Source organism: Lycorma delicatula, chromosome 5 (assembly GCF_047948215.1).
Source record: "Lycorma delicatula isolate Av1 chromosome 5, ASM4794821v1, whole genome shotgun sequence".
In the NCBI taxonomy this organism is placed as follows: domain Eukaryota; kingdom Metazoa; phylum Arthropoda; class Insecta; order Hemiptera; family Fulgoridae; genus Lycorma; species Lycorma delicatula.
Window position 1 is genome coordinate 157264656 of NC_134459.1, and position 144179 is coordinate 157408834.

The following is a 144179-nucleotide window of genomic DNA, read 5'->3' on the forward strand; positions in this document are numbered from 1 at the left end:
TGTAAGCAAATTCTATTTCTGACTGAAAGCTAGTTTCACCTGTGCTATTTGGCATTTTATATCGCTCCTGCTTCACCTTTGCGTCCGTCCACCTTTAGTAATTCTACTTCCCAAATAATAAAACTCTTCTACCTCCATAGTCTTTTCTTGTCCATTTTTTATATTCAGTGGTGCATCTATATTTCTGCTACATTTTATTGCTTTCGTTTTGTTCTTTTTATTTTCATGCGGTAGTTCTTGCGTAGGACTTCATCCGTGTCATTCATTGTTTCTTCTAATTCTTTTTTACTCTCAGCTAGAATTACTATATCATCATCAAATCGTAGTATCTTTATCTTTTCAGCTTACACAGTTACTCTGGATCTAAATTGTTCTTTAACCTCAGTAACTAATTAATTAATGTAAAGATTAAAAATAAATAGTGATAGGGAATATCCTTGCCTGACTCCTTTTTTTTATTACTATTTCTTTCTTATGCTCTTTGATTATTACTGTTGCAGTTTGGTCCTTGTAAATTTTAGCAGTTGATCTCTCTCTCTATACTTAAAACCTACATTTTTTAAAATGCTGAACATTTTATTCCAGCCTACGTTATCAAATGACTTTTCTAAATCTACAATTCTAAATCTACATGCCACGTATGTTGGCTTGTTTTTCTTTAATCTTCTTTCTACTATTAATCTGAGTGATAAAAGTGCTTCCTATACTTTTCCTGAAACCAAATTGGTCTTCTCCTAACACTTCTTCCACTCTCCTCTCAATTCTTCTGTACAGTGTTCTGGTTAAAATTTTTGATGTATGAGTTTAATTAAGTTAATTGGTCTGTATTCTTCACATTTATCTGCTCCTGCTTTCTTTGGTATCATGACAATAACGCTCTTTTTGAAGTGTGACGGAACTTCCCCTTTTACGTAAATATTACAGAACAGTTTGTATAATTTATCTATTGCTTCCTCACCTGCACTGCACAGTAATTCTGAGGCGCAGTAATTTCTGAGGCCAGAATTATTCGAATTCGTCATTGAGGTTTTTAGGAAGATGGAAAAAAAAGCAAGAAAGGATGGCCTAAGGGTAAACTTAGGCGATAGAATTTAATAAGTTAGTTTCATTTGTTTTTGCTATAATTATTGTTTTAATTTATTTTGATATTGTTTGACATCATTTCATTAGAAATGGTTTGTGTGTTTTGAAGTGTTTTAATGTGTTAATTTTAAGTGTATTTAAGTGGCAAGAGCTCTTTACACCCTTGTGATCTTGTGTTTATTTACGGTTTCAAAAACCTTTGACAAGTCTATTTATTTAGATAATCTATTTGTTCTGACAAGACTAGTCATCTGACTCCGTCGCTAAAGTTTTTATCAAGGGGTAAAGAAACATTTTCTTTTCTATTTTTTGACGTGGAAAGGTGCTGATGATCACAGCAGTGGTCAATTCTAAGAAAAAAAAAAATGCCCCGGATAAACTTCAAATCCACGTCCGTGCGATATCAGCTATGTACAACACACATCCGGGGCGGGCACGACATCGTACTTCGGTACCTTCGCTTATGTCATCCAACGAGGCCTCGTTGGATGACATAAGGTTATGTTGGATGAGGCAGTGATTTTGGTCAGGATCTCCCTGTGCGAGTATGTGATTGGCAGTCCCAAAGTGGTTTTGGTTGTGCTTATCGGTTTTGCTGTTTGCGGCGGGGACGGAAGGCACAACCGCGATCTGTTTTTGCCGATGCTGGACGCGTAGATGATATTGCATGGACGAGTGTTTGGAGTTTATCCGGGGCGTTATTATTATTTTTAATAGGGATCGACTACTTCTGTCGTTAGCCCCCCTTCCACATAAAAAAATTTCTTTCTTCCCTGATAAAAACTTTGGCCTTTGGCAGGGATTGTCCAGTGGTAAGGGTATTGGAACCCTTAAGGCTACGTGCGAGCCATGTGATGTCAGTATCGCGGGTCAGGCAGTATCTGACTCCCCGGATCGGGTTAATTCCACAGCTTAAAGAAGATTTCATAGCTTTATGGAATCTTCTTTTTCCAAAACTTCCGTGACAGAGGGTCCATGTAAGAACTCTCGTCTTGTACAGCCTTTGTCTTCGCAAGCAAACAGGAAGATGAGAATGGAAAAGAAGAAGGAAACTATTAAGTATTGATTGAAGAATATCGGATCAATACCAAAATATTTAGTAATCAAGAAAAAAGACGGCAATTTCTCAAATATTAGCCCTTTTGTGATAACTTATGGCAGCATGGAAGCTGCTGGACAGAAGACAAGAAAAACTGCTGAAGAACTGTTTGTAGAAACTGTCAAAAATGTGTCTTATTTACAAACAAGAAGTAACCGTTTAAGAGATTAAGAAAATATAGAAAGTCAGCTACTTTGATGAAAGGAATATTGCGCGTGGCAGAACACCAAAAATTGTGTCACATGCACAAGTTGTGACCGCTCCTGCCACTTCCTTGAAATCAGAGGATGTGCTCTCAGAATTGGTACCAGCATCGGTTAAGATGATCAAATGTATCAGACAAACTGAAGAGACCATCCAGGTAAGTAGTCCAAAACCAATGATGAAGAAAGGAAAAATATTTTATACAACTTAGCAATGAGTCTTCAACCAGTGGCAAAAAGAAAGAAAATGAAATTAAAACACAGAAGAAACCCGAATCAAAAGCAGTACATGCAAAAGTGCAAATCGACAAAATTAAGGCATCGTGAAGCTAGATATTAAGCTGTTAGAAAAAGAGGACTTTGAACGTCCAACAATAGAGCCTCTGAAGATCTAAATGAGAGGTAAGCACTTCAGTTGCTCCACATGCATTAGCAGGGAGTGAATAAAGTCTTGACTAAGATGTACTACTGGTTGCACCATCGAAGCTGGTATCAAATACCGGCAGCAAAATATCCTCTGTAACTTACTGTGGAGGATCGGAAGATTCCATCTCTGAGGCCTCACATATTTTAGAATTCAACATTGAGGCCTTCAGAAAGATGGAAAAAAAAGAAAGAACGGATGACTTAACAGAAAACTAAGGCGATGAGAAATAAGAATGTGAAGAGTTTTACAAGATTATGATGAATTTAATGAAAGGATGAGTTTTTTATTAACTATATGGCTTTGAAGTTGTTTTATTAGAATTGACAATGTTTCAATATAAATTTCTCTTTTTAAGTAGAAAGGAGTTTTTACACCCATATCTGTTTTTGTTTCCTTTGGGGTTTTAATAACTTTTTGATAAGTCTATTTTTAGATGATCTGTTTTGACAAAACTAGTCTGCTGACTACGTTGCAAGTGATTTATCGAGGATGGGAAGGAAATACTTTATTTTTTCTCTTTTTTATGTGGAAGGGGGAATAACAATCAGTTTTTTGTATAATAAAAATTATTGCAAAAAAACTATTACTGCCCATAAAGTTGAAATATATTTAGCATACAGTTTTATCATCATATTAATACTTGTTAATTTGATAATACATTCTTCTGAGGCCAAAAATTATTGGTCATTACTACACAATTTTTTGCATGGTGTAAAGTATGATGAGAACAAACAAAATCATAAATAATACACATTATATATTTTATTACAAAAACACACACACACACACACACACACACACACATGTATATATATATATATATATACATACAAATATCTATATACAATTTTTAAGACTTGCATATGGTTTGTTTATATATACATCAAGTATTTACAACATTATTTGTAGTTTTGTTATATAAACATGTTGCCCAGTGATAGATTTATGTACAAAATAAACAAAACCAAACAAAATACTACAACACACCAGAAACATATATACAACAAGAAGAAATATCTTGATTAACAAAGTAACAGTCTTTAATACTCTTATTCACTTTTAAAATATTACTATTTAAAACTTTGCTCACTTCTTATTTTTTTTTGCGTTTTTCAGGTAACATTGATTGAATCATTAGCCACAAAATTCTGCATACAATGACACTGTGAAACTACACCCATTGTTGGTTGTTTAAGTTTTGTTGTCTACAGGAAACTGGTTTATTCATTGTTGCTTCAACTATTAGCATTTTATTTTTACTCTTCTTTAACTTCACTTTCTAAGATGCATGATTGTCATGATTAATGTTTACTGCTCTGATAACCGTTACTCATTATAAATTACATCCACTTGTCAGATTAAATAAGATTATTTAGTTGGGAATTAATTTTTTTTATTAATAAAAATTGTTTTTTTATATGTTATATAAACAGTCACAAAAAATCCACTTACAAAAAGAATAAACAAGCCAAAGTTTTTGTAATAAACAAATAAAGATCATTCAATTTAACTGCAATAAATAATTTTTGCTCTTGAAGTAGGTAAGGTAAAATAACAATACTGTTATCATAATAGGTTGGCACGAATATCACCGCTTCAGTAATATTGTAAATAATTACAATGAAATGTGTTCACTCTAAATCATTTTGTAATTTAATCACATACATGTGTTAAGCAAACAAGAACAAATATTTATTTAAAAATTTTATTTGTTAAATTTTATTAACACTATTTTTAATAATAACAGGGATTTGGTATTTTAATTTATCATTGATAATAATAACTATTAATTACTGAAAGGATATGAGCTACACAAATCTGAAAAACATGTTTGTATAATTGATGCCCAATAAAGTTTTGAAACAAAAAAAAAAAAAATAAATCCCTATTTGTTTAGCGATAACAGCCATTAAAGTCAAATAAAGAAATTACTTTGTGAGCTATGAGATATTTCAGGATCGCAGAAAGTTTTGTATGAACAAAAATTTATAGTTAAAATTCTTAATTTACATGATACTCCTTAAAAACAATGAATATCCAGACTTCAATCTTATGAAATTATGCTTGAATATTAGTTTAATCCATATACTTGTAATTTGAAGCAACAACCAAATCAACTTGGTTTGGCTGTTTGAATATATTCTTATATAAGAATATATTATTTTGGAATACTAGAACTGTAGTTTTATGGTGAGTAGTGTGTGAAATAATAGTCTGAATGTGCTTCAGAATTATATCTCTCTAGGAATCATGATACATATGGGAACTTAATAAAATTTATTTTCAATGCAATTATTACTCATCATATTACATCACTGAAGTTATGTTTATGCAAATGAGGATTTTAGAAGGAAAGTAACTGATTGACCTACAACTAATGAACATACAGCCTCTATGCTTGATATATATTACTGTTATAGATTTCTTTCTTTGGGTTGTGATCAAGATTTTATGTACTCCAAGAAACCACAAATAATTGAGGCCCTCAGAGCTTACATTGGGAAATACAGTACAGGATTTGGACAGTGATAAGAACCAAGTCTCAGAATATGTAAAAGTATTCAAACAGGTGTAAATGATCTGTTTGAATGTAAAATGCTGTTCATAATTGTACATAAGAATAAACAAAATCAATAATTTTTTTAAATTTAAATGTCAATTGATTTTTGTACCTTCTATATTTTTCTTTTATATATATATATATATATATTTTTTTTAACAACTTTCAGATTTACTAATTTTTTAGTGTAATTTTGTAATTGATGTGTTGATCATTCAAAATTTACCTTTACTAAGGTGATAAGTACTTTTAGGCATGCTATGCCCTAAAAATTTTATTACTAAAGGGATTGGCTATATGCCATTGTTACTTTCAGAGAAAGCCATCATGATGGTACTTTAACAAAAATAAAAGTGGCCTGTTAGTTAAATAATTATTATAAATTAATATAATTCAGAAATTGGTAAGATAAAATGATGTTTATATTTATATTCAACAATAAATCTTACTACTCACCCTCTGAATAATTTGGAATGTGCTTCTGTAAGATATTTTCATGATTATAGATCATGGATTTAAAAATTAGAACTCATTAGATTTCAGGTATTTATTTTAAAAGATTTGAGTGTTGTCAGAAAAAACTAACGTGAGTTTGAAGTTACATTCAAATAACAAAAATGTATCTGTCGTTTTGTTTTGTATATTTCAGAGCTTGTGGAGTCTGTAATAGAGGAGTCCTGTATTTTAAAGTAATGAACTACTCTTAAAATTTTCATCTCTGTCTTTTGATGAATGAGTAACAGAATCTTTTAGTCCTTGTATCGAAACTACTGAAATTATTTCCAGTTGTTTATTTGCAGACACTTCTGGAACTACTGAAAGGGAACCAGGTCTTGTATAACAGTCAAAAGATGTTTGCGATGTTAATACAGATCCTCTGTGATTTGGAGCTGGTGCATTGTTGTTACCTACTGTTGCACAGCCACCTATTGGACCCATTCCTGTTCTAGGTCCACCCGGACCGTTCATTCCTTTGTATTGCGCTGCTTTTTTTGAACATATTCCGTATCGACTGAGCAGAATAAACATATCACGTCTGTATTGTTGAGTTAATAAAGCATATAAATATGGATTTGCACACGAATTAAGAGGATAAAAGAAAACTAACAGTATTTTTGTTTTCGGGACATCGATCAAAGGATACCCTGCAAGAGCTGTTAGTCCAAAGAATGCAATTGGAGCCCAACACGCAAAATCTGTGAACACTAGTAATGCCATTCTTTTAGCTACTCTCATATCTGATCTTGCGACTGGAGCCACTGACACTTGTCCACCTTTTATTGAACAGTACATTCGTCCATAGCACGTGCAGATTATACAGAATGCAAGACCATTAAATACTAATAATGTAACCAAGTAAGCTAAATCACTATTTTTTGAGTTCTCCATCGGAAGACAGATACTGAAAATAAAAAATTAACAATAACAATAATTACTTTATTATCATTCTTGCTAAATTAATCTATTAAAAGTATTATTATTTTAAGTATTGATCATGTAAAATCTTATTCACTAATTTATTTAAAATAAATTTTCCCATGCAGGATATAGAATAGAAAGCCCACAGTATTTTTCACTCAGACTTTTGATTAATAGTTTGTATAGGAACTGTTAAGATTCTCAGATTATTAACACAGTCGGATAGCATATGGCATTATATATGATTGAATTTATCTAAGATCATGTACCTTCTTTCTAGCTACTTGTAGTTCTATCACAGATTAAAAAAATCTGATGTGATCACCACGTATGTCTTCCTTGTACACCTATTAAATTAAATATTAACATTTTTATAAATGAAAATTACATAAAATTTTATTTCATTAATAACTTCTGATATCTTTTCATATTTTTTTTTTAATGTTATTATGAATTATTATTTATTGTAAAACTTTTTTTACAATTGGAGGTTAATAATTATTAATAAATCAATATATTTAAATTTAAAAAAAAAATTTAAAAAAGAAGGATATGAATTCGGGTTCAAACTGATGTGCCTTCTCCTTGTAAGATCCAAATATTTCATTATTAAAATTATATTTGGCTATATAATTACCACTTATGATATATAGTTGAAAAGCTCTATATGAGGGCTTATTACCGCAGTTAAGAAGAAGTAAAAAATCCAAACTTTTTTGAATTTTTGGTGTTTTTGGATGCTTTTGTCCAGTCGATTGCAATCAAAAGGGGAGGTACACAACTAGATGTTACAACAGTCCTAAATCCAAAATTTTAACATCCTACGGCTAATCGTTTATAAACATTAAACTTCAACAGCTTGTATTATCCAGATTTAGTAAGCAAACTAAACATTTCTTTCCCATAAGTTATGTGTATTATGCTAGTATTATTTTATTTCTTTTAGTGAAGTATTCAGAAGAATAAAATCTATAGTTTTAATAAAACATATCATTGGACTACTAAACTTTGTTTTAAAGATAAATAGAAATGTTTCAAGGTGTTTTAAAAGAAGCTAAAAACTGTTCAAATAGGTATACAGTAACACTCTGTTGTCTATGTGGTTGTTTATAAATAATTATGCAATAATAAATAAGTGTAAAAGGAATTAATGTAGATTATAAAATTTGTTCATTGTCTTTATTGTTTATCTTTTTCAGTATCAGAATTATCTATCTGCTTTGATGACATCAACACCATAATTCTACTGTTGATTTCATCTAAAAGAATCAAGAAAATCATTAAGCAGAACCACTTGTCCTAAACCTTGTCTTCTGTTTTTTCCGTAATTTTCAGTAGGAACATATTTACTCGTATTTTCCATGTGTCTGGTCTCATGCAAGAAAGTTTCTTATTCCATATTTTAATCATGCCCAAATCTCAAAAGTTTAAGATAATACTTAATGTTTAGATAACTTTATAGGTAATGAGAGTGGTATGTTTAATGCTGCAGGAACATGATCATGTGATTTAGAGAAATAACATATGTTTTATTTTATGTTTATGTTCATAAGTTTATAAATGTTACAAACTGAATCAGGAATTTGTTTATTTAAATTTCTTTCTATTTTAACCTATTCTTGATAATGTTTTGAATAATCTTGCCCAAAAAATATACTAGAGAAAAATTAAATGTATTGACTAAAAAAAAAAATAAATATAATAAATTAGTACTAAACTGATAAATAATAAAACAAAATAAATTGAATTCAGTGACTTATTGTACTAATAAGTAAATGGGAAAAGTAATTTAAAACTGTCAGTTGGATAATAAATCTAAGTATTAGTTGTAAATATTAATAAAAGAAACTTTTGAATTATGGTAAATATTCCCTTTGATAATGAATTTGTCCTACAGGATTTGTTGGTCTGAAGGGACTGACTGCTATTTCAGTTACTGAACATTTTAAAATTTATTTTTGGTGTAGAATTTTATGATTTATTAATTTATATTAATTCTTGTTAATATATTATTATATTAATATAATATTTTATGTTTATATTATTTCCTGTAGGAAATTGGTCAAAACCCTACAAACTATTTTAACGAATTTATTGAAAGAATAAGTAACTTATCTTTATTATGGAAGACGAAGAAGATATGATTTCGAATTGATGTTTTCTGTTCTGAAGTTTCTCTAAAAAGGCTTACCTCATTGAATTATACAATTTTTTACTTTTATTGCGATATATATTTTTTATTTGAATGCCTCTTGTAAGTCTCTGAATAGAATTAAATAACTAATTAAAGAAAATTCAACATTTTTTTTTTGTTAAAAAAGAAAAAAAAATCAATACTTAAATTAATTTTATTAATTTGATTTATAACAATTATGTGGGCTATTTTCCTTTGATTTTCTTTCAGTATCAATTGAAAACTATTTTTCAAAAACGTTTTCAGTGATTTAATTAAAAATATTTATTCAGTATTATTTTCAAAATGCATTACTTATTAAATAAAGTTCTAATTTAGTTTAATTATTATTGTAATTGCTTCTGAAAAAATGAAGTACTTTACTTTTAAAATTACTTTTTAAGAAGAAATAATTTTATTTTAATTATTTTGGAGTTGTAATATATACAAGTTTTGGAGTTGTAACAAGAGTTGAATTACATGAACATGTAATTCAAAAATTTACTTTTCAAGAAGTTCTTTGATACCTAATTTGTATAAGTTCAAACAGTTTTGATTTCTGGTTTGTAGAAAACATTGTTAATTTTTTTTTTCAAATAATTATCATCATATACCCAGTGTCAATTGTATAAAAAAAATCATATGATTTCTATTTCATGAATGCAGGAAAAGTTGTTATGAAGTTGCAGGGTTACAAAAAACACATGAATGCATACAAACATGAATCTTCCTGATATTTTATAGTAAAATATTCATAAATTTATTTAAAGTTAGGATAAACGTGGAAACTACAAAAAAAATTTTTTATTTAAATTTGGTACACATTTATTTTCCTATAATTTTAACTACATTTTCCTTTAGAGAAAGAACATTTTTTTTTCATACTTCATACAAAATCTTTTGAAGTATGAAAAAAAATTTTCTTTCTCTAAAGGAAAATGCAGGAAAAATTATAGGAAAATATATGTGTACCAAATTTAAATAAAAAAACCAAAAATCTGCAAAAACTCCTTTTAACTGAAACGTCTATTTTTTAATCTGGTAGTCATTCTGAGAGAAAATCTGTACTTTCTCTCCTAAAGGAGCTCAATAATCATATGAGTAAAATTTTTATTAAGTTTGGCCCCTGCTGAAATATGACTGCTAACAGGAAATTAGAGGTCATATTTCAGCATGATTTGATTTCTCTCATACCTTTGAGATGCTGACTACAAACTTTATTAGCATCAATAGATTCCCACACATAGAAATTATCATGCCAAATTTGAGAAGTTTCTGTCAGTCAGGGTTTGGGTATTAACCCAAAAACACACACACACACACACCACACATATACATATACAAAATAAACAAAACACTTTTTTAATTTTGTAATGTTTCATAAACCCCCTTAGTCCAAAATAAAAAGGTAGAAAGGTACAATTACCTTATCTCTTTGTATATACTGTGAGGAAAGTAAATAATACACAATAATTTATATGATTGATTTTGATTGTAGTTGTTAATTTTATTATTAATTTTAAAATTTAATTTTTATCATAAACTACAGGAAATTTTATGAATTATCATTGCAGATGCTATATAGATTAGAATCTATCATCTTTGAGATATATTTATTTACTATTTCAGTGAAATTGGGTTGAAAGTCATTATCTCAGCAGCTATGTTGAAGTCAGAATTGGACTTCAACGTTGAACTGATTTTTATTTTTTACTGGCACTTTTCACACATAAATTACATAATCTGAATAAATCTTTACCTTGTCTTTGAATAACTGCTTACTCCAAAAAATGGAAACACTGCCATTGTTATTGAGTAAATCCAGCCTAGTATCATGATTTTAGCAGCAGTTGAAAGTTTCAATCTTCTATTTAGATGAATCGCATATGTTATTGTATACCATCTTTCACTTGTTATAACAGTTAAAGTAAATATTGATAATTCACTAGAAAATACAGTCAGAAATCCAGCAAGTTGACATCCAGGACCTAATAAAATAAGTATTTTCTTGCAATATTATTTTTAAAAATAATAAAAAAAATATTATAAATGAAAATTTTCAGTAAAGACAATTTATTTAATGTTTTATTTAGATAATTTAAACCTTCACTTATCTTTTATAGTTTGTTCTCTATATTGTGGCACTCTATACTGTGAGGGACAGTATAACTATATTTTGCCTCACAGTAATGCGGAGCACGTCGTTAAGATGTTGTTCCTGGCCCACTCGGTCCGTATCGAGCGGGACTTCGGTGACGTGGGCGACTTCCCGCTCTTCTCGATGGAGGAGGTGGAGGGAGCCCTACGGTCGCTGAAAGGCAAAAAGTTCCTGGTCCCGGCGGTATACCGGCCGAGGTGCTCAAACTTGGGGGGCGCTGCAGGCCCTGTCGTCTTCTAGACATGTATAATGCATGTCTAAAAGCTGGGTCATTTAGCGCCAGGTGGAAGACCGCGCGTCTTGCGCTAATTTCCAAGGGCAAAGAAAACCCAGAGTCGCCGTCCTCCTACCGCTCATTCTGCATACTTGACACAACTGGGAAGGTATTGGAGAAGTTGTTAAAGAAAAGACTGGTTGCGGCGATCAATCAGGCAGGTCGCCTGTCACCCAACCAATACGGTTTCCGGCAGGGTCGGTTGACCCTAGACGCAATTCAAGAGGTTGTTGAGGGAGTGTGGCGGGCAGAGGACCACTATCATTTTTCGTGACGTGTGGTCCTTCTCGTTACATTGGACGTTAAAAACGCTTTCAACTCCGCACGGTGGAGCGATATAATTGGGGCTCTGGAGCATTCGTTTCATATGCCTCAATACCTCCTGAAAGTGGCGGACGCATACCTGCGGAACCGGGGTCACATTTACGAGACCGCGGCAGGCTGGTGTAGGACTGCGATCACGTCAGGGGCAGCGCAGGGGTCGATTCTCGCCCCCGACCTATGGAACACCGTCTACGATGGCTTGCTGAGGCTGGAGATGCCTGAAGAGGTTGGGTACGCTGACGACGTTGCACTACCTGTCGCAGACCGCGACGTGTAGCGCGTCCAACTGAGGCTCAGCCGAGCCATGCACGGAATCGGTGCCTGGCTGGACGACCATGGATTGTCTAGCCCTCAGCAAAACGGAGATCGTGGTTCTAACGAAGAGGCGTATCGACACCCTTCTCTCCCTTCGGGTCGGGGTAAAGGTTGTCGAGATCAATCCGGCCGCAAAGTACCTCGGTATGATGGTTGACCGGAAATTCAGCTTTGCTGAGCAGCTTCGGAGAGCCGCCGAAAATTAAAGCAGATAATTGTTGAAGCTGTTTGTATAATAACACCGCAAATGCTGCTAAACACCAGGCAAAATTTAGCTTATCATCTAGACATGTGCTGACTTACAAAAGGTGCACACATTGAACTTGACATTAAAACATGATGAGTTGCTGTGTTTATTAAAAAAAAAATATTAAATTATATTATCTGGTTCTCTTAATATAAGCTGTTACTTTTTGATTCCTTTATCTTGGACAATCTGTGTATGTATAAATATTATATTATCTGTAGTGTAATTCTAATTAAAATTTATTCTAATGATAATTTTACAAATAGATTTACAAAGTTCCATTCTCTGGAATACCTAGAGCAACATAAAAACTTTAGTGCTAAAAGTATTAATACATAAATGACTCTTAATGTAGCCTAATGTAAAGTTTGTCTGTTGAGTGTAGTTCATATTACTAATCATTACATATAAAACATTTGCATGGTACATTAATGATTCAATTCACAACAGTAATACAAAACCTTTGATCACATTGTAAATTTTGAACACTATATTTTAATTTTCCTCATTTTATGTTAATTTTATTCACTCTAGTTTAGAAAACAAAACACTAGTGTCCTGAGTACTTTTTTTTCCTGTTTAGCCTCTGGTAATTACCTTTCAGATAATACTTCAGAGGATGAATGAGGATGACATGTATGAGTATAAATGAAGTGTAGTTGTGTAGTCTCAGTTTGACCATTCCTGAAATGTGTGAGACCCAACCACCAAAGGACACCGGTATTCACAATCTAGTATTCAAACCCATATAAAAATAACTGACTTTACTAGGACGAATGCTGGAACTCTCAACTTCCAAATCAGTTGATTTGGGAAGACACATTAAGCCCTAGACCAACCCGGTGTGTTAGTGTTCTGAGTACTGGCAACCCATTTCTTCACCTCTTTAATGAAGATATTTTCAACCATTATATGCTTTATACTATAGTCTAACATGTTATTTATTTTAGGTCCTAAACAGAAAAATTATTTTTTAAACCATTCTTTAAATACAGCTGGAATTTATGTATTTTCTGTCTCCATACTTCTTTTATTGTATACATTATTTATTTTATGATCTATACAACTACTGAAAAATATTCTTAATACATTTTATATATATAGATTCTTTATGGGTAAAATATTCAGTTTTTTAAAACCTCAAGAGATGGGTTGAAACTGCTTTTGAAATACACAATTCTATTTTGTGCTACTTTCACACACTTAATAAGTGAGATTTATAAGTGCTTGCCCAACATTCGATTCCAAATTCAATCTAGATTTAATAAGTGCATTATATATAAAAACCAACCATCTTTGATTGCAATAATGTGATTTGTAAAATTTTTATGAGTATAATAAAAATTCTTTACTTAATTTCAATATATGAGCCTTCCAGCTTATTTCAGAATCTATAATTAGGCCTAAATATTTAGTGGAATTAGTTTTCCTTATACACTCACATACACAAAATAGTGTTACATGAGCAAGAGTGTTTATGATATTTTACAGAGAAGGTCACTTCTTTCCCATCCAGGAAATTAACAAAATTAGATTTACTTGTACTAAGAACTAATTTATTATTGTAGAACCAATCTCTATACATTTCTCTCTGAAATTTACATTACGCAAGTCGTTAATGAATAGTAATGCTAGGATAAAGTCTGTTCTCTTTATGGATCAGTTTTTTCCTCCATATTTTGTTCATTAGATATTAGACGTTTATAACTGGACATTAAATTTTTTTATGTTCTTTGATTTATTTTTGAATACTGACATTTTCTATATTCCTCAAGTGTGTGTGAAAACATATAAAATATTAAAATAAAATAATTTAATTAGTGTACGAGTGACAATTGGCAGTGAAAATTGAAAATTTAGAAATGATTGCTTATATTACAAATCAAACTAAATTAAAAAAATGAAACTTTATGCTTGAACTAAGAATGATAGCTAATCAAATAAAAAGTACATTTTAAATTTGACTTAGTTATTCTTAAAAACAATTTTGTGTTATTAATTGCATGTGTTCTATACATCTTTAATTTAAAATAATTTTTTGAAAATATTTTTAGAGACTTTGATGTTAATATATTATCTCTTTGGTTTTCCTTTTACACTGTTGCTCATTGTTTTTCACAAGCTACCTATCTTTGCAGCATGAAAGTTAAAACAATTGACATAAAATTAAAAATTGCGACATAAATATTTTGCTTTTACTCAAATAAAAAATTGTATTCTATTCTGAAAACATTCAGCTACTTGGATTTATCTTCAACAGATATTTGGATTCATCCAATCAGATTTATCTTCAAACTACAGTAATTGGTATTAATTATTTCAGTGTGTTATATAAAAAAATCTCTTACCACTCTGCCAGTCGATTGCATGATTGAAGTAATAACCGATTGAACGAGCATCCATTATTGCAATTAGAAGTAAATATACACCCATACATAGATCTGCTAGAGCTAAATTACACATCAGAAATTTCGGTACGGTCATACGAAATCTAGAACTTATTAAAACTAATAATACAGCAAAATTTCCTAGTAATGCTGAAACTGCAACTATCCACACTGCAATTCTTAATGTCCAGTTTCCCATTAAATCTTCACATGGATTAAATGCATCTGGTTTTGGACTGCATTTTACCTCATTATAATTTTTTGACATATTTCCACATAATGAGTGGATCTTCTTTCCTTGTTTTACATTTAAATCTGAAAAAGAAGTTTAATTGTTTTTTTAGAAATAATAGATATTTCAAACAAATATAGTTTTAGATAAAAATATATTTTTAAATTAATGGGAAGAAATGGGTATTAAAATAAATTCGAGACTTTTTTCAGTTAATGTGAATTCTGGAGATTGAGATTAATTCTATTTATACTGGATGCAGCTCAAGGAAAGAGGGTTTTGGAGTGTGCCTTTGGCTAAAAAAATTCATTTAACAGAGATCATGTATAGTTAATCATTTTGGACTTGTTATGGAGTGTAAGTATTTATTGAACATAATTGTATACTTATTATGTAATGATCGAAGTTTATCATTTCAGGTGTATAAGAGCATTTTTAAAAATACAAATCCTGTATTTTCAAACTTGAATTAAACATCTTTAATTCTGAGTATTTGAGTTCTTTGAAAAATAAATCATCTTTATTTACAAAAAGAAATGATCTCATATTTTGAGATTTACTGAAAACTCTAGTTTATTTCTTGTTCTGCTTGGGTTGTTTACTTAGCCCAAGGGTTGTTTGTCTTCAGCAGGACTGATAGTAGCGATGTTAGTTTCCTGAAAATCCAGGAACTAGATAAATAGAAACAAAAAAGGAAGTGGGTTAGCAAGAAATAGAAAATCTCAGTTTTACAGTAGTATATGCAGTTGATTGTTTCTGTTCTAATTCAGTAATATAGCTTTTTGAACAGTATCAACTTTACCCATTTATATCAACACTAGAGCAGCATATTAAAGTTAGAAGCTTATGAAAAAACTGGAAGGGTTTTAGAAAATGTTTTACTTAGCTAGCAACCTGCACACATAAATCTTTATGTAATTCTTTATTGTAGAAAACATTTTTTATTGTAGTGCTGTGTAAGATTTTCTGTAGTAGTAGAAGGATATGTCTATCAAATTAATGCTTTAACCTTCACATCTCTAAGTAAGTAAATCAGGAATGCTACAATTAGTAACATCAAAAGTTATTTAGGAAGTGGCTACAGTCATTATCCAGAGGTTTCTTTGGAGAGAACAGACCAAGTGTAATAGTAAATAATAAGTTTTCTGATAACACCAATTGTTAATATAGTGTTATAAAACTTTAGAAAGGAGTAGAATACTAAAAAAAGTCATTTATTTTATTTCTGAAATCTTTAACTATCAAAAAATTGGGCAGGTATTGGGCACTTGGCCTCAACTACTAAAAGTTTAATGATTTAATTTGTGATAAGACCACTGAAATATTAATTTTGTGGTTTTTGCATACATTTATCATGCTGTATTTTAAAACATTAAAAAATGTTACTGCTTAATCAGTTTGAAGTTCAAGTTCTGATGAATGTAATTAAAAAAATTGATGTGTTTAAAAATGTTTAAACAGATGAATTAATTCTGTTCTTATGTATTATAATTTTAGAAAGGAAACTTGATTAGTTACAGAAATAAAATTAGTACAAAAAACAGAAACCACTATTTTGGAGGATGTCAAAAGATTATTTTTTGTGTTCTATTTACATTTAGTCAGCCAGTTTTTTTTTGCTTCATCATACAGAAATTTACTTTCTCCGTATAAATAATAGTCCACAGCAACTTAATGACTGGGTGTTTATAATAATGTAAACAAAATAAAAAATCAAATTCTTTCTTTTTTTTTCATTCCCACACTACACTAATATAATGCAAAATTATATAACCGTATTGCATACGACACTTTAAAAATGTCATTTAGATGGGTAGTGTTAAGATTCAGATATATGAAGATTCTTCCAAAAATGACTTTTGATTAGCTATTAAAAATAATCCTATAAATAATATGTGCAGTAGTAACCAGCAATCTACAATCTCTTTTTATGCATATATGCTTGTCCATTCTGATGCTTGTAATGCAGTGGTTAATAAAACATATTTAATCTAATGTAATCTATTATTTTGCTCCTGCCAACTGTGAAGTGCAAGGTGTGGAAGGACACAATATTATCAACATTCTCTGATGATTGTGTGTTGTGTTTGTAGTAATAATGCTCTGATTAACAGAGGTCCAAAAAGACTGGTTCTCTTTAATCTAACAATTTTTAATATTTCAACCAGGCATCTATGAACTTAGAAGTTGTAGCCATAACGGGTTTAGAAGCATAACATAATTGTGCCATCAGAATTCATTGAAAAAGGACCATATTAATCAGAAGTAATTGTACTAGAGGTTATGTCTAAAGTAAAGACACTTTCGTTGTAAAAAGATTTATTCTGAAAACAGCATAAATATTTTTTATTTCTCTTAAACTAGGGCTATTCAGAAAGTAAGGAACGTTTTGGAATTTAAAAAAACCAAGTACAAGAAAAACGTTTTATTATATACATGTGAAAGAGGGACTAAAATACTACTTTTCAACATAATCACATACAAATTCAGGCACTTACCATAGCGGTGGACAAGCTTTGAAATTCCTGTGTCATAGAATTCTGCCGCCTGTGATCTCAACCACTCAGTGACGCACCCATCTTGCACAAAGTCCGTGAAACATAGAGAAAGCTCAGTTATTGTGAAATGGCGGTTTTCACGAATCTTTTCGTCAACTTTGGAGACCAGATCGTCAGTCACAATGCTCGGACGTCCACTCTTCTCTTTATCGTGAACGTTTGTTCGGCCATTTTTAAACTGAATGCACCACTTCCTGACAACACTTTCACTCATTACGTTGTTCCCGTACACTTCACACAGTTCCCGATGAATTTCTATTGGTTTTAAGTTTTTTGCCAACAAAAAAGGAATCCCAGACCGCACCTCACAACTGGCGGGATTTTCTATTGCAGCACACATTTCAAATTTGTATATAAAAAAAACGGGCAGTGCGGAGATGTTCCCGTTGTCACGGCTGGACGCTGACTGAGGTGCCGAACACGAGCACACCAATATATACGCGATTGGCGTGCGCCTGGTGGCGTTAGGTGGAAAGGTTCCTTATTTTCTTAATAGCCCTCTTACATATTTTATACTACTTCTCTATATAATCGCCACATGAATTAAGACATCTATCGTAGCGATTCACCAGCTTGAATATAATCTCGTCGTATTATTCTGCCGCTAGTCCATTTAGCCATTGATTAACAGTATTTTTAAGTTCATCGTCACCTGTGAATTGCTTACCTAATTTTTCAATTTCCCAAACAAATGGTAAGCAGAAAGAGCTAAGTCCGTACTATATGGTGGGTGATCGTAAATTTCCCATCCAAATGTTCTCAGTAAATCATGTGCTGGACCCGCAACATGTCGACGTGCATTGTCGTACAGCAGTAAGACGCCGTCGGTCAGTCTCCCACGTCGCCGATTTTGAATGGTGCGCCGCAACTTATGTGGAGTTTCGCAGTAGGCTTCTGCATTTATACTCGTTCCACGTGGCATGAAATCAATCATCAGTATGTCAAACCGATCCCAAAAGACTGTAGCCATCAGTTTGCGTCCAAATGGCTGTGGCTTGACCTTTATTGGTCTAGTTAGTGATTGAAGGTGACGCCATACACTTGACTCCCGTTTTCTCTCTGGCGTGTAATATGAAATCCATGTTTCATCGCCGGGAACAATTGAATTAAGGAACCCATCACCTTTTTCTGTGTAGCGCATCAAAAACTTAAAAGCAGATCCCATTCGAATTTTTTTTGTGACGTTTCGTTACGACGTGCGGTACCCAACGTGCACAAACCTTCCTGAAGCCTAAATGGTATAAACAGGTTCCTGAAGCCTAAATGAACGAAACAGGTTCGCCAACCTGAAGAGAAATTTCCCAGCAGTCTTTACTTTAGAGATACTTTTAGAGATATTTTAGATGATCCTCATTAGTCACTGAAGAACATTTGTATGTCAACCAAACAATATATGACTTACTTTAATAGTTCAAATGGTAATTTTTACCATCTCCCTCTTTTGCCCAGACATAGCATTGATAACTAAATTCTTTTCATCAAACTAAATGCATAATTAGCTAACTAGAGCCATAAAATCAATGAGAAACTTCTAGATCTTTTTTTATTTATTTAAAAAAGGCTTTTTAGCAGTAAACTGGAAGTTTGGATATGCTGATGATCGGGCTAAATCTACCAGACAAGAACTTTTGAGACTACAGAGAAATTTCTCATTCTGACTTGTCAATGTTGACAGAATACTTCCATAAATGGTGACTTAAGCCTAATTCAACTAAGGTTGTAGTGACTTCCTTTCAACTTACAATAGGCTAGTGTATAGAGAGCTTGAAGTATATTTTGATTTGGGTAGAGTTGCTTATGATAGACATCAACATATCTGGATATTACTTTTGATAGAACTTCAACCTTTAAAGTCCATCTTGCAAAAAATGCTCAAAAAATTAAAAAAGAAACAGGTGTAATCCAAAAGTTATGTGATACTGCTTGGGGATCAAATGCGGCAACTCTGAGAACTCTAGCATTAAGCTTGGTGTATTCTGTGACAGTGTATTGTGCCTCTGTGTTGGTAAGTAATGTTCTTCTTTGCAAAGTACAGCTAAACATTACTCTGTGCCTTATCCTTGAGTAATTAGAACAATACCCACATTTTAGTTGTGTGTTGAATGATACCTCCAGCATTTGCAGAGGAAGAAGGTCTTTCTGAGAGTTCAACAAGATTTGGTGAAGTCCAAAACTCAGCACACTGATATCCCAAACTTGAACATCACAGGAACTCCCTTTCCTCTGTAAAATTCTCTCTATGGTTTGAGATGGTGTTGAGAGAAGAGTAGAAAAGATAGTGGCATAAAAGCGCTCTCCTTCAATGTCATGACTTACTGTGTAATTATGAAGTATATCTGGATTTGAGCAGTCCCTTTGAATATGGATGGCTTTGAACAGATAGAGAATGGAGCATGGCAGATGTACACACTCATTACATAGCTGGAGTAGGCTGCCAACATCATTATGCAAGGCAAACCGTAAAACATCAAAGAAAAAGACTACCTTCTCAGAGCATGTGAGGGTAGTCCAGAAGATTTTCAAATGGCAACAATAAGTGAAATTAAATACATAAATGTTAGTGACTTGATGTTTGAATAAAAACTATTTGTTTTGGAATACAATTTGATCTTTTAAATTTTATGTTTGTGTGTAGGTTTTCTATGTTTGATATATTTGTGTGTAGACTGTATAAGTGTTTTTCTTTGCGTATTATATATGCATTTATTACATTAATATACTATTTAGCCAAACTTTGGTAAGTTTAAATACTGAAAATGTCATATGCTAAATAAATAAATAATTGAAAGTCAATCAATAACTTATTTGTCAACTAATTAGATAGTAGTCCTTGTACTAAAAAGTTAAAACAGAATATTTCTATATAAATATGGATTATATAGTTACGTACCAAAATGTATTATTTGATGAAAAGTTTCATCAGTATTAAGTGATGGTAATGTTGGAAAAGAGTGTCTTAATGGTTCTTCTGACTGAAATTTCAACGATAGCTGTTGATGATTTGTGCATTCCTCTGTCATTCTTTTCAGTATCTCCTATGAAGAACAAGAAACATTGTAATATTAAAAATTTTATCATTTAAATAGAATAAATTTGTTTATTTATGCTACAAGAACATTAAGTCACGTTCATTCTAAATAGTGTATTCTGAAAATTGCAATGCAGGGTAAAATTTACCATATATCATATGTGTAATATAAAATAAGGTAAAAAAAAATTTTTATTATATACAAAAACTAAAAATCTAGAATTTGCATTTCAGTTGGTGAACAATCATCATCAATATAAAGGTTTTTTTTTTAGGGGGAGAGAGAAAAATCTTATCATCCGGAACTAACATATTTTAACAAAAAAAAACTAAATACAAAAAAACTTGCAGCCAATATCACAGCTAAAACAATATCACTTAAAACTATCACAGTCAGAAGATACGACGCGCTGAAGAGTAGATGATGCTGCCGTAATCCAAACTGGACCAGAAAAAAGAATAATAAAAACACAACATACATGATCGATCGGTTCCGCACTTGGTATTACTAAGGACTCGTAACATATCTAGAATTTTTAAACATCTCGTTTTTTACTGTTTAATGTGTTTAACCCTGTAAGACGGATATAAAAAAGTAAACCTAAAAACTTAACGTCAGGAGAAATAGCAGCTGGCTCTCTGATGAAAAAGACTTGTGGAATAAAAGGGTCTTGCAGGTGAGAAAATACTACACATTTTGTTTTCTCAGGTGAGAAGGTCAAGCTGGTAACCTAAGACCAAGTTTCAAGGCGAGGTATAGTATTCTGTAGTAGTCCCTCAGCTGTTGAACGGGACATGATGTATATAGCAATATCATCAACAAATAAAGAACATGAAACAGATGGTTGCACAAATTTAGTAATACTATTGATGACTATAACAAATAAGGTGTTACTTAATACACTTCCTTGAGGTACTCTAATCTCCAAGGTGACGCTACTCGACACAGAATCTCTAACATGAACACGGAAAGTTCAGTCATTTAAGAAACCCCTTATGAATGCAAACTCATTGCCCGTGACTCCCCATTCTTCAAGGGTGTTTAGTATATGATGTCACCAGGCCGTGTCATATGCCTTCCTGATATCAAAGAAGTTAGCGACGAGACGCTGATGGAGCAGGATAGCCTTTTGAATAGGTGTTTCCAGTGACAATAAATTGTTAATGGAAGATCGTCCTTGGCGGAATCTACACTGTTCTGAAGACAAAATGGTATGTCTCTCTAAGTACCATGTAAGCCTACGGTTCACCATTCTCTCCATCAATTTGCAAAAAATGTTTGTCAAAGAGATAATGCAGTAATCTGAGGAGCATGCTTTGTCTTTACCAGGTTTAAGTACTGGTACGACAATGGCTTCCGACCAGATGGGTGAGAAGACTTGAACAGAGAACAACACATTATAAATTCGCAATAGTTGTTGTAGTGCCGAATTGGGAAGGTTTGAATGCATACTGAGAAAGATGTTGTCAGGTTCAGGGGAGGTGTCAGGTAAGATTTTTAATGCATGTGACGTTGAATGTAAAGGGAGCATTTAATTCAACGATGGAATCATGTTTAACGGTACTATTTTCATCTGTATCTTACATCTCTGAGATATTTTAGTATATGATGAAGTGAGAGATAACAAAAGAAAGCAAGCTGCCAAGTTTGCGATTGCAGGAGAAGACCTAAGAAGTTCTCCATCATGAATAAGTCCAAGAATAGATTATTTCTATGATAAGAAAATTGCACGACGCTTCTTCCATATAGTTGACAAGGGAGTAGTACGTGAGATGGTATCTACGTAATTCATCCATAACTTTCTCCTAGCGTCTATGAATACCCGACGACACATCGCTCACAGTGTAAATTCAGGTGTAGGTCTGTGGTTAAATTTACTCTATGCCTGCTGTCATTTCCTAATCACGTTTTGGCAGTCATCATTCTACCAAGGAATGGAGGAACATTTAAGGTTTCCAGATGTTTGTGGAATGTAACTATTAGTATTCTCGAGTACCAAAGAGGTAAAACAGGTAAGTTGATCAAGGGCGTCAACAATATCATCATATAGTGATGGGAGGGCTTTAATGGTAATCATTCCAATTTACTTTTTAACAATCCATCTCCATGGCGACCATCTGTTCACCAATGGTTGACACCAAAAGTAATAATTATTGGCCTATGGTCACTGCCATTAAAGTTATCACAAGTAGACCAATTAAGATGAGGAAGAACTAGATGAGCATAAGGAGAGGTCGATGTTGGACAATGTACCAGAAGATGATGACAAATGTGCATGATCCGTCATTCAGCAGACAGAGATCCTAGTCCTCTCACTCTGTCTATGGTATTTAATTGATGAGAACTGATTATTGAACTGCATGAAATATGGTGGGCAATAAATTCTGCTACTATTAATGAAGGAGATGGAATCTGGATGAGGAGATTTTGTATATCTAAAGCATCGAACTTGGAGTTTGGTGAGATATATTGACTGCAGGGATATGCAATTTGAAAGGGATAGAGATTTTTATGGTAACAGCAGAGATGAGAATAGCCGGTAGTATTCTTGTAGCTGACACCCCGTTCTGCATGAAGGCACTAACACCAGACCATTTTCTCTACTATCTACGAGAGAAATAGTCCCTGAGTATAATTTCACCTTGCCGCAGGAGTTTTGTTTCTTGCAAGTGCATTATTAAAGGTTCTTGTGTATGTATTAATACTCTTAACACCTTCAATGTGGAACCGAAGATCTCAAATGTTCCACTAAATAATGTTCATAAATGAAAGTAACTATAGGTATAGAATTACAAATATATATAAAATTAATTATAGGAGATCTGGTTTTTCTTTTCAGAAATTTTAATTTTAATAAACTTTGATGTTCTGGGGTCAGACAGTCTCTCAAGCATTTCTCCAATATACGAGGTAATGGAGGGGGAGATTTTGAAAAAAATGAGAAGTTGTAGTCTACAACCCTTGTGTGGATTGCTTGTGTGGGCTCCCTTAACAGGAAGCTTATTAGATGGCTTACAGACAGTTGTATTTATTCCTGTCCATAAAGGCAAAACTTAGGGAACAGGAACTTTCAGAGGGATCCCAAAAACATTGCTTTCATTAACTCCAACTATTTACTTCTTGTTCATATTAATTATCTAAGAAATAGTATCTGTGAGCGAAGCAGCTTAAGCACTGCAGGATTCACGCTATGGATTAAGCACATTTGCAGGGGCTTCTTGATGTAGCAGCAGCAAAAGAGATGTCTGTTTAACCAGGTTCCAGGAGTTCAGTGTCTTTTTATATTCTTTTTGTGCAGCCGGTAAACATAGGTTCTGTATGGTACAAATTTTGAGAATTGTCTTCTCTTCTTTAAAAGTTGGGCTATCTTGTGAGAGAACTGAGTGTGATCCTCCATAGTTAGCACATCTTTCTTTCTCTTGACATTTAGTATCGTTGTGACCTTCATTAGCACATCAAGCACATGCTGTAGTTTTTGTGCAAGATGTAGTGTTACCATAACATTGACACTTGAAACATCGCCGTGGGTTGGGAATGAAAGGTCATACTCGAACAGATAGGTAATTTATTTTCTCTGATGGTATGGAAGGGTAAACATTAGTACAGGGTCATTCACGGGAACCGGATGTTTTTAAAATAATCATAAAAAATTGAATATTTACTTTAAAAAAGTTTTATTGGTTCTGAAACACTTGTTAAATCAAAGCATTTGTTACTTACTCATGAACGAAAAATTATGTCCAAGAAGTGATGTCCAATTTGGGCAATACATTGTAATAGCCTTTCACGGTAACTGGCCTCAATTCTTTGCAGCATGTCTACATCAATCTGGGTGACGTGATGACGAATTGCGATCTTTAGGTCCTCCAATGTACGCGGTTTATTGCCGAACACACGCGATTCCAGAAACCCCAACAGAAAAAAATCACAACTACTCAAGTCGTGGGACCGAGGGGGCCAAGGAATGTCGCCGAATCTGGAAACAATCCGTGTCGGAAACAAGTTACGGAGAACAGTCATCGTTGCCCTCGCTGTGTGCGCTGTAGCTCCATCCTGCTGGAATAACACATTTTGAAAATAGATTCCCCGGTTTTGTAACTCAGGGATGAAAAACGTATTCAACATCGCAATGTAACGATCAGCTGTTACAGTTACGGCAGCGTCATTTTCTTCAAAAAAATATGTTCCAATAACACCGACCTTTCCTATTGCACACCAGACAGTCACCTTTGGGCTATGAAGTGGTCTCTCGTGAAGCTGATGTGGGTTTCTTTCTGCACAATACCGGCAATTCTGTTTGTTGACGAAGCCATTCAGATGAAAATGGGCTTCATCACTCATTAAAAATAACAAATTTTCATTTTCTTCGAAAACGGTAAGCATTTGTCGACAAAATTGTAATCGCTGCGTGAAATCTTGCTCGTTTAACTGCTGCACGACGGCTATCTTGTAAGGATGGAAATGCAGGTTTGTATGCACAATTCGTCTTACCGTACTTGTGCTCATTTGAAGCGCTGCTGAATGCCTCTGAATAGAGCGGCGTGGGCTTCTGACAATGGCTTCCCTTACTCGTTCGATGTTATCCGGAGTGCTAGCAGTTCGTCGGGGACCCGGTGGTTTTTTCTTCAATATTGAACCGCTTGTTCGAAGGTTGTTTACCCATCGCGATATTGTGTTACGAGAAGGGACAATTGCATTACGATGGATATTAAACTGATGGCGGCGGAAATCTCGCTGAACAGCAGTTACGGATTCGTCTTTTCGCACAAAACTGTCATACGCTTACAAGCGTTGGTCTAGCGTCCACGGCTCCACCTCAACGACTAAAATGTAAAAGTTATGAACAAAGGAAACGTCAGACACCAGCCACGTGCCCCTCCCACCACGTACGCCCGAGTACAACCCACTTCAAAAACATCCGGCTCCCGTGAATGACCCTGTGTAAGACCGAGAGTAGATTCTTCCATTCCGCTTTGATGTTTAATTATTGGTTTCACCTCTATAACTTGGTAAGGAAGCTCACCAACAGGATTTGTGGTATACCGCTTTTATGTTGATATCAGCCATGTTGGTGAGACCCTGCTCATTAAATGTCTTAACCAGTATCAATCCGTCTCTCAATTTCCTGATGTTTTTTGGTGAACCACTTGAACCTATTATTACTTATTTTTCGGTAAAGGTTTCACCTTTTGAAGGGAGTTCCTTCCTGATTTTTTTTGCAAACTACAAATTGGATGTTTTTATACTGTGAATGGTATGCGTCACCATTTAAACAATAGAGTTCTTATCCTCATCAGATAATTCTGAGTGAACTCTTTTTGCATAACATCAGGTGTTGGTTTTTGTCAGATGGGCCATCAACCATTATAGCATTTATCAGAATTAGAAATTCTGGTTGCACGAGTACCAGGGAAATACAGGACACCTCTGCAGAGCCCACGCTTACAGAGGCAGAGCTACATAGAACTGGGTTTCCCCAGCTGCCCAGAGGATATTTGTTTGAGACTTGCTAGGTAGAGCTATCCACCCTTTGGCATGATAGTTTTCATCTTGGGTGACGGTTATGTTTTGTAAGCTGTCACAACTCCACCGAGTATAAGTGTAAAAAGAAATAGTGTAAGATGTTGTATTGCTGGGTAAGGTTATATCTTGCAGTTTGCATAGTGTTCGTGGTATGGTGTGTCTGGTGTAAAAGCTTAAGCAGCTCAAAGTGCAGTGGGAAGAAAAGCTGCATAGGCTAGGGCCATAGAGACACCAACCCTCCTAAGCCTTAAAGAGTAAAACTCTCTGTTACAGAGAATAAAGATATTAAGGAAAAATATAAAATGAAGCACAAAAAAATACTAAAAGAAAATAACCGAAAGAAATAAAAAACACACACCTGATTGGCCGCTAACACTGAAAAGTTTAAGATTTATAAATTATATTTTAAGCTAACCCAATGGTTAGCTTTCCTCTTGAATTTGATGAACTTGATTGAATTACATTTAATTTTATTTTTAGAATGGTATTAATAAAGAAACTCATTGTTATATTATTTGTAATCTATGTAGAAATATTTTTATCTTTATAGAATTATTCTTGTTTTGCAACTTTACCTAATCATGCTGACCAGTTATTGATGTAATGGTCAACATATTGATTTGTTACTGAATGGGTCTTGCTAAATACTTTCATCTGTCATCACTTCATAGTTAAGATTTTTCAGTACACTACAATCTACATTGAAAATATTACAACATCAATATTTTTAAAATAACTGAAAAAAAATTATTTATTTCTATCAATTAATATATGTCTGTTACGAGTCTGATTGCTAATTCTAGATTGTTTGAAATATTCTTCATTCCTTTTTCCTTTCTATTCTGTCCACATCTTATTACACTAATACATTTGTTACATATTGCATCTTCAGTTCAAGTTGCAAGTTAAAGGTTATTTGAAAAAGTTAAAATAATGGTAATGATTATAATCTTATGATAAATTTCATTATTTTAATTTCATTTGTTATAGTTATATTAATTTAATTAGGTTAGTTAATTAAAAAGAAAATATGCAGAAAAAATTACTTTAAAAAAGGAATGAAGAAATATCATAGTCGACTGACGAGAAAAATAATACAGGATCATCACAAATTTTTTTCCTTACCACACCTTTGGATATTTTCAAAGCTTTAACTTATTGGTCGTGTTCTATGTTTTAATTATTGGCAATAAAGATAATTTTTAACGACTGACCTGATGTTTTTGATAACCCAGTGAATCATGTTGTGCAGGAAAATGAAAGGCACAGCAGTGACAAGAATAAGTTAACCAGACTTCCTTAATTGACTGTAAATGAAATATAGGTAAATTAAAAAAAAAAGAGTATTATAAAATATATTATAATAAATAAATTGTTATCACAATCAGAATCACTGGTGATTGATTACCATTGACAAAAATACCACTGATAAAGAAGCTAATTATGTCTTATCTCTACAAAGACCTTTTGAATTCATCATATAATTTGAAAAACAGCTAAATTTAAGCACATTTTATTCATGCTGATAAATGACATTAGGATGAACTACCTTGTTCAGATAGTTACGATCATGGAAATGTGAAATAATTTGTAGAAGAGACAATTAAGTCAATGTAACACATTTGTTTGCAAATTTAGAGATTATACCTTAGAATATTTAAAAATTTTTGATGACTTTAAGTTAAATTCCCTATTAATAAAAAAAAACTTGGAGAATGTTTACTGAGGGCTTTGCTCTTATCAGACTACTACTTATGAGGAAAGTTATTAATTAGTCCATCAATAATTTTGTGGATTTGATTCAGCAAACTTTATATTTTTAGTTGTGTTTAATCTCATTACTCATTGATTTTTTTTTTTTTTTTTACAAAGAATATTAATTCTTGTTGGCTCCACAAAAACAGTTGATTTTTTTATGAAACCATAAATTCCCCCACCCTCTTGACTGATTTTAACCAAATTTAAATGGCATTAATATGGGTCATTAAGTGGCCAGCATCAAAATTTTATAAAAATGGTTAATTTAGTCTGAATGAAATCAAGCAAAATGAAAAAATATAAAAAATTATACTTTTCTCCATCCCTGAATGAATTTACCTGTACACATACAATTAAATACTAATGCAGTGAAATCATCTAATTAGTAAAAATTCCAGAAGTGACAAAAAAAGTGTTTTTTGCTCCCAAAACCCTTTCATGACGGTTTGAATAAGACCAATCACCATCAGAAATTATCTTAATTATTTAATGGTAATTAGATTCTGTGGAAAAATTTACCTACCCATTAAGTCCATCCAGTCTGGAGATATCAACTGAAAAACAGCCCATATATATTATAAATAAATAATCCTTTTTGAATTTTTCATTGACAAAATTTTGTTAGAAGGGGTGTCATGAGAAATCAAGGTCTGCAATACTATACTACACAGCCATACTGTTTGAATATATAGTTGGGAATGTAAAAATTTAATTTTTGATTGGAATTTTATTTAATTACCTTTTGATAATCAATTTATCCGTCTATGTGAATTTGAATATAAAATAATAATAGTAATTTAATTTAATGAGTACTTTGCCAGTCAATATATTGCTTCACACAGAATCCTTCAACACAGAGGTGTTAGCTGAATATCTATTGCATTGATATACAAACTGTTAATATAACGATACACACATTACTTGTTAATATGAATCTCGTAAATACAGAAAATCCATAATTAATAGATTTTATTAAAATGAAGTTCAAAATCGACCTCGTTCATATTGTATAACAAAAATTTCATTTTATTACAATTTTTTTTTTTTTGATACAACCATTAAAATAATTAGAATTTAGTTGCTATTTTCTTCAAATTAGAATTTTTGGTTGATGTCAATATTTTAGATTTTTGAAGAAAACTGTCTTAAGTTGAAAAGCAGAAAATTATCTCCATCAATGGCATGTTGTCAAAAAAATGGTAAGTAAAGTAGAACTGTTATATATTTCATTTATTAAATGGTCCCTTAATTGTGAAGGCTATTGTTAAACAGCAAACAGATGTCCCAAAGTGTGATGATGATTACAAATGATGTTTTGTTACCTTAAACCTGTTGTACTAAAGACATTTTACCGAAGTGTAACACTTGGTAAATGAAATTTGATTTTTGTTAATTTTAAATTTAATGGGATTATTAATAAAATTATTACTTTTTTAAATTTGGTTAGTGACTGAAAAATGTTGCCAGAAGTAACTTTGTTTATGCTAGCTAGGTTTCATAATTATTCCTTTCACTGTAGTGTTACAGTGTTATCACTTTATAAATAAATTGTATTGCTGCATAAGTGTAAGACAAAATCTGATCCCTGTTTGGCTGTTAAATACATATTATTCCTCATTTAGCCTGCTGCATGGATCTTATTTCATTAAACATACAGGGATGCAGTGGATGGCTGAATGGTAAATAAACAGATAGATTTTTTATTCTGTTTGATACATAATAATAAATTATATAGATAACATCAGGATAAAAAAGATAACTCAACTAATAAAAAATAAAGTGCTCTAGAATTTTCTTGGCTGGATTCAAGGGAAACTATGGTAGATCCTTGATCAGAGCATCATCACATATACATATTATAATAATTTTCTGAAAATTCAAATATTTCATTAACATGCTTAGCACTGGCCAATTAATCTCAAAATAATAATTGTAAAAAGGAACACCAAACACAATAATAGAAAATATAATAAACTACCAAAAGTTAAGGATTTTTTTGGTAAGCGGGTACCCTTTCTTTATTAGATTGTACAAAAAGAAGTATTGTGATCGCGAAAAATTCTGGTTTTCAGATTTCAACGGAAATATCCATTTTGACCATCCCATAATCCATTTGACCAGTTTCGGCGTGACGTCTGTAAGTACGTAGGTATGTACATATGCATGTATCTCGCATAACTCAAAAATGATTAGCTGTAGGATGTTGAAATTTTGGATTTAGGACTGTTGTAATATCTAGTTGTATACCTCCCTTTTTATTGCAATCAACTGAACCAAAAGTGTCCAAAAAAGCCCAAAATCCCCAAAAATTTGGATTTTGGACTTTTAAACTGCAGTAATAAGCCCTCATTGAGAGCTTTTTAAGGATATCATAAGGGATGCCTATGATCATTGGTACTTATTTTTAGTGGTTCCTGAGTTATAACCAAATAAAATTTTAATTAATGAAATATTTGGATCTTACATGGGAAGGAACATCGGTCAAATCAGACTTTTTTTTTAATTTATTTTTTTTACCTTTTTTTTTATTTAAATACATTGATTTATTAATAACTATTAACCCGTGATTGTAAAAAAAATTCACAATAACTAATGTACAATAATAATAAAAAAAAAAAAAAAAATGAAAAAAATCTGAAGTTATTAGTGAAATAGAATTTTATGTACTTTTAAAAATTTGTATATGTAATTTAATAGGCATTATTACATTTATGTGTATGTAAGAGATTTTTTGAAACATCTGATTATTTAATATTAGTTTAAAAATATAATTTAGAATCGTAATTTTTTGGATTTTCTAGTTAAATTTTATTTAATTATTCTGGAATTTCTGTTTAATTTTATCTACATTAAAGTTAACTACAGAATGACTGAAAAATAAACCTTCACAAGAGCAAAATATACACTGAGGCATACATGCCCGATCTTTGATAAATTGAAAAAAATTCTTATCTTTTAATTCAATGCTACTCTGATATTGTCGGACAATATTCTCCCTAAGTCGGAGTTGATCATCATTTCGTTTATTTGTTTTTTGTTGCCAATCATTTAATCGCTCTTTGGTTTGATACAATTCTTCTGATCTTAATTTGTGTACACGTTCTCTAGTTTCAGCAATTGTGTAACTTTTTATTAAAGAACCTCTTTATTAAAGAACCGCAGGATCGTATCTCACTTTCAAATGAAATAAGTTTAAATGAAGTGCAGAAAAAATGTGTGTATGTAATTTATTAATAGGCGTACAAGGAAATCAAGTGGTGTCCACATCAGATTTTTTAAAATTTATTTATTATTCAAAAATAACAATTTTTACATTTATAAAATAATAACCAAATAACTTTTTTTTTTTTTTTAATAATGATTGTTTTATTAATTACAGGAAATATAAAAAATCCAAGATTGATTGTTAATATGGAAAATTTTAATTAGAATATTGATACTAATAAAAATGCTTTGGCTTTTTACAGAAAAAAAATTATACAATCTGGACGAGTTTGTAAAAAAAAACCATTAAATGAAATTAGTTATTGCAAAAGGACGAAGCAGTCGAGAAATGTGGTACGAACATGTAGAGAAAAAGTTTTCTATTACAACAGATACGTGGCTGGAAAACAGTGAATAGCTATCATTTAAGATGCATTATTGTTGTAAAACCAAACATAACATACACTCGCTAATCTCGTCTAATTACATATAATTAGACGAGGTAATTGAATTATTTTAATAAAAAGTGTTTCAAAAGTTAAAAATAAATGTAATAATAATTATTTATAAAACTGTTATTTGGTTATTGCTTTATTTGGTTGTTGTTAAATAAATGTAAAAATGCGCGGTTTTATTGTTATTTTTGAAAAAAAAAGTGGTACCCGTTTACCGATAAAGGTCAAAAGTTAACTTTCGTGGGATGCCCCATCATCAGTTTATACATAATTCTAGAATTACATGAAAAACGAAAAAGAATTTAAAGTAAGGTGTAAAACTTAGCAGTCATGAAACTTGAATAACAAAATATCACTATCGGCTTGAATTATGTAAATTTAAAATGTCACGTAACTATTTTTGTAAATATTATTGCCGACTGTCGCAATTCTCTGTGTCTTTACTTAAAGTATAATTTTCAAACACGATCTGTTGTTTAATAATTTTATGTTTTTCTTTAAATTTATAAATAATATTTTACGAGTAATTCATTGTTTTATTGTCGTTACAAATTTTGAAAATTTTTAAACTATTTTTAAAATCAGTTATACAATATTAATTGTAGCAGATGGTCGCCTATGTTAGATACACCTCTTTTCTTGTTTTTGTAGGCGTTATAATGTTCCGTGAATCTTTTCTTAAAGGCTCTGTTAGTTTTACTAGTATAGATTTTGACCGTATCTAGTTATACTGGATTATTACATTAGATTTTTTGTCCAATATTATTTGGTGGGATGAAACCAATTTCTGCAATAATGGAATCGAAAAAAAAATCATTACTGGTCAAAAGAGAATCCATTAATTGTCAGAGAAGGACGCAATCAAGTGATTTTCCATAAACTGATGATACGCCATCATCAAGAATCGAATTTTGACCCTACATTTCTGCAAGAGAAATTTTACGGGAGTTCGTACCGTCAATTGCTGGAAGATGATGTGCCTTTAAATTTGCGAATGCAAATGTATTTCCAACAACATAGAGCTCCAGCACACAATTATGGCAAGGTAAAGGAATATTTAAACGCCTATTTTTAAAACAGGTGGATTACTAGCCAAGGAACTATTGCTTGGGCAGCGAGAAATCCGGATCTTTCGTCGTTAGATTAATCTTTATAAGGGATACGTGAAAGACCGGTTGCGCACATTTCGGTGTGCTTCAATGGAAGAAATAACGCTAAGGTAGTCGACATTTTGTACAACATCCATCACAATAACTTGTCGAAAACTATTAATGACGTTTTCAGAAGAGCGACTGCCTGCATTTTTACTAATGGTAGCCATTGCGAAATTCTATTGTAATTGATACTGTAATTCTTCTTTTTAAAAAAATTAAAACTACGCTGCTCAAGGTAAAAGTATTTTAATCTTCAATTCGCTTTATTTTCCAATTTACTTAATTTTCGATCTTTGAAAATATTATATGATAACATTGTATTAAGTATTAGGTTTCCATTTAAAATGATACAGATGGGTACTATTCTTTATTTTAAAAATGTCAGCCTGTAACTCCGTATCGGCGGCCGTTACCCAAGAATAACAATTTCGTAAAGTAATATTTTATACACAAAAATGCGGTAAAAACATAAGGTTTTTTTTTTTTTAAATAATGAATTACTAATCTACCATTCTGAAAAAAGGACGAAAATTTCAAAAATGGTAATAATAAATTTTTAATGGAAGGCAAATTAAGAAAAATTCCCTTTTTGAAGTTTCTTATAAAATTTATAGTTTCTGATATCGTAATGGCGGCTATCTTGGAGTTGATCATGCTGTATACGTACGTACATAGGTTCATACGCACAAAGGTCCGTCTAACAAAAATAGATTTTTTTTGGACAGGGGAGCATTGGAATAAAAAATTCTTTTCGCAGATTATTTACAATTTATTTAAATTTGTTTTTAAAATGTCTCCTAAAAGCAAAAAAATTTGTTTCCCCATTTCTATCATGACAGCTAAGTATTTCATCTTACCTTACTTAACAGCATTTGTATATGGGTCTGTGTATGCGTCCCCCTTAGCTTACCACCGGAATATACCGATAACTAACGGAAAATCCCGATTTGTTAGTACATTTCTCGTGGTAGTCAGGTGTATATACTTGTTATATTATTATTCAAACTCTGAAAACAATAAAATTATTAAGGTTTCGGCGAGAGTTTTCCGTCAATTGAAAACATCAAAAATCGAAAATCAAAATTCAACAATTTATTAATTTATAGTTCATCAAAAAGACATTGTCCGAATCAAAAAAGTACAGATATGAATGAAAGGCGAGATAATAATTGTTATATATTTTTCCTACTTCATTTTCTCAAACACAAAAATATACACCGTTAAATATCTTATTCCTGGTCTACTAATATTGTAATTAAATGATAACATTTTTTTAATAAAAAATAAATATATAATCATCGAGCAATAATTGGAGACAACAATTTTTGTATATACTTGTATATACGAGGTGTGTGAGAAAAGTAATGAGATTGGTAACACTGCGAACGATCTGACAACGCTATGTCTACCGGTCTGTGCTAGACCGGTTTGTTCATCCCTTCCACATGCTCAGTACGAGTTTCAACTCCGTTCAGCCAACACATTATTTTTGACAGTGCCATCAGTGAAGTTGTGTTTTTGTTGTATGCTACGAAAATGGAGCATCGGAATTTAGAGCGACGTTGTGCAATCAAGTTTTGTGTTAAACTTGGGGAATCCGCGAGTGTGACCTTTAAAGAACAAGTTGAAACAGAAAAGTTGAAACTTGAAAGAAAAGTTGAAACAGGTTTATGGGGAACATGCTTATCAAGAGCACAAGTTTTCCGCTGGCAAAAATCATTTTTGGAAGGCCGAGAACACCTTGAAGAGCAACCTCGCTCAGGGAGACTTTCAACTTCAATATCTGACGAAAACGTTGAGCGTGTGAGGGTTCTTGTGAGATCAGACCGTCGTTTAACAAGAAGGATGATGAGTGAACAGTTAAATTTAAACGCTTTCATCGTACATCAAATTTTGACAGACGATTTGGACATGCGAAAGTTTTGTGCGAAATTGATATCGAAAAACCTCACAGCGGAACAGAAGGACGATCGAAGAAACGTGTGCGTTGATCTTCTTGAGAGGATTGACAATGACCAAGAATTCTTCAACCGTGTGATCACAGGTGATGAATCCTGGATATTGGAGTACGATCCTGAAACAAAGCGGCAAAGCGAAGAGTGGCACACTCCGTCATCTCCTCGACCAAAAAAATGTCGAATGAGCAAATCAAAGATCAAAACCGTGCTGATTTGCTTTTTTGACAGAAGAGGTATCGTGCATAAAGAATTTGCTCCTCCAGGAAAAACTGTCAACCAAGTGTTTTACAAAGGTGTCCTTGAAAGGCTCAGGAAAAGAGTGGTTCGCGTGACCAGACATTGCAGACAAGTGGATGCTTCGTCATGACAATGCCCCGTGTCACAGGGCCATTTCCATCAGGGAATTTTTGACCTCAAAACAAATTCCTACGGTTCCTCAACCCCGCTATTCACCTGATTTGAGTCCTTATGACCTTTTCCTTTTCCCGAAATTGAAACGTGTCTTAAAAGGACGTCATTTTGGAACTCTGAAGAACATTCAAAAGTCTGTGACTGACCAGTTAAAAGCCCTACCAGTTGAAGCCTTCAACCAGGAGTGGGAACAACGACTCCGCCGGTATATAGCTGCCCAAGGGAACTACTTTGAAGGGGATAATATTGTTTGAAAAAAATAAAAACTTTGGTAAGTAAAAAGTCAGTCTCATTACTTTTCTCACACACCTCACTTAATAACAAATTACAATAAAAAATTCTCAAGTAATCGCTAGTGATCGTTTTTCTTCATAAAATAATGAACTATAACCAAAAAGTAGGGACCGGAATGTACCGATCACTAGCTGAAAATTATGATTCGTTAATATCAATTTCTGGAGTTAAATTTCTAATACTTTCGTTATATGAATTTTCATCATTCAAAAAAAAAAAAAAATAAACACAAGAGGTAATCAATTTTGGACACCTAATAATCCCATTCCTAAACGCCGCCCGTCAGGGCAACCCGCCTTGAAGGCTTAGCACCCTAGTTAGTTAAACTAGCTGTAGGGCGTGCTTACGACACGCCTCCACAACTAAACCATAACATTACATTTAGATTTAAAAATTTTTTTTTTATTATTAAACAAAAATCAGAATTAAATATTTGATAATCTATTATATTTCTTTATTCGAAAATGTTATATGTGTCCTTAATTTTATTATTAAATATCAAGATAAACTTAAAAGTAAAGGTAATGTAAAATGTAGTTATATTTTCACTAGTGATGGATAATCAATCCATAATCATCGTGTAACAGAAGGGCAGAGATGGTTGGGGCTAGATTTCCAGTACGAGAGGTTGATAATTTGATCCCCGGCTGAAACATTAATATTTTTAATACTAACAGCTTGTTTCTAGACGCTGTCCCTGGTTGTCATTCTGTTGTTAATTTCTAATTAATAACAAATTCATCTTGCCTTGCGATCCATGGATGTAACAAGCTGCAAGTATACTTATAAACACATAGGGTCACAGCTACCTTCTGGACTTGAAAAAAAAAACTGTTATACATGACTCTGGTTCTTTTGTCAAAAAATAAGATTGTGAAGAAAAAGTCAGATTTGTATTTTGAAACCTTTCTAAATAAACTATTGGAATCTCTTTTTAAATTCTTAATAAATTCAACGTCATAATTTCTCATGATTTTAGTGTTAACTTTCTTGACAATTCTAGTCTTGTGACAAATAAACTTTTAATTCGGTTTGAATTAGCAGGTTTAAATGCTTCGATTTCCCAGCCGATTAGAATTACAAGGACATCGGCCTCCTGCATAGACAATATTTTTACAAATTTAGCGTAAGATAAGTTTTGATACTTTTATACAGATAAAAAATTTCAAATTAGAATAACATCATTTATTAACGAAAACGTGCGACGAGCAATGGTTAATTTTATACTATCAAAAGGGTCACCGATAAAAATTCAATTAAAACTTGAGAACCTTGTCAGAAACAAATTGGAAAAGTAATAACAAGAACTTTTTTGAAACATTTCACAATTTTCATAGTGAGTTTCAGAAAGCGTTCTTTTTAACGTGACCTTTAATAAAAAAGAAACAGTTTAAAAGTAAAAATAAAAACTCATGGATTACGTTTGATTTTGTTTTTTAACAAAATCAAGCCGTTGTTACAAAACGCTAAGATTGTCAGCACTAATAAATATTTATTACGTCTATATGTAGTATCGTATAAAGTATACGAATGCAGTTTCTTAGGATTTCCTCAAAAAATCAGAACGAGTTTTTAAGATCATTATCTGGGGCCCATAAGTATGAGTCGTGTAGATTTACATTTAGAAAATTAAACATGTTAACTTATCCGTGTTTTTATATTTATCCACGTACCTGATCTGAGCTAAAAGTGCAATATCTTAAAAGTTGATAATATCCAGCTCTATTAAACGAGACAGCGAAATCGGGCTATTCAAATAATACTTCGGCTTAGGAGAAAGAGCTCTTATAATTCCACTGCCGTTGTTAACAAACTGCCGAACTATTTGAGTTACTTACGTTTAACATTTAAGATTTTTTAAAAATAACTTTTAATTTTAAAATAACCGTTATTTAAATTTTAAATACCAGTTATTTAAAATTAAAAGATTCTCTTTAAAGAAATAATATTGCTATGTTGATAAAATTTTAAATAATACTAATTAAAAAGAGAAAAAACTATGTATCCTCTTCCCTATCAACGTGTACATAAATATGTGCTCAAATAAGTTTTAGAAAACTTCCGAATTGTGAATTATTTTGTTGTAATGTTTTTAAATGTATTTATTTACCGTAACATTATCTGATGAGTTTGTATTTATGGCCTTTAAACACATTTTTTATCTTATGATTTATTTTTATATTTATAATTTATCTTTTATTGATGAGATCAAAATAATACATATTATTACTCTTCCAATCAGAATAATATTTATCTATTGAACTAATTTTGCTAAGTTTACTATTTTCAAAAAAGTTTTCATAAATTATCAGATATATTTTATTATTATAACGGTATTTAATATTATAAATTTGAAAATTAAAATTAAAATCCAAAAACATTTTTTTTAAATTCAAAAAATCGATATTTTAAAATTTTTATCGGCTCCCCCACCTCCAATATTGCTCCCAAAGTATTTTTTTGGGTTACTTGCACTGTTACTATGCCTAGGAAAATATTTAAAAAAATTCGGTTAAAAATATGTTATAAATAAAAATGTAGATTTTCGATTTTGGGGTAAATTAAAAAAAATATGATAAGATAAAGATGTAGAAACGTACAGAACTTAATTTAAAGTGAGGGGTCATGTTTGTAAAATTTTGAGAAAATTGATCCAAAAAACTATCTACCCCACCCCCTGGAAATATTGATCCCAAAATTTTACCAGTAAATTAGCCCATACACACGAGTCTCTGTACAAAATTTCATTAAAATTGGTTTAACCAGTCAAAAGCTTTTAGCTTTAAACACGCCAACACACGTACATAAGTTACGTACGTATGAATATTAGGACGATTTCTCTTTTTAGGATTTTTCTCTTTTTTAGGATTTATCTTTTTAGAAAGATTTCATAAGAAGAAAACTTTATCTATTGTAATGGGTATCATGATTCGACTTCCGGAAAATTTCGATATATCTTCTTGTTTCACATCCCCTAAACCTCAAAACCACCGTCAGTTCAAAAATTAATATGTACATATATATATATATATTTCACTTTCTTGTGGACACAATAACTACCATAATTTTGCGCCAATCACTTTCAAATTGGTACATAAAATATAACGACCCAAAATCTCGGTCGAGTTTTTTAATGGACAAAATTGGACTACGGGGATGGAAATGGGGGGGGGGGGGAATTTGTTTTTCTCTTTTTCGAGAAAAAAAAAATCGCTATAACTTCCTTATTAAGTAAAATACCGAATTAGTTTAAAGTTCCTATTATTCTTTGAATAAGAGCCTAAAACTTATCTAAGTAAAGTTTTTTGATATCACTTACCATTGGCCTAGGGGTTGGGAAAAATTGGGTTTCGAAGACAAAAATCATACCTCTTAATAGGTAGTATCGAATCTGTTTAAAGAGGTCGTTAATCCTCTAAAAATTACCTAAAACGTTTTTCTGAAACAATTTTTGATATGATCAAGCCTTACGGCAAGGGATGACCAAAATGTTGCTGGAATTGTAAGAAGATACGGCTTGTCGTACGATAAACATTTAAAACTATTTTTCACATGCAACCATTGTCGTATTGAGTAAATTTGAAGTTTTTCTTAACTTTAAGGTGTAAATCTTTTTTGTACTCTACTTAGCACCGGTGAAATCGGTGAAATCTACCTCAGCTTTCCGGCGTGACGACAGGAATTTTTTTTTTTGAGGTCCCTGAGTCATGAAACGTCGAGAAATGCGTAAAACCTATACTACGTTTTTTAATACATTACTATACTTTCCTTCTTGCAGCATATCTCTAGAGCTACCAAGCCAGGAAAGTAAAAATACCAGATCATCAAATAACTACAAATAATTTCACTGGTAGCTTGAATAATAATAATTAAATTACAAAAAAAAATGAAATTTTTTTTCATAATTTCCATTGAACAGTCTTATTGAATTAATGACTTTTATTGTTTTAATTTAAATTAATGAACAAGTGATAGATCATAAATATTTCAAAATACTAATTTATATTTGAGAATTCGCCACACTAGTTTGTTACCTTGAGCATAGGTATACGAAATGGAAGTTTTGTAACGAATGATAAATGCCAAGCCTGATCAAAATTTTAAACCTGGAAACTTGCAGATGAAAGGTTGAGATACTACCACTTCGCCACAATAGTCGGCAGTAATTTGCCTTCAATATGAGTAATGAAATGTGTATAGTTTTATGTAAAAATATTTACCCGTTTATAAAAATTTTTACACTGACTTACAATCTGCATAAATTACTTAAAAACTTTTTAAATATATATATATATATTTTAAAATTAAGTAAAGTGATAAATTTAAAAATTTTAAAAACCCACGAAGCCGTTTTGAAGAAACATATCTACTGCATCGCCCCCTGGCGGCTTATAAAATTAATCTAAAAACCTGCTCGCGGTGATACTGATGTAACGCGATGAGCTGATACTTATGTTTTGCAAAAAACCGCATCAAAATCCACCCTACCGTTTTAGAGAAACACAACTGCTGCAGCGCTCCCCGGTGGCCTGTAACCGTAAAAAATGTCTAAGAACCTACTCTGAAGTGATACTTATGTAATGCAAAAAAACCCCATTGAAATCGGTCCAGTAGTTTTTAAGGAAAATGGTAAAACACACACACACACACATACCGTCTCCGTTCCGTCGTGGATAAAATTTATACAGTCAATATATATATACTACGTTGTGAGAGCCACATATGACAGTTGATTTGAATGTTTCTAAAATACTCCGTCATAAAACGAGTAATTTCAAATTCTTTAAATAATTTGTTTCCTAATTAATAAACAGGCAATACTGAAAAGTAATGTCTTCACAACAAAAAGCATTAAAAAAATGAGACGATAAATGTCTGGGTAAATTGATGATGGAGTGTAATACGGTAATGTAAACATAACTGATGGACGAAATAAATAGTTTCGATACTGCAACAAAATATTTAGTACGTACAGCTGCGCTGCTGTCGAAGAGAGTGACTTCGATAGATTATGGATGGTGGGACGGGTACATGAGTGAAACGTGTAGTGAGACTAAAATATTTTCTTGTATTTACTTGTTCTTTGCCAGAATGCAGTGTATTGGGGCAGTTTTAAAATTAACTGTTTGTGTAGTGGTGTTGTAATCTTTTGTTGCAAGTACTACATAATATTGTTTATAATATTATAAATTTATGATTTTATGAATGTTCTGTTGTGCTTGGCATGTGTAATTTTTTCCGTTAAATCGTGTTATGCGGTAGTAGTGCTTTTAATTTGTTCATTTAATTTATAGCATTCTGAAATTTTTTTGTTTTCAGCAGCTCCAGTTGACAAGAATATTACTGCTTGAGGTAACAAAGTAGATTTATTTCTGGTTCGTGTTATTATTCATTTAATCATAATGCGTTTATCATTATCGTTATAATGCGTTTACTTAAACCTATGTACTCGTGTTACTCTTACGCAAATTGTTGATTTATAATTACCGAATTGGTTAGTCTGGTAATTAGCAACTTGTTGATTTATAATTACCGAATTAGTCTAGTAATTACTCATTGTAATTGTCTCACTTGAACAGTGTACAATTTTTGAAAATGTCATTTTATTTAGATTAAATATTAATTATCTTTTGATTAATATTACATTTTTGTAATATTTTATAAACACTATGGTATTGTACATTCGTGTTTGATCTCCAGGCTATGTATAGTTATTTTGATTGAAAATTTAGAGTAACGTTTAATTTAAATTATATAATCTCACCATTTAAATATTCATTAGTGTAGTGATAAAATTCATATTAAATTATTATTCACTTTAAACAGTATATGTTTGGATAAGGTAGAGGCAGCTACTCTTCTGTTAGCTACCCTACCTAATGTTGTACAACATACAAGAATTTCAGTTATTGCTGCAAATGATTAGTTTGGTAAATTTATGTAATTTAATATTCTGCATTTGGTGTTTTCCATAATCTTTTCAGCACTAAAAAGTGTTTCTAGATGCAAAATCTGATCTGTATTACTGTGTTTTTTTTTTAAGTTACATGCTTTTTAGGTTATCTTAAGATATTTGAAAATAATTTTTGTATCTTTTTTGTACAGTTTTAATTTGAATCTAACCGTTAACAAATTATTTGGAAGTTGATCAAATGTAATTTATCGACAGGAAAATTCAAATTTCACTGTCATAAATATCTAGAACTAAGCATTAGATTTATGTTAAAAACTACTGAACAAAATTTACAGTTAATAACATTTTCTACAAATTTAATTCATTTTAAGGTGGTTTTAAGATAATTAAAAAAGTTATTTTTCCTCTGCGAAGTTTCTTTTTTTGTTTAGATGAAGAGTAGCAAATAAAATTAGTCGTTTGTTATATTACTATTTTCAAATTGCAACTGCTGAACTGATTATAGAATTCATACTTGTTTAAAATTTGTACCTACCTGAGGTTCGTGGACTGAATAGTAATTACATTATTCCTTGTACAACTTATTAGTTTTGTCCCTATTTGTTCCTCTGCATGATAATATGATTAACAATAATGTATACAGACAACAAATGAAATCTAATTATTAGAAAATGTTTGTTACCACGTTCATCAAACTTTGGGATTTGATTCTTTGGAACTAGAAGCTAACTTTTTAAAGATTTGAAAGTATAGAAAAATCTTCCAACACCCTACCACCCATGATTTACATGTGAAAAATATAATACATTTTGATATTTGAATCATTCTTTTTCAAAATATGCCTGACTTAGAAAAAAAAAGTTATACAAAATGTTCAGATTCATTGAACCCTAAATTAACAAAAATTAAGATATTTCTATTTTCAAAACATGATTTTTCAAAAAAAAAATATAGTGTTGGAAATATAGATGCATAAGAGGTTCAGGTTGTTTTTTCACCAAGGGCTGCTATCTCCTTACTGCCAACTGTTGGCCTATTTTTTTCTGTTTAGCCTCCAGAATGAAGGTATTACTTCAGAGAATGTATACATGAATCAAGATATAAATATGAATGTAAATGAAATGTAGTCTTGGACAGTCTCAGGTTAACCATTCCTGAGATGTCTGGTTAATTGAAACCCAACCACAAAAGAACACCTGTACCCATGATTTAGTATTCAAATCCGTATAAAAGTGCCTTTACTAGAATTTACAAATCTTGACTTTGAAATCAGCAGATTTATGATAATGAGTTCACCACTAGACCAACCCTGTGGCTCCCTAATTTAAAATAGAGTTGAAAAATTGCGACACTTGAGCCATTTTTTGCAAAATGTGTTTTATCATAAAAAAATCCAAGTCTTTTAGATGCCTTACCTGTAAGGGTCATTACTCCCCTCAATTAACCAAAATCGAAATATAATATTTTAATACTATATAGGTAAAATAAAAATAAAAATTACCTCTTAAGGTTCAACCTCCCTTATCTATAAGCCTCCTAAGCCCCCTAAATTAATAAAAATTAAATATTGGGTTAATGAATTTTTTTTTCAAAATGATTTAAAAAAAAAAAAATTAAAAATATAAAAAAACATAACGTAGCCCTCTCCCATTTGGTCTCTGATTTCCTAAGACATCCTCAATTAACAACAGTGGATGTATTATATCTGAATTATTTTTTTTCAAAATTCCATATGAAAAAATCTAAAAAACACAATAGTTTTAAACTATTTTTCCCTCCAAGTAGCTCTAACTTACTATCCTCCCTCCATTATCAATCTTAATATTGCATTATTTCAATTGCTTGAGGAAAGGTGAAAAATATAATTTCTAGCTGTAGGATTATTAAAAAAATATAATTTATTTACTGTATGTGAGAGTTTATACTTGTCAGGATCTCTTTTTGCTAGTGAGATTGAAACTAATAACTCGCTTCATAATTTGATAAAAAATCATGGTTGGTCTTATTTTAATCAGGGTTTTTATTTATGCTTACTTCTGCTTTTTTTTTTGAAAGAAAAATTTCAGTAATTAAATGAAATTGGATACTTACTGGAAAAGTGATTGAAAAGTAAAATAAGGTTACCTATAATTTTTTAGAATTATTATGAAGTGAATTATTAAGCTTCAACCCCTTCAGCAAAGATGCAGTGCTATTACTCTATTATGTAGATCAAATGCAAATTAAATTTTTTGTTAGTGTTTTATAACCTATTATTTTTTACGAAATATGATTCATATGAATATTGTTTGCATTTTAAAGTGTTACTTTTACCCAAACCACTTTATGGCTGACTCAGTTTTATCAAATATTGAAAGTCTGTTTCCTGTCAGATATCTTCTATTAACTTTAGTGAAATACTAGTAGATATTAATTATATGTTAATCAGTGGCTTGATTATTTTGGATAAGATTGCTTTTGGATATTTTTATTTAGGTAAATTAATAAATTTAATGATCAATCTATAGTTTAATGATATGATGATAATTAATGATTGAGCAAATTATGACAGTGCTGTCAGTTGATGGGCTTACTGAAAGCTGCTCATTTATTATACTTTTTCAGTAAAATTGAACTCTGTAATTTATTTATTATGTTGTACACATAAAACAAAATTATTATTTTTATTTATATTATTTTGAATATTTTTCTTTATGATTTTATTCTTATGTATGAAGCTGGATTAAATACTGGAGAACTTTCTAGTGATAACATCTTCATTAAGATTGTATACTATTCTGGATACTTGTGTATTATAACGGTGCCACCATTGTTGGGAGGTTATAACCAGCTCGAGTGGTGGCGAGGTAAATAACTACGTTCTACGTCTTATGAGTATTACAATAAATTAAAAATATTTGTTAAAGTTAACAGTGAACTTATAAGTAAACTTTGTGCACTTAGAATTTGGGATCTCTCACATTGTGAAGAGGAAGGTGTAAGATGTTTGCAGGAAAAGGGTATTCTTCTGAAGGGACGAAAATGTGCCAAAGAACATGACTTTGTATTTTAATGAAGGAGTTATTTGGTGATGTGACAAGAGAAGTTGCCACAGTAAAGTAGGTATGTGCACAGATAATTGAATGAAAGGCAGCAAAATAAGTTCTTTGAATGCACTCTGTTTTATTTATACCTGGATGAATGAAATGAGTTCTTTCAAATGGTGTTCATGTGAGCCAGACGACGAAATGAGCAGTCATACGTGTAAAGACTGGAACTTACACATACCTCGCGAAGGTATGTGTTTCACAATTAATAAATCAGCCTTGAAAAATAGGAGATCCAGGTAGAATAGTTGGAATAGATAAAAACTCTATTCAGTTGACAAAAAAATCAGGTTTGACGAGTGTTTTCCTATCAGTGGGTTTTTCCGGGGGGGGGGATTTGTCAGGATACAGATGAATGGTTTCATAGTCGAGGTTCCTGACAGATCCTTCAATACTGTCTTGAATGAAATCCTAAAGCATGTAGAATATGGTACAACTCTGTATTCTGACTCATGGGAAGCATATAGGACAACTGAACTGGAAAAGCACTTCACTGTCAAATCACAACTATAATTTCATTGATCCTAAAACAGGAGTACACACATAAAATGTGGAAAGATTATGGAGTTCTTTGAAATGGAGAAATAAAAACATAGAGGCACTCTCGGTCATCATGTAGAGTTGTATTTTAATGAGTTTATGTGGTGCTGAAAACATACATCCAATGATGTATTTCAAGAAATTTTAACAATTATTACTTAATTTTGGCCACCAGAGATTTGAATAAATGATTCAATTTCTGGTTTTGTGTTTCTACGTTATTCCTAACATCATAAATTTAGAGACCTATTATATATAATTTTCTAACCATAGTGATACCATTATAATATATAAGTACCCTTTTCTGTGTTTTTTTTTTTTTAAGAAATCAATAAATCTGTTTATTTATAAACTGAAATAAAAAGAGTAGTTTAATAGCAGTAAAACTAAATTTAATAGGAGAATAATTTTTGTAGTATTTTAAAATGAATATTCTATAATAACTTTTTAACGATATAAGAGATTTGTTTTTACCTAGTAATGCAAGTGTGTTTTTTGTGTACTGGTTAATATTAGTTTTTACAAGATTATATTTTATGAAATTAATTATTTGATAACTATATAAACTGGTGATAGATATAAAATATTTAAGGAAATACTTTATTATGTGGAAACATTATAGATTATATAAATTGTAAATACTGTACTGTATTTGCCAACCTGTATAGTGGAGGAGTGTTATGTCTGCTTTTCACCTGGAATGTTTTAGTTTTGAACCCTGGTCAAACTTGGCATGTTTCAGATGTTACAAAATTTCACTTCTCATCGTATAAAAGGAGGGGAATTGCTGTAATCTTTCATTAGTTTGTAGTCACCAAAGAAAATAAACAGATTTAAAAGTTACAAAACATTTGTTCAACAAAAAATGTTTGTCTAAATGTGTAAAACAAGAAAAATTAAAGAGCATGCGGGTGACAATTTTGTTTATAGTATAATTTATTTAACATATATATATATAGCCTATAACACCCCCTCCCCCTGGTAACATACGGATTCCAACGTGGTGTCATACATCTTAATCGGTTCAGCCATTGAGCTGCTATTGGAACAAATGTGCATACATACATCTTAAATACATTACACTCCCTTTTCGGCAGTTTTGTAAAAACACTACTAAGACAACTTTACTTTTATAAGGTACGAGGTTTCCAAATCATTCAAAATGAAGTGTTGATTTGTGTGACACGATCGAAGAACATCATTTAAATTGATATAAATATAACTATTACTATAATTTGTTGAATTAAGTCTTTTTTGTCATCACTAAATCTATGGATATAGTTTTATTTAAGAATATGCTTTCACATTAGTTTGTAATAACAGAAGTAACTTTGGTTGCGTAGCATACATTCGTATGCTGTGCAGCACTAAATAAGGTCCATTTCTGTGTATATCAGTTAATCTTTGTTCTAGTTTGGTTTCATCGTGATTTTGTATTATACTAGCAAATACTCTGAACTTTGAAAATTGGAAGATGTTATTATAATTGATTGGAAATGTTATTATAATAACATTATAATATGCGGAAATGTTATTATAATAACATGAGAGTGTACCTGATGCATGTCGAGAGTGTACCTGATGCATGCAAAAATTAGCCTTCAAGGTACTAACAAATACCCTGTTTGAAATTTGAAAATTGGACAATTGTTTCCAGAAATATTATTAGAGCAGACCATTGTATCTCCCAAAACAGCACCTTAGGGGCATCCTATTTGTTACCAGTTGATTGGTCTAGCTTTTCACAAGGTCTTTGCATCACCTTACCACTCTAGCTCCACACGTAGTACCCACAGGAAGCTCAATTAAACAGATGTTTTTGAAATTTATTTAATATTATTTTATTTAATGTAAATTTAATTCTATTATTTTTGTAATATTATTCATCTGATTGATTAAAATCATTTAGTTCAAACCCAGTTCACACAGTGATAGAGACTCACAGTTCATTAAATCAATTCATTAAAATTTGTGCTTCAACTGGCAAATCTCACATATATGCACATATAGCCAATGACACTCCCAGTAATGTAAGGATTCCAATGCGGGGTTATACATCTAAATCTGTTGAACTGCTATGGTGAAAGAAACATACATATATACATCCTAAATACATTACACTTCTTTTTGGCCAGTCGTGTAATTAAGACGTTACAGTGCAGTTCTAAAACTAGAAGTTCTCTAAAGTTGGAAAACCTTTTATTTGGATGTAAACCAAAGTTAAAAGATTTTGAAAAGAAAGAGAAGAGTCCTCCATGATTCAATGATTCCAACGATCTCTTCTCTAAGATAACTGACGAGATAAGAAGAAGACACATCAGAAGAAGTTAACAGACATCTAGAAACAATGAATAAAGATAGATTAACAAAGAAAAATACATGCTTTCTTTTAAAGTAGAAAATTAGTTAAGGAAAATGATCAGGGATGAAAAACTAAAGACACAGAAGAAATGCAAGTTAAGCAGGAGATAATGAACAGTGGATTTAAATTTGGAACAGAAGTACAACTAAAAGAATTCAAAGGTTTTCAAAAAGATAAAACGAAGAGAAAAACACTTAAAACTGCTGGAAGGGAAGAATCTTGACCATTCCAAGAAAATGAAAGAATTTTGGAAAAACATTAAAGAGAATAGTAGTTATTGTAACATCATTCTAAGGTGGCCTGAAATACAAACAATCATCCTACTTACTACTCCATTGTGCTTGCATGTGAGTGTAAATGAATTAATGTTTTATATATTGATGTGAGCTTTTATTTTACTTCAGAATTAAATTTTTTTTTTTGATAATATTTTCCAGTATTTTGATTGCTTGTAAAGAGTTGTTGTTTTCTATTATAGAACTATTGCAATTACTATGTTTAGAATTTGTATGTGATTTTTCACTTGACAAGTTTCAGCACGTAATAGCTAATGTGTTTCTAAAGCTATTAGCTGCTGAAACTTGTCGTAACTTTTGTATAAGTTGTAAAGTTCATTACTCTGTGTTTCCTGTTACATTACGTGTGTTATGTATGTGTCATAATATTTTGATATCTATTATTCAGAACTGCAGTATAATAATCTTTAAAAAATTAGAAAATTTAATTAATAGAATATAATTAAAGAAATTTCTGTGGACTATAAAAAAAAAAATGGAATTTTAATATCTATCTGCTGATACTATGAAATAACAATATAATTATACTCTGGTGTTAAACAATTTTTTAAATGATATTGCTGACATAGTATTGTTCTAAATATACAAGTAATATATAAATGTAAAACTTTCTGGTGGGTTCTGTCTGTCTGTCTGTTTGCAACAGCATCATGTGAGAATCAACTGATTGATTGCTTTCAAATTTTCAAATACATTCGTGTTATCCCAGGGAAGGTTTCAATCCATAGATCAAGGTCTTAGACCCTTAGGGCTGACGTTGAGAATTTTTCCTTTTTTTTTTTTTAACCTACGGGACCACTGTTAGGTATTGCTTCAGAGGGTGAGATGAATGATTTGCTGCGTGTGTGAAAACCCACCGGGTTGGTCTAGCGGTGAGCGTGTCTTCCCAAATCAGCTGATTTGGAAGTCGAGAGTTCCAGCGTTCAAGTCCTAGTAAAGCCAGTTATTTTTACATGGATTTGAATACTAGATCGTGGATACCGGTGTTTTTTGGTGGTTGGGTTTCAATTAACCACACATCTCGGGAACGGTCGAACTGAAAATGTACAAGACTACACTTTATTTACACTCATACATATCATCCTCATTCATCCTCTGAAGTATTATCTGAACGGTAGTTACCGGAGGCTAAACAGGAAAAAGAAAGCGTGTGTGAAAATGCCATGCCTGACTGGGATTCAAACCTGGGACCTTCAGATTAAAGGCTGAGATGCTACCATTCATGCCACGGAGGCCGACTGTAAATTTTTCCTTGTCGAAAGTTTGCGTATTTTAGTTACCTTTTGTAATTTGATTTCTTTTTCAGTTATTTATAAAGTCTGAATACTTTGTAATTTAACAGTATTATTCTCATAACCGTGAGTATAATGAATGCAATGGGAATCCAGGGGGCCCTGTCTCCTGGCTAGATGGGAAGGGCAAGCGAAGCGAGCCCTGAGTGGCATGTTAAATTTAAAAAAAAATAATTCTATTATATTTATTAATAATAAACAACTATATTTATATAGAACGTTTGCCTTTCATGGGGTAGGTACTAGGTTTGATTACTGGCCAGGCTTTGGTAATATTCATAAACTAGAAATTTCATCTCAAATAAAATAAAAGCAGCTGTAACTGTTGTCAGTAAAAATAAATTGCGTAATATAATTTTAGTAAAAATGTACTTTTATCTTTATTTTTAAACATACAGTCTGGTCAGCCTAACATTATTAACAAATTAACTGACAGAATACAAATATAAATTCTTATAAAGCTTTATTATGAGTTATTTTGTAAAATTGATTGTAATTCACTTAAATTATAATAATGTAAAAGCTTTTATGATAAAAGAATGTCAAAAGTTTTGCCTTCATTTTCATGAAAGAAAATTTTTCACTTTAATATTCCCTGACACCAATTTAAGATGATATCTGTTGTAACCAGTTTTAGAGTTTTAAGTGACATCTTGATGGAAATTTATAATAGAGATAATGTAGTTTGATATTAACAAGTGTAAGCATTGCTCTTAATTTGAATACTAAGTTTCTTTGAAATTTTATAATTAACATGATTTTAATATGACTAATAAGTAAAAACTTTATTATTATATATATAGTATTTTTATATTAAGTAAACTAATTATTTATTTTCTGAATTTCAGTGATGAATTAAATTTTTAGTTTTGTAATATTCTCCACCATTATGTAAGACAATATGTTGTTTAACCACAGAAAGCTGTACATTAATCTGTTGCTGAATATTATCTGCCTGTATATTTCTTTTGTTTATGGTGCATGTAAAGTTCGTTTGGAAATAATCACTTACTATTATTTTTTTTTGTAAAGATGTTTATTGTTTAGTGATTATATATTTGCATTTTAAGAAATCAGTAATTTGTTTCTCTGTTTTGTCTATTTTATTTTTTACCGTGCCAGTTTCCAATTTCTGGTATCTGGCAGATACTATCTGTTACTAATTTCTGAACTGGCAGTTCATTACAATTAGTTTTATCACTTCTTAAATTTATATTTTTTAAATTTCTAATCATAATATTCTACACAAATATTACCTCATATTATAGTCATGAGTTACCAGTTTATGAATCTCATTAATCCAATGAGCATCTCGACATATTTATTTTATTTTATTTTTTTTATCCTTGCCTCTATAAAATGAAGGTCTGTAATGGCATCAGCATTCTTTTAGAATATGTTAACTAAAGTAAATAGAATTTAGATCTTATATACCTAAACTGACTAATTATAATGATGAGTTTACATCTATTGACATAATCCTGTAGATTGGGTTAACATTTAACATCAGGTTCTGTAGTAAACATATTGATGATTATGGGGCTTGGTTTGTTGATTATGCAGTATCATATTTGGCTCAACGAAGATGGCGATAGATAAATCGTCTTGTTTTCTCGAGTAAGACTAGAATATAATCTTTGTTACTTTTGAGAATGGTTATATCATTTGTAGGAGAGGCTGGTTTGTGATGATGTAGGTTGGCATTACTTACGACATCTATCATTTTTAAAAACGTAATCCGTACATATAAAAATTTGGTTATACTGTAATTCTGATATGCTATAATCCTTTGTTGTTATTCATTTTTTTGTGTTATTTGAATCTATATTCTTACAGAAAATTTTATAAGAAAAACCACTGGATTCATATCTTTAATAAAATTGTAAGATTTTTTTTCTATTGATGAAAATATAAATTTATTAATGAATTGTCTTACTATGAAAAATATTAATATAAGATTATCATCACATGATAAATATTGCAATCTGCAACTTCTGTGTAATTTAGATAAGATAAAAAATTGTTAATTTATGGTAGTTAAAAGTTTAATCGCTAAATAATGATTATATGCTTAAAAAAGCTACAAGGAACAGTTGAAATATAGTGCGCACTGTAATATAATGAGGGAAAAAAGTGTTTCAGAAAGTGACAGGTAGTTTCACTCTCGGACTACTAGTATTCCAAAACTTTTTGGTCCCCGACCTCTCATTTTCTATCAGTCATCATTAGTATGGCTACTAACTAATCAAAAACAGCTAGTAGTGATTGAATTTTTAACTGTGGAAAAAGTGAACGCTAATTAAATCTATTGTAACGTAAGGTAAAAGGTGAAACCGTTGGTCAAAGCTTTATGAATAGGCAAGTAAGAAAATTTTGTACATTAGAAGTTGAGAAACAAACACTGAGGATGTCCCTCAGGAGGTGAAAACACCTTTTGGTGCTTCTTTAGCATGTATTTACATGCTAAAACAGTTAGAAGATGTTTGTGTTTACGCATTAGTAATCCTTGGAGTCAGTAATTATTCAACACGATAATGCTCGGTCATACACTATGTCCATGCAACTATCAATATCAAGGCTGTTGTGAAGTTTAAATTTCAATGCATTCCATATCTTCCATATTCACCCAATATTCACTTCTTTCCACAATTAAAAAGGGATTTTAAGGGTGTTCTTTTCACCAAAAATGATGCACCAAGTTACACAGTGAGATCAAGGATCCTAGGACCAAAGGAATGACCTCCTAACATTTTTCATTGTTGGAATGAAAAAAATGGTTCATCATTCTGTAGTTGTAAATGGTGACTAAGTGGAAAAATAAATGTAGATTTTATAGCAAATAAATTGTTTGTTTATGCCGTAATTCTTTCATTTGTGAGCTAAGAGTGACTTTGTAAAAAAAAATCCAAAAAAATTACAATGAAATTGTGAACTGTATGGTAAGAGTCTTACAGATATCATTTCTTCCGCTCAAAAAATAAAAATTTGTGTAAAATAATAAAAACTGATTTTAACAAAATGATACTGATATCAAAAAAAAGTAAAACACTACATTTCTGTTATCAAAATTTGTTAATAATTTAAAATTATCTTTAAAAGAATAGATGTTAAATATATGTAATAGACAATAGATATACAGTAAAAGATAATAAACAATGTTTAAGTATTCCATATAATAAGAAAAAATAGAAAAAAAAATTGTTGTAAAACTTTTACCGGTCCGATTTCATTTATTTGTAGTACATATCACATTTACAGAAGTAATACAATTCTTATGATTATTGTTGTTTAATAAATGAAATTGGGCCGGTAAGAGTTTTGTATTTAAGATGTATTTTCTTTAAAGAAAATTCTAAATTAATAACAGATTTTTATAATAGAAATGTAGTGTCTTATCTTTGTTGATATCAGTATCATTTTGTTAAAAACAGTTTTATTTATATTACAGAAATTTTTGTTTTTGAGCGGAAGAAATGATATCTGCGAGACTTACCGTACGGTTTACAATTTGATGGTAATTTTTTTTGGATATCACTGCGTTTTGTTACATTATTTTTTTATTTTTTTTTTATGAATTACTGATTATTAGTACTATCAAGAACTGCTGTCTAGCGGCGCGATTCGTAAAGGTACATTAAACAATGAATAAAATGACATTTGAGTCCGCGGTTCATCACATGGAAAAAAAACTTTGTTTAACAAAATTCGAAGAAGTTTTTGAAAGTATTCTTTATTACTAATCTAATTGAACTGAAATAAAGTTTTCACGCTTATTTTTTCCCCCATTTTCATTTCACTGTTAGGTTCGGTCATGTTTAGAACTGTAAAAGTAGTTCGTTGACTTGCCGATAAAGTTCTAACGAACTCCGTGATTTGTATATGAATATAATTTTATATTCAGTAACGGTGCAGTAGTCACCGTTATGCAGTTGAAATATAATTTAGTTATCATTTTGGTAGAAAAAATTGTAAAGTACGAATTTTTCCAGTAGCATATTGTCTGTGTTGGGACGTAAGATTTCAAGCTATCAAAAGAGTATTTACCATATTGCTGAAACTATTATTATTATAAAAATTCTTATTTTTACTATGAAAAAATTCTTAAAAACCATATCTTATTACCGTTATGGGGAAAAAAATACATCGAAACAAACGCGTAGTTTATGGAACATGTTAAATGACAGATAATCAATCATTTCGTAGTATTTCAACTTTGTTGTTGAGAATTTTAGACTAAAATATTAAAGTGTGGTGATTGCACCTGTCTGTCACCAGGAATAAATTCAATATATCAACGCAAGTCACATAAAATAGAAAATCTACTGTAACATGATTGTACTTGTAATATAAGTTTCATAAGGATCTATTTTTGGACTTGCTAGTTATTTTGTAAGCTTATTTTTCAGTTAAATTTTAAAAGTATATTTTATCTTTACACAAAAATTTGTATGAAATTACTGTTATTAGAATATTACAAGAAATGAAAAAAAAAAAAAAAACTGGAAATATTTAGTATTTATTGGAGATTAAGTTTAGTGATCGTATGATTTAATAATTATTTTTTTATGTTCTTTTATCTATCAAGAATATTACATAGTTACATATGTGTTTAGTTGTGTTATAAACAAATATTTAAGTCCCTGAATAAATAAAGCAAACGACGTTTTCATTGAACAGTATGGTGAAACATTATACAACTTAAATTAAATGTTATCAATGACTTGATTACAGATTGCATGTGATTATTTGTTACTGATTGGAAGGAAGTTGCATAATTAGTTTCAAGAGGTCATATTGAGGAGCAATCTATATTTGATTTGAAAGTGATTTATTTACAATTTTTTATAATTTAAAAAATAACTATCGATTTGATTACTACAGTAAAATTAGCATAAAGTAATGAAAATCTATTTTGCCATGCAGTTTAAGAAGAAACTAAAGATTCCTGACTGTAAAATAGGGATATTTATTTTTATTATGGGTTGAAGGGTCAAAAAACGTTCTTTTTTTTACTACCTCCAGGTTTTATTTGAAATATTTTTTTTTATCTTGGCTTTGTTAGAAAGCTAAATGCAAAAAATGAGTGTGAAAATTTGGGTTTTACAAAGAGTTAAAATGGGGGTAATATTTAAAAGCAGTGTAACTCCATTAATTTCATTTGTAGATCGCCTCCCCAAAAAAAGAAGGTTTTATCGGTAATTTGATCCAGTTTCAGAAAAGGATACTTAGGACTTACAGTTTTTGAGCTCTTCATGAGAACACCATTTTTTTATCGTAAAATCTATATCTATATTCTTATATAAAGAGGAAGAAGGTTTTTGTTTGAGATTAAAAAAACTACTCGATCAATCGCTAACGAATTTTTACCTATGTTTCTTGGCATATCTGAGAAGGTTTTTAGATATGTTTCATTTCGAAAAATTTCTGAAATATATAGTGTCATTCACGGGAACCGGATGTTTTTGAAGTGGGTTGTACTCGGGCGCTCGTGGTGGGAGGGGCACGTGGCTAGTGTCTGACGTTTCCTTTGTTCATAGCATTTACATTTTAGTCGTTGAGATGGAGCCGTGGACGCTAGACCAACGCCTGTTCGCGTATGACAGTATTGTGCGAAATGACGAATCCGTAACTGCTGTTCACCGAGATTTCCGCCGTCAGTTTAATATCCATCGTAATGCAAGTAACACAATATTGCGATGGGTAAACAACCTTCGAACAAGCGGTTCAATATTGAAGAAAAAACCACCGGGTCCCCGACGAACTGCTAGCACTCCGGAGAACATCGAACGAGTAAGGGAAGCCGTTGTCAGAAGCCCAAGCCGCTCTATTCAGAGGCATTCAGCAGCGCTTCAAATGAGCAAAAGTACGGTAAGACGAATTCTGCATACAGACCTGCATTTCCATCCTTACAAGATAGCCGTCGTGCAGCAGTTAAACGAGCAAGATTCCACGCAGCGATTACAATTTTGTCGACAAATGCTTACCATTTTTGAAGAAAATGAAAATTTGTTTTTGTTAATGAGTGACGAAGCCCATTTTCATCCGAATGGCTTCGTCAACAAACAGAATTGCCGGTATTATGCAGAAAGAAACCCACATCAGCTTCACGAGAGACCACTTCATAGCCCAAAGGTGACTGCCTGGTGTGCAATAGGAAAGGTCGGTGTTATTGGACCATATTTTTTTGAAGAAAATGACGCTGCCGTAACTGTAACAGCTGATAGTTACATTGCGATGTTGAATACGTTTTTCATCCCTGAGTTACGAAACCGGGGAATCGATTTTCAAAATGTGTTATTCCAGCAGGATGGAGCTACAGCGCACACAGCGAGGGCAACGATGGCTGTTCTCCGTAACTTATTTCCGGGACGGATCGTTTCCAGATTTGGCGACATTCCTTGGCCCCCTCGGTCCCACGACTTGAGTAGTTGTGATTTTTTTCTATGGGGGTTTCTGAAACCGCGTGTGTACGGCGATAAACCGCGTACATTGGAGGACCTAAAGATCGCAATTCGTCATCACGTCACCCAGATTGATGTAGACAGGTTGCAAAGAATTGAGGCCAGTTACCGTGAAAGGCTACAACAATGTATTGCCCAAAATGGACATCACTTGCCGGACATAATTTTTCGTTCAAGAGTAAGTAACAAATGCTTTGATTTAACAAGTGTTTCAGTACCAATAAAACTTTTTTAAAGTAAATATTCAATTTTTTATGATTATTTTAAAAACATCCGGTTCCCGTGAATGAACCTGTATATATACGTAGTAGTGGAGATTTGCCGGTTGTAGGACAAACTTTAATGAATTGAATTAATGAACTGTTAACTGGGTTTGAACTGAATGATTTAAATAGATCGAATGAGTAATACAGTATTATAAAAATAATAGAATTAAATTTACGTTAAATAATATAAATTAAAAAAATAATGGACTTCCCGTGGAGACAGCGTGTGAGCTTAGAGTGATGAGCTGATGTGAGGATCTCGTGCAAGGCTAGACCAATCATCACCATCAACTGGTAACAAACGGGAAGCCCCTGGGGCGCTGTTTTGGGATGTGAAATGGGGTGCTTTTATAATATCTGCAAAAAAATTGTCCAATTTTCAAAATTCAAACGGGGTGTTTGTTAGTAGGTAGAAGGCTAACTTTTGGATACATCAGGTACAATCTCGATCTAACATATCACAGTTATTCGGAAAGGTATATATATATATATATATATATATATACATATATACATATATACATATATATATATATATATATACATATATACATATATACATATATACATATATATATATATAAAGTTTGTCTGTTTGTGTATTATCGCATCACGCGAGAACCAACCGAACGATTATTTTAAAATTTGCAGAATACATTCGTGTTATCCCAGAGGAGATTTTAAGCCATCGACGGAGGACCCTTGAAGGTTAAGATATTAAAAATATTCACTTTTTCTTCGCCCGTAAGGAGGGTGTTCTAAATTATAGATATTCATTAAGGATTCCTCCTTAATGAATATCTATAATTTAGAACTTTAGAAATATATTAATCCTTTTACTTCATTATTACATTTCTGCCACCGTGGCAAAGAAATAAGTTATGAAATTTTCGTCGTCAAGTTGTACTTTATTCACCATAGTTACTATTATTGTACCTTTTGTAATTTAGTTTCTTTTTCAGGTTTTTATAACGCCTGAATATTACAATTATTATTTATCAGCATTATTCTCAAAACCATGAGGATAACTCCAGGGGGTGGAGCCCTCAGGGTAGATGGGAATGGCGAGCGAAGCGAGTTCTGCGGTCATGAGTTAGGCCCCTTGGTTTTGGGAGGTCCCCAGGAGCCCCTGAGTTTGTTCGGAGATTACCTTGGGCTGACCTGAGCCTCGAAGGTCCAGGTTCTGACTACACGGGCCGGCTGGTGCTTAATAAAATATTACTCCTATCTAGCATTCCGGGACTTCATTTTTTAAAATTATATTCCAAAACTAATATTTTCTCAATGTTTTATTGTGCCCCCCTAATCAGTTCCTTGCTAAAAATCTATTTTTTCAGTACCAATGAAAGTTAATAAAAGAAATAAACGAATGTATCCAAGCAGTATCTCAAAAATGCTGGTAAACTAATACATGACTTTCCCGGTTATTAATAATAAAAATTAAAAGAGAGAGCCAAAACACAAGTATTTATTTTCTAGAGGTGGATAATAAATTAAAAAAAAAAAATTCTAAAAATATTCATATCTAGGTTAAGAACAAATTTGCTTAAGGAAAGTTTTCTCTAAATCTTACAACTCCTTCAATAAAGGATAAAATTTGAGAAAAAAAAATTAAAAAAAGTTTCTGTATTTTAAGCCCTCGGGATCTGCAATTAAAAAAAAAGTAGGTAAAAAAATTGGTTGTAGGTAACAGATTTTTTGTAATAAGGTTTTATCTAAAATGACTGAAGAAAATCTGAATTACTTTTATCGCTATATTCTCTTCCATTGCCGTAACGAATTTTGAAAAAATGAGTGTGATCAATGTCTCATATATGGAAATATTTGAGCCAAATTTGAAGAAAATCGGTCTGGTTAATTGTGAGATATAAGGTCAAAAGCAGTGCGATACATACGTAATACATGTTTTTTGGTCTAAAATCTGGACTTAAATGAACTAGTTGGACCGTAAAAAAGATTTGCAAAAAAATCCGATATCACATTTTTGACACGATGTCTATACTTTCCACTTTAATGTAACTATTCTATATAGCTATTTAATATAACTATTCGGGAGAGTAAAAAGTATACTAAAAATATTGTCACTTTAAAGCACAATTTAAAATCTACTACTAAAATACGATTATACCTGTCGTTAATATGAACAACGCGGTAATTTCTGTTCAAAAAAAAAGTCAGACTTTTGGGTCAAATTATTAGATTATATAATTCAACATGTGCATAAATTACAGAAAACATCTTATGAGCAAAGTTAAGGATCTAGATGTACCACATAAATCTACAATTGCATCGTTTGATATAATCTTACCCAGAGAAAGAAACATCATTAAAACTCATTCAAAAATAATAATTCTAACACAAACCATAACGGAGCAAAATTATTTCATATTCAAAATCGTTATTGTACGAGATTCTACTAAGCTTAACCGACGATTTCATCCATTTCTTGGTTCTCGGCTGATATTCTTACAAACGTTTAAAAAAACTTGTATTTAAACATGCATGAAAAACATAAGACAAAGTTTTGTAATCGATTTGTTGATGACACCTTATTTTTAAACCATTATAAAGGACAGTACATCCTTTATCTGACTCCTTTTTAAGTCAGAATTAGCCTTTCTTCGTGTTTTATTATCTGTAATACTTCTTCTTCTGCTATCTGAATATTGCATAGATTTTCAGTAACTCTTTTCTACCTTCATTTAATTCTGAAATTTCTTAAAATATTCAAAATTTTATTTCATTATAGATATTGAAATGAGAAAAAACAAGATAAACAAAAAGTTTGTAATTGAAAAGCTTTTCTTTTGATATACATTACACTTGGCCGTTTATTATTGGCAACTGGACGTAGTCAACAAATTAATTGTTTGTTATTGTTAACTGTAAATCGTAAAATTACCCCCTCCAAAACGAGGAGTACGCATACGTTTTCACCAAGGACAAAAACTCAGCTACAGAGATGGTACAGTCATAGTCAATTATTGAAAAGAGGTTTTCCAGTTACATGATTTGTTAGGGGGCATATTTAAAATTTGATATAAGTTGAATACATTTATGTTAAAAAATACATTCCTTACCGACCATCCCAACCCCACTTTTAACTGACCGGGATAGCTCTGGGACGCAACGTCCCAGAACTACCCAACCAAAACACATTTCTCTAAAATTAAAATTAAATGTAACAAAGCACAGGTCCCAAATTCGCCTCAGGCGCCCTCTCCTTATGATAGGACGACCCCTTAAATAAAGGATTTCAGCCCATTTTGGGCAGAAAGGGAGCGCGTCGCGGAAGAAAAAGCTCATTAACATATCGTTCGGTCAGGTCCCTATCGTTAAAACCCTCCATTGGATCAGAACGCAATACAAATTTCACAAAATGAATTAACGCCATCTTCTATTTATAACCCGTCAGTACAGTAGAATCAATACAGCAGCAGCAGTACAGCAGCAATGGATGCAAGTCCGTATATTGCATTAAGTAGCCGGGTATTACATCCTCCGACTTCCTTGCGTTCTGTTCCGTTATAAAATACATAATATTAACACAATATAAATACGCAATATAAACACAATTACTCGGTAATTCGCGTCTCACTTTTTTTGCTGACTATATATTTACTGATGTTGACAGCACCCAGTTACGGAATAAAATGCGTACGCGCTACTTTTGCAAACCTTTAACGAACGCCTTAAACCTCGCAGGACTACCGTAGCCCGCCCCGGGTATCTGTCTAAAATTGAGTTGCCAAAATTGAACAGCCGAAGTGTATTAGTTATTTAGAAAGCGAGTTAGTTATAGATATTTTATAATTTTTATAAAATAATTAGTTTGTTTAAAATGATAAAATATACGTGAATAAGAATTGCATGAAATACGACTTTCTTTGACATATGGTACTCTTCAATATATATCCACTTTCTATTTCTTTCAAAATTAAAACAAAATTATAGATTCACTCTTCCTAATACAAAAACAGATGTAATAAATTAAATGATAAATTATAGGAGCTAAATGGAAATGAACAAACACATATGTTGGACAGGCAATCGATCAGGTGCATTCAGAAATACAAACATTTGAGTTACTCAATTTTTAACTTTCTCTAAATTCTTATATTTTCTTTTCATTTTTTTCACCAGGAAAAGTAATAATAAAAAATATTTATAAATAAGTACGAATTTACGATAATTTTTGTGAAAATGTTTTGTAAAAAATGAAAAAAAGTTTACTTATTTTCTATCTAATAATGATACAGATTATTTAAAAGTTTTATTATAAGCGTAAAAACGGACATGTATTGAACTAAAAAAAATAAAAATGAAAATATAATAAAAAAAAAGTTATAAAGTTTATTTCATAACTTACATCAAAATTGTAGATGGAAGGGAAAACTTTAAGTGTTTTTGTCCGTTCTACACGCAAGACATCTAAACCCTTGAGGCCACTAGTTGGAAGTTGCGTAATAGCCGTCTGAGATAGATCTCTGAAATATAATATTACATAATTAATTAAAGAAATAAACTTGTATATTTTTATGTAACGTTGTAAAATAAAAAAAAAAAATTATTTAACATTTTGAATGATTACTTATTTATACATTTATATTATCTAATTAAAAAAAAAAAAACTAAATTTTTAGTTTAATGAGATACAGATTACTTACATTTGGTAGTGTTAAAAACTATCTTGATATGAATAAACGTAGACATCTAAGATTTATGTTACAATTATACGCAATTTTTTATAATAAATTTATCGAAGGGTTCGTCGCAGGAACTGGACTATGATGTATTCAGTTAGCTTATAGAGTGAGATAAACAAAGGTTACGGTTGTGCGAGTGAGTTCTTCGTGATCTGCTAGTCAAGTCCTATATATATCAGTTTACTGATTTACAACGCAGCCATATCTATCTAAATATATATATAATTATAATCATTCATATACAGGTGATTCAAAGAAACGGGAAATTTAAAAAATTAAATAACGTTAATGAAAAATTTTTTTTTGAAAATTATTTTTTTTCATGTAATTGTACAAATGTTGCCATTTTAGGATACATACATATTAGTTTATTTTGTAAAGATGACATCTTGCAGGTGACCTCCTCTTCTACGTAAACACTCACGAAGTCTCTTCGTTAAATTGTTCATGTGGTTTGACGTAACATCTCAACTGGAATTTCCGCAATTGCTTCTCGGATCTTTGCCTTCAGTTCTTCCGTTGTAGCAGGTCTACTGTGGAACACTTTGCTTTTAAGGTGACCCCACAAAAATTAATCGCAAGCTGAGAGATCAGGCGATCTGGGAGGCCATCTAATGTCACTATTTCGTGAAATGACACGTTGTCCAAACAATCGGCGTACAGCTGCCATCGATATTCGTGCAGTATGTGACGTTGCTCCGTCTTGTTGAAACCAGGCTGTGTTAAGAATCGATGGAAATCTCTTTTGTTGTTCTACAACAAAAGTTTCAAGCACGGCTACGTAACGAGCCGACGTCACTGTAATCGCGTTGTCATCCTCAAAAAAATAAGGGCCTATAACACCGTCAGATGACATAGCACACCACACGGTCACTTTCTGGCTGTGCAACGGACGCTGGTGTAGCTGTGTAGGATTTTCTTGTGCCCAGTATCTGAAATTTTGCTCGTTAACAAATCCACTGAGGTGGAAATGCGCTTCGTCTGACATCCACAGTTCGTGAACAAACTCTTCGTTATCGTTTATCTTCTGAAGCATTACATTACAGAATTGTGCTCGCACAACTGCATCGTTCAGTTTCAGTTTCTGGACGATCTGCAACTTGTATGGATGGAATTGCAAGTCCTTCGCTAACATTCTTCGAACACTTGAAGTATGCGATTGTAAAGATGCTGAGAGACGACGGACTGACCGATGTGGACTCGTGTGATAGCATCTTTTAAAGCTTGAACATTCTGTGGTGTACGGACGGTTCGCTCACGGCCTGGAGGTTTCTTTTTCATTGCCGAACCGGTTTCCTCAAAATTAGATATCCATTTTTAATTGCATGTGCTGATGGAACACGGTCGTGCCATCCCAGATTAAAATGACGGCGAAATTCTCTACGCGCTTTCTCCACACTGTCATTGTTTTTGTAAAACGCTTTGATAGCAAATGCACGTTGCGCACCACTCCAAGGATCCATGACAACTAAATGGCAGGCTAGGTTAGAGAGGCTGGCGCCATTTATCAAGTGGTAGAAATCGCCCACGGCTACCAACACAACTTTCAAAATTTCCCGTGTCTTTGAATCACTCTGTATTAGTTATACAGTTGTATTAGTTATAATCAGTTATATAGAAATATGTAATCAAAAGTTAATTAATTGTATGTCTTCTCAATTCTATTAAAACTTTGGATCTTTTTAAAAGTACCCGACTAAATGACTGAAACATAATGGTGGTAGTTAAACGACATATCGAACCAGGTTCAAAAATTAATTTAAACTTTTGTCTTGCTGCAACACCAAGCGACTGGAAGCCATCGCGCCGTTACGATCGACCACACGTACAGTTTCATATACCCAACCGCTGTCATTCACATACAACATATTGCGCACTTGTGGAACACCACAAATACAGAAAAAAACTTCGCGTTATGTTCGCCATCACCTCGATACCTATCTATACATCATTCAGTTTAGCTTATAGATATCAAGTAAACAGACGCCACGTGCGAGTGTTCAGACGGCCGATTCACAAGCATCTACTGTAAATCATGATCCGTATAAAAGAACTAAGCAACATTAACATTCAGTAACCACGCGCAGCTACATTTTAGAAATGTTTTATTTTGTTAAATATTTAAAAAAAATTATACACATATATTTTTAATTTACATAAATTAAGATATGTTAAATGATCAATAAATATTTCTTACCTTCTTCGGCACATCTGATAACCCACGAGTATTTTATTAATTAAAATTATTGCAAATATTATGCAATATTGTTTTTTATTTGCAGATATAAAACTAAAAAGCCAGAAAATACTTCAAAGCGCAATAAGATATTAAACTAAACTATTATACTAAATGTAACGCATACAGATATAGCAATACAAATCGGTATGATTATGCGGTGATAATGTTTCCAGACAAGCGGTTTTACATCCGTTATCAACAGATGCTAGCAAAATTAATCAATGCAATTTCTGACCTACAAACCACAATGTAGGTTACAAAATTTATTTGCATTTAAATGAATTTAAAGTAACACAAAATTGTGATTAAACATTTTTTACTTTTTATTTTGGTAAAAAAAAAAACCAAACCTTCATACAATCACTGTTTTATATTTTTAGGTTTTTAATCTGTTTAAAATTGTAATAAGCTACAATGGCGCCTTCAATAATGATTAATTAAAGTTAAATTTATAAATGAAATTTAAAATACAAATTAAACCTAATATAGAATATATTTTTGGCATTTAAATTTCAGGCAAAATTAAAATTACACGTTACGTAGTGTTCAACCCTCTAACGAAACGTATTTCAATATATCATCCTGACTGAATTTCAAACTAACTTTAATAAAAGAAAGACGTCTATTTTTCAATAGCCCTCCCTATTGCTTACCTCAATGATTCTTTTTTTTTATTTTGTAGAGAAAATTCCTCTGGTGATGAGCACTCTCTTTTTCTGTTTAACCTGCAGAACCACCGTAAAGCAATACATCAGAGAATGAATGAGGACGATATTATAAATTAAGTGCAGTTTTTTTACAGTCTCAGTTCGACCATTCCTGAGATGTGTGGTTAATTGAAACCCAACCACCAAAGAACACCCGTATCTACGATCTAATATTCAAAGGGCTAAACAACATCTGAAAGTACCTTAACTAACTAAAGGGCATTAAATTACACAAAAGGCAGTCGCGGGACTGGCTGACAGAAGTGAAAACTTCAAATAATGAATACCGATTAGTGGTTTATAATATATTTGATTATATTACTATTTCTAACTTGTGCTAATTCTATTAAAACATATTGTAATAATGAATTGAAAAATATTAACAACAAAATTTTAATTAATTTTATTTATTAATTATTGGTAACAATAACAAAATATTTACATGTTAATAATGATATGTATTATAGTTAACAACGATACATTTTATTCTATTTCAAAAGTGTTTACATTATTTGTATTATCATCATGTTCTAAAATTGAAACAATTGGTTTGTGGTATCGAAATTAAAGTATGAAATAAATACTCTGGAATGAAATTTATCCAAATATCTTGTAGATACTGCGTCTATTGTTGTGCCATATCTTGTAATTATATTTTTATCGTTTGACATTGTTATATATGTATATATATAATACATAATATTATGCCGTATATACTTTTTAATGTAAGTGTCACGTGCACACGTTACAATAAAAAATATAAACATGAAATACATTTTTGATGTACTCACCTTTTTATCCATTATTCTTCACAAATATTATAATATGTTATTATGAGTACGTATTGAAATATTTCATGTAAACAAACACTTTGAAATATAATACAAGCGCAACTGAGAAGCAACGTAGTACGGCTAACTATAATTGACAGTCTATCTTTACCGTATACTAATCTATACGTTTACGCGTGTATGGACATGTATATTGAAAGAGAGAAAGAGACCGGTTGAAAGGGAGAATTATTGTGAATACCGACAGTTTTTTCTCCCACCTCCCATCCTCTGCTACTACATATACTATACACTCATATATGCGTATATTTATATATATATATATATATATATATATATAAAGGCGCTCTATGCCTTTTTAATATATATATATGCTTAGCGTCACACTCATATATGCGTATATATATATATATATATATATTCTCGTTCTATGCCTTTTTCATATATATATGCTTAGCGTCTTGCGTTACGTCACAGATTTTGATTATGAGTCAGCGATTTTTTTCCCATGTTTTCATATAATTTGTATGTACAAAAAATTCTGACACAACGCGCCTAAAGAAGTTTTCACTTCAAAAAGAATTCTACCTACCCTTTGAGTAAAATTTTTAGATACGGGGCTAACGAGATCGGTATTTACCTACCTTCTTGACTGATTATGACGAAATAAATTATATACTCGCATTTAGTAATTTTAGTTCATATAAAAAAAATCATCGTACTACATTTCATCTGATTCTTTTCATCCGGTCTGGAGATATCAAGCAAAACACAGATCAACGTACGTACATCCTTCCGGAATTTTTCAATGCTACAAGGATTTTTACGCCAGATCATTAAAAAACGTCAAGACGTATAAAAATCCCTGACATGCAAAATTTGACATGATTAATATACTCTGCTTATTTCTTAGACGGCTATAAGGTACAACTATGGTGCCTGGAAAGTAAACACGAAAAAATAAGAAGTAACAATAAAAATTCTAATTATCAAATAAATACTTGTTTAACACTATAAATTAATTTTTAGCAGTGTTTAGAATAACAGTAAAAAGTACAAACAACAGTTGTCGTCGAAAATCCTTATACAAACGTAAACTAAGCTTAAAAACAATAATCTTCGATTCAGATTGCTCACTATTATTTAAAGTACCCTCTTACATAAAATGGGTAAATAAAACTTATATCGAGAAAGATAAAAGTAGCATGAACCTTAATTTAATCAAAGAGATATTCCTGCTCATGAACAAACTTTAGGAGAGATGAGCATAACCTTCACATGTTCAGATTGAAAACTTTCACGAAAGGATTTTTAATAAATTTAAATGTAGAAAATTTTATTAGATTTCGGCCTCCTAAATTCGTTTAAAAATTACGTTTCTGCTTCATTATTAATAAATTAATAATACCTGTTGTAATAAATCGGAATTAATAATAATAGAATTATCAGTTGTGTGTGGTGTGTGTGTGTGTGTGTGTGTGTGTGTGTGTGTGTGTGTGCATATATTTTTTTATTAATATAAAACTGAATTCTGTTATTGATTCCAGTTTGTTCATCTCCTAAAGTTTGTTCATGAGCAGGAATATCTCTTTGATTAAATTAAGGTTCATGCTACCTTTATTTTTCTCGTTATGTTTTATTTACCCATTTTATGTAAGAGGGTACTTTAAATAGTATTGGGCAATCTGAATAGAAGATTTAAATGTTTTTAAGCTTAGTTTACATTTGTATAAGGATTATCGACGATAAAAGTTGTTTGTACTTTGTATATATATATATATTAATTCTAAATAATTAAAATATTAAAAATAATTTCTGTTGAACTAAAAAATATGTTTTATTTAAATTATTAAAGTTAATTTTTTAATAGACTAATTCTGTGATCTTTTTCCTAACTGTGGATACAGTTAATTTCTCAGAACTTACAATGAGCCAAACGCTTGATTATTCTAATTTCAATCTTTCTTTTAGTTTTCCGTAATAGATTTTATTCCAATTTTTTAAGCGACTTCTTGTTTTCTAATTTAAAGTTTAAGTTTTATCTAATTACTATGAGAAATAGAAACGAAATATGTCGACATGCTAAAAAGTTAAGTTGAAAAGTAGGCTTAACTTCGTTTGATGGTAGATTGATCTATTTAGAATTTCACGAAATTAAATTGTAGATTGGTTGTATCTATTCACAATTTCATGGAATGTATGATCTTAAACACGGGAGATAGTGTCTGAGTTAACATCAATGTTTGCTATATTCAATATATTATGTAAATACAATGAATCTCATTACAGCGGAAGACAAACTGACAAACTGATTATTTAGTGGATACGTTACCTATTTATACATGTATATATACATGTATTGTTTAGATTTAATTTACTAAGCATTTGGCACCGTTGGTATTAATACAATTGTATAAATTAAATTTCCACTTACCAACAATTTAAAAATTGTAAATTCTAGTACTTTCGGTGTTGTTACTCCATCTTCAGGGATTTCCAGAGATGTTAATTTTAATTAAAATCAGTAATCGTTTTTAAAATTAAACTGTTACGTTTATAATAGTCGGTTGTCAAGAACAAAATTAATTCATACGTCAATAAGACAGTAACGTCACGATTGTTGATTTGAATTAAAATTAACATCCCTGAAAATCCCTGAAGATGGAGTGACAACTCCAAAAGTACTAGGATTTACACTAATTGTTGCATCTTCAGTACTTTCATTTACATCAGAGCATTTACTATTAAAAGAAGCTGTAGCATATTTTCTTTTATATTTTATTATTTCAAGTACATTATCAAGTTTTTGTACGAGATCATTCGTAAATTCAAAGGCGCTGTTAAGTACTTCTACCTAGCGGCGCGATTCGTAAACCCACCTTTTTGAGGAAAAAGTGACATATTCGAGTCCCGCGGTTCATCAAATGGAAGAAAAAACGTTGTCTAACAAAATTTGAGGTATTCTTTGAAAGTATTCTTTATTACAAATCTGATTGAACTGTAATATAATGTTTTCATGATTATCTTTTAATTTTTTTCTCCATTCATTTCACTTGTAGATTAGATCATGTTTAGAACTGTAAACGTAGTTCGTTGAATTCGCCGTGCAGTCTAGTTCTGCGGATTCTTACCGGCGAAGTTCTAACGAACTTCTTGTTTTACTATATTGTAAATGGATTAATCAAAAGTTGAATTTCAAGACTTTTATGGCATTTCAAGAAACAAAAATATAATAAATGTCTTAAAAAAATCGTTGTAGATTATGATGGTCTGAGAATATCAACTTTTTATTGTTTCTTGTATCAGTACTTCAAAAGAAACTTAAGAGACGGAGGTATAGTAGTAACTCAAAACGTAAATTAACATTTCGTTAATTTACGAACAATCGAAACTGTCTTAAAAATTTTTCTATATTAAGTTTCCCGATTTTTTTATTAAAAAATAATCGGTAGATCGGTAGTTTTAAATGTTTATGTCTAATTCAATATTCAGGTTGTTAGTAATACATTGCATGTACCCGAACCGAATTAATGTACCGGATTTGTATCTCTTAGTTATATATTTTGAAATTGTTTTGCACTTCAAGTAAATAATAATTCAACTTCTGTCGTGTAGAAGTTATTAACGGTTATTTAATTTATGTTCTGAAGAGGTTGAGAATTTGCACAGAGTAATCGCGTAACTTTTGTGTAGTGTCTGTAATATTCTCATACGGGTTATATTTGTAAATTTCGATGTTAAAATACCCGAGTTGCTAATTCCGTCAATGAATGAAGTAGGTTTAACTTATTTTATACTTATTGTGTACACAGTAAAACTTCTTGTTACCGGAATAATGCCTAGCGTACGTATTCCGGTTACAGTATAATTACGGATATGAGAACAAACTTCTTTTTAGTTTCAAATTTAGCACACGTGTGTTGATTCCATAGTTTTAATTACTTTATTGGTAGTGTATAATCATGTTTTATTTACTGTTTGTTACTATTAAGAGGTTAAACTTGAAAATCTTTTAACAAATTGTTAATAATATAATTAATTAATTTTCTTCCAATACTGCTGCCTTTTTTCGGGATATTTGTCTAAATACTGTTATTTCTCATTTGTAACAAACACGTTTTTCTCTTTTTCTATCTTCACAGCTTATTTAATGTTCCAGTATGAACAGTGCACACTGAATTAGTGAAGGGGGATAAATATACGAAAAAAAATAATAATTTAAACATTTAGCATTTAACGTAATGAACCTGAAATGTTGAACGCGGTACTTCATTAAGAGTAAACGTAAACGATAAAAGCTTCTTTTCATGCTTCGTTGTTTTACTGGTTTTCAATTGTCTTTGTAGTCCGATAGGCTAAAATAAACTTCGCATCGATGATTGATACTATTTGTTTTGCTGCTATATCATTAATAAATTATTATATTTTCACAATATAGTATTTAAATTGTATATAATGACATTTACCTGCCGTAGTTACCTTCCAGAAACCTGTCGTCCATTCCAGACCAAGATCCATTTCAGCCTGCACATTGACTGAGTTTCTTTAAACTTTGACAAGTAATAATGTGTTACACAAATTTTCATTCTTATTTAAGCGAAAACGGAAATTAGGATTAATAAAAGCCCAAAAGTTGCGCGTTTCTGGATTTGATGGCTTTCCCTCGTCGGGTTAATACTTAGGAGGTAAATTATATGAAACGTTAAATTATTCAAGTAAGTAATTATTTAAAACAAATTCTATTTGTTGATAAAATTTTAAGATACGAGACCACTGTGACCGTATCTCTTTTGACTTTGATCAATTTTAACCAAAATTAAACGGTATCAATAATTCAAATTCAGAAGCGATCGTAAGAAAAGTTTATAAAAAATCTATAAATTCAATTTGAAGATAACCAAGGAAATGATAGCTGATGACAAAATCTGATGTGGACACTACATGACTTCCTTGTACGCCTATTAAATTACATGTTCACATTTTTTTTTAAATGAAAAGTACATAAAATTTTATTTCATTAATAACTTCTGATATTTTTTCATAATTTAAATTTATTTTACAAGCAGAGTTTAATAATTATGAATAAATCAATATATTTAAATTAAAAAAAAGGAGATGAAGTATCATTCGAACCGATGTGCCTTCCCCTTGTAAGATCCAAATATTTCATTAATTAACCATTTACTTGTCTAAAACTCTGGAACCAATGAAAATAAGTACCACTTTTGAAATATCGTTGAAAAGTTCTCAATGAGAGCTTACTGCGTTAAGAAAAAGTTTAAAATCTACATTTTTTGGATTTAGGGATTTTTTTGGATACTTCTCGCTGTCGATTGCAATCAAAAGGGGAGGTGAACAACTAGATGTTACAACAGTTCTAAATCCAAAATTTCAACATCCTACCGCTAATCGTTTTTGAGTTACGTGCAGTTGAGTTTAGTATGTACGTAAATACGTATGTACAAATACATATAAACGGCGTTTGTACATATAATACATATATGGCGTTTGTACATATGTATGTACAAACGCCACGCCAAAACTACTGAAAATGGATTCAGGGATGATCAAATTTGTTAAATGAATTTTTGTACTTTGTGCAAGGAAGTAAAAATTAAAAAAAAAACTTCTGTTTATGTATGACTAAAAAGAAAAGCGTGAGGCGTGCTGTCATAAACAAAAACTTTATAATTAGAGCGCGCTAATTATAGCGCGTTAATTTTTAATACGAATTATTTTTTCTTTTTGTTATTTATTTATTTTTTGAAGAAAAGCATGTTTTTCTACTTTTTAGCTATAATTAAATGAAATTGTTATCAAATTTTACATGTAGTTTTATACATATCGTCAATCATCTTCTTGACCTTGAATCTTTCCTCTGTCAGCTGCGATTGCTGATCTGACATCTTTTGTAGAAAGTCAGTGTCTTTACACACTTAAAATAATATCTGAGGAATTATATTACCACAATTTTTATTTCCTCCATAGAACTGTTGTTTGAAATCATATTTTCTTATTTATTTTCCTAATGTGTATGTTTCAATCTGTTCAACTAGTGAACAATAAGCAACCCCCCTACGGCCCAGTGAAATGAGTATGATATGTATAACATGTAAATGAGTTGTAGTCTTGTACAGACTCCGGTCGACCGTTCCTTAGATGTATGGTTAATTTGTTTTGTTTTTATACTTCCTTGTACGAGGTAAAGGAAGTATTGTGATAGCGAAAAATTTTGATTTTCTGATTTCAACGGAAATATCCATTTTAAACATCATTGAATCCATTTTGTCTAGTTTCAGCGTGACGTCTGTTCGTACGTTTGTATCTCGCATAACTCAAAAACTATTAACCGTAGGTTGTTGACATTTTGGATTTAGGACTGTTGTAACAGTTCTAAATCCAAAATAAATCTAGTTATGCTTCCGTTTTGATTTCAATTGACTGGATCAAAAGTGTCCAAAAAAGCCCAAAATCCAAAAAAAAGAATTTGTTGATTTTTTCATAACTGCAGTAATCAGACCTCATTGAGAGCTTTTCAACGATATATCATAAGTGGTACTTCTTTCCATCGATTCCAGAGGTATAGCCAAATAAAATTTTAATTAATGAAATATTTGGATAGTACAAGCGGAAGGCACACGGGACTTCATTTCAATTTTTTACCTTTTTCTTTAATTTAAATATTTATTAATAATTATTAACCTCTAATTGTAAAAAAAAATGTATATATGTAAAGTAATAGGCGTTCTAGGAAGTCATGTGATGTCCATATCAGTTTCTTTATTGTACAAAAGTATTTAAACTGACAAGTAAGCTTTTATTTTTTGTTGTTTTAATTCTTTAGCAAAACAAAAACAAACATTTGAATGCAGTTTTAAGTTGTATTATATATTATAACCTGGTGTATTACTTTTCAATATTATAAATGATACCAATTATTTATCATTAAATCAGATGATTAGCGTTCATAAATTTTTGAGTGTAAATTTTCACTAGTTATTATCCCCCACTCCCGAATTGAATTTCCTTTAATACTAACTAAAGTGACATTGTATTGTAATAGAATCGTCCAATTCGTAAAAGAATGTGACTTTGAGTCTAGAAACGACAGAAAAAGAAAAAAAAAAATTTTGTCCCTACTTTTTTTTTTGGGGTTAGAACCGTATGCAAAATACACATTATATAAAATCAGAATCACTGTTTACTTTACAAATTCTGCAGAATGAAAAGTAATACAAAAAGTAGGCCTATCATATTACATTTAGACGAAAAGGTACTTAGAAATAACCGATAATATAGTCAATAATGATGACAAGTGTAGAGTATTTTTATTACGAGGGATATTTCTAAAGTAAAGACTGCTAGGAAATTTTCTCCTTACGGTTGGCGAACCTGTGTCGTTCATAGCCACGCTAGTAATGTACACATTGGATTGTTGTCCCTAAGTTGTCGCGTTGTAGTATCTTTGATTATGTGTAAGTTACGTTATAAAATGAATAGGAAAATCGATGTTGCCGTCTGTGAAATACGTGTAGTGATACATTTTTTAAACCATCAAAACGTGGCATTCCGTTGGATAATTAACTACTTCATCTGCTTCCACAACGGTGTCTATCGACTTATTTGTAATTTTCTCAGTTTGAATAGTGGATTGAATAAAATTATTAAGTTGATAGACATCTTTATTCTTTGCGGCAAGAATAGCTCGTTCACTGAGCCGATCGTGATTACTGTGATTAATTTGAATATCAGGAAATACTTTTTCGATCAGTTCTTCTTTCGATGTTACTAAATTACAAAAATTATCAGGAAATGATATTCGTCTAGACTTCTCATCGACTGGCAGCTGTCCGTTTCCAATGTCCAGTAACTGTTGTGAGAATACCTCAGCTGAAGGATCATTCTGCAACTGGACACGCATATTCGTAGTCAACTGCAATGTACGTACGTGTCGCCACAGTGTTGAATATTTCAGGCAAGCATTTATTTCGTCTGCTGGTGTCTATCGAGAAATTACAGGCAATGTTTGCCTAAAATCTCCTGCGAGCAATATCAAAGCATTCCCGAACGGTTGAACGTTTCCACGCAAATCTCGTAACGATCGATCAAGAGCTTCAAGCGATTTTTTATGTTTCGTCGTGCATTCATCCCAAACAATGAGTTTACATTTTTGTAATACTTTTCCCATACCGGATTCTTTGGAAATATTGCACGTGGGAGTCTCGATGATTTGCATGTTTAATGGCAACTTCAGAACTGAATGCGCAGTCCTTCCACCTGGTAACAACGTTGCAGCTATTCCAGACGATGCAAGATCTAAGGCTATGTCAATCACGACATGATCACACAAAAGTACCTCGATTAAAGTGAATATTTAATTCAGATTCTATAATAATCTGAATCAGATGCAAGTGGATACGTTTTTTTTTTTTGTTAATAAACAATGTAATTGGGAACAGGTATTGTTTCAGATGTGACTGCGGTTGTCGTTAGCTAGTATGGCGAGTGTCCCATCGCTTCCGGCAGATGACGCGGTCACTGGTACACAGCTAACCGTTTAAAAAATTGTTTTCTCGCGGTCTCGGGAATGTGACTGATGCGAAAAATAGATAAAAACAATTTTTGATGCGGGTTATATATCGTGCTAAAATTTGAGCTCAATCGGTGCAGAACATTTTGAGTTTTTGAAGCGTACACAAACGAATTTAACATTTTTATATATAAAGAAGATATATATATATATCACTTTTTGTTGACAGGATAACTGCGGTAATTTTGCGCCAGTCACTTTCAAAGTGTTCCCTAAAAAAAACTCGACCCAAAATCTCGGTCGAGTTCATTAACGGCAAAAATCGGATCATGAGGTGGCTTTTTAAAAAATATTGCTATAATTTTTTTATTAAGTAAAATATCGAATTCCTTTAAAGTTCCTACTAGGTTTTTTTTTTTGGATAAGGGTCTAAAACTTATGTAATTAAAGTTTTTTGATATCACCAACCATTGGCTTAGAGTGTGGAAAAAATAGGATTATGAAAAAAAAATCATATCTCCCTTAAACAGGCACAGTATCGCATCGGTTTAAAGTGTCAATAGTCCTCCCAAACATTACCTAAAACCTTTGTCTGAAGAAATTTTCATATGATCTATCCTTACGGCAAGGGATGACCAAAACCCCCCAAAAAAAATACGGAAAAAACAAAATATTGCTATAACTTTCTTATTAAGTAAAATATAATATCGAATTTAATTAAAGTTCTTATTATTCTTTGGATAAGATTCTAAAACTTATCTAAATAAAGTTTTTTAATATAACCAATCATTGATCCAGGGGGTGGAATAAACGGGGGGTTTGAAGACAAAATAATCATACTTCCCTTAATAGGCACAGTATCGAATTGTGGTCGTTAGTTCTCTAAACATTACCTAAAACTTTTGTCTGAAACAATTTTTGATATAATCAACTCTTGCGGCAAGGGTTAACCAAAATGTTGCTTAAATTGTAAGATAGGGCTTGTTGTATGCTAAACATGTGAAACTTTTTTCACATGCAACCATAATCGTACTGAGTAAATTTGAAATTTTTCTTAATTTTAAGGTGGACATTTTTTTTATCTCCTCCTTTTTTTCAACTTTAAAAAAAAATTTAATTATATTGATTTATTAATAATTATTAATTTGTGATTGTAAAATAACTTTTACTATAAATAACAATTCAGTAATAATAGAAAAAAAAAAATGAAAAAAAAACAGAAGTTATTAATGAAATAAAATTTTATATACTTTTCATTTAAAAAAAAGAAGAAAATTGAAGGTCGGATTCCAACGATGAACCTTCCCCTTGTAAATCCAAAATATTTCATTAATTAAAATTTTATTTGGCTATTACTCTGGAACCAATGAAAATAAGTACCACTTATGATATATCGTTAAAAAGTTCTCAATGACAGCTTATTACTGTAGTTAAAAAAAGTCCAAACTCCAGATGTTTTGGATTTTGGACTTTTTTGGACACGTTTGGTCAAGTCGATTGCAATCAAAAGGGAAGGTGCACAATTAAATGTTACAGCAGTCGTAAATCCAAAATTTCAACATTCTACGCCTAATTTTGAGTTATGCGAGATACATACGTACGTATGTACGTCACGCCGAAACTAGTCGAAATGGATTCAGGGATTATCAAATGGAAATTTCCGTTGAAATCTGAAAACCAAAATTTTTCGCAATCACAATACTTCCTTTACTTCGTACAAGGATGTAAAAATTGAGATTTATAAATAACAGTTAATTATTTTAACTCGTTCCAAATTATTTTTATTGGTAACTGGTCCCTGATTATTAAATTCACTGCTGTAACAATTCGATTTCGCAGATCTTGAAGAGTAGCAGGCTTAATTGGTAAACCCACTGGGTTGATCTAGTGGTTAACTCGTTATCGCAAATCAGATGATTTCGAAGAGTTCTAAGGTTCAAATCCTAGCAAAGGCAAGAATAACCTTTTTACGGATTTGAATACTAGGTAGTGGTTACCGGTGTTCTTTGATGGTTGGGATTCAATTAACCACACGTCTTGGGAATGGTTAAACCTGAGACTGTACAAGACTGCACTTGATTTACATTTATACATATGATCCTCATTCATCCTGTGAAGTAATATGTTTCGGTAGTTCCGCAGGGTAAACAGAAAAAAAAGATAATAACCCTGAAATAAATGGTTACATATATATATTTCTTTTTTTTATATATTCTAATGTCGACATATCAGAAAATAGAATTATAAACGAGTGTTCCGGTCTAAAGCAATAAAGTAAAGTAATAAAAATATTATTACGTTTGTAATTTAAAAATTAAAGAAATAAAACATTTCATTTAATAGATCGTAATAATATTAAAAGTGCCTATCTTCTAAAAAGGAAATTTATTAAAAAATACGAATAATACATGTGTAATAACATGCTTATAATATGAAAACAAGTTAAATTTAATATTATAATACAATACGAATAGGATAGGGCAGCTTATACTTTAATATCAATGCATCACTTTTTATTTAAATGACTTTAAAATAATGACGTGGTATTTCATAATTAAAGGTCCGATGTTTACTCTAATATAAAGTAGATCATGGTATTAAATGGACTTTCATTTAAATCACTAACAGATCTTTAATAATTAAAAATAAATTGTTTTTATTTTTATGTAAAATATATATTTTTCAAACCGAATGAATTATCCAATTTTAAGGGGTTGTAAATGGGTAAAACCCCCCAATTACAAAATAGTTTATTTCATATTTTTGGACAATCTAATGTTTTAGGTAGATTTCATAAGATACAGATTGAAATAGGTACAATGATTCGACTTCCGAAAAATTTCGACTTATTTTCGCGTTTCACAACCCCAGATCTCAAAACCACCCTCTGGTCAAACGTTTATCTATATATATATTTTTCATTTTCTTGTGCACACGATAACTGCCGTAATTTTGCACCAATCACTTTCAAATTGTTCCTTAAAAATAACTCGTTAGAAAATCTCGGTCAAGTTCGTTAACAGCCAAAATCGAACTATGGGAATGGAATTTGGGGGGGGGGCTTTTTCGAAAAAACAAAATATCGCTATAACTTTCTTATTAAGTAAATTATCGAATTCCTTTAAAGTCCGTACTATTTTTTGGAAAAGGGCCTAAAACTTATACAAGTAAAGTTTTTTGATATCACCAAACATTGGTCCAGGGGGTTGAAAAAATTTGGTTTTGAAGACAAAAAGCATCGTACCTCCCAGTGTCGAATCGGTTTATAATGGTTTTTAGTCCTCTAAACATTATCTAAAAGTTTTGGGTGTAACAATTTTTGATATGACCAACTCTTACGGCAAGGGATGACGAAAATTTTGCTGGAATTGTAGGAAGATGGGGCTTGTCCTATGCTAAACATGTGAACTTGATCATTGCCGTATCAAGTAAATTTTAAGTATCTCTTAATTTTAAGGTGGAACTCTTTTTTATCCTCTACTTAGCATTGGTGTGAAATGTATCTCCGCCTTCCGACGTGCCGAAAGTGATTTTTTTTTTAATTTAAGAATTAATATTTATAAGAATGTCCTTACGTTAGTATAATTATTAGTAATTATTTATTTATTTATTTTTTTTTAGGGTAGAAGGAATCGGAGTTTGAATAATTTAAATAAACTGATTTATTTATTGAAATAAAACAGTTATGAATTTAAAAGGGATAATTCTTATATTTTAAAGATTAGAATTCAAAACCTGTTTCAAAGACATAATCGCTTTGCGGATTCAATTTAGATGCAACACGTGTTGCGTATATATGTGGTACGTGATAGTCACATTCAGGATTAGAATGAAACGATGACACATTATACGGATGTATTTTCTTTTTTTCCTTATTTGTTTATTTTCCTCTTTCTATAGCTATGTTGCTATAGTTTAAAAAAAAGTTTTTTCTGATAGTTTTTTTAATTTTAATTTTCACATACACAATTTTTATAAACGTTAATTCATTTATGTCTACTTATTTATTGACTTAAAATTCTGTGTGGACACCACATGACTTCCTTGTACGCCTATTAGATTACATATATCTTTTTAAAATGAAAAGTACATAAAATTTGATTTCATTAACTTTGATATTTTTTGTTGTTGTTGTTATTATTGAATTATTATTTATTGCAAAAGTTTTTTTACAATCAGAGATTGATAATTATTAATTAGTCAATATATTTAAATTAAAAAAAAGTTAAAAAAAGGAGTTGAAGTTGGATTTGAACCGATGTGCCTTCCCCTTGTAAGACGCTAATATTTCATTAATTAAAATTTTATTTGGCTATAACCCTAGAACCAATGAAAATGAGTACCACTTATGTATATCGTTGAAAACCTCTCAATGCGGGCTTATTACTGTAGTTAAGAACAAGTTCAAAATCCAATTTTTTTTTGGATTTTGGGCTCTTTTGGTTCAATCGATTGCATTCAAAAGTGGAGGTGCACAACTAGATGTTACAACAGTCGTAAATCTAAAATTTCAACATTCTACGCCTAATCGTTTTTGAGTTATGCGAGATACATTCGCACATACGTACGTACAGACGTCACGCGGAAACTAGTCAAAATGAATTCAGTGATGGTCAAAATGGATATTTCCGTTGAAATCTGAAAACCGAAATTTTTTGCGAACACAATACCTCCTTAATTTCGTACAAGGAATTAGAAAGTCTACAAATCAACACAAAGTTGATTTGTAAGACTCGTTGTGGGGTTATTCTACACGATTTAAATGGGAAAATTACGTCGGTTTCATAAATAATTTGAGAATATTGACCGAAAAAATACTTTGAGGGCAATATTGGGGTGGGGGAGCCAATCGAATTTTTTAATAGTTTTGTTGGTTTATTTTCATGTATCATTATTTTCCCCATTATATAAGAATAAATAATCCATGCCAGGAAAGTATTATAAATTTGTTGTCAACTTTTTTTAGAGTTAATTTTGATAAGATTATTTATTACTTGAATTACGAGTTATATCAGTTACTTGAATTATATCAGTTTATGAGTTTATTACTTGAATTATATCAGTTATTAATTTAATGATTTCATATATAGGGTATATTTTTTTGTCTTGAGTCATTTGACTGGTTTGATGCAGCTCTCCAAGATTCCCTATCTAGTGCCAGTCGTTTCATTTCGGTATACCCTCTACATCCTACATCCCTAACTATTTGTTTTACAGATTCCAAACGTTGCCTGCTGCACAATTTTTCCTTCTACCAGTCACTTTAATATCAAAGCGACTATTCCAGGATGCCGTAATATGTAGCCTATAAGTTTGTCTCTTCTTTTAACTGTATTTTTCCAAATGATCTTTTCTTCTTCAGTTTGCCGTTAACACCTCTTCATTTGTAACTTTATCCACCCATCAGATTTTTAAAATTCTCCTGTAGCACCTCATTTCAAAAGCTTCTAATCTTTTCTTCTCTGGTATTCCGATCGTCCAAGTTTCACTTCTATATAAAGCTACGCTCCAACCATACTTTCAAAAATCTTTTTCTAATGTTTAAATTAATTTTTGATGTAAGCAAATTATATTTCTGACTGAAACCTCGTTTCGCTTGTGGTATTCGATATTTTGTATCGCTCCTGCTTCGTCCATTTTTAGTAATTCTAAACTAATTCTTTACTAAAGAATTACTTTTTTTAGTAATCTTTAATAAAAAAGAATTACTTCTTTTTTTTTACTAAACGAAGTAATTCTTACTTCTTTTAGTAAAAGTAAAAAGTAATTTTACTTTTGGGAATTAGAATTCTAATTCCCAAATAACAAAATTCTTCTACTTCTGTAATCTTTTCTCTTCCTATTTTTATACTCAGTGGTCCATCTACATTATTTCTACATTTCATTACTTTCGTTTTGTTCTTGTTTATTTTCATGCGATAGTTATTGCGTAGGATCCATGCCATTTATTGTTTCTTCTGAATCTTTTTTAATCTCTCTCTCTCTCTCTATATATATATTTTTTTTTGTGGAATAGTTTTTTTTCATTAATAATTATTAAAGAGTTCATTATAGAAAGAATGGTATTAAAAAAAAATTTAAATTATGGTAAAACACTTTTACTGAAATATCGATCCGAATAACACAGAATGTGGCGTAGGTATTTTTAATAAAATAATTCTTCGACGCTATGCTAATACAATTATTTTATCTAAAGAAAAAAAAAACCATTGTTATTACATACCTATGTTAAAGATCTTTTGGGAATTTGTGGAATTATTTCAAATATTTTTTATTTATGTTAAGAAAAGTAAAGCCGTTAAATTTTTATAAAAACTGTTGGTTATTTTTTAAGAGAACAATAAGATGAGGAAATAGTTTATTTTTAGGCTTAAAAACTGAAAATTGATTTTTTTTTTAATATTGTTTTGAGAATTTTTACAATCTGATTATGCTGTTCGCCTCAAGTAAACAATTATTTTTTATATTTTTTTGTTGATTAAATATATGTCATATAGTTTTATTCGTGATACTTCAGAAATGTAAATATTTGTTGAGAGTATTAATTGCATTTTAATTAGTTTAAGATTTATTTTATTATAAAAAAAACTTTTTAGTTTTATGTTTGCGTGTAGAATTAATATTGAACTTATTTAACAATAAATAATCAGTACCCACCCAGATGCTTAAATACGAGGGCTTTTTTGTTCTTTCTTTTTCCTGTTTAGCCTCTGGTAATTACCTTTCAGATAATAAGAGGATGAATGATGATGATATGTATGAGTGTAAATGAGGTGTAGTCTTGTACAGTCTCAGTTTGTCCATTTCTGAGATGTGTGGTTAATTGAAACCCAACCACCAAAGAACACCGGTATCCACGATCTAGTATTCAAATCCGTGTAAAAATAACTGCCTTTACTAGGACTAGAACGCTCGAACTCTCGACTTCCAAATTAACTGATTTGGGAAGACGCATTCACTACTAGACCCACCCGGTGGGTTTAAATATGAGGGCTGTCCTAAAAGTAACTTACGTTTTGAAATAAATAACCAACCAAATAAAAAAATTAAAATTATTACATAGATTTGAAAGGGACTATTTTAAACTATTTTTCTACATAGCCGCCATTTAAATTGAGGCACTTATAGTAACTATGCACAAACTTTTCAGTTGCTTCTTTGTAGAAATCCGCCGCCTTTGATTTTTTTGGCATCCATCTTGCACAAGACTTGTGATAACCAAGCCTTCCCCGATCCGGTTTCATTCAGTAAACTTCGTGAATTTTGGAGGAAATGAAGTGAGAGTTCCGTAATCGTAATGCGGCGATTTTCACGAATTTTATCGTTGATTTTCATTCATCGGCAGTTTATCAGTCACAAAACTAATCCGACCATTGCGATCGTCATCATGAACATTGGTGCACCAATTTTGAACATTTTTGAACTGAATGCACCACTGCCTCACTCCACCATCACTCATCATTCCATCTCCGTACACCTCACAAAGTTGCCGATGAATTTCAATTGGTTTGAGGTTCTATGCCAGTAAAAACCTAATCACTGAACGCACCTCACAACTCGCGAGATTTTCTATTGAAGCGCACATTTCAATAATTCACAACGAAAGGTATAAAAATCACAGTCCACACGCTACGACAGCTTGATGCGTACTGAGTGTAGAAACGTTTTGACGACAAGATGGCGGCTTTATCCCCACCCATCTCCACGCTAGGCACAAACGAAAATTACTTTGTTGACCGCCTTCGTAAAAATATTTAGAAAATAATTCACTTCTAATTTTGTATCGATACGTTTGCTGTAGAAATCTCATCTACTAACAATATGCTATTATACTGCTTTAGTAGAAAAGCTTGTTTGAAATATTACGTTTTTTGTTGAATTATGGTAAATATAGTTAATTAAAAAAAATTAATACCAAATAAAAATAGCTATTTTAAAAACAGATCACAAACACCCACTCGCAATATATATTTATGTGTCTATTTTCACACAAGAAAATTCCCGAAACTGCAAATTGAAACGAAAATTTTGAGCTGTCAACATAAATAAAGAATAAGCACAGTTCAACCGATTATTACCTTTCTGAAAAGACCCAGTTTAAGTTTTTTTTTGTTTTTTTTTTTTAAATATATATATATATATATATATATATTACGAAATTTAATTTTATTGTTAATCATGGCCCGTTGGTATAGATATAAATTAATTATATAATAATTTCCACTTAACCAAATATTTTTATTATTATGTCTGAGCACTTTCGGATATTAATCCATCATCAGGGACATTTATATTATTTCCTTCACAAATTAATATATTTGATGAATTTTGAATTATTTAAAAAAAAAAATGTAAATACAACAATTGATCCTCAGAATGTTAAAATAATGTCGACGTTGTCCGCCATCTCAATATGAAACTCTCAATTGTTATCAATTGCCATAACAATTGTTGTATTTATAATTTTTGTTTTTAAAAAATTCAAAATTCATCTACTATATTAATTAGTGAAGGAAATAAATATAATCCATAACAAATGAATGTTCCTGATGATGGATTAATATCCGAAAGCGCTCGGACATAATAATAAAAATAATTAGTAAGTGGAAATTATTATATAATTAAATTACGTAATTTGGCATATATGAAAAATGAAGAATTATTTTTTTTGATAAATTTTAATTATCTATATTTGATAGAAATGTCGGTCGCTTTAAAATCAATTTTCTCATTTACAATTTCGTTCTGAATGTAAAATTATATTTCATTTTATCCGAATATACTAAGTATTTTGTTTATTCTCATAAAACAAAAGACTTGGGAATTAGAAATATCGATATCCGTAACCCGGTAACAAACTCAGCTACTGTTGTTAGTTTTCAATACTTGGCTACCGTTGTTAGCTACCTGCGTTTTTAGTTTGCGTTTGTTACAAACAAAAGAGGGTATTATACGTTAGGTTAAAAGTTCAACAATTTTTTAATCGTTTATTATTTATCAATTAAAATAACAAAAATAAAGTTTTTTATTAAATATATAGGGTCTATTGATTTTCACTTATACATTTTACCTCTAGCATATTAAAGTTTTTGATTGAATTCTAATTAAAAGGAACTTTTTTTTGTGTTTTTAGGGGCGCACAACGAAGATTCGTTAATAGCGCCCGGACGAATGCTTTAAAAATAAACAAACCATTTCAACTTCACAAACACCAAGTACTACGGGGATATAGATTAAACAACAATTTTTATAAAAAATAAAATTAACCGTCAAAACACCCAATAACGCAGGAAAAAAGTAGAAAAACTAAAATACATTATAAAATACTAAAGAAGTTATTACATTAATAATTATTAAATATTCGAATATAGATGCACGGCGTTAAGAAACAATATAACATCGTCATATTTAGAGATATCGCTGAAAAAGTGGAGGGTGCTTCTACGGCCCTGCCTGGAAGGGGCGGTAGGAGGGTTCACGTCCTTTTCAACGTCGTGGATGCTCTCACGACGCAGGATGAGTTTCTCAGTAAAATTCATAAAATAACTAGTGAGTCGGTTACAAAGACGTTTTATCAATGCGGCCGGCTTACGGCTCGACGCAAGTAGTAACATTAGCAGTGCCGCCCCTTCTTGAGGACAAACTGTTGTATGATGGGCGTGTTCGCATTGGGTGGGTGGCCTGTCCGGTGACGCGGCGTGCCTCCGACGAACTGTGCTTTAGAAGCTGGAGTCCAGGCCAAAGGGCCTGTAATGGCCCTTTGGCCGTTACAGAACTTTAAGAAGTTCTGTAATGGCTCAGATAGAAGTGGCCATTGTTTTACGTGTGGTAAGGCCGGCCATTTACGTAAAGATTGTAAGCAGGAGCCTCGATGTACATCCTACAAGTTGTACGGTCATGCGCCTGGAGGTCGAAGAGGCATCTGCTTCACAGTAACGTCATGGTGTCTTTGAGGGACAGCTCCACCCGGGAGGGGTGGGAGGTTTCGGTCTTCCACCTTCAATGAACGGGTGGGGACTCCTTTGGGATGCCGTTGGGGGGAATGTAAGACCGTAGTCCCGGTGAGGGATCCCTTTGGGGGTTCTCCACTAGTGGTGAGACGTCAAGACCGGAGACCCGGTGGGGGGTTAGCTTTTGGGAACTCCTCATTTGAGGCATAGCATGCAAGAAACCAAGTCCTGACTGCCTGGGCGGGGCCTTGCGTCCTTCCGAGATAGTTTGGGGCGTTGGCATCCCCCGGGGCTGAGTTTATGCTTAATTGTGTTTCCAGCTCCAGGAGGCGGGGAAACTGCAGATGTATAAAAAAAACATCGTCATATTGTTCCTAGAATATTTCGGATGTTCGCCCCTAATTTAAACATCAGACACAATTTCGCATAACAGATACAGTCCACAAGTATGTGTTGAATCGATTAGTTGGCACTCGCAGCGAACTCAAACGGATGCATCGGTCTGATTCATGAGGTTTCCATGAGTAAATTTAGTGTATCCTATTCGCAAACGGCAAATAATAACCTCCTCATGCAGGAATAACCGTCGGTTATTAGTTCCATGGTGATACAGTGTTCTTAAATTTACGAAGTTTATTCTAGATGATAGCATTTCATCCACTCTGCCGCCATTCATGTCGAACCATCCTTCAGTAAACAGACAGAATTGTTCGAAACTTATTAATGAAGTAGGCTGGAAACAAGCCTCTTTTGCCGCATTAGTGCTTATTGCCTGAAATTCTAGTAAGGCTGGGGAACCAGCAGAAATTATGCTGAGCCATTACAGAAATAATAGATTGTATCTTACAGACAACAGGGTATCTGGAGTAAATGTCACTAATCGCCTGCAAGGCGCTCATGGGATCTTAACAAATAAGTAAGTGACGGAATTTTGGTCTAAGTATATTTAAGGCAACCCGGTGGGTTGGTCTAGTGGTGAACGCGTTTTCCCAAATCAGCTGAGTCGAGAGTTCCAGCGTTCAAGTCCTATTAAAGGCAGTTACTTTTATACGGATTTGAATACTAGATCGTGGATACCGGTGTTCTTTGGTGGTTGAGTTTTCAATTGACCACACATCTCAGGAATGGTCGAACTGAGAGACAGTACAAGACTACAGTTCATTTATACTCAAATACATCATCCTCTAATGTAATACCTGAACGGTAATTCCCGAAGGCTAAACAGGAAAAGAAAGAAAGAAGTACATTTAAGCCTTCTTAATAGCATAAATCTTCGCGACGAAAACACTGGTGATGCTGGGAAGGCCAAACATATTATATGTTCTTTTACCGACTACAAAAGTACAACCAACAGAATTATTATGTTTAGAGCCGCCTGTATAAACAATAGCTTAAGGAACATTGTACATTTTAGAACTCCATCGTCCAGAAAATTAAATTTTTTATAAGAAACGTTTTTTTTCTTAAAGGAAATCTATGTAAGTTAACATAATCCATTTTAACCGTTTAGAAGTAGTAGATAAAATATTAAGTTTTTTTCCGACTGAAATTGTTTTGCATTTTAATTCTCGTAATAACTTTAGCGTTTTATCTTTCGGTACTTATCGATAAACCTTAAATTCGTTTGAAAATTGTCTTTATTTCATGGAAATCTTTATAAAAATCCGGCATCTTTTCGACAAATAATGTGAAACTATTGTCTTTATATATTTTTCATTTTTATTATCCGACAAATTAATCAGAACCGGTTACGAAACACACGGAAAGTGAATGAAATTTATTTTGTCAGCAAGAGCATTTTTACTATTTAAGCAATAGTAAATGATAAAAACTTATTTTTCGTCAAGATGGAATGGTCGAAAGTAATGAATTGAAATAAAGAAATTATTACTTTCCTGCGATTTTTAATACGTAAATTATTATTATTTCCAGATAAATTAAATTTTTCTAAATATTTTTGAAAAAATTCGGAGTACCGTTAACGTGCAATTCAATTTTGTCGCGCCGTTAAAGCGCTTGAACAAAAGCAGCTTTTACATTAATTTACAGTAGAACATAAAGATTGAAGCCATTCATAGGAATTATTCGCTGTAGTAACAATAGTTATATGCTCAGCACATAGCGATCGCTACGATAATGTACATCGCTTGACTAACAGTAATAATGATAACCGATTTCAAAACTAATTATTTTCAACCAGTCATACGAATGAATAGCCTAAACAAAATAACCGATCGAAACAAAATATACAGCAATCGTAATATGTAAACAAATAAGTAAATCCCGTTGCTGAACCGTGTAGATTCCAATCCCATCCGATAAGTTGAAATTTTTTTATTAGTCATAATAGTATGCTATATGTATACATCTCTTTTGAAAAGCAACAGTTTTCACCAACAATACGGTATTACGTTTGAATTTATTAAACAGAATCTCTGTAAAGATGAATGAAATTTTGAAAAACTTATGCTTTTAAATAAAAAATTGTAATTAAGTTCACAATAATTATATAAAATTATCGACTGCCTTATGGTTTTGATGAAATTTTTAATATAACTTATTTAGGACCTAAGTTATTTGTTACAGTTGAAATTATTCTTCGTAAATACCTTTCATCCGAGTTACGTCTCGCGTAAATTACACAGTACTCTCACTAAAAATGTCGTAATTCATCTCTGTACAAATGTAATGAAATTGTATATTTATATTACAGTATTAGTTATTTACAGTACAAGAGGTTATTTCTAAATTAAAGACCGTTTCATTGTAAAAAAAAAAATTATTCACAAATCTTTATAAATATTTTTTTATTTTTCTAAAACTGCTTACCTTATACTCATTATATAATCGCCATATGAATGAAGACATTTATCGTAGCGATACACCAGCTTCAATATACCCTCGTCGTATTCTTCTGCCGCCAGTTCATTTAGCCACTGCTTAACAGCATTTTTAAGTTTATTGTCACCCGCAAATTGCTTACCACTCAAGAATTCTTTCAAGTCCCAAACAAATGGTAATCAGGAGTTAAGTTCGAACTATATTGTAGGTGAACTGATGGTAAATTTTCCTTTCTAATGTTCTCAGTATATCACGTGTAGGACCCGCAACATGTGGACGTGCATTATTGTGCAGCAGGACGACGCTTCGTTCAGCCACCCAAGTCGCCGATTTTTAATGGCGCGCCGTAACTTACGTAGAGTTTCCCAGTAGGCTTTTGCATTTATAGTCGTTCCACGTGGCATTAAATCAATCAGCAATATGCCAAACCGGTTCCAAAAGACTGTGGGCATCAGTTTGCGTCCCAACGGCTGTGGTTTGTCCTTTGTCGGTCTGGTTGGTGATTGAGGCCATTTCACTTCACTGCCGTTTTCTCTGTGTCGGTGTAATACGAAATCCATGTTTCATGGCCGGTACGAATTGAATTAAGGAACTCATCACATTTTTCTCTGTAGCGCATCAAAAATTCCAAAGCAGATCCCATTAGGATTTTTTTGTGACATTCTGTTAAGTCGCGCGGCACCCAACGGGCACTAACCCCTCTGAAGCCTAAATGGCCATGAACAATGCGACCAATAACAGCTCTTGAAAAATCAGGGAAAAGAAGGGTGAGGTCGGAAAATGTTGACCGACAATCTTTCTGAATTTATCATCGACGCGTTTCAACAAGTTCTCGGTGATTATCGAGGTCCTCCCTGAACGGTCTTAACGTGCTTATCGTGCACGTTAATTCTGTTATTTTTAAACCTTTCACACCATTTTCGGACGTTTCTTTCATTCATTATCACTATACACAACAACTAACTGCCAATGAATTTCAGCCGGTTTAAAGTTTGGATGGTTTAAAAAACGCATGACTCCACGTATCTCACAGTCGGTGACAACATTGATTTTCCTACTTATTTTATAAAGTAATAACTCACAAGTAATCAAAGGTACTACAACGCGACAACTTACAGACAATAATGCAGCGTGTACATTACCCATTATTAGTACATTAGCCCATGAACGATGCACGTTCGCCGACCCTAAGGAGAGAAATTTCCCAGCGGTCTTTACTTTAGAAATATCCTTCGTGGTTATAAGATTATGATCTCGGACTAAGAATCGTCTAATTTAATATTAAGGGTTAATTAGATGAGATTAGTTAGCGAAGCGAGCGTTAGATTATGGTTGCTGATATCGTACGAAGTTCAGTACACGGAATTATTAGTTACCTTACCTAACCTAACCTTAACCCTGACTTAAACCTAACAAAACTCAGTTTTCATTAAACCATGGTATTTACTCCGTAAATATACTAAAGCATAATCTTATTTAATTTAATCTTGAATTTAATATTATTCTTAACTTAATTTCACTGAAACCAAACTACTTAGTCTTAAAGTAATAATGCATATTGCTCATGTACAATGCCGAATTACAAAATTTTTGGTGAGAGTACTGTGTAACTTGCGAAGGACGTAACTAGGGTGAAAGGCGTTTCCGACGAATAATTTCAATTCTAACGAGTAACTTAGTTCTTAAATAAAGTACATTTCAAATTTTATAAAAATCGGAGGCGAGTTGTATAATTGTATATAATTACCAATTTCACTGCCGTTTGGCCAGTATGTTTAATTCATAAAAAGTGGTAATTTTATTGATTTATATTATTCTTTTAAGATGTCAACAAGTAGATTCTATTTGTTAATCCTTTTAAAAAAAAGATGATGAGTGTTAAAATTGACTAAGTGTATAAGTAACAGAAGTGGAGGTTTGACTGAACTTCAATTTAGTCGGATATTTTCACATACCAGGTAGTTTATTTAGGATTTTCAGTCTGTCCCGGGTGATTCTTTAGTTTTTAGACGAAAATGTTTCTTGCAGTACATGTTTAATATTTACAAACAACCATTGCGTAGAACATTTTGGGAATAAGCAATAAATTTTAGAATAACACGCCTATCACTCTCTTAAAATAGGCATTTAAGAGAAATGTCTATTTTACATACTTAAAATTTCTTGTTTGCACCGTGGATCTTCTTTGTTGTACTAAACTGTTTCTAATATCTTTCCTACATCTACTACTCTTTAAACATCTTGTGTTTAAATATAAAATATTCTTTAAAGTTTGGTTATTAGTGCAGTTTTGTGAGCGTGTAAGTTATGTTCTCAAAAACATAATTCAATAAAAAGAATATATACGTGGTTTGTTCAGAAAATAGCCGAATTTTATTTTTTTAATCTTTAGTATTAATTTTACAGGTTATTGGTCCTTGTACCCTTCAAAGTACTTCCATCCCTTAATCACACAGTTTTACCAGCGATGATTCCACTTCGCGAAGCTATCCTAGATAGCTTCATTTGAAATGGCCTTTAAGGTCCGTGACGAATTTGCTTTAATGTCATCAATAGTTTTAAAACAGCATCCTTTCATCACAGATTTTAATTTCGGAAATAAGAAAAAATCGCAAGGAGCCAGGTCTGGTGAGTAGGGAGGCTGAGGGAGGACAATCATCTGATTTTTGGCACAGAACTGATGAATTGACAAAGCTGAGTGTGCGGGCGCATCGTTGTGGTGAACGAACCATGAGTTGTCTCGCTACAACTCTCGTCTCTTTTTGCGGAATTTTTCACAGAACTGTTGTAAAACGACTGATGGTACTCACTTTTTCACCTTGAGTCAACAATTCAAATGCACAATTCCATTAAAATCGAGAAAACATTGACATCCGATCGAGACTGACGTGCTTTCTTGGGGCGTGGAGATCCTTTGCCAGTACATTGTGATGATTGAACTTTTGTCTCGATGTCGTAGCCGTAAACCCAGTTTTCATCTTCCGTTATGATCGTTTGTGTGAATGTTTCATCGTCATCGGCTTGTTCAAGAAGTTGACAAACTTCCACTTGATATTCTTTCTGCTGTTTGGTCATCAAAGGAGGAAGATACTTTGTTGCAACTCGATGCGTGTTTAATTTTTCAGTCAAAATGTCATGGCATGATCTGATGGAAATCCTAACCTCTTCTGCAAGTTCTCTTACATCAGTCGGCAATTTGCAGGCATCAGATCGTTAATTTTCTGAACGCGGGTGAAATCAATTGAAGTCGAAGGCCTTTCTGGTCGGATTGACTGACAACTACTTTTAAATCGTGTAAACCATTTGTATTATTGCGTACGACCCAGAGCATTATCTCCGTAACCTTGTTTCGAAAGTTGAAATTTTTCTGTGAAGGTTTTCCCCAGTTTCACGGAAAATTTTACATTGCATCGTTGCTCCCGAAAATAGCACGTTTCAAAAATCGCTTTTAACACTTAAATACAATACACTTAAAGCCTTAAAAACAATAACACGAAAACTAAACGAGATATCAACAATCCAAGAGCATGTGGTTATAGAGGAAGTTATGCGGACCACAATGCTGTCAACCGCTTGTCACAAAGTATCTCCGTTGGCGCCTAATTAAAAATGATCGATGATTTGCTGATCAGACCTCGTAGGTAATCGATAAGTTAATCCTAAATAGCTTTTTCTTAAAAGGAATGGATTAGTCTTGTTCGCCTAAAGGATTCGAAGGTGAACAATTTTGCTTTTGGTATTTTACTAATCTGCTAATAGCTACTTCGAAAATTTAAGTCCTCTTTCTTAACAAGAAGTATTTAAAGAATTCTTGTTTAAGTACATACAAACAGACAATCTATAGATATGAAAATAATGTTCATTATTCATATTCATCTATTTTTATCATAAAATCAATGGCAAAACAGATTATGGCATAGAAATTATATTCATTTAAAGGGTTTGCAGCCAGTTTTAAAAATTATTATTTTTTACTTCCTTGTACGAAGTAAAGGAAGTAATGTGATCGCGAAAAAATTTTGGTTTTCCGTTTGCAACTGAAATATCCATTTTGACCATCCCTGAATCCATTTTGACTAGTTTCGGCGTGTCGTCTGTATATATGTACGTGACTCCCGTTAAAGCCCATCAGGACAAGGATCGGAGGGGATGCTGTAGCGACCGGAACGACACTAGGCGTTTGTCTTTCCCTACAGGGTTGGGATGTACATATTGCGTACATATCTCACATAACTCAAAAACGATTAAACGTAGGGTGTTGAAATTTTTTGATTTAGGACTGCTGTATCATCTAGTTGTGCACCTCCCCCTTTGATTTCAATCGACTGAACCAAAAGTGTCAAAAAAGCCCAAAATCCAAAACAAATTGGATTTTGGACTTTTTTCTAACTGCAGTAATAAGTCCTCATTGAGAGCTTTACAACGATTTATCATAAGTGGTACTTATTTTCATTGTTTCCAGAGTTGTAGCCAAATAAAACTTTAATCAATGAAATATTTGGGCTTACAAGGGAAGGCACATCGGTTCGATTCCAACTTCATCTCCTTTTCTTAATTTAAATGTACTGATTTATTAATAATTATTAACCTTTCATTGTAAATAAATTTTTACGATGAATAATAATTCAATAATAACAAAATATGAAAAAATATCAGAAGTTATTAATGAAATAAAATTTTATGTACTTTTAAAAATGTGTATATGTAATTTAATAGGCCAAGGAACTCATGTGTCTTTTAGGTTTTATTCAGTTTTAAGAGTAAAGTTTGTCTCTGAGATCTTTATCCTACTACTGTACAGGATCGTGTCTTTCTCAGTACAATATAAGTATTAAATCTTGATTTTCGTGAAACTATATTTTATAATTTTCCTTTCAGACGCGTTATTTGTAAAATTATGGAAACTAATAAAAATAATGGAGATATAATGAAAGTACTTTTTTGACAATCACCAATCTGTGTCGTCCGGTGTTCTGGAAATTGTGCTTGCTGTATTATAGTCTTTGTTTATTGCTAATACAGTAAGAGTTCATTTTATTAAATTCAATATAAAATGCGCGAGTTATACTACTGGTTGTATATTTAAATTCGCTTTATAAATTTTTAATTAAACAATATTACTTATATAAAGTAAATTAATACGTATATATATGTACATTTTTTCCGGTTTATTTTTCCATTCCGGTGTTGCGGAAGTAGAACTTGCTGTATATAGTCTTTGTGTATTGCTAATACAGTAAGAGTTTATCACATCAGATTTTTTTATTGTTCACATCAGATTTTTTGAACAGAAATTCTTCTCATTCGGTTTTAAATTCATCCAGATGAAGAAGCATGATGAGTCGGTTTGTTTACTGTATGTTCACTTTTTTTTTGAATGAAGGGTTTCTTGGCAAAATGCAACAAAGTTGCAAGCTGCATTTGTTTGATTTATTTCTTTTGGAAAATTTCTTTTTTTTGTGTTGAAAAAATAAAGCAAATTTATCGCAATTCTTTGTATTATTTTTTCATTGCAGTTTCAATTTAAAAAAAAAATTATTTTGAAGCGTTTCTTTGTAAAAATCTTTTTTATTATTAGTACGCTAAATTTATGAACGTTATTTAGTTGCAAATTGGCAAAAAGCTAACATAATCATGTATAATGAAACATAAACCGTGTAAATAGGCCCGCCTTTTTTCTAGTCAATAAATAATTTGCAAAGTTTTGTTGAACTATTAAAATGCAGTGTAAATATACCATAAAGACAAAAATTTTAATTTGTCACAAACTTGATGTCTGTGGAAATTTTACTTCTGTTGTACTAAGTAGAAAAAATTAAATAAAAATTTTATATATTACATTTTAAATTTTATTCATTCATTTTTGTTTAGTACAAACATTGTACTTAAGAATTTAAAAAAAATAAATTTCCTGTAAAAGAAATCAATAAAATTACCTGGAATGGGGCCTTCCACCCCCCCACCTCCGCTAATCAAACGCCGCCCATATCGTTACGACTCTACCATGACTGCTTTTCTTTTTTCTTTATCTAAATTAGCTTACATTTTATATAAATTATGAGTAATTCTCTTACATTATCCACGTCAGATGTTAGAACTTTTTACACTTTTCCGTTTGTTTTAGTTTCTACTAGTTATTTTGTTTTCTTGGAAAAGTCTTTTAAACTTTTTTTTTTTTTTTTTCTATTGAACTTATTCAGAAAACTCATCTTGTCGAGGTTTTTTAACTTGAAACTTTTTTGAGACTTACACTTCTGTATGTTTTTTTTTTTAACTTAATCGGTGTACTTTATTACTTTAAAATTTTATTTTTTACTTTTCTCTTAATAATAAATTTTATTTATTATTTTCCTAGTTTTCCTTCTTGATCTAGATTTTACTATTTTCCTCTTAATAAATTGGAGTTTTCCTTTACTTTTTCTTTTCTTTATACTTCGTCTGTTTTTTTTAACTAAATGTTTTTTAAGGTTTTTCTTATTTGTTGCTTGTATTTTATTCTAGAATGTTTTTACTTTTACTGAAAATTTCCTTCTTTTTCTTTGGTTCTAGATTAATTTTGCTTTTTAAAATAGTTTTCTCTTTAGTTTCTTTTTATTAACAATTTTTTTAACTGTTAAATCAGCTTTGTAAATCGAACCTCTGTAACTTTTAGTTGTAGAGCAAAACTTAAAAGATGTATTCTTTGCAGAATTTCGTACAGAAGTGAATTTAAAATATCAGATTATACTATGCTATGTTACTGATTATACATTGTTAAAAAAATATTTTGTTTTATGTATAGATATATCTATAAAGTTTATATTCGAATTTATAGATAATAGTTTAGTAACAGTAACAAACAGTTATTTATAGGCTAGTTTTATTAACAGTACAGCCAATAAGCTATATTGCCTCTAGGAGAAAGAATATTAATATACATGAATTTATTTTTTTATCTTATGTAACAATCTAAATACAGGAGCTGTTCAGGAATTCTATAAAGTCCATTCCTCTTCGTCATGTGATGATGTCCTTTTACCAACAGCTTATTCCTTCCCCAAATTTAATTTACGTAGGTTATTCTATCGTGAAATTGAAAAAAAGAGGATTTAACAGAAAGAATTATTATAAGAAAAACAATTATTAAATAAATAAAAAGGTTTTGTATATATAATAGGCATTTTTAATTTAATATAACTAATATTCAAAAGTAAAAGTTAAAATTATTGAATGATAAATATTTTATATACTTGTGTTTACAAGGCATTAAGGGCAAAGGTTTTTTCAATTTTTTTTTTAATGCTAGGTAAACTTAAAAGTAAGTTTCTATTTTATTTGGCGGAACTACGTTTTTATTAAACCTTTTCGTTTCAAATGCCTCTTATTTTTTTTAGTGATGGAGGGATGGAGTTGAGGGGAAGTTTCTGTTATCAAGCCACCAATGCATAGTTTTCCATCCACTCCTGACATTGCACTCTACTTCTAGTCTGACTCTTAAGGTTACGCATTAGATACTTCTTTCTGTTATGTTTCGTTCAATTTTAGGCGTAAAGTTTGTCCCTGAGATCTTTATCCTATTACTGTACAGGATCGTGTCTTTCTCATTACAATATAAGTATTAAATCTTATTTTTCGGGAAACTGTTTTATAATTTTCCTTTCAGACGCCTTATTTGTAAAATTATGAAAACTAATAAAAATAATGAGGATATAATGAAAGTACTTTTTTTGAAAATCACCAATCTGTGTCGTCCGGTGTTCTGGAAATTGTGCTTGCTGTATTATAGTCTTTGTTTATTGCTAATACAGTAAGAGTTCATTTTATTAAATTCAATATAAAATGCGCGAGTTATACTACTGGTTGTATATTTAAATTCCCTTTATAAATTTTTAATTAAACAATATTACTTATATAAAGTAAATTAATACGTATATATGTGTACATTTTTTATTTAAAAAAAAAAAAACTACAAGAACGTGTATAAATCCTGATTTTATTTTTTTTTTGGTCTTAGAAGTTGTTATTCTAGACCATTGATTCTCAAACATTTTGGCCCACCATCCATATTGAGAATCAAAACTTTTCTAGCGCCCCCCAAAATTTGTAAACTTACTATCTGTTAAAAATAATAATGGGAATAGCTGTTTTTAAGATGCGCTCTAAAAAACAGCAATTGCAATTATTGTTTTTAAACGTGGCATATCCTATTTCTGAGTTAAAACTTACATTTTAAATGAGAGCATTTAAAGTTATATAACAACAGTAGTGATAGCATATTCAATATAACAATACAATAATAAAACTAAGCTTTCAGTTGGAAAATTACACTTACATAACATGATCTTAGGTTAAGCTGAGAGCAGGTGATACGTGTTGCAGTATCGATCTTTAAGTATTTTAATACCTTGGCACAAAATGAGGAAAAGACAGACACTGCAAAGCTTTATTAAAGATCTCACAATTTGTCACTAAAGCTAGATAAAAACCCTTTAATTTCCATATTTATTTGTTGCTTTTAAGATTGTTCCCGATCTAAGTAACGTATTGCTAAATCAATACGTTTCTGAGATCGGGAGATATGCAGCATTAAAGACAAAAGTAGCCTTTTCTCTTTAAAGTGGAATATATCGGTTTAGAAAAATTGTAGAGCTATAAAAAAAGAAATTAAAGCTAAACTCTTAACCTTTTAAAAGATTTTAATGCAGTGTACTGAAAAAAATTTGTTTCCCCTTGCACGCGCTCGAACACGAAGAAAAACGTTCAAATTTTTAAAACTATTCTTCTCGCTGAATTTTATTTTTTTAATTTGATAATTTTTGAAATCGGAAGTATATTGTCAAAAAGTAGAGTATTCAAGCTTTAATTTTTTTTATTTGTCTCTCTAAGCCACTTGGTTGCAAAGTTGAAGTAGTTTGAATACAATCATATTTTATCATAAAATACAGGTGTCCCTTTAATTTTTTGTTCTAGTATAGTAGGTAATTTTAATTTGAAATATCAGGAAAACATAATTTTTGCTTTCCTAGACCGCGCCTATACGCCCCCAAATTTCTGTCGGCCTTCTGCCCCCCCCCCCTGAAGGCTTCCAGCGGCCATAAGGGGGTGTTATCACCACTTTGAGAACGGATGTCGTAGACCTTTGAGAGTACTCTACGATACACTTGTTTTTATTTTTTACGAGTAACTACCGTATATGAGTTTTTAAAGTTACATTAAACAATTTTATTTGTTGGTGGCAAGTTAATTGAACTATTTTAATTATATTAGATTCAAAATAGAATTTTCTGTGTTACGATTTTCTGTTTTACTTTTAAGTTTTAAGCGTAACGTGCTAACTAATCTTACAACAGTTTTATATATGTATATATATAAATGATGTGTGTGTGTGTATATATATATATATATATATATATATATATATATATATATATATATATACATTACAATATTTATTTTCCTTTACAGTTTTTACCCTTTACAACTGCTCTCTCTAAAGAGACAAATTAAGAAAATTAAAAATTAATAACTTATTCATTATCCTGCCTTCCAGTTACATTTCATTCGTTATTCTATTTCCTTCCGCTCAAGTATTCTTCTGCATAACTAATATATAATTTTTTCTCCATTAACGGAGAAGCTTCATAGAAATCTGTTTATTAAATAATGTACATATTTCGTAGAGTATTTTATTGAATTTTTCGATTGCTTTGATTCTGCATAGTTTAAAGCCGATTTATATTTTTAAATAAAGAGCATCCGCAGGAGCCAATTCGGAACAGTTGAAGGTCAATGAATACCAATTTTCATATATTTCGACAAAAAATTATTTATAAAAAACGACGAGGATGCAATGTTGTGGCTACAACATTCATAAATTTCTGTTTTAGAAACCACCCCGGCCACTTCTTTTTAACCGATTCCCTCAAACGCGCTGTTATAGCAAAACGAAATGAATTTAACTGTTAACCTCGTAGGATAACCTGCTAATCAACAAATGTCTTGATAACAATCGGTAAGAGTTTTTTTATTGGAATGATCTTGTGGTGGTAATTATTGTTGAAGGGATAATTTTTCCACACTGCACATTGATTCTCTAATCTGTTTATTCATTCATCGTGTCATCATTTGGTATGATATTTAAAAAAAATGTCATTTGAAAGATCCAAATGCTCCCATCATGCAGCTTTGCGCTTTTTTTTGTTTCTTCTCAGCAGTTGTGCTACTAAATTTTGTCGTTTATTGATGCGAATTTTAAATGATTTACATTTCTGATATTTAAAAAATAGTCAGTCATCTGAAGACTTTCGTCGATAACAACATTTTTTCCTATGCGATCGTTGTCAGTTGAATCTGAAAATGTCAGTGTCATTCTCAAAATATTTTTTATTGCGTTTTGTATTATTTACCTTTTTATATATCATTAAGATATAACTTTTGACCCAGTAAATTATGACCTGAAAATTAATATTTTTCGTAACGATAAATAATTTTTTCCGTAAATAGTAGAGTGAATTCTATAATGCACATTTTTCCCCAAAGAAGGAATCGGTGGCCGAACACCGTATAGCAACTCAGATGTGAGCTGGCGCACAGTATACGGACGCGCTGATACAAGCATCACTACCGCCTTGCAGTTCTCCCACCATAGCGCCGCTGCGGCCCCACCACTCTCAGGCTCCAATAAAAGGGCGTACACGAGAGTGAATTTTCAATTCATTGTCGACCTCCACCTGGAGAACACCAAGAAGAAGAAGAAGAAGAAGAAGAAGAAGATGGAAGAAGTTCCCTGGCTGGCTCAACGTGGGACCTCCCGGCGGATGCCAACATCCTCGTCAGAACAGCAGGAGTAAAAGAGTTGAAATGGAAAACACTATGGCTGAAAATGGACTCGAGAAAGAAGAGCTCAACAGTCCAAAAGATTAAAGAACTTTCGGAAGAAAAACCAGAAACCGGAAGAAACCAGATATAGTAATATTTGCGTGGTCCTTGCTCGCCTATCCGCGAATAAGTAAGAAAAAGTAATGAATACACATAACCATTTTGAAAAACAACTCATTTAAAATAGGACGATATTATTTTTCCTTTTATTAAAACTAATCCGTGTGTTAAGGATCAATATAATTTTCTAAATTGTGTTATGTTAGTCAGTCAAATAATCAAAAAGCATTATAAGTAACATAAGATAGACAATAAATGCCTTATAAGGTAGAAAAGTAATCGGTGCAAGTATGAGGTATACAGTAATGTAAATCGTGAGGATTGGCAAATTGATTGATTTATATTTTCAAAAGATCCTAGAAATAAGTCTGTACTTATTTTTAAAACAAGTAGATTTTACTAAGTAGTCTATTATTTTAATCATTTAAGTCCTGATTTCTTATTATTTTAAATATTTTATTGTGATTGAAATATTATTGTATATATATATATATATATATATATATATATATATATTAATTGTTATAATATATTATATATATAACATTAATTGTTTGAGTATGATTGAAATATAACATTAATTATAACTGTTTCATTGTAATTGTAAATATTTCTGTAAGTGTAATGAAGTGAATTGTAGAACTGTAGAACTGAAACGATCTGGCCACTAAGGGCTCGTTCACATGATAGCGTTCACAGAATTGCGTGGAAGAGTACCCATGCTAACGCGTACTCTTCCATGCAATTCTGTGTACCTCACTAACGCTCGTTTGCAACCGCGCGTTAACAAACGCTATCATGTGGATGAGCCCTAATATAGTGAAGAGCTTGCTTATTATATAATGTTGGTGGAGACGTGTGCATCCGAAAGGAGCCGAGTGAAATGTAAAGAACCGAGTGAATTCGACCGAAGCCGAAGATCTTTAAATTTTCAAGTCCTACATTAAATAAAAATTAAAGTTCTAACATTTAAAGAGGAGCAACAAAAAAGTGAACATTTATAAGAGTATGTAAAAATTAAATAAGTCATTTAAATAACCGTGAGTCTTAACAGTAGTTCGTCTAAGGTTAACACGATTGTTTTCATGTATATGTAATAAGTATTTTAAGTAACGTATATTTAATAAAACTTTCATTATTAACGCCGAGTTGGGTCTTGTTCAACGAACATAGGTCTGGTTATAAATTATAATGGAAAGTCTATACCTTGGACGAGCTGAGCGACTGTGTTTATGTAACCAGCGAGCGCTTGAGAGTTCGGGGCAGTTTTTTCTCATACAGTATAGGTTAGTTATTAGTTGAAGTTACTTTTTTTAAGTTATTCAACTTAAAATAAAAATGTCGGCTTCCTTTTAATTAAAAATTTTGTAGTCGTAGCTCTATTATTAGAAAAAGATGTTGAAAGAAATCTTAGGAAAAGAAGAAAAAGGCGATGGGCGTACATCCTACCTGGTTTTCAAGACAAAAGGAAGGGGAATTTAAAGTTTATAAAGAGTTAGTGAGTTCTGATGAAATATTTATGAGTATTTTAGAACGACCAAGTACGAATTTAATATGTACTTCTGGAGAAAATTACGCCTGTAATTGAAAAGCGGAATACAAACTGGAAAGAACTAATATAACGTACGAAACGACTAGAAATTTTCTTAATGTAATAATTAACAGGTCAGCATATCTATTAATTCACTTATTGTTTAGTAATAAAATTCGTATAAATTTACCTGTTGTATTCAGGTTTTACTTTGTTATACGAAGTAAAGGGAGTATTGTGATCGCGAGAAATTTCAATTTTCAGATTTCAACGGAAATAACAATTTTGACCAGTTCGGCGTAACGTCTGTATGTACGTATGTATCTCGCATAACTCAAAAAAAGATTAGTCGTAGGATGTTGAAATTTTGGATTTAGGACTGCACAACATCTAGTTGTGCAGCTCCCCTTTTGATTGCAATTGACGGGACCAAAAGTGTCCAAAAAAGCCCAAAATTAAAAAAAATTGGATTTTGACTTTTTATTAACTGTAGTAGTAAGCCCTCATTGAGAGCTTTTCAACGATATATTATAAGTGGTATCTATTTTCATTGGTTCCACAGTTATAGCCAAATAAACTTTTAATTAATGAAATATTTGAATGTTACAAGGATAAGACACATCGGTTCGAACAGACTTCATTTCTTTTTTTGTTTGTTACTTTTTTAAAAAAATTGTATTGATTTTATTAATAACTAGCTCTACCCGCCACGCTTCGCTGTGACACATTGTGGTTGCATGGATGAGAAATTAGAAACAAAACAAAGCATACGTTTCATAGAAGTTTAATTTTTCAATATATTAATTTGAATATACTGTATACAAGTATACTGTATATCTTTGCTAATCTGCGTAGATATAAAGGCTATCTGGTTTGCCGACTCGGGAACACGCAACATGTGTTGCCCATATGAGAAGCAATCCGCATCTAAATCTAAACCACACAATTCTAAAGATTGACCTTGACCTTTATCGATTGTGATTGCAAATGCCAATCGAATTGGGAATTGCAATCTTTTAAATTAAAATGGTGTATCGGTCGGGATTATGGGTATTCGAGGAATTAGGACATCTTCACCTTTGAAAGGGCCCGTTAAAATCGTTGCTTCCACTACGTTATTCATCAATTTCTTAACTGCAAGTAGCGTGCCGTTGCAGAGTTTTGGCTGATTAATATTCCGCAACAGGATAATTGTTATTTTTTGGTCGAACCGTTGCTAGAATCAATCTAATGAGGAATGTTTTCCCAGTTCCTCCTGGCGCATCCAAGAAGAAGGTCCCCCCAACTCCGTCATTTATCATTTGCATTATGCGATCATAAATGCCTTTCTGTTCACGCGTTAATTTGGGAATGTTTGATTGGACATATGACTGAAGATCACCGATGTTGTAACTCTGTTCACGGCGTAGATCCACATCAAATGAAGCAATCGCAGCTCGGGTGGATGCTAACATTCCCGATTGACTAAGAACTTTATTTGCAATAGCTAAGCACTTGTCTTCAATATTTATCAATGCTTCGTTGTAAATGCCTTCTGTAAATTCCATGGTCATATTGGTATATTCTAGGCGTACTCTGTGCAAAATATCCACAGCCATGTGCGATCGATATCTTTCCCATAACTCTGTGGAAGATGAAGGGAAGCGGTCAATATAATTGCGAATAATGCGCGAATTTGGTTTGGATGTGCAGTGCTGCACGCGTCATTAATACATATATCCCACTGTTGGTCGTTTTCTAATAAATTCAGAGCTTGGTGAAAGGCGCAGCTTAATCACGACACGATCACACAAAAGTACCTCGATTAAAGTGAATATTTAATTCAGATTGTATAATAATCTGAATCAGATGCAAGTGGATACGTTTTTTTGTTTGTTAATAAACAATGTAATTGGGAACAGGTATTGTTTCACATGTGACTAAGGTTGTCGTTAGCTAGTATGGCGAGTGTTCCCCTCGCTTCCGGCAGATGGCGCGGTCACTGGTACACAGCTGGCCGTTAAAAAAAACTGTTTTCTCGCGGTCGCGGGTATGTGATTGATGCGAAAAATAGATAAAAACAATCTTTGATGCGGGTTATATATCGTGCTAAAATTTGAGCTCAATCGGTGCAGAACATTTTGAGTTTTTGAAGCGTACACAAACGAACTTAACATTTTTATATATATAGATTAATGATAATAATAATGATTTTATTAACTTCTGATTGTAAAAAAAAATTACGATAAATAATAATTCAATAATAACAGTAAAAAATATGAAAAAATATCAGAAGTTATTAATGGAATAATATTTTATGTACTTTTCATTTTTAAACAATATGTATATATAATTTTGTAGAGGTATAAGGAAGTCATGTGGTGTCCACATCAGATTTTTTCCTGTTTCTTTCAGTATCGTCTTCCAACGGTGATATGATCCACTTATTATTTAGGATTCGTGTGTTTTAGATTCGATAAATTATACCGGTCACTAACCAATTCCATTAATCTTTCATCGTTCATATAAGAATAACAAACAGGAAATCACTTTAAAAGGAAAAAGAAAAGAGAAAATTTAAAAGGATGTAATTAGCGTTCACGTCAAAAAGTAAACGAACCTCCACAGGATTAAACTGACAAAACTCGTGTAAAATATTCGTTGACGTAATTTATGTAACAACAGAGCAAGCAGTAAACAACTTGAATAGTTAACAAGATTCAGAAAAAATATTGGCGACGAGACCGCCAAAGTGGATGTCGGAAGAGACACGTGCTCGGCGCTTTTGTGGTATATTCTCTATCAAAATATTAATGAATATCTTTTCTCTACTCTGTTTTGTTCCCAACACTTCCATATATGAACAGATCTTATCACGAACGATAAAATTTATGCGAAAATTTTATTTCGTAAAATATCTATCGTCAAACTTTTTATAATCTTGTCGTTTATTCAAAACGAAAGATAACAGTTTTACAAAGTCAAGGGTTTAAGAAATTCTTATTTATCGATTACATTAACTTAAATTTATTCGATTGTAAATTCGAAGCGGGTATAATAAGTCGGGTACCTGAAGTGTTGGAATGTATTTTAAAATTTAATAAAATGTTTTTGCAAATAATATATAAATAATGTAAATTAGTTTTACTTTTTAATGAAATTTAAAAACAACTGCGTAATAATTCCACTACGCTGTTCTGTGAGTAATGCGCATTCACACAGAGACACACAGAAATAGTACTACAAACTTTGGGTAATTTAAGCAATGGATGTGGCTCTACCTCTTTCATTTAAGTAGTGTACTAATTAAATACATTTTCATTAGCTTATTTACATTTAAATACTACTTAAAAAAAACTTTACATTATAGTTAACTTTACAAAAATTAAACATTCTTAGTGAAATAAGAGTAAAATATAAGCCGCTTAAAAAATAGTTTCAGAATCCGGAATAGAAAAAAGTAGTTTATAGAGCTTCTAAATATGTGCTTCTAAATATAGTGCTTCTAAAATTGTGGGCTGGCTATACTTTTTCGGATTGTAAAACTAAACAAAAAATATCCTTAGAAAAAATGACAATTTCTCCTTCGTTCTCCCACTGTCTGTTGCTAAAATATTAAGCCTTTTTCATTTTGAACAAAGTGATATTTTATTTTTGAAAATCGGTTAACAAATAACCGAATTGTGACAGAAAATTGATGGAATTATGTGTCTGTTGGTAAGTCCTTCACTTACGTTCAATTCGATGAAATATTAATTGTATTTGCTTATTGTTAATTCTAGTATTGTAAATTACTATTAAAGTAATAATTTTCTCACAATGATAGACGTAATAATTATAACACAACATTACAACATCAATTACCTCCTATAACTCGACTATTTGTTAACCGATATTTTAGCAAATAACATAAATTTTGATAAAATTAATATTTATGGAGATTTAACGGATTGAAAAATAAACATGACCGCCATTTTTTAATTTGCGAAGGTATTTAAGTTCTAATTTTTTGCTGATTTTAAACATTTTTACCAAGACGTTTACCAAATAATGTGATCATGTATCCGAACTTGTGATATAAATTATTGTATAAAAATAACAAAATGGCGGACGGGGGAGAACGAAGGAAAAAATGGTCATTTTTCCTAAGGATATTTTTTGTTTAGTTTTACGAGTAGAATCCAAAAAATTATAGCCAGTCCACGATTTTTGAAACACTCTTTATATATAAACGACTAAAGTTCTGAAAAAAATTATATTTACGTCACCCTAAATGATAGAATTAAAATTAAAAGTCAAATATGACTTTAACAAACAAATAAATAAATGATAGTGCCAACACTGACGTTTTTAATAATTTAATACTTAACGTAAAATTGAGTTATTCCTCGAAATAAATTATGATTTTAAAATTTCTTTTACAGAACTGCGCAAGAAGACTGAAATTTCGTTATTTTATCTTGATTACTTTTGCCCGGTCAAACAAATAATCAATCCTCAAGACCCTCAAAGTAAATTACGCTGAACAATATTCTTAACAATAGATACCGCAGATCAAGAAACATCATAACGAACCACTTCTAACTTACACCGCTCCCATTTTTTTCGATCTTTTGAGCATAACTCAAGAACAACTCGAAAACTTTATCAAATTCAGAACAACAAACACAGTACAACCTCAAATATAATACTACAACATATCTACATTTCAATGAAATTGTTTTAATAGTTTTGGAGATTTTTGAGTCACGAAATGTTATACTTATGAATTTATATGTATGGAAGGAAACCCCCCACTTTAAGTGAATGGTATTTTTTTATTGAGAAGCGGGAAACGTAGAGAATAAATCGCTTTCAAAACGTAAAGAAAATTCATTTTTGCCCCACAATCACACATGCAATCAAAGTAATACTAGGTAAAAACGGTTTTGTTTGCGATCCGAAACAACAATGATATTGTAAATATATATATACATATTTATAATCTTTACAATATTTTTACTTCCTTGTACAAAGTAAAGGAAGTATTGTGACCACGAGAAATTTTGGTTTTCAGATTTCAACGGAAATATCCATTTTAACCATCCCTGAATCCATTTCGACTAGCTTCAGCGTGACGTCTGTACGTACGTATGTAGTATATGCGTACATATGTATCTCGCATTACTAAAAAACGATTAGCAGTAAGATGTTGAAATTTTGGATTTAGGACTGTTGTAATATCTAGTTTTGTACCTCCGCTTTTGATTACAATCGACTGGTCCAAAAGTATCAAAAAACCCAGAATCCAAGAAAATTTGGATTTTATACTTTTTCTTGCAGGAATATGCAGGAACTGCAGGAATATGCTCTCATCGAGAGATTTTCAACGATATATCATAAGCAGTACTTATTTTCATTGGTTCCAGAGTTATAGCCAAGTAAAATTTTAATTAATGAAATATTTGGATCTTAGGGGAAGGCACATCGGTTCGAATCCGACTTCATCTCTTTTTTTCTTAACTTTTTTCTAATTTAACTGTATTGATTTTATTAATAATTTATTAACCTCCGATTGTAAAAAAGACGTTTACGATAAATAATAATTGTATAACAAAAAAAAAAAGAAAAAATATCGGAACTTAGTAATGAAATAAATTTTTATGTACTTTCAAAAATGTGTATATGTAATTTAATAGGCGTAAAAAGACGTCATATGGTGTCACATCAGAATTTTACATTAAAATTTTATAAAATTCTGTGTTGAGCAGGATTGCTTACGTGTAAATAAAAATGAAGTTGCTTGAATGCATTTTACTTGTCATTTAATGGTCATAGCAGTTGATGCTGTTACCTTAAATGGTAACTAAAAATAAAAAACTATAAAACTAAAATAAAACTATAAATAAAAAATAAAAAAATGTTTTTTTTAATTTTTTATTTATAATTTTATATTGTTTAATTAAATATTATTTTATTAATTATTGTTTTATATTTTATAATAACTTATAATTTACAATTATAATTATAAAACTATTACTGTTTATTTCATTACTTTCGTTTTGTTCTTGTTTATTTTCATGCGGTAGTTCTTGCGTAGGAGTTCATCCATCTCGTTCATTGTTTCTTCTAAATCTTTTTTACTCTCAGCTAGAATTGCTATATCATCAGCAAATCGTAGCATATTTATCTTTTCACCTTACACTGTTACTCCGGATCTAAATTGTTCTTTAACATCAATTATCGATATAACACTATTTTACAAAATAAATTTGTAATAAAAAGGTAACTAAAATAATTCAGTTTATCAAATATAATTAAAAAAACTATATTCTTTTATATAGTGGAAAAATAATGATACATGAAAAGTTGCCTAAGATTTCTTTTTTGGTGTGGGGATAATTTGCGATGAAGGGGTCTGTTGTAAAATTATCATTACATGTTAAAGTGAACCAAAAACATCTCTTTTTGCACGCCGGAAGGCAGAGCTAGATTTCACCGGTGCTAAAAAAAGATAAAAAAGTTTTGTCTTTCATAAAAAAACATAAAAAGGGGATAAAAAAGATTTCCACCTTAAAGTTAAGAAAAACTTCATATTTACTCAATACAACAATGGTTGGATGGGAAAAGGTTTCACATGTTTAGCATACAACAAGCCCCATCTTCTTACAATTCCAGCAACAGTTTGGCCATCCCTTTCCGTAAGGGTTGGTCATATCAAAAAATTGTTCCAGACAAAAGTTTTAGGTAATGTTTTGAGGATTAATAACCACTTTAAACCGATTTGATACTGTGTCTATTAAAGGAGGTATGATTTTTTTTTTGTCTTCAAAACCCAATTTTTTCCACTCCCTGGGCCGTGGTTGGTTATTTAAAAAAACTTTACTTAAATACATTTTAGGCTCTTATTCAAAGAATAGTAGGAACATTAAACGAAGTTGTTATTTTACTTAATAGAAAGTATTAACGATGTTTTGTTTTTTCGAAAATGTCCCTCCCATTTCCACTCTCGTGGTCCGATTTTTCCCATTAATGAACTCGACCGAGATTTTGGGTCGTTATATTTTATGTATCAATTTGAAAGTGATTGGCGGAAAATTACGCCAGTTATCATGTCAATAAAGACAAGATAAGAAAAAAAAAATTTATAAAAAGTGATATATATATATATATATATATATATATATATATATATATATATAGAGAGAGAGAGAGAGAGAGAGATAGATACATAGAGAGAGATAGTGATAGAGAGAGATAGGGATAGAGAGAGATAGAGATAGAGAGCGAGAGAGAGTGAGAGAGAGAGAGAGAGAGTAAGAGAGAGATAGATAGATAGATAGAGAGAGAGAGAGAGAGAGAGAGAGAGAGAGAGAGAGAGAGAGAGATAGAGTGATAGTGAGAGAGAGAGAGAGAGAGAGAGTGAGAGAGTGTGAGAGGGGGGAGAAATACATCTATATATTTAAATATATTTGTAAACTTTTGAACTGACGGTGGTTTTAGTGTTTTGGGGGTGTGAAACGCGAAGATATGTCGCGAAATTTTCCGGAAGTCGAATCATGATACTCATTACAATAGATAGCTTTCTTATGAAATTTACCTAAAAAGATTTAATTTAATTTTATGTTTACTATCTAAATGGAAGGAACTAACAAATTCCACAAAAAATGTATAACCAATAAAAAGTTACGTTAGATTTCTTTTTTTTGGAGATGGAGGATGAATCATGATGAAATTTTATTGTAATATTATTACTATACGTTTACTTACAAACCCAAAATTTTTGAAAAATTCAAAAAATCTATATTTTTAAACTTTGATCACTTCTTCCATTCCCAATATTGCCTCCAAAATATTCTTTTTTCATTCGCTTATATTAGGAAGACATTAAAAAAAAATCGAATTAAAAATATGTAATAAATTGAAAGATAGCTTTATTTAATTTTTGGGAAAGGACAAATTTTACGGCAGATTTTTCTTTTTAAATGGTAAGATAAGCATGTACGCTTGTACTGAGCTTAATATACAGTAGAGTTATATTTGCAAGTTGTTAAGAAATTGACCTCCAAAAACCCCCACCATCTGGAGATATTGACCACAAATTTACACTAAAAATCTAATGTGGACACCACTTGACTTTTTTGTACGCCTATTAAATTACATATACTCATTTTTTTCTGCACTTCATTTAAACTTATTTCATTCGGAAGTAAGATACGATCTTCCAATTCTTTCATAAAAGTGGATAGTTACAAAATTGCTAAAATATTATTTTTTATTATTTCAGCAATTATTAATTCATGAATCTTACCTGAAATATTAGGATCAAGTAAATGTCCCTTTATTACTCTTTAAATAATTGTAAGTCTTATATGTATCTATTATTATGTTTTTTAAAATTATTATGATGTAACCTTCAACAAAAACGAAACAGGAGAAGGTTACTAAATTTTATAGCGATATTTATTATCAAGTAGACTGAAACAAATGTTTAAATAAAAATTATATGATTCTAAATTATAATTTTCAACTAATATTAAATAATCAGATGTTTCACCAAATCTGATGTGGACACCACATGATTTCCTTGTACGCCTATTAAATTACATATACATATTTTAGAAGTACAAAAAAGTTTATTTCACTAATAATTTCTGAATTTTTCCTTTTTTTTTGCTATTATTGAATTATTTTTTCAAACAATCAGGTTAATAATTATTAATAAATCAATATATATAAATTAAAAAAAATGTCGGAAATGAAGTCGGATTCGAGCCGATGTGCCTTTCCTTTGTAAGATTTAAATATTTCATTAATTAAAATTTTATTTGGCTACAATTCTGGAACTAATGAAAATAAGTACCACTTTTGACATATCGTTGAAAAGCTCTCAATGAGGGTTTATTATTGCAGTTAAGAAAAAGTTCAAAATTCAAATGTTTTGGATTTTGGGTTTTTTTGGACACTTTTGGTCCAGTCGATTGCAGTCAAAAGGAGAGGTGCACAAGTAGATGTTACAACAGTCCTAAATCCAAAATTTCAACACCTTACGGCTATTTGTTTTTGAATTATGCGAGATACCCACGTACGTACAGATGTCACGTCGAAACTAGTTAAAATGGATTCGGAGATTGTCAAAATGGATATTTCCTTTGAAATCTGAAAACCGAAATTTTTCGCCATCACAATATTCCTTTAATTCGTTCAAGAAAGTAAAAATTGTCTCCCATACACGAATTTCTGTTCAAAATTTAATCAAAATCGGTTTATCCAGTGTAAGGTTATTAAGCTTCAAGCACGCCAACGCACGTACAACACATATATCTACTTATAAACGAACATTATCCCTGGCTATTTTTTGTTTTTTGGGGTCACTGGGTCATGCAGTGTCGAGAAATGGAAAAAACCATACTCCATACCCTATTTTTGACTGATTATTATACTTCTTGCAGCATAACTGTTGAGCTGTAATGCTTCAAAGTAAAAATGATAGATAATTAGTAATGTTTCTAACAAATAAAAACATTTTATATAATTGTTTTTATATACCGAAAATTAATTAAGAAAACAAACATAGAAATATGCAATATTAACGTAATAATAAAATCAAACTGAAATAATATTTAACTGTTCTTGTTTTTCTCCTACCAGTTTTCCAGCTACTCACGCGTCTGGGTGTGTGTATGTTGGAAAATTCATTACTGCTACTGGCTTGCCAGGCCTGACGCAGCTGCAGATGTGCAGTTTACCCTTACAACATGTAGTCTTGAACAGACTTAATCGACAGCTCCTGAGACGTGTGATTAACTTAAACCCGGCCGCCAAAGAACACCGGTATTCGCAGTCTAGCATTCAAATCCATATAAAAGCAACTGTCTTTAAAAGAACTCGAACCTTAGAGCTCTCGACTTCATACAAATCAGTTGATTTTACGATGGAGAATTTAACCACTAACCAAACTGGCGGGTTAATATCAACGGAGAGGGGGAAAACATGCAAGTACTTTTACAATAAACGGCACTTATGAAATGAGTAGCTCAACGTTTTTTAATTTTTTAAAAGAATGAATACTCGAAAATTAATTAACTCAACCCTATAATAACGTTCAAAACACCAAAAAAATAATGAACAGTTTCTGTCATAAATAAATATGACAGAATGTTTCTACAATAAATAAAATAAATGTTTTAAAGTGTAGATAAAGAATCCTTGAAGCAAATATAGAAGATGAATAAAACTATGTATAAAATAAAGAGAAAGAACATACATACTTCTACGTATGAAAATAATATATATTTACAATTTTGTTTTAATGAGCGACCTGCGGAATTGTGTAGAAAAATGTTTTTGCGAGTGAAGGCTCGAGTTTAATTAAGTCGTGCTTCTTCGTAGCTTTTCATCTCGTCTTAAAGGTGATGAGAAAAAGAAATCAAGTGTTAAAATCTCTTCATCACGCCTCGTATTTTTTTTTCGCCTAATATCAGATGAAGCTCTACAGGTAATGATTTAACTTATTCAATGACTTCTCTTATCTCGCACCAGTTGAAAGAGGAACAGCCGTCATACGAAGGTATTTTATTTCGCTTCAATAATCGATATCAACTGTATTTCATTTTTTTTTATCTGCCAAACGAATGGCTGTAATGAAACCGGTAGGTAGCGTTCTACTTCTTTTGTTTACGTAAAAGAATACAAAACTGTCACATCGTGACAGTACAAAACACATTGTGCTGTGTTGTTCAGTTAAATCAAATGATTAATCATTCATGATTTACGGGCTCGAGATTACTTATTTCCTGCCTTATAAAGAAATTATTTTTCTTATTCTTACTTCCTTGTACCAAGTAAAGAAAGTATTGCGATCGCAAAAAAATGTCGGTTTTCAGATTTCAACGCAAATATCCATTTTGACCATGAATCCATTTTGACTAGTTTCGTCGTGAAGTATGTATCTCGCTCGCATAACTCAAAAACGATTAGCCGTAGAATTTTGAAATTTTGGATTTAGGACTTTTGTAACATCTAGTTGTGCACCTCCCCTTTTTATTGCAATCGACTGAATCAAAATTGTCTAAAAAAGCCCAAAATCCAAAAAAAATGTATAATGGAATTTTTCTTAACTGCAGTAATAAGCCCTCATTGAGAGTTTTTCAAGATATATCATAAGTGTTATTTATTTTCATCGGTCGCAGAGTTATAGCCAAATAAAATTTTAATTAATTAAATATTTTGATCTTAAGAGAAGGCACATCGGATCGAATCAGACGTCATCTCCTTTTTTTTACCTTTTTTTTAAATTTTAATATGTTGATTTATTAATAATTAATTATTAACCTGTGATTGTAAAAAAAAATACTATAAATAATAGTTCAGCAATAATAATAAATAATAAAAAAAATAAAAAGATCAGAAGGTGTTAGTGTAATTTAATAGATGTTCAAGGAACTCTTGTGGTGTCCACATCAGATTTTTTTTATTGTATCCGTATCTCATTGTATCCTTGGTAATCGCGTGGATACACACTAAGTGTGTTATATTAACGGTTTCGACAAATATAACACTACCATTCTCAGGCACCAATAAAAGAGCGTTCACCACGAGAGTGAACGCAGTTCATCGTCGACCACCACCTGAAGAAGAAGTTGGAAGAAGAAGTTCCCTGGCCGGCTCAACCCCTGACCTCCCGGCGGATGCCAACTTCCCCGCCGGAGCAGCAGGCCTGGCCGGCCCGCCGAGGGAGCCGCTGGACGCGGACGCTACCTTCCCGCTCCATCACCAGCTCGCCGGAGACTCAGCAGCAAGAGCCGCCCAGCGTTTTTATTAATTTTTGTTTCGACAGTAAATATATTTTATTTATGTCTTGTTGCTTAACTCTTTAAATTATTGTATAAATTAAAGCTCCACTTACCAACAATTTAAAAAAATATTTCCAAGTACTTTCGGAGCCGTTACTCCATCATCAGGGATTTCTTGTAAGAAGTTCATTCAAAATGAAAATTTATAATAATATTTAAATTAAAAAATGTTACGTTCATAATAGTCGGTCGTCAAGAAGTAATAATAATTTGCACGTCAATAAGATTGTAACGACATGTGCGTAAGATGTTTATGACTATTATGCTAGCTAATTTACTACTATTTATTTATTTAGCTAGTTTACTACAATTAATGATAGTCGTAAACATCTTACGGACATGACGTGTTACAGTCTTATTGACGTAAAAAAATTTTTTTTTTTTGACGACCGACTATCATGAACGTAACAATTTCTAATTTAAATATACATTGAATTTTGAAATAACATCTTATAAGAAATTCCTGATGATGTAGTAACGGCTCCGAAAGTACTTGGAAATATATTTTAAAAATCTTTGGTAAGCGGAACTTTAATTTATACAATTGCGTTAATACCAACGTTGCCAAATGCTTAGTAAATTAAATCTTTAATATTTCTTTAATGTATTTAGATTAGACGGTAAAAAGAATTCGTCGGCGAACGAAAGAAGATTTTTAAAATGTTATCAAATTTGTAACTAATGAAACTTAAGTCGGTATTTTTATTATCAGTTCCGAAAAAATAACTCGTTGCTACAGCTACTGGTGTGTCAAGAAAATTAAAAAAGAATCGTTGACTTCGAAACTGCTAGCATAACCAAAGAAAACCGAAAAAATACTAAGGAAAATGACCACTGAGAGTTTTGACCACAATGCCATTCATCGCGCAGTAATTAATTTTTATTCGTCTGCAGGTTGTCCATAGTATGGTGTCAAATTAAAGAACGATGTAATAATTAGTGGTGTTAAAAATAGCTAAGCTCTTTTGATATAAATTGGATCTCAGTATTTGAATGGAAAAGCATTAAAAATAATATTTTTATTTTTATTGAACAATTTGACATAATCATTTTTTTAATTTAAAAGGAAGTGCTTTGATATCCTGTTGAAGAATGATCCCTTGTATTTATCGATATACGTACTGTTTTAACATCATAATGCCCACAAAAATATGTCAATGTTACGAACAAGAAGTGATTTTATTATACGATTTCAATGTATTACTGTGTTAATGGGGGAAAAAAATATTTTAAAATTTCGTTTTAAGTAAGAAATTATTTTATTTTCAGTAAATATATTCTTGTCTCGTTGACGATGATAATAGAAATTTGTAGATTCATAGTTTCATTAGAAAATATGTATTCATTAAAACTCTTTGTCTAATACTTCTTTGATTTATTATTGTAGGGTTTTATAATCTGGTAATATTTTACGCTATTATTGTAGTTCAAACCGTACTTCGGCTATTTGCTAAATTAAGTTGTTCTGTATCGTAATATTGGAATGTTGTTTCGAAAGCTAATAGTAGTTACCGATGTCGAAGGTGTACTGCTCAGAAATCCTCCGTTAAAGCCACTGCTGGCTAGGAACGGAGGGGGTGGTGTAGCGACCGGACACGCTACGAGGTGGGATCTTCTCCCCTCGGAGGGGAATCGAGATGCTCAGAAATGTGCAACTGTTTCTTAAAGTATATTAAATAAGGAAACAACCTGAAACTATCAGCGCTATGCAGCCTGAAATGTATGCGCTATGCATTTTAATGGTTATGTATGTAAATCCTCCGTTATTTTCGTAACGCTATAACTGGTCGTGGTCTCACGATATTAATTTTCATATACTTCAAGAGACTTGAAGTATACTTGAAGTAAGAGACTTGAATAACAACTTGCTTAACGGTATCCAACACTATTTAGTTTTAATTTTATTTTGGAGAATTGTATCATCCTTAATGTTCTGTAGTTTCACTTAACAAACTTTACAAAATTCTCATCGGTGAATTACGTTTGTGGTGTTATTGATCCTTACGTTCATTTAAAACAAGTACCTTTTAGGTACAGCGGTCAGGGTATTACGAGAGAGAAGCATCCTTTTCAAGAGACATCAACCTTTTTTTAATTCGTTAAGGCTAAAGGTTTTTTGCATGTATACACACTTTCATTGGTTTCCTGATATTCCAACAGTATCTCTTTTCAACTGTATAACCATTATTTTCTATTATGTAGCTTTCGTTTTCAAATCTGTTTACTTGATTTTAACATTTTCTTTTTTATCGATCTATTCTTCCATTCAGATACTTTTATTAGTTGTGCGATTGTGAAATCGATCTTCAATTGTCACAGATTCAGTAACCGCAGTAAATGAACATCTATAGAATAATTTTTATATCTTATACTAAACAATATTGAGAAATTTTATTAATATGTATTTTTGATATTAAAACAATTAGTAACATACTTACAGGTCACGTAGACTGTGTAGTCCCGTAAATGCATCTTTGTCAAGGACATGAAGATTTTTGTTTCCTTTTAGACTTCTGAAACAATAAAATATATTTTAATTAAAAAAAAAACCTCGGAGTTATTAAAATAATATTATATTTCCTTTCTTAATAAAGATAAAATATTTTATTTTTTTAGATCGTATCGTAAACTTAAACCACTGAAAAGTTTTAGATTAACTGATGCTCAATTTCCAGGCTATTGTTATTTTTTCTGTTGATTTTAATTTTTATTAAAATCTTTTCCGAAGTTTCTTTTTTCAAATCTTTCACCAAAAGAAAAAAAAATCATATAGGGTTTTTCGAGGTAATTATTAATATTATAATTAACGTATAATTGTTAATTTGTTTTACGCAAATATATTTTAAAATTATTTTACGAGTAAATTAAAAACTGAAACCCAAAAGAAATGTAAATTACAGTGGAAGAAATCAATAGCCTATTTAAAATCGGAAACTTATTTATTATATTTCCATAACGATTCAGAATTACTTTTTTCCAGAATTGGATCTAACGCGAATATGGTTGGGTCAAAGAAACGAAGAGGAAACGTACTTAGTGGAACGGAGAGAAAAGTAAAAATATATAAAATAAAATCAGCTCGAGTTAAAAGGATGCTCTCAATTTTTTTTGAGAATAAATATATTAGATTTAAAGGAACAGGTCTTTACTCAAACTTATCAGTCTTATAGGCTTTTTATGTATCTCCTACTTATTCTCAAACTAAAACTTCGTCTGTAAGTCCTGGAAAAATTGTAGAGTTGCGATATTTTCTAGCTCAAATCGTAAACTTGTAAGGAGGGAATTCCAAAAATTAATTAATTTTTTATTGAAATCTTTTTATTTTATGAAAAGATGCCTAGCGTTCTCATCGGACGTCGAAATAATTTACATACTCTATCTTCTTTATACTGTTTCATTAAATGAAAACCGAACGTATTTGTTACCTGAGGCAATCGAAACTTTCCTAAGAGTTGAATATAATTTTGAGATGACTCTCTAGTAAATTAACCGATTCAGTTACGGAACATAAAATTTGTACAGAGTACTAGAAGGTCATTTTTGACATAACTAAGACCAAATCGAAGGGTAAGAAAAAAAAATTAACTGACAAGACAATCGCTAAAGATCGATATATAGGATCTTGATGCAACTGATAATAATCTAAAGAAAGTTTCTTAAAAATATTTACCTTATGTTCAGTAAATAATATGAAAACTTTTTTTTTTATAATGAGTAAAAATATTATCCAGTGACTTTTTATTTGAACGTTTTACGATTTGATACGTATACTTTTACTTGAAAACGATCTACTTAAAAATGATTGTCACAACCCTACCCTTCCGTTTAAAATTTAGGCTTCTCCTCATGGGGTTAGCACACTAAAAAAAAAAAAAAAAAAAAAATAGATCGTTTCGAAGTAGGAGCATTTACAAAATTTCATTTTTATACTTTTTAATGGTTGAAAAGAAATTTAAGGATTGCCGTACTTTATGAACACCATAAGAATATATATATATATATATATTTTTTAAATTATTTATATACACATAATTAAACACACACACCACGTTACCTCATAAAGTGGTAGACACGGATGTTAAGTCTCTTTAAAAATTTTATTCAGCTTTGTTATTGTGATTACAATTGTCTGTTGATACAAATTTTCAGGTAAATACAATCAACATTGTTTATTGTTAATCCTGTGTACTACAGAAGTATTAAAAGCAATAAATAATTGGCCAAAGGTCTAAATAATGAACCATCTACTAATTGGTGCCAAACCAGCGTCATTAAACGTAATATATATATTATATTAGATTATTATAATCTTAAGACGTTACAATAAATGTATATATATATATATACATTATTATATACATTATAAGACGTTACATTTATTGTAACGTCTTAAGATTACACATTTCTTTCTCATTCGTGTATTTATTTCTCTGTAATTATTAAGGTTAATGTCGTATTTCGACATTTTTTAAATTTTTCTTGAAGCAAGAAGATACAGAATATAAGAAAGATTTAATCGAATGATCATTTATCTGGTTTTTACTGTTTTCGAAAACTAATGGACGATCAATTGGATTAACGAAATTAAAGATTACCTTGACTTTAAATTAAAAAACTTTTATATCGTATGTCAAATTTTTCAGTAAAATCAAAAATATTACTTTTTATGCTTTTCTACTATTTTTTTTCTTTCCCCTGTTTAGCCTCCGGTAACTACCCTTTAGATAATTCTTCAGAGGATGAGTGAGGATGATATGTATGTGTAAATGAAGTGTAGTCTTGTACGTTCTCAGTTTGACCATTCCTGAGATGTGTGGTTAATTGAAACCCAACCACCAAAGAACACCGGTATCCACGTTCTAGTATTCAAATCCGTGTAAAAATAACTGGCTTTACTAGGACTTGAACGCTGTAACTCTCGACTTCCAAATCAGCTGATTTGGGAAGACGCGTTAACCACTAGACCAACCCGGTGGGCTAATGCTTTTCTACTTAAATATTTAAATCGTAACGTTACTTAAAGGGTCTCGTTAAGTTTTACGTAATTGGATTACGTAAAACTTTAAATTATAAATTATTATTGTGATGTTTTTTCCTAGAATTTATGAGAGGATTTTTTCATATCCATTTAACGTGATCATTGGACCGTTTATTTAAATGTTGTTTTGTTTTAATAATAGTAATAATAATTCTCTGAATTTCTAATTTTTTGCTATTTTTAAGCTTTATTCGCTTTAATTTTTTTTATTTTCTATTTAACAAACTTCTACGCTTTTACCACGTTGATAGAATTTTATTTTTATCTTATAACCTTCAAAATCTCTTTCGGTGTAAATTTTTTATTTTATTTTTTTGTAATAAAAACGTAAAATTGAACTTCTGGATTGATTATTACAAAATCCTTTTTGAGACGTAAGCTTAAATAAACACTTATGGGAGTAATTACTAATAATAGAAGTAATTAATATTCTAGCAGTAAAAGTTAGTTGTTTTTATACGGATTTGAATCACTAGATAGAGGATACCGATGTACTTTGGTGGTTGGGGTTCAGTTAATCACTTGTCTCAGGAATGGACGGTTTGAGTATATACAAGACTACACCTCATTTACATGACGTAAATATTATCTTTATCTCAATTGGCCTGGGGGGGGGGGGGGCAACGCCCATCAAAAGCTGGGTGATCTACCAGGTCATGCGGTTTCGAAATTTTCTGTATTATATTATGATCCATTCGCTCTTCGGTGCGGAGGGCTTTCGATTTTAGGTTTTTATGCGATGCCAAATCGCTTCTTTGGCGACAGTTAGGTGATGACTGTGGGCATTTCTTGCGGGCTGTTCATTCTGGTTGCAGGGTCGCCTTCGCATCGGACTCGAATGGATCTTTGCTTCTAGTTGCGTTATTTTCAGTCTTCGACTGAGTGCTGCAGTTTAATAGTGTGAGATCTGGTAGAGATTTTAATTTCCTTACGGTTTCTACTGCTGTCATTTCACAACAAATTTTTGGCTAGTATACTTCTCCTCATAATCTACACTGGCGTCTGAGGGCATTATATTACTGTTAGTATCTCGGGTGTCTCGGGTTTCGCCTGGGGTTTTTGATTGGCCAAAGGTAGGCGTGCTTGGCACCGTGCCTCTGTTAGAGTAGTTTCAAGTTTACATGGGGGTCTTGCCCGGGTGTGTGATTTTCATTCTTCCGGGTGTGATTTACTGACTTTGCATGGAGTATTGTTGAATTGGAGTGCTCACTTATTAAGGGGCAAATAAGTTAATGTTGGTTGCGATGAACCTAGCTGTAAATCTAAGCTGTCCTCAAAGTTGTAGCTGGAGTGGGAGACTAGAAGTTATACTCAAATTCCGAACGGACCACACCTGAGGTCCTCTGGGACATTTATTCTCGCTGGTAGCATTCTAATCACTAATTTAATTCGCCGTCGTGGCATGAAATTTCGGCTGAATTTAATATGTTGTGGTGACATGATATTATATTGCAATAGTTTGTAAAGTGGGTACATTTGGTTTAGGTGGTGATAGAATTTGTAGAGTTAGGCGCCAGGGTCTTTGACCTTCCGCGTGTAGGTTGTTAGCTTAGTTCGTGAGGGCTACGTGGTAGAGTTAGGTGTCTGATGTCTGCTTTAAAGGCAAACTTGACTGGGCGGAATTTACCGACGTGGATGTCTCTCGGGGCATCTGCATCGGTGCATCTCACGAGGCCGGACTGATGACTGTTCAGTTTGTGGGCAAGATGTCCGATTAACCATTCATGGTTAGGAATGGAGCGGGTGGTGTAGCGACTAGACACGCTGCTAGGCGGATGTTCTTCTCCCTCAGGGGGGAATTGAAATGTTACCTAGCTAAGTGACTGTTAAACTAAATGTTAACTGATTGCAACATACATATAAGGAAATATTAAAAAAAAATTGTAGTAGGCATTTATATCCTACTTTTTATGTCCTTATTAATTTTACAATCAATCCATTCGGAGGTTGGTCTGTATAATAGGTATTATTTCGCAATGAAAATAATGTTTCATTTTCTTAGTTAAACGAATAAATTTCTACATTTTTCTTTCTTCAGAATACGACAGTCAAGTAAGATTTTTCCGGCTTTGAAAGATTAGGCTGTGAATTACATTCTCAAATGTAATTAAATAATTGAAGTTTTCTGCGATCAGTGTCATATTGGTACCAAAATTTTAATATTGTTCAGCGAGCCGGGTTTGACTGTATATGAATATTACATTTTTTCGTAGACTTTAGGTAGAAAAGTGTGGTATTACTTTCGATCGCACGGTGGATTAGTTTTAAGTTTCATTTTCTTTACGTTTAGAGGTTTGAGGAGTACGAAAATACCATTCACTTAAAATGTAATTTCCATATATATATATATATATATATAGTAGGACTATGTATAAAATTTGTCGCTCGAAAATCTCCAATACGAATCAATTTCATTGAAATTAAGAAATGCTGTAGTGTTGTATTTGAAGTTGTCCATGTGAAAATTTGACAAAGGTTGAATCGTTCTTCGATTACGCTCAATTTAAGATCGATGACAGACAGACGTCAATTGAGGTTATCTTGAATGTGTAGTAATGTATATTTCATACGCGCTTATTCTGTGAATCAACAGTGGTGAGTCACTGTGATTCACAGTAGATCCTACACACGCTTGTGTGTAGGATCTACTCGTTAATCAAACATATGCAGTGCGTCGTACACTGAAATTCAGTGCTTTTCTGTCTGCGAAATAGTGAAGACGTCGAAAACGAAAAGTCAGTCATTCCGCAGAACTGTGCAACAGTTTTTTTTTTTAATAAATTTTTGACTTTTTATTACAAAATTCAATAAAAAAATACTCCTTCAACTTCTGTGTTATATTATACATTTTGGAAACGTTTTGACTAAGTTCGAAGTATAATAAACATCACATTCAAGATGGAAAATTAGGAATGAAATAGTGTCCTACTTTTCAGAGCCGAATATATTATTGTGTATTAGTATGCTGAAATAATATGAATTATAATTGATATTTATTCCAATAATTCATATTTTCTTTCTGTTCACCACAGATACTGATTGTTGAGATAATATGGTTAATCTCAGAGAAAAAACTAGATATGTAGCAACTTTCAGACGCTTTATATGGGTGCAGACGTAAGAAAAAACGAGATAGATAGTGTAAAGCATTTAAAAACAAAATGCCCCATTTCTGTTGTGAAAGAATCTGATAGTCGCTATATAAACTTAGGATAAACGTTTTTTCTGTAAGTTACATCGAATTTAATCCAAGTGCGTTACAATTGTGTTTTTGTGTAATAAATTTTGTATTGTGGTAATCTACCATTTCATATTATTCCACAAGAAATCCTACATGGGGAATACAAAACGAATAATTAAAGATATCTTAACATTTTGACTATGGTATTAAAAAATTTAACTATTATTAGAATAAACATAAAAAACTGAATTAAAGAAAGCCGAAATTAAATACAAATACAAAACATAGCACTTGTTAAATTATTTGAATTTCTTATTTTTGAATTCAGTGAAAGTAAGTTAATAATAATTTTATAAAGTTTTTTAATTTGGCGCCGACTAAAAAAGTGGTAGTTTTAAATTTTGATGGTGTCTGTTATAAAAGTCGGTGGTTCTATATTTTAATAAGCTTATTCTATTTTAAATTTTTTAAATGTTTTATTTCGCATTAAAATGGGAGCCTATAAACGAATGCTGCCCGTATGAAAAAAAACGTTGTTCGCAAGAAATTCAGACTAGAAACCTGTGTCTAAATAAAAATAAGAAAATCTATGAATAAAATTACTTAGTGTTTGTTACCGTTACTTAATTTTCATAGAAATTGGGATAATTGTGTTAATTATTTTCTAAATTTTTTTTAGCTCATATTCTGAATTCTTGTGCGTAAATAATCAATTATATGTTTCAAATCACATCTTGTTCGATATAACAGTTAAAAACTAACAAGGCGAAACTTTCTCCACCAACCTCCGGGTCAAGGTGATAGCATGTCAAATTTATATCCGGTAGTCCCGGGTTCAATTTTTTAATTTTTTCTGAAATACAAAATTACTTCGACATTCTCACGCATAAGTTTTGAGCTTCAGTGGTGAATTAATTATTTTAAATCGACTGACTTAATCGTATGTGGCTGACTCACCATGCATGCTGAAACCAGGCCAACAATACTAAAAAAAATGGCTTGCCTCACGGATCTGTTGTTGCACCTTTGTTATTCAATCTGTACATAAGCGACCTTTTAGATCCATCAAGTTCATGTATACAGATGATATTGCTCTCGCTGCACATCGTAAGATATTCAGGGAGTACGAGACGGCGATCGAGGAGGTCTGATATCGATTAGTGTGTACTTCGATAATAGGGGTCTAAACCTTAATCCGACTAAAACAGAGATAATCTGCTTCCATTTAAACAATAGAGATGCCTGAAAATCGCTAAAGTTCTCATTTGTGGGAAAAAATTGCTACATAGTCCGTCTCGGCGTAACGCTTGAAAGAACTCTTACTTAAGCGACATATTATGAATACAGTGCAAAATTGAGTATTGAAAATCGAGAACGTAATTCATAAGCCGGTTGGAAGCACTTGGGAAGCGGATGCAAGCGTCACGCGAATATCAGCATGTTACTTCGAACATGGCCTATTCTGCGGTCGAGTACTGTGCACCTGTACGGTTGAACAGTTACCGCACCGGTAAGCTGGATATAAAATTAAATAGAGATACATTTTGACAACAGTTACTGGTACGGTCTCCTCTACCCCGATTAGATGGCTCTCAGTAACGGCTAATCTACCTCCACTACTAGTCAGGCGCCAGAATTCCCTTGTACTACTCTGGAAAGAGATTACCGATGCAGTGGCATCGATCAACATGACCGTAGGTGGATCGACTAATCGGCGCTTGAAATTTCAGAAACCTGCATTTGGGCTTGCACAGCCCAAAAGCTTATGGAGGAAGATTTTATTATCATATAACAATGGCAGATCTCGTAGGATGAAAATTGTGGCTGCCAATGGATACAGGCGGTCCGTGCGGTAGTGCCGAGTTTTAGTCTGCCAAGACACTTGTGGTACAGACTTAATCGCGTAAGAAGTGGACATAGCAGATGTAATTACCTGATTAACATACGAGGCACATTAACGATGGCTGGTTGAACATCCAGCTCCAAACAGTTGAACAACTAATTAAGTATTACCCACAGCGAACGTACAAGTGAGATCCACAAGATATATGTCGTGCTGCCCCGCCTGGAGTCGAATGGCTGAAAAAATTGAATGTTAATTTGCAACTATAAACAGATTTGTAATTATATAAATATAATATTTGTATATACTTTCACTGTTATACTTGTTTGAATGTTTAGTTTTAATATCTTGGACGCAATACATCTATATGTATCGTATGATAAATAAATAAATACATTTTCCCGATAGATTATAATTATATCAAATTTAATTCCTATGCATTAGAGCTTTGCTAATTGAAATCGTGTTACCATATATTATATTATGATAATAACTTAGTTAAAATATTGTTATAACTACTAAGTTAAAATATTGTTATTAATATTTTAGTATGATTGATATTAAAACCGAGGAATGAAGTAATATTTTCATGAGCTATAATATCAGAAATTAACTGGTTAATAACACTTGCAATCGGCATGTTAACGGTATTGTAATTAGTAAAGTTTATAGAGTGAAGGACACTTAAGCGTGTTAAGAGTATTTTATTTTTAATCATACTTAGTAAATGTCGAGTTTTTCTTTTTGCTACATTCTTAAAACGTTTTTCTTGACGGTAAATGAAATTTTATGTTGTTAATTAAGATAATTGTTAAATAAAGTTTGTCATTTATTTTATTATTGGCTTATTTTTTAATTAAAATAAAAATAATATTTTAATACGGTAGTGAATAACATTAAATTTAAAAAATGAGCTGTGCTAAACAATTACTGAAATAGAATAATAAGTAAACATTACAAATTATGTACAGAGTAAATATATAAAACTATAGATGGGCATTATACTAAACTTTACCGATTATTTTGAAAAAAAAACAATTTTTTGAAAAATAATAATATATAACTGGATAATATTTGTTCGAAAAATTTATAATCGGGCGGGGGTAGTAAAAGAAACATTAATTTTATTACACGGCCCGTTGGTATTAATATATATAAATTATTTATGTAATAGTTTCCACTTACCAACAATCTTTAATAATAATGTTTCATCGCTTTCGGATTATTAATCCATCTTCAGGAACAAAGATGTGTTGTACATTACAATTATTTACTTCAGATATCATTAATTATACGAAATTGAATTTTATAAAAATTTAAATACAACAATGATCGCCAAAAGGGGTATCCGTCATGTCAGTATGAAGATCTCAATTGTTATGTTTATTAGTAAAAAGCAGTATTACCAACCTAAGAATCAAAATTATTGTTTAATAATAAAATAGTAAAATGCCTTACCATAATTCGTTTTCATCCTTGGAATCAAAAAATGTCGACGTTTATAATTCATTAATATACAGAGCTCTAAAATATTTAAAAATAACAATATAAAATTAAACATTGAATTAAATAGTTTCAAACATATAGCTATAACTAATGGATGCAATGAAAACCTAATAAATAAATTATGTACTAAATTAAAAAATAAAATTTATATAAAGGATAATATAAAACTAACAAATAATAATAACGAATACAAATATGCTAAAACTGAATACAATATAAATTAATACAAATTTAATAAAATATTTAAATATTTTGAATTAAAAACTGCAAATACAACTAATAATAAAATAATTAACTACATAAATAACAGAGATCCTACTCTTTTCTTTATCCTCTTTAGTCTCCGGTAATTACCTTTCAGATAATACTTCAGAGTATGAATGAGGATGATATGTGTGTCTAGAGTCTCAGTTCGACCATTCCTGAGATGTGTGGTTAATTGAAACCCAACCTCCAAAGAACACCGGTATCCACGATTCAAATCCGTGTAAAAACAACTGGCTTTACTAGGACTTGAACGCTGGAACTCTGACTTCCAAATCAGCTGATTTGGGAAGATGAGTTCACCACTAGACCAACCCGGTTGGGTAACAGAGATCTTAACTTTCTTTCTTTCTTTTTCCTGTTTAATCTCCGGTAACAACCGTTTAGATAATTCTTCAGAGGATGAATGAGGATGATATGTATGAGTGTAAATGAAGTGTAGTCTTGTAACATTCTCAGTTCGGCCATTCCTGAGATGTGTGGTTAATTGAAACCCAACCTCCAAAGAACACCGGTATCCACGATCTAGTATTCAAATCCGTGTAAAAATAACTGGGTTTACTAGGACTTGAACGCTGGAACTCTCGTCTTTCAAATCAGCTGATTTGGGAAGACGCGTTCACCACTAGACCTACCCGGTGGGTTAACAGAGATCTTACTAGAATAATTAAACATAACGATAAATCTAATTTAGATAAACAGGGAGTATATAGTTTAAAATGCGTAAATTGCGATCTGGAATATATCGGGATGACTAACCGATCATTTTCGATTAGAATTAATGAATATATTAATTGCATAAGTAAAGGAAATAGAGAATGATCCAATTTTGCTAGACATATCTGAAAAAATAATCATAATTACAACCCATATAATTTTATTGATATTCTCGAATATTGCAATAACTTTCATAAAACTAATATTATAAAAAAATATTATATATACTTAAATAATGAAAGTTTGATAAATGAACAAACGAAATTTGAAAATGATGTATTATTCAAACAAATATTAAACAATAATTTTTATTCTTAGGTTGGTAATACTGCTTCATACTAATAGACGTAACAGACCTTCTTACTGACATGACGGATAACGTTAACCTTACTTTACCTTTTGACGATCAATTGTTATATTTATATTTTTATAAAATTCAATTTAATATAATTAATGATATGTGAAGTGAATAATTATAATGTACAACAAAGTTCCTGAGAATAGATCCGAAAGCGCTCGAACATTACTATAAAAAAATTATTGGCAAGCGGAAACTATTATATAAATAATTATACATTTAATTAATCATATTTTTAGAATTTATTATTCACGTCTCATAAAGGTGAAAAATCGTGTTCCGTTAAAAAAAGTAAAAATAGTATTCATTTTACATTTTCTACTGTAGTTCTTTGAAGTTAAATTTAGTAACGATGTAAAATTTCTAAGTATTGTAGTTAAGATAAAATAAAAAAAAGAATATCTTCGAATTTGTTTACCAGTATTATGAAGGTACAGGATATTCAACCCAAAATATGCTACATCACTTAGTTTAGTCTGTAAGTAATAGTTTATCGGCAAACACTTAGGTAATAATTTACAGAAGGTGTTGAAAATGGTTGTCATTTATGCACTTCTTTCCAGTTGTAAAACTTTTCATCGTGTTGGTCAAAAGTGGCCACTCTTGTTAGCAGTATTCTGTCTAGTTCCTGCACGGTGTGTGAATCGCTCCTATAAACAATTTCTTTTAAGTAACTTCAATGGAAGAAGTCTGGACTAGGCAGATGAGAGGATCTTGTTGGTCATAATCCTTTAGGAATGACTCTTCCGTCAAAAAATCCTGTAGAATATTCATAATAGAGCGTGCTGTTTGGCAAGTGGCGCTGTCCGTTTGCAACCAGACGTCACGCTCATCCTATTGCAGTAAAGCTATAAACCGTTGGATAATTTCTTAATAGACGGCAGCATCCACATTTTTTTTAAAAAAAAAGGGTCCAATTTTATTTGTCGCCTTGAAACCGTAGATCATACGCCTATTTTTTGAGGATGTAAGGGAACCATCCCGGGAGGGTATATTAATAGTTCCGAGGTGAACCCACGCTTCATTTGTGAACAACATTTCTAAAATGCCAATATTGCCTCTAATGAAGTTCTTGAACCGTCGACAGTAGTGCGAACCCTCTTAGCATAATCAACATCAGTTAGCTCATGGAAAACTGACATTCGATACGGATAACATTTCGGAATTCTCTTCGCTGCACTGCGGGTTGAACCTAGTGAAATTTTCTTTTCTCACCTTAGTCTCCGCAAATATTTACGAGGAGGTTTTGTAACTGTCGCTTTAATGTCTTGAACGACCTTTTTCGTTAAAAGTAGTGACCTGTGACGAGCACGTTTTTGGTCCAACTCCGAACCCGTTTCACGAAATCTTTTAAATAACTTCTGAATAACACTCTTCACTGATTCTTAGTTTTCAAATTGCTGCCTGAACTTTCACCGATCCACAACATGAAACATTGAACGTGACGTTCAAAAATCGCGTGGTCTTATAGATTTAAAACGGGATAGAAATTTGAAAGTTGCTTTAGAAAGATTGATTTATAAAATAATATTATAAATTTTTTTATATCTAGTATATTCACTGTATTTACTTTTTATTAGGACCATCTTTTTAAAAAAATATATCGATCATTTTTTCATTGTTATTCATTTTTATTTCCTTGTACATAGTAAAGGAAGTATTGTGATCGAAAAAAATTTCGGTTTTCAGATTTCAACGGAAATATCCATTTTGACCATTCCTGAATCCATTTTGATTAGTTCCGGCGTGACGTCTATACGTATATATGTCGTATAACTCAAAAACGATTAGCCGTAGAATGTTGAAATTTTGCATTTAAGAGTGTTGTAACATCTAATTGTGTACCTCCCCTTTTGATTGCAATCGACTTGACCAAAAATGTCCAAAAAAGCCCAAAATCCAAATTTTTTGGATTTTGGACTTTTTCTTATCTGCAGTAATAAGCCCTCATTGAGAGCTTTTCAACGAAATACATGAGTGGTACTTATTTTCACTGATTCCAGAATTATAGCCAAATAATATTTTAATTAATGAAATATTTGGATCTTACAAGGAGAAGGCACATCGGTTCGAATTCGACTTAATTTCCTTTTTTTTAATTTAAATATATTGATTTAATAATAATTATTAACCTCTGACTAAAAAAAGTTTTACAATAAATAATTATTCAATAATAACAATAAAAAAAAAAAATGAAAAAATATCAGAAGTTATTAATGAAATAAAATTTGATGTACTTTTAAAAACATGTATGTGTAATTTAATAGGCGCACAAGAAATCATGTGGTTTCTACGTCAGACGTTTTATAATTTATTTCTCTGCTTGGGTCCTACAATTAAAAATAAACAAATAATTGTACAGAAATACAATGAAATAAACTTGGGAGTTCGAAGAAAAATAATTAATTAAATATTTAAATGTGCGTTAAACAATTTTTACGTTTTAAGAGTCAATTTCAATTAAGAAGATTATTTTGTTGCAAGCTTATAAGTAGATGAAAATCTCCTTTTTCAGCAAAATTTACAAAGGAGATATTTTTCAGCTCGCTAAAAGAATTCGAGAGTAGAAATCGACGGTAAAGAAACGGTTGAAACATCTGTGTTTGCTTAGATCTTATCTAAAACGATTTTCCTTTTATATGCTCTTTCTTTGTTAAACTTCCAGTTTTTCGATATAAATTATCTCTCTACAATTTAAAAATACTTGAGATAGTAAGTGCTTTAAACATTGTCATTATAAAGTATTGTGTGCAAATTTTATATATTTGGGTCACTTTTTGCGCGGTTTTTAAAGAAAAAATAGTTAAAAAAAGAGCTGGAGAATTATTTTATGATAGATAATTTTTATGTTTAACAGTTTATTATGTTTTTACACTTAAAAACAATGATTCACTAGAAATAACTTATGTTGGTAATTCTGTACAGAAATTATTCTTGTTAAAAAAATTGAACATTATACGTGAAAGACTTTCTAATTAGATGGAAATTTTTCTTCCACAGGACGTTAAAGAGAAAATTAAGCGTTGAAGTTACCTTTGTTACGGTAATTCATGCAACCATGTTTAAAATTTGGAGTAAACCCCTTTACTGTTTAGTCAAATAATATATTTCATTATGATTTTAATTATTTGTTTTTATCACGGCTAAACTTATAACAGTATTGTACATAAAATAATGAACAGAATAAAAAGAATCAGGTGATAGAAAAGACATAACGTTAACATACATTGTCCGTCTGTCAACCACGACTAAGGGAAGATCCTTGTATAAATTTATACAGGATCTGGGGGCATGGTATGCCTCTAGTTCGTTTTTAAGGGCAACGGGTGCCCATTAACATGGTTCGTGCCAACTCACCAACCATGTTAATTAAAATCAATACCTGTTTCGGCTTCGCCTGGCAGCTGATGAATTGTGCGTCTGCGGGAGTGTCCAGTCAAATGAAAACTTGATGTTTTACTGCTCTGTTCTTCGGGAAGGGGGGGGGGAAGAGACTGGGCTACTTAAGAGGTCAGGGGGAAAATTGGCCACTCACAAGCGGCGAGTCAATGTGGGGAGAGCCGCATTGTCGGACCGCGTGGAAGTTCCTTGATGCGGTTGCTTTGTTCAACCGACATTATTAGTTTACCTAAGGGAAAAGACTCTTACCGCACTGCTGTGGGAAGCTAACCTAGAGATATGTATGGCTGACCACCAGCCAATTAGGGCTCCAAGTGCTTTAATATGGTGACCAGGTATTTTCTGGCATTCAGCGATCTAGGCGTGGCAGCGAATTGCTGTCTCGACGAAATAAATTTTTATTTATGGATGTTATATATTTTTAGTAGTTAACGGGGTGCGCCTACCCATTTTATCAAGTATATGACAAGTGAGCGGTTGGGACACGTAAGCAGATGGTGTATGGCACCTCGCTTAGTCCGCTCACGCTGTAAAGTAAGCTCTAGGAGCTGCTTAGGATATTGGTCGCTAAACTGTTCGAGGTTCAGTAGCCGTTTGTGGCAGAGAGATTCGGTCTTATACTTTAGGGTGACCGAATGGGGTGCTGGCGGGAGAAATGCCAAGCAAACCAATGTCCGTCAATCATCAAAAAATGTCAGAATGTCTTGATTAAAGTTTAACTTTCACTTTCAAAACTACAAACAGAATACGGTTTCGTACGAAACTGTACGAAAAACAAACAAAATACTCATCGACAAACGCAGGAACCGTGCGGCTTACAAATTAAACAGCAATGTACAAAATACTACATCGGACAGACCGGACGGATATTCACTACACAAACAGGCAGTACAATAATTACAGTATAAAGGTTTTCAGTTTTTTCATCGAAACAGGGTCACATACAAGGACGTTAACTACAACATGTATATTTTACGCGTACTACATAAAAGCTGAAGCACAATTTAAAAATATAAAATATACAAAAATATTGAAATTGAGAAAACAACGGAACTAAAGAAAAAAACTATACATATAAAGTATTTTGTACAATACGTGTTGAGGGGTTTTCTTTTTAGAATAGATGCCATTTATGCCACCGGCAACTTTTTTGAAGATTGAGTCCGCTTAGATAATAATTTTTACTGTTCCAGCCTATCGATCTAAGTGAGATTTTTCCTCATTTTTTTATGCGACGTTATCGGTTCGGGAATAATAAACATTTATCGTACCCAGAGCGTTAAATTTCAAGAATAATTTAAAACAATTTTATGTTCATCTAATTCATTTTTGAATTATAATAAAATTAAGAGAAAAAGTTAATAAAAATGATGTAAAATATAAGTCTGTATATAATAATAAAGTGCTTTTAAAAAGAAACTTTGAACATATTAATTGGAATGAACTGAATAAATTAAATTTAGAAGTTAAGAGAAAAAATGTAGACATTTAAAATGAAAATTTTAGTAGGCTTAGATTTTTATAACCTGTTCTGATAAATAATGATTTAAAAAAATTGAAATTTAATAAAACTGTTGTTTATAAACTTTTACATTTAACAATGTTGACTGATGAAGATACAAATTGTATACGCAGGAATTGATGAATGCATTACAGACAGCGAAGAATAATTGGTTTAAAAGAGATCTTGATCGCAAACAAAAATAATAATCAGAAATATTATAGAAAGCTTTAAAAACATTTGTCGGTGAAACAAATCATGATGATTATATTTGTACTATCAATCGTTGAAAATGTTTTCCGAATCGTATCAGATAGCTGAAAAGTTAACCAGATTATTCATATTTAGTTTCGAAGGTTTAAATAAAAATATTGAACAGCCGATGAAAGAAACTTTAGAAATTTTTACCTACATTTTGTTATACTGGGTGTAAAAAAAAGAATATCGGTGTTTTAATTTGTTATAATATGTCTCGGATGAGATGTAAAAACAAATGAAGCCTAGAATTAGCCTTTATAAGGCTAATTACGTTTATTTAAGGCAGGAATCGACAAGCAAAACGTACACTTTTCGTTGCGCTCATGGAAGTATATTGATTCTCTATCTTTCTGCTTGACAGCGCCACTAGCAAAGATTGCGACTTTTGAAAAGAAAACCTTCTGTATTTTTGAAGTTTGCTAAATGTGAATCTTTAGTAAACGTGCGTTCTGTAGAAACTTTAATTGTGATTCTTCGAGTGATAGTAACATTTGTTGGTAGCTTACTCAGTTTGAAACGACGGGATGTCTGTGGAAAGGGATGAATATGGAACAACACAGGATGTCTGAAGAAAATGTTGAACGGATCGGGGAGTCTTTCCTGCGAATTCCTAAAACGTCTGTTAGGAAGGCCGGCCGTGAACTACCAATGTCCGTTATGACAGTGTGGAATGTTTTCAAAAAACGTTTTCATATACTTTATGTAGTTTATAGTTGTTACAATGTTTGAAGCGTACCGACTAAACTGTGCGTGTCAACTTCACGAACGAAATTTTGCATCATGAATATGAAGGACTTTCTTGATCGTATTACATTTAGCGATGAGTCAGTATTTCATCTGAGTGAAAACGTTATCACAAGTAAAGCCCGTATCTAACGGTCAGATAGTCCCATAAACTCTTACAATGGAAAATGGATTCCACAAGATTAAATGTTTGTAAGATATCCCACACGGCAAGTTTATCGGCCATTACTTTTTCATAACAGTAGTTGCGTATTTAGATATTCTGCGTACACGGTTATATGCACTTTCCTCAATTGCAAGATGGACAAAAGAATCTAACTTGGCGCGAAGATGATGTGACTTTTCACTGGTGTAACTCTGTACGGAATCGGTTAAATGACGTTTCCGATCTCTGGGTTGGTCGGCATGAATACGATAGCAGAACTTGTTTTTGGTGGCCTCGAGTTCACCGGATCTGACCCTGTGTGATTTTACAAATTAAGAGATTCTGTAAAGGATCTTGTGTATGTGTTTCCTGTACTTACTGATCTACGCGATTTGGGCACAGGATTGAAGCAGCTTTTGTTTTCATTACTTCATACGTGCCAGTTATAGCGCTGGACGAACTCTCCTATCGATTGGATGATATGTTCCGCGTTCGGAAAGGTACTAGCTTTGAACATTTGTAAGTAAACACTTTTAAGGTACTGATTCATTTTATTTGTGATTCTTTACCGTAAGCCCACTTAAGAGATAGATCTAAAACACCTGTATATTTTTTTGTACACCAACAAAGAACATGATGAGCATTATTAAGCTCAGAAAGTTTGCATTAGTTTTATTGGTTTAATAACTTAATCGAGATTATTTATCAATTTTAAAAAAAAATATTTTTATTAAGAAATCTTATGTGGACACCGCATGACTTCCTTGTACGCCTATTAAATTAATATACACATTTTTTGCTGCACTTTATGTAAACTTATTTAATTTGAAAGTGAGATACGATCCTCCAATTCTTTAATAAAGTGAACAGTTACACAATTGCTAAAATATTAGTTTTTGTTAACATCAAATATTAACACAATTATTAATTCAACAATTTTACCTGAAATATTAGGATAGAGTAAAAGTTCCTTTATTATTCCTTCAATAAATGTAAGTCTTACATCTATGTAGTACTATGTTTTTTTAAAATTATTATATGATGTAACCAACAACAAATGAAAACAAAAACAAATAATCAGACAAAAATTTAATGTGAACACTATGTAACATCCTTGTACGCCTATTAAGTAAAATATACCCATTTTTTTAAAACGAAAAGTACATAAAATATTATTACACTAATAACTTCTAATTTTTTAAATATTTTCTTTGTTGTTATTATTATTGAATTATTATTTATTGTAAAACTTTTTTTACTATCAGAAATTAATAAATATTAAGAAATCAATATATTTAAATAAAAAAGTTAAAAAAAAAGGAAATTATTTGGATTTGAAGCTATGTGGCTTCCCCTTGTAAGACAAAATATTTTATTAATTAAACTTTTATTTGGCTCTAACTCTGGAACCAATGAAATAAGTACCACTTATGATAAGTTGTTGAAAAACTCTGAATGAGGGCTTGTTACTGCAGTTAAGAAAAAGTCAAAACTCCAAATGTTTTGGATTTTGGGCTTTTTTGGACATATTTGGTCAAGTCGATTGCAATCAAAAGTAGAGGTGCACAACGAGATGTTACAACAGTCCTAAATCCAAAATTTTAACATTCTGCGGCTAATCGTTTTTGCCTTATGTGGGATACATATGTACGTACAGACGTCACGTCGAAACTAGTCAAAATAGGTGCAGGAATGATCAAAATGAATATTTCTGTTGAAGTCTGAAAACCGAAATATTTCGCGATTACAATACTTCCTTTACTTCGTACAAGGAAGTAATTAAAAGATAAGAATTATCGTAAGAATAAATATAATTTTAAACTTTATAACTGGATATATACAACTCCTTTTATTCCAAAACAGAAGATACTATATGATATTGTTTAATAACAGAAATGGATTCATTATTAATATTTATTTACAGTATCTTTCTTAGTCTTTTCGTTTTTTGTAACATAAAACAAGTAAAGAACAGTGGTTCTATAATAATTGTTTTCTCTGAGAGTAATGATACTATACAACTAGTCCTTATAATAAAATATAGTGAAATTTTGACTTTAGGGCGAAATAAGATCTACATTTCAGTGGTCTTGCCATGATTATATACAACAGTATATTAAGCTCGTTACAAAAGGCAACGCGATAACATTTTATTTCTCACTTTCTTTAATAAGCCTGATGTCGGGTACTTGTTATTCTAGAAAATCTCTTTTTGGAGTATTTCTTATGATTGATCTCATGTCGCTTATGACCGTTATAAGAATCGGATAGATTACTGTAAATTTTATGCAAATAAAAATCTAGTCCCTTGAGAAAATTACATAATAAATTTTATTATTTAGTTTTTTCTAAGCTGTCTTTATCAAGAAATATTACTAAATAAAAAAAAAAAAAAAATTAGCGTATTAGTTTTAAGAATAATTTTTTACTAAAGTTAGGGTAGCTTGATAACTGATAAAGTTTGAAGCGGGATGGAATTACTTATAGTTTAAAGTTAGCACTTTGTTTTACAATACGAGATAGATAAAAGTTTCTATTTTGAGTGGTTTGTTGAGAAATGAAATGTCGGTCTGTTACAGATTGCTTGGAGCAAACTCCTTTAAGTTAAATATGATTATAACTATCGATAAGTAATAATAGAAACAAGGCAGAAAACAGTTGTTCATAATGTTATAGAAAACATTTCTGAAAGTAATTGGAATTTACAAAAACAATTTTGTTTCACATCAAGTGAATTCATGTGAAAAATAAATTTATTGTTGTATTTTGTACGTATCAAATCTGTTTGTTTTTGTATTTCACACAAATTACGGAATTACTCTTACATAAAATGTTTAAAATATTTATTTCTGGATGTAATTTAATGTAATAAATTATATATTTAAAAACAATAAGGCATTCTGACCGAGTACAGTACCTCGGGCTTCACCTTGATCATTGCTTGACACGAAAGAACCGTATGAAAGAGAAGAGAAAACAGATAAATTCAGGTTTTAACCTTTAACTGGTCAAGTTCATTTTATAACATTACTAGTCACGTCGGGCTACTATGACACGAACATTCGTAAATTAAATTAATAATACATTATTCGAATTAAAAAGAAATGAACATTTATATTCGAAAAAGAAACTATTTTTATTCAAATAAAAGTTAAATGTCTCCTTGTTTAAAACAAAGTAATCAAAGAAAAACAGAAATATCTTGTAAAATAAAGATCTTCGTTTTTGTTGAACTTTGCTGGCATAAAAATAAAATTATTCCCGGTTGATTAATAAAGACAAATTTACAACACATCTGTAAATATGTTATCAAATAAATAATTAGAACTGAACCGAACATCTACAAGTAAACAATTATCTTGGTGTCAAATTGATGTCCTGAACAGTACATTTGTAAACATTTTTTCTTAAATTTATTATTTCGAAGTTAGAAATTCTTTATTTACAACACTAACATTAATCACAATCTTTACAAAAAAAAGAAGTATGATTTTTAAAAATATGGTGCCATATTTCACACAAACAATGTTATATTTATTGTCCTTGGTATTCGGGCAGAGGTGACAGCGTTTGCGTTTCCTTCTAAACTTACACATCTCGTTCCTCTGGTTGTTGAACATCAACTACAGTAATGTTGTCGTGTTCTTCAAAATATATTTTTATTTAGTTCAAATTTTTTTGGGTTTTCCGGAGTGAGATTCCTTTTAACAAGTAAATTTTGTACTAAAATGTGGACTAAATTTAAAAAAAAATCTCTCGCAATAGTGTAACACAACTGGTCGCGTCGGGTCAATAGCTTATTTTTGTTGCTTATATTACACAAACTAAGGAAAGCTGGATACTGACTGATAGAACGGATTACGATAGCAGATTAGCAGGCTTGACAACCTAATACCATCGAGGCAAATATAAAATAGTGTTTCTTGTCATATAGATCGGACGCGACCAGTTAAAGGTTAAGGAGGTTTATTGGTTGCTAAACAGGAATTCACATTTGTCACTGCCCAACAAACTTTTAATATAAACAGTCATTCTGAAACCCATTTGGACGTATTGTGTACAGCTATAGGGTACGACGAGCAAGAGAAACATTGAGGTTATACAACGCTTTCAGAATAAGTTGGCGGGAGTGATGACAGTGGTGCAAGTGGTTTGCACGGAAAAAATTCGTAACTATCTGGAATTGCCTATGTCCGCGAGGAGCAAGGCAATTTTATGTTTACCTTACTGTTTTTAACATTATTAATCTTTTTTTTTGGGTTTTACCAACTTTTGAATTTTTTATGAAGTGAAAATGTTCAAGTGCATTTATACAAATGAACTGTCGTTTTATATTTATTTCACAAATGTCTTATGTATTTATGTTTTATTCATCGGAAACCCTTCATCAAATGCTTATTGTAATTCTATTTACTGGTTCCTTCTTGCAACCGATTGTAAGTAAACGAATTGGAAAAAAAAACAATATAAGCTTAAATCTAACTAAAAAATAAAATCTATTTAGTATGTTTCTACTAGTAGCGCTATATCTTTGTTGATGAGCTTTAAATATAAATATCAGTTCATAATTATGGTAAAAATTCTAACGTGGTTTTATTACACGCCTGTTATTTGAAATATTTTTTACCCTTACTTGAGTTTAACCATGTGTGCAGCGTTCAAAAAAATCTGAATGACCTTGTTCGGCTGACTGAAGTGCGTTAACGGCATCATGACAATTTCAAGATGGGAATGGCATATTTTATGCGTGTGAAAAATTTAATAAAACAAAATTACGCCACATCAAAATTACTTGTCGTCCATTATTATTATTATTATTATTATTATTATTATTATTATTATTATTGCGTTATTAATTTAATCATTATTACGTAGAAAGTTCTGTAATGGTATTATTTTAAAACATATTCAAAAGTATTTAATATAATAAATGATATTTTTTTTATGAAAAGCATCCCATTCGTTATTTCTACTAATATACCATTAATAACGCTTATTTCCTTATATCACTCTTATTCTTGCTTTGCTACGTAATAATAGCGTATAAGCAAAAATTTGATGTCGACATCACATGACTTTCTTGTATGCCTATTATATTACATATACACATTTTTTTTACAATCGGAGGTTAATAATTATTAATAAATCAATATATTTAATTTAAAAAAAACTATAAAAAAGAAGATGAAGTCTGATTTGAACCAATATGCCCCTTGTAACATCTAAATATTTAATTAATTAAAATGTTATTTGGCTATATCTCTGGAATCAATGAGTATAAGTACAACTTACGATATATTGTTTTAAAGCTCTCAATGAGGTCTTAATACTGCATTTAAGAAAACGTTCCATATACAATTTTTTTTGGGATTTTGGGCTTTTTTGGACATTTTTGGTCCAGTCGATTGCAATCAAAAGCGAAGGTGCACAACTAGATGTTACAACAGTCCTAAATCCAAAATTTCAACATCCTAAGAATAATCGTTTTTCAGTTATTCGAGATATATACGTACGTACAGACGTCACGCAAAAACTAGTCAAAATGGATATTTCTGTTGAAATCTGAAAACCGAAATTTTTCGCGATCACAACACTTCCTTTACTTCGTATAAGGAAGTAAAAATTGGCGGTTTATAAATTATGTATTTGACTTAAGTTAGAAAAATAAAATAAAATGTATTTAATTTTACATTAAGCTGTTAATCGTATGGATTTTATTAAATTTTACAAAAAAAAAAAAATAATATAAAATCTGACATGAATTCTTAAGTTCTGACAAAAATTCAGAACTAGTTTTTAAGATAGAAAAATGGGGTGTCGGATCATTATCTTGGACCCATAAGTATAAAACGTGTAGACCGATATTTAGAAATTGAATATGTTAAATTATCCTTATATTTATATCTACACTACTATATAAAGAGAAACAAGGTTTTTGTTTGTTCGGGATAAACGTACAAACAAATTTGGTTCAATCAATAGCAACCAAATTTTAGCTACGTTTGTTTACATAACAAGATTTTTAGATATATTTCATCTCGAAAAAAAAAATATATATATATATATATATATATATATATGTAGTCGTGGAGATTTGCCTGTTGAAGTACAAACTCCAAAAAATTTTAATTAATGAAGTGTGAACTGTGAGTCTCTATCACTGTGTGAACTGGGTTTGAACTGAATGATTCTAATCAATCGAATGAATGAATAATGTTACAAAAATAACAGAGGTAAAAAAAAAAAATAATAATAATTTGGAATTGAGATAAAAGTAGTTGAATTATAATGCATTTTTTATGCTGAATCTTAAAATGAAATCAGTTTTTCTTCATAACCGTCCGATTTTTAGTTATGACCCTTTAAAATATTGAGAAAATTTTTAAATAATAAAATAGAGAAATAATAATTACAATTAAAATTCTTACCTTTATTTTGCAGACATTTACGTTTATCTTATTTTCTTTTTTTTCCTTTTGTGATCAGTGAAGTCTTTTCTTTTTATCATCTAGCAATATTCACTCGTCATAGATTCATTGTATCTGCATTGATAACGTTGTTCCATCAGAAATATATATTGATGGAACCTTTCACCTTGTTCGTCGTTGATGTCACTCGATTTTAAAGGAAAAACGTCCAAATGAAATGTAAAAAATTAATTTTCGATGACATTCTGTAGCCTAAATTTTGTAGTTCGGGATAAACGTACAACCAAATTTGATTCGATCTATCGCAACCAAATTAGTTGCGAGTTGATTCATGAGTTCATTCATAAGCTAATCATGGCTTTCAGCTTTTTTGTTTCCAAGAAAACCTGTAACGACATCATTGAATGACTTCCATGCTGCTAGTTCTTTAGGATTAAGTGTGCTGTTAAATATATTTTGACGAATTACTTTTTTTATTTGTGGGCCAATGAATATTCCCTCTTTTAATTTTTCTTCAGTTAATTGTGAAAAAACCTGAGCTAAATATTTAAAGCCGTCTTTATCTTTATCTAATGCTTTTACAATATCTTCATCAGGCCTAGTTTTATATGTAGAGGTGGTAAAATAATACGATCTGTTTTGACAAGGGGAATATTGACTATATTTTCCTTTCCTGGGATAAACTGATTTTTTTTGGCCAGTTTTTAACTGTGTAGTGTTTATCTATAGTCCGACTATCCCACAAACACAAGAAATATATATTTTGTGCAGCCACTGGAGACCGAGAGGAAGCCCTATCGCTTTTAGGTGAGCAATGATTCACCATGAGAGTTCATCATATTTAACAACTTAAATATGAAAACTTAAATAACCGGTATAGAAGAAAACTTATTCGAGTAATGCAACAATACTGCCTTTAAACTTCTCTTTGATGAGTCTATAAATGAACGCCAATCATGAATAGCATATTCAATGTCACGATCAGACATTAGCCCCCTAACAGGACAAATTAAACCATCTCTTTTAAAGTATTTCAGTAAATCTTCGTTTCGATTTCTATATACTAAAATTTTAGTATCCTTCTTTAATAAATTCCATTCTTTAAGATGTGAACCTTACGAGTTCTTCATATTGTTTCGACAAACACAAGTCACAAATTAGGTCGCTCAGTTCTGTTAGTGTGATGAGGTGAGGTTCAGTATTTGTTTCCTTCTCTAATTAATATCTACTGAAGTTGAGGATTCATCGGTTGAGCCTTCTGGGCAATCAGAAATTTCTTTCCAAGAAATTGGAGCAATCAGAATCAGTAAATCAATTCCATGAAGTACTGGTCTCATAGCTGAACGGACATTTGGTATGCAGTACTGCTTTTATTGTTCGAATTGAAACCAGTAACATTTGTTAAGCAAAAGTAGCAGTCATCATAATGGTTAGTAGGCTCTCGCCAAATCATATTTAGTGCCAAAAGGCAAATGCTTTTTTTTTTTAACCACTGGATTAGCTTAACGTAGCACTTAATGCGTGATACATATGGAGACCAAGATTTATCTTGGTCTCCCAAGGGACAGTCAGAATAATTTTGTAAGCAGGTTTCAGCTGATTCGATACTGGTTTTCGGTAACTTTTCGTGATTAATTCTCCTCAAACGTAAAAAAAAAAAACATTTGGAGAATTTTTAAAAGCCTGATTTTTATTCATTGTAAAGTCAAAATGTTTTAATGAATGAAAGTAAACTGAAATATTAATTTAATTATACAAATAATTAAGTTTTAATTTATAAATACTTAATTACTTAAAACACTTCATATAATTGTTTCACCATGGAGTGCAATAAAACACAGCGCGAAACTTAACAAATCTTGTTGTTCAATAAAATATACCAAAAGTTGTTCTGTTACAAAAATCTTTCACTAAATTTACCAAATTTTTTCTTTCATAAAACAATCTTTTTAAAATGTGTATGATAAAACCACTTTTTTTCGACTTCAGTCATTTGAATAGTTTGATGTAGCTCTCCGAGATTCCTTGTATAGTACCAGTCGTTTCTTTTCGGTATATACCTACATCCTACATCCCTAACAATTTATTTAACCTATTCCAAACGTTGCCTATCTGCACAATTTTTCCCATCTACACTTCCCCCCAATATTAAAGCGACTGTTCCAGGATGCCTTAATATGTGGCCTATAAATCTGTCTTTTCTTTTAACTATATTTTGCGAAATTCTTCTCTCTTCTTCGATTTGCCGCAATACCTCTTCATTTGTCACTTTATCCACCCATCTGATTTTTAACATTCACTTATAGCAGCACATTTCAAAAGCTTCTAATTTTTTTCTCAAGTACTCCGATCGTCCAGTTTCACTTCCATATAAAATTACACTCCAAATATATGCTTTCAAAAATGTTTTCCTGACGTTAAAATTAATTTTTGATGTAAGCAAATCAAATTTTTGACCGAAAGCTCGTTTCGCCTGTGCTAGCCGGCATTTTATATCGCTCCTGGTTCTACCATCTTTTGTAATTCTACTTCCATAACAAAATTCTTTTATCTCCGTAATCCTGTCGTCCTATTTTTATATTCAGCGGTCCATCTACATTATTTCTACTACATTTCATTACTTTCGTTTTGTTCTTATTTATTTTCATGCGGTAGTTATTACTTAGGACTTCACCATGCTATTCATTATTTCTTTAAATCTTTTTTACTCTCGGCAAGAATTACTATATCATCAGTAAATCTTAATATCGTTATCTATTTACTTTGTACTGTTACTCCGAATCTAAATTGTTCTTTATTAATATTGTTATTAATAAAGATATTAATATTATTATTTTATTCATAATTTCTAGGATTTGTATTTAATAGATTAATTAGATTAATATTAGGTAAGCGTCTTTGCAACAAAGTTTTAAAAGTAGCTAAAAATCAGGACTTAAATACTTTCGAAAGTTACAAAATGGCGGCCATTTTTATTTTTCAATCAGTTATATCTCCATATATAAGTTTTATCAAAAGCCTGATAAAATATTCAGGCTTTTATTTAAAAATATATAAAATCTCATTTTGTTAAAAATTAAAAGGCTTAATATTTTAGCATATTAAATTCCTCCGTATATTATTCCGAAAATAACGTACGGAGGTATTTAATTTGCAAAGGTATTTAAGTTCTGATTTTTTGCTAATTTTAAAACTTTGTTACAAATATGCTTACAAAATATTGATGTGATTCCTCTTTCCGAACTTGAGATATAAATTTTTATATAAAAATAATAAAATGGCGGACAGTGGGAGAACGAAGGAGAAATTGCCATTTTTCCTAACGACATTTTTTGTTTAGTTTTACAAGTAGAATCAGAAGTATAACCAGCCCACCATTTTATAAACACTCTGTGTATATATATATATATATGTGTGTGTGTGTGTGTGTGTTTAAATAGCTTAAAAAATTTGAAAAAATATATTTATTCAAAATGTCACCCGCACGCTCTTTAAATATCCCATATCAAAGAGCAGTATTTGTTGTAATGTTTTTTTTTTTCGGCAGTCGTGCTTTTTAAAAATATTTATCTCGTGTTTTTATAAAGATGTGATCTATATATTATAATGTACTGATCTGAATAAAATTCTATTTATTTAATTTATTTATTAATTATGTTTTAGAACAAGTGACCGTTGAAATTTTCTAGCTTAAAGTTATACGCGAGAATAAATTATATATGTCAAAATTTATATAGACAGGAATCATGTTTTTTAAACTATCATAATGTAATCTATTGAATTGAATTAAGTATATAGAATTGTTAGCTCGTTTAAAATAGTAATAAATGTGAATACTTAAACATGACATAAATCTAGGGTAATGACATACATGCAACTTGACCGAAGCGTTTATAGAGTCAATTCATCATTCAATTGTTCGTAACACAACGCGACGTTTATCCACTTATCATTACATCAATTAACTTGACACAGCAGTGATAATCATTGGTGGTTTTAAAACGTCGGGTGAAGAACATGACTACCCGAATCGGGTTTTAGTATTTTAATTATTTCTTTATAATGTATTTTTATATCTTTATTATTTTTTGTTATTTCTTTTGATTTATTTATTTAATATTTAGGGATATTTTTAATTAACTTAAATACATTTCAATAATTAAAATCATTGGATGAATGGTGGAAAAACTTGGAATAATTAATTACTAAATTTGAAAAGCGTTCTGCTTTTATTATCATGATTAATTCTTGAAAGGTAACTGTTGACATCCGAATAAATTGTAAATATATTTATTCTTGGTTTCACTCACATTCGTCCTTGTTTTGTACTTCCTTTCCAACGACAATAGTTAATTAATGATAACTTCTTCTCTATTGTCGTATATTTTTATATTTTTTTCAAACCTCAAAGTACTTCCATGATCAGAACGGCATTGTTACCCGACGCGTTAAACATAAATTATAAACAAAAATTGTGTCAATGCAAGTAAAGAACGACATTATAAACGTTTCGATCAAAACTAACGACCTGTGTGTGCATGTATTAACTATAATTAGCCCGACATATCGACGCATACTTGCTGTTCAGATTACATGAGTGTCTTGGAGGGCGATTTGTGACATGTACTCGTGAAATAGTGCACCTTTCTGTGCACGTTGAGACTGCTAAGTAACGGTACATCATATCCTTGTGGACTCTTTCTGTTAAGCGGCATCAAGTCGGAAGTTTAAACTCGGGGCTAACATCAGAAATATCTTAGGAAACAAGGTATCGATGTCATCTAACGTCTTACGATTTCTTAAGGTCACGCATCTGGATTCAAATATTTGATTAAAACCGTAATATGTTTTTGCCTTTTGATGTACGGCAATGTTGTTTTTTTTATGTTAGGCTTGTAATATTCGTTAAGGCGCAGGGTTATTTAAAAGAGCTATTTAAGTTTTAAATGAACATTGGCATCTCTGCTAAATTCTCACTTTTTTTGTTACTTGTTAGCTCAGGTTGGCATCCTTGCCAAATTCTCACTTTTTTTGTTACTCTATTTTAAATGAATTTGTAACTACAGTCTTACGCTCTTGTTTTCAGTCTGGTGCCAACTATCAGAGACATAACATGTATTTAACGTCATGTATAATTAATTTATAATAATATTATATTTATATGAAGTATAACTTTGAATATTACAATAAAAATAATTTGAAATATAATCTAAATAAGAAATTTTATTTATTTCAATGAACCAGAAAATAATGTAATGCTTTGAATAATTTAAACCCAACCAAGGTATTAAACCAAGGCGGAATATTATTCGACAATATTATTTTTATTTTGCACTTAGTATATTGCATCCTTTTAAATTCTAAGGTAAATTCTAATTGTTAATGTTTAATAATTTACTATAGCAATTTTGTGTCAGGGCGCTAATAACAACTCGTTGTGTGCCGAGGAAAAAAAATCTGTGTCTTTACCCTAGGTATCGTAACACTTGTAGATTATTGAATGGAGCCGATAATAGTCAAGTTAATAATAGCGCCTGTGGAAGGAATGGTAGGGAAGAACCAGTTGAATACAATAGACAGTTAAGTAATAAACAGTTAAGTATAACTTTGTTAGTTACAAAGTTAAGTAATAATTAGAAAATTATTAGTCGGCGTATATCTAATTAGTAGTAGTCCACGATACAGCCTTTGTTATCAATAATTAATTAGCCTTTGTCTCAATAATTAGTCTTTTCTCTCTCTACAGCAGTCTGAACTGACTGCTACTATTTACTTTTTTTTTTCCTAATTAATAGTAGTTACTGTACAACCCAGAAATTATAATTATTTTCTTATAATCTATATATATATTTATGTTTTAAAATGATGTAGTTTATATAAAAAATAGAAATATTATTCTGTTATATAACAGTAACCATTCGTAGTAGATTTCCATTCTCATTTACTCAGTCTTTTTAATTGTATTCTTATTGAAAACAATTTTTTTTTGTAATATTCGTAATCTATGTAGCTGCTTTATTACCGCGTTACTTCGATACAATTTTCTATTAGAAAGTAAAAGTACTTGAGAATAATTTCTACACTTATGTAAATACTACATGTAATGAATGTAATATAATATTACATTTTTAGATCTAAAATTAAAGAATAATCTTGGAAATAGAACCCGACGTCGTTCTCTAACACTTGTCTCGTGCATTTTCAATGATGGTAGAAGTATTTAAATGGTCTTGTGTAGTCTTTTTCCTTTGATTTTGTTCAGTTTTAAAGTTGTTACATTTTGAGTAGTTTAAAAAACCTTTACTGTAATTTAATATCATTACAGTAACCGCCTTTAATATATAACTGTACGTTTGAAAGTAGTAGAAAATCAGACACATAAAGACATATAAACTAGTATACTGAAACGAGTCGAGTCTTCTCCGTCATTTAAAACATTTTAGGTAGATTTCATAAGCCGGCCTCCGTGGCGTGAGTGGTAGCGTCTCGGCCTTCCATCCAGAGGTCCTGGGTTCGAATCCCGGTCAGGCATGGCATTTTTCACACACGCTACAAAACACTCATCTCATCCTCTGCGGAAAGAATTTCTTGACTGCGGACCCGGAGATTAAAAAAAAAAGTAGATATCATTATAAGGAAGTTACGTATTGTAATGGGTACCATGATTCGACTAACCGAAAATTTCGACCTAACTTCGTGTTTCATATCCCCCAGACCCTAAAGCCACTGTCAGGTCAAAAGTTTATTTATACATATATATAGATATATTTCACTCTCTTAGGGACACGATAACTGCCGTAATTTTTCACCAGTCACTTTCAAATCGTTCCTGAAAAATAACTTGTCCCAAAGTCTCGGTCGAGTTGGTTACCGGCCAAAATTGGACCATGGGGGCATTTTCGAAAAAAAAAAAATATCGCTATAAATTTCTTATTAAGTAAAATATCGAATTAGTTTAAAGTTTGTACTATTATTTAGATAAGAGCCTAAAACTTAGGTAAGTAAAGTTTTTTGATATCATCAACCATTGCCCAGAGGGTTAAAAAATGGGGTTTTGAAGACAAAAATATCATATCTCCCTTAATAGGCACAGTATCGAATCGGTTTAAAGTGGTCGTTAGTCCTCTAAACATTACCTAAAACTTTTGTCTTAAACAACATTTGATATGACTAACCCTTACGGCAAGGGATAACCAAAACAAAAACAAAATATCGCTATAACTTTCTTATTAAGTAAATTATCGAATTCGTTTGAAGTTCCTACTTTTTTTTGGATAAGGGCCTAAAACTTATCCAAGTATACATTTTTTTAATGCCGCCAACCACTAGCCAAGGGGGTTGAAAAATGGGGTTTCGAAAACAAAAAAAATCATACTTCGGTTAATAGGCATAGTATTGAATCGGCTTACAGTGGTCGTTAGTCCTCTAAACATTATCTAAAACGTTTGTCTGAAACAATTTTTGATATGACCAACCCTGACGGCAATGGATCACCAAAATGTTGCTGGAGTTTTTAAGACGGGGTTTGTATGCTAAACATGTGAAACTTTTTTCACATGCAATCATTGTCGTATTGAGTAAAATTGAAGTTTTTCTTAACTTTAAGGTGGAAATCTTTTTTATCCCCTACTTAGCATTGGTGAAATACCTCCATCTTCTGGCATGCCGAAAGGGATTTATTTTAATGGTATTAGTTTATTGTTATAGCACTAATTCGGTTTATTTTTATTTACACCGATTTTTGATAAAAGTAACGGCTGTTTTTGACTAGTATGTCGCTTTTTTTGGTATACAATTCTGTATAATAAGTATGAAAATCCAAGGTCATATAAAAGTGAATATATATCGTATTCATTCGCATAATTTACGAACCTTGATTTTTAAACAAAATTTTTTTTAAATATTCAGTCGTATAAATATAGTTTTCTGAATTATTATATTTAGTTTTATTGTAAACCTATGGAAGTAAAATCGTTTCCTCCCAAAAATCACGCACTTACTTTTAGATAAAAAATGTTGGTCAAAAAATGTATGAATTACACGAGTAAATACTGACCTCGTATGTTGGTAGGGGGGGGGGGTTTAAGAGTACGATCAGAATGAAGGATAACGCCAAGACTGACAAATCTAAGATGCTGTAGTAATTTTTTGCAGAGTAAATTGGGTCAAAAGCAATACGGTAGGTAGGTTTTACGTATTGAAAAATGTGTAAACTTGGAACAGTTTTCAGTTTTCTGTGTCACTATTTAACCTGCGTAAATACGTGCTCAAATCATTTTCAATTATCGTATTATTCAATTATCGTATGAATTAATTTATTTTTATTTGGTTTCCTCACGTATTTAATCTAATACAGTACATCAAATACATAATACAATAGTTATGGATTTATATATAACGGAACGGAGCGGAAAGCAAGAATGGCGGAAGTTTCAATATTTCTCCCTACAGATCGCAGAGCCTGGACAATGTCCCTTGCTGCTGTATCTTTCTATTATCGTGCGGATTTCATCGGTTCCTTAGTGGCGGTTATAAATTTTAAGTTTTATTTACGGATTGATTTGGTAATTTCCGTTCCTATCCGTATGGACCATGATGTAATTTATTTACTGGTTCTGACCGTGAGAGACTAAGCTTTTGAGCCTAGTAATCTGGGCGTGGTTCCCCTTCAGCCCATCCGCTGAAGTCCATTCGATACCAGCACCTATGGGCTAGCAGGAGTGCATCTACCGGAGCCCTACTTACTTGGAGGGAGAAATGCGCCCCGTTCTCCGAAGGGAGTCGCATATGCTGATTAAATGAAATTGTGATCTCTTCGTGGGACGGTGTGGAGTGTTCACCGGTGCGAAAACGGTCACTTTCGCGGCCGGAATTTTCGTGCGGTTTCCTTTTATAGGTTACGCGATATAGAGGCTCCTAAGCCTGGTTTGTCATTTTTTGACTCTCGTACCGCCTCTTCACGGCGGTTCGTTTAACACGGCATGAGGCCGTTTTCTTATACCCTGTGGAGTACGGTCCTCTCGGCAGATGTCTCGGACATGGCCGTGTTCGGACACGGCTGCTCTCCCGAACAGTCTGCGTGCCTGAGTCACTCCCACTTCGGATACGGTGTGTAGTCCCGCATCCCAGCGAAGAGTGACGTTTCTGACGAACCACGGTGCTCCAAATATTTTCCGCAACGGTATGTTTTGGACGGTTTCTAATTTCTTTTGAAGCGTGGAGTTCAACAAAGCTCCCTATGCCGGGTAAGCATATGTTAGTATCGGCAGGAAGTATAACCGAAAAATGAGCAATTTGGTCGCCAGTGGAT

At 31.5% G+C, this 144179-nt stretch overlaps 1 protein-coding gene across 1 annotated transcript; it reads right to left on the reverse strand.

Annotated features, from left to right (window-relative positions):
• Nucleotides 1-6056: 6056 nt before the first annotated feature.
• LOC142325775 (follicle-stimulating hormone receptor-like) lies at nucleotides 6057-68423 on the reverse strand. Its single transcript, XM_075367806.1, has 8 exons — nucleotides 68372-68423; nucleotides 61302-61353; nucleotides 59832-59949; nucleotides 27226-27318; nucleotides 20350-20494; nucleotides 14631-14984; nucleotides 10724-10952; nucleotides 6057-6774 (listed from the first exon to the last, which is right to left on the reverse strand). The coding sequence occupies exons 1-8, from the start codon at nucleotides 68421-68423 to the stop codon at nucleotides 6057-6059; spliced, it is 1761 nt and encodes a 586-aa protein (XP_075223921.1).
• Nucleotides 68424-144179: the final 75756 nt, after the last annotated feature.

What these genes read in the sequence shown, in the direction of transcription:
- LOC142325775 (XM_075367806.1), bottom strand. Translation starts at nt 68,423, where the DNA reads ATGGATCTTGGTCTGGAATGGACGACAGGTTTCTGGAAGGTAACTACG. An exon ending in ACTTCAAGTGTTCGAAGAAT is followed by an intron (nt 59,950 to 61,301) that starts GTTAGCGAAGGA and finishes ATTATATTTCAG; the next exon opens with AGATCTATCTCAGACGGCTA. An exon ending in TGCAATCGACTGGCAGAGTG is followed by an intron (nt 10,953 to 14,630) that starts GTAAGAGATTTT and finishes TTATTTTATTAG; the next exon opens with GTCCTGGATGTCAACTTGCT.